At 59.7% G+C, this 133,790-nt stretch overlaps 9 protein-coding genes, 1 long non-coding RNA gene and 1 pseudogene across 16 annotated transcripts in view; 8 read left to right on the top strand and 3 right to left on the bottom strand.

The window, feature by feature from the left end:
• Cimap1d (CIMAP1 family member D) overlaps positions 1 to 8,325 on the bottom strand; it is a 9,792-nt gene extending 1,467 nt beyond the window's left edge. The window contains exons 1-3 of the mRNA XM_046443709.2: positions 8,079 to 8,325; positions 2,782 to 2,889; positions 765 to 878 (exon numbers count right to left, since the gene is read on the bottom strand). Coding sequence (XP_046299665.1) covers positions 765 to 878; positions 2,782 to 2,889; positions 8,079 to 8,232 — 376 coding nt within the window. The 5' untranslated portion in view covers positions 8,233 to 8,325. The remainder of the gene's footprint in view (positions 1 to 764; positions 879 to 2,781; positions 2,890 to 8,078) is intronic.
• The window catches only part of LOC131424172 (uncharacterized), a 14,173-nt gene extending 2,930 nt beyond the window's left edge, over positions 1 to 11,243 (top strand). Inside the window, exon 3 of the long non-coding RNA XR_009226797.1 lies at positions 10,414 to 11,243. This is a non-coding gene — a long non-coding RNA (uncharacterized LOC131424172). The remainder of the gene's footprint in view (positions 1 to 10,413) is intronic.
• An 18,454-nt stretch (positions 11,244 to 29,697) lies between these two features.
• Madcam1 (mucosal vascular addressin cell adhesion molecule 1) lies at positions 29,698 to 33,650 on the top strand. 2 transcript variants are annotated; one of them, XM_046444438.2, is made up of 5 exons: positions 29,698 to 29,829; positions 29,980 to 30,249; positions 30,467 to 30,793; positions 32,348 to 32,742; positions 33,335 to 33,650. In XM_046444438.2, exons 1-5 carry the CDS (start codon positions 29,769 to 29,771, stop codon positions 33,383 to 33,385), a joined length of 1,104 nt encoding a protein of 367 aa, XP_046300394.1. In that variant the 5' UTR covers positions 29,698 to 29,768; the 3' UTR covers positions 33,386 to 33,650. The 2 variants fall into 2 exon arrangements, with proteins under 2 accessions (XP_046300394.1, XP_046300393.1); XM_046444437.2 differs by having other exon boundaries at positions 32,348 to 32,758; positions 33,335 to 33,649.
• A 950-nt stretch (positions 33,651 to 34,600) lies between these two features.
• On the top strand, positions 34,601 to 39,781 carry Tpgs1 (tubulin polyglutamylase complex subunit 1). Its single transcript, XM_058579283.1, has 2 exons — positions 34,601 to 34,966; positions 39,069 to 39,781. The coding sequence occupies exons 1-2, from the start codon at positions 34,629 to 34,631 to the stop codon at positions 39,604 to 39,606; spliced, it is 876 nt and encodes a 291-aa protein (XP_058435266.1). The 5' UTR covers positions 34,601 to 34,628; the 3' UTR covers positions 39,607 to 39,781.
• A 3,963-nt stretch (positions 39,782 to 43,744) lies between these two features.
• Cdc34 (cell division cycle 34, ubiqiutin conjugating enzyme) lies at positions 43,745 to 51,737 on the top strand. The gene is made up of 5 exons (XM_046444439.2): positions 43,745 to 43,962; positions 46,028 to 46,114; positions 46,224 to 46,321; positions 46,727 to 46,861; positions 49,837 to 51,737. Exons 1-5 carry the CDS (start codon positions 43,786 to 43,788, stop codon positions 50,045 to 50,047), a joined length of 708 nt encoding a protein of 235 aa, XP_046300395.1. The 5' UTR covers positions 43,745 to 43,785; the 3' UTR covers positions 50,048 to 51,737.
• A 6,382-nt stretch (positions 51,738 to 58,119) lies between these two features.
• Positions 58,120 to 60,766, top strand: LOC124092614 (ATP synthase subunit alpha, mitochondrial-like; annotated as a pseudogene).
• A 5,951-nt stretch (positions 60,767 to 66,717) lies between these two features.
• Positions 66,718 to 74,849, top strand: Bsg (basigin (Ok blood group)). Of its 3 annotated transcripts, XM_046444435.1 has the most exons (9): positions 66,796 to 66,874; positions 70,925 to 71,272; positions 72,008 to 72,164; positions 72,650 to 72,732; positions 72,885 to 73,021; positions 73,107 to 73,383; positions 73,897 to 73,921; positions 74,099 to 74,166; positions 74,245 to 74,849. In XM_046444435.1, the coding sequence occupies exons 1-8, from the start codon at positions 66,811 to 66,813 to the stop codon at positions 74,160 to 74,162; spliced, it is 1,155 nt and encodes a 384-aa protein (XP_046300391.1). In that variant the 5' UTR covers positions 66,796 to 66,810; the 3' UTR covers positions 74,163 to 74,166; positions 74,245 to 74,849. The 3 variants fall into 3 exon arrangements, with proteins under 3 accessions (XP_046300390.1, XP_046300389.1, XP_046300391.1); XM_046444434.2 differs by lacking the exon at positions 70,925 to 71,272 and having other exon boundaries at positions 66,718 to 66,874; positions 74,304 to 74,849; XM_046444433.2 differs by lacking the exon at positions 70,925 to 71,272 and having other exon boundaries at positions 66,718 to 66,874.
• Positions 74,850 to 79,518: 4,669 nt separating this feature from the next.
• Hcn2 (hyperpolarization activated cyclic nucleotide gated potassium and sodium channel 2) lies at positions 79,519 to 95,144 on the top strand. Its single transcript, XM_046444432.1, has 8 exons — positions 79,519 to 80,150; positions 88,100 to 88,523; positions 89,212 to 89,373; positions 90,053 to 90,271; positions 91,387 to 91,533; positions 92,434 to 92,674; positions 92,766 to 92,930; positions 93,792 to 95,144. Exons 1-8 carry the CDS (start codon positions 79,519 to 79,521, stop codon positions 94,490 to 94,492), a joined length of 2,691 nt encoding a protein of 896 aa, XP_046300388.1. The 3' UTR covers positions 94,493 to 95,144.
• Positions 95,145 to 95,187: 43 nt separating this feature from the next.
• Polrmt (RNA polymerase mitochondrial) lies at positions 95,188 to 107,919 on the bottom strand. 2 transcript variants are annotated; one of them, XM_046444430.1, is made up of 21 exons: positions 107,790 to 107,919; positions 106,896 to 106,994; positions 104,506 to 105,086; positions 101,980 to 102,110; positions 101,660 to 101,846; positions 100,406 to 100,555; positions 100,009 to 100,173; positions 99,726 to 99,896; positions 99,356 to 99,580; positions 98,224 to 99,012; positions 97,982 to 98,104; positions 97,471 to 97,593; positions 97,104 to 97,283; positions 96,887 to 96,973; positions 96,691 to 96,804; positions 96,562 to 96,614; positions 96,365 to 96,463; positions 95,774 to 95,846; positions 95,542 to 95,633; positions 95,398 to 95,474; positions 95,188 to 95,303 (listed from the first exon to the last, which is right to left on the bottom strand). In XM_046444430.1, the coding sequence occupies exons 1-21, from the start codon at positions 107,878 to 107,880 to the stop codon at positions 95,254 to 95,256; spliced, it is 3,660 nt and encodes a 1,219-aa protein (XP_046300386.1). In that variant the 5' UTR covers positions 107,881 to 107,919; the 3' UTR covers positions 95,188 to 95,253. The 2 variants fall into 2 exon arrangements, with proteins under 2 accessions (XP_046300386.1, XP_046300387.1); XM_046444431.1 differs by having other exon boundaries at positions 97,471 to 97,569.
• Positions 107,920 to 113,443: 5,524 nt separating this feature from the next.
• Positions 113,444 to 116,816, top strand: Fgf22 (fibroblast growth factor 22). The gene is made up of 3 exons (XM_046444429.2): positions 113,444 to 113,668; positions 115,386 to 115,489; positions 115,561 to 116,816. The coding sequence occupies exons 1-3, from the start codon at positions 113,455 to 113,457 to the stop codon at positions 115,753 to 115,755; spliced, it is 513 nt and encodes a 170-aa protein (XP_046300385.1). The 5' UTR covers positions 113,444 to 113,454; the 3' UTR covers positions 115,756 to 116,816.
• A 619-nt stretch (positions 116,817 to 117,435) lies between these two features.
• Positions 117,436 to 125,837, bottom strand: Rnf126 (ring finger protein 126). 3 transcript variants are annotated; one of them, XM_046444427.2, is made up of 9 exons: positions 125,710 to 125,837; positions 120,836 to 120,894; positions 120,353 to 120,416; positions 119,618 to 119,862; positions 119,051 to 119,119; positions 118,904 to 118,973; positions 118,394 to 118,483; positions 118,177 to 118,292; positions 117,436 to 118,099 (listed from the first exon to the last, which is right to left on the bottom strand). In XM_046444427.2, the coding sequence occupies exons 1-9, from the start codon at positions 125,782 to 125,784 to the stop codon at positions 118,030 to 118,032; spliced, it is 858 nt and encodes a 285-aa protein (XP_046300383.1). In that variant the 5' UTR covers positions 125,785 to 125,837; the 3' UTR covers positions 117,436 to 118,029. The 3 variants fall into 3 exon arrangements, with proteins under 3 accessions (XP_046300383.1, XP_046300381.1, XP_046300382.1); XM_046444425.2 differs by having other exon boundaries at positions 118,390 to 118,483; positions 125,710 to 125,836; XM_046444426.2 differs by having other exon boundaries at positions 118,390 to 118,483; positions 119,699 to 119,862; positions 125,710 to 125,836.
• Positions 125,838 to 133,790: the final 7,953 nt, after the last annotated feature.

Genomic DNA, 133,790 nt, shown 5'->3' with positions numbered 1-133,790 from the left:
GGTATGTGGGTGCATGGATGGTGGATAGTGGGTAGGTGGATGGGTAGGTGGGATGAGGTGGGTGAATGGACAGTGAGTGGATGGTTAGGTAGGTGGGTGGATGGTGGATGATAGGTGGGGAGATGGGTAGGTGAATGGATGGATAGGTTGGATGGGTCAGTGGGATGAGTGGGTGGGTGAATGGGTGGGTGGATGGATGGAAGATGGACAGATGGTGGGTGGATGGGTAGGTGGGTGGGTGGTGGGTGGATGGGTAGGTGGGTAGGTAGGTAGGTGGGTGGATGGTGGGTGGATGGGTAGGTGGATGGGTAGGTGGATGGTGGGTGGATGGGTGGGTGGTGGGTGGATGGGTAGGAGGATGGATGGTGGGGGGATGGGTAGGAGGGGGGATGGTGGGGGATGGGTAGGTGGGTGGGTGATGGGTGGATGGGTAGGTGGGTGGATATACTTGTGGTGTGAGAGGGAAGGCAGCTGTGTGGACAATGAGGCCGTAGTCCCGGGGTGTATGGGTGTGAGCCGGCTGATGGCCAGGAAGGGACCTGAGCAGAGTACCAGAGCACTGCAGCTGCTGGCCTTCTGGTGCCCTCACATGCCATGTGCATAGGCCATGGCGACCCTGGTCCACTCACATCCAGGTCCTCTCAGGCCTGGTGGGCACTGGAGGTGTGACCCCCTGTGCAAGTCTCTTGGTCTGTTCTAAGGACTCTGAGGATGAGGGCTGAGGCCCTAAGGACAGCCCCACGGGCAGTGCTGGGCACACTCACCCCGAGACTTTCCACGACCCTGCATGGAGTAAGCTGGGGTGCAGCTGCGGCCAAAGCGAGTTACTTTCGGGTCCAGGAAGTAGACAGGCCCTGGGCTGGCATCCTGCGGAGGAGCTGAGGAAAGGCTCCCAGAGTCCTGAGGGAGCCTCACACCCACAGCACCCTGACTGCCCAACACATGGCCCTGCTGTGGGGAGCCCTGGCCCTGAGCTGGTGGCAGGCCTCTGCTCTGACCACCAGACCACAGCCAAGCCCCCCTGCCGCCCCCAGGCCTGGAGCCAGAGCAAGGAGGCCTGGCTGGCGCTGGTGCTGCTCCTGGCTTGTGGGCACACCTGCCGTGCCCAGAGCCCAGGGCCTTGTCCAGTCCCAGCAGGGCCACTCAGGGGATAGGGTCCTTGGGAAAAGCCTTGGGCAGCGGGTTCATCCATGTCGATAGGGTCCACGCACATGGCCCAGGACCCCGTCTCAGTGCATGGAGCAGTTCTGCCGTCACCGAGCCCACTCTGCGCGCATGACGAGTCAGCCTCCAGGCCGCTCATGCTGGATCCACTCAGGAGAAGAGAAGCGACTGGCACCCTGGTCTCGTGCTGGGCTGGGTGCAGCCCCACGGGCAGCATGCACCCACACGAGTGGCGCGGCCCTGCAGGAAGGGCCAGCACTCACTGGTTCCTCACCCACCCTGAGGGCTGTGGAGGGACGCCGAGGCCCTGGGCCTCTGGAGTGGCCAGACTGGGTGTCACCCCGCTCCTCCCCACACCAGGGTGCACAGGTGGTGCCCAGCCCGCTGGTGTCCAGATCCTAGTCAGTCTCATGCTCCTCCCCAGGCCTGGCCACAGGCCCGTCTCCCTCCCACTCTCACCCTACCCCCAGAGGCATGGCTGTCACCTGCATTTGTCAGAACACGTGCTCTCTGGCTGCCCTGCGTAGAGTCGGAGGCTCTCCTCTCCTCCTCAGGCTCTGGACCCCCATCCTTGGGGACTCTGTGCCACAGGCTCCACCTAGTTTCTTCCCCTCCTGGGGGCGCCACTGAGCGCCTAGTCCTCCTACAAAGCCCTGCTGTCTCCACGACTCAGCTTTCGCCCTGAGCCTCAGCAAAAGCTCTGCCATCCCCTCTGCCCCACACTGGGCAGTGTCCATCCCTCCATCCCAGGATATGTTCTCAGCCGGGGATCAGAACCTGGGAACCCAGGTCTGCCAGGTTCTGACCCAGCCTGGCCTCATCCTCTGCCAACACAGATGCCAACAGATGCCTGGGTTGCTCCAGGGCCAGGCAGCTCTGGGGCCTCTGGTTGAGGACGGGCACGGGTCCCCAGGCTGAAAGAGGCTTCTGCAGCCATTCCTCTGGTCAGCCCAGAAGTCTCCACCAAGCAGTGGACCAGCCACCCTGCCCCAACCTCCTGCCAGCCAGGGGCCTCAGCAACCCTGGGCATTGTGTGGTGGGCGGAGTGAAGCTGGTGTGAGGCTCAGGCTTGTTGCATTTGGTGCTGGGGCCAAGCTAGAGGCCAGGTGCCTCTGTGCCCCACAGGCTTCACTACCCTGGGAACAATGTGCTCAGCACCCACAGGCAAAGGCCTGCTTCTACAGAGCACCTCCCGGACGCTAGTACCCTTGTGTCTTCTGGGTGCATCTGCAGTGCTGGGGATGGAGCCCAGGCCTGCTGGACCAGCCACACCCCAGCTGCATTGCTAACATTTAACAGAGGGTCCGCTAAGCAAGTCGCCTGAAGTCAAGGAGCAAGGAATTGCAAAAGGGAGAAGGTGAGCACAGCTCTTAACAGCATATAGGCTTCTCCTCCTCCCCTCTCTTAATCTGGAAGAAAACAGGACCAGAGAGGGCAGTAGCTTGCCTGAGGGTACACAGCCAATGGGAGATGGAGCAGGCTGTGGTCAGCCCTGCTGCTTCCCACTTCATCAGTTGGGGGACTGAATGTATGGGGCAAAAAGGCCCAAAATGCTACTGGGGAATTCTGGAGGCTTGGCCAACCCCAGCACACCATGCCCTCGCCAGCTGGCCTTACCTCTGCTGGGCCTCCGGGTCAGTGAGTAGGCAGGACTGGCCACCTTGGTGCAGTCATGGTTGACGTAGCCAACTGTAGATGGCAGGTTGTACAAGCCTGGCCCAGAGCCTGCAACCCAACCCACAGGTCTCAGCCTGGTGGGAACCCCCAAGGCTGGGGAAGGAGCCCTGGCCCTCCTCCTGAGTCCCACCCAGGTGGGAGAGGGAAGCAAGAGGCAGCCCACTTAGGACAGGATGATGCCCACACTGTGAGTCAAACATGAATCCCAAGAGTGGGAAAGGCGGGAGCCCAAGCTGCCTCTGCCTGTGCCCACAGGGAGGTGCCAGGCCCAGGACTGCCATAGGGTGAGCTGGGTCAGGCCCAGGACGCTGGTGCAGGGGGCACAAGGGCCAGGACGCTGGCAAAGGGGGAGCCAGGGTCAGGACACTGGCACAGGGGTCAGGACAATGGCACAGGTGAGATGGGGAGTCAGGATGCAGGCACAGGGGAGCTGGGGTCAGGACACTGTCACAGGGGAACTGGGGAGTCAGGACACTGGCACAGGGGGAGCTGGGGAGTCAGGATGCAGGCACAGGGGGAGCTGGGGAGTCAGGACACTGGCACAGGGGAGCTGGGGAGTCAGGACACTGGCACGGGGAGCTGGGGAGTCAGGACACTGTCACAGGGGAGCTGGGGAGTCAGGACACTGGCACAGGGGGAGCTGGGGAGTCAGGACACTGTCACAGGGGAGCTGGGGAGTCAGGACACTGGCACAGGGGGAGCTGGGGAGTCAGGACACTGTCACAGGGGAGCTGGGGAGTCAGGACACTGGCAGAGGGGAGCTGGGGTCAGGACACTGGCACAGGGGGAGCTGGGGAGTCAGGACACTGGCACAGGGGGAGCTGGGGAGTCAGGACACTGGCACAGGGGGAGCTGGGGAGTCAGGACACTGTCACAGGGGAGCTGGGGAGTCAGGACACTGGCACAGGGGGAGCTGGGGAGTCAGGACGCAGGCACAGGGGGAGCTGGGGAGTCAGGACACTGGCACAGGGGAGCTGGGGAGTCAGGACACTGGCACAGGGGAGTTGGGGAGTCAGGACACTGGCACAGGGGGAGCTGGGGAGTCAGGACACTGGCACAGGGGGAGCTGGGGAGTCAGGACACTGGCACAGGGGGAGCTGGGGAGTCAGGACACTGGCACAGGGGGAGCTGGGGAGTCAGGATGCAGGCACAGGGGAGCTGGGGAGTCAGGACACTGTCACAGGGGGAGCTGGGGAGTCAGGACACTGTCACAGGGGAGTTGGGGAGTCAGGACACTGTCACAGGGGGAGCTGGGGAGTCAGGACACTGTCACAGGGGAGCTGGGGAGTCAGGACACTGGCACAGGGGGAGCTGGGGAGTCAGGACGCAGGCACAGGGGGAGCTGGGGAGTCAGGACACTGGCACAGGGGAGCTGGGGAGTCAGGACACTGGCACAGGGGAGTTGGGGAGTCAGGACACTGTCACAGGGGGAGCTGGGGAGTCAGGACACTGTCACAGGGGAGCTGGGGAGTCAGGACACTGTCACAGGGGGAGCTGGGGTCAGGACACTGGCACAGGGGAGCTGGGGAGTCAGGACACTGTCACAGGGGAGCTGGGGAGTCAGGACACTGGCACAGGGGGAGCTGGGGAGTCAGGACACTGTCACAGGGGGAGCTGGGGAGTCAGGACACTGTCACAGGGGAGTTGGGGTCAGGACACTGTCACAGGGGGAGCTGGGGAGTCAGGACACTGTCACAGGGGGAGCTGGGGAGTCAGGACACTGTCACAGGGGGAGCTGGGGAGTCAGGACGCTGTCACAGGGGGAGCTGGGGAGTCAGGACACTGGCACAGGGGAGCTGGGGAGTCAGGACGCTGTCACAGGGGAGTTGGGGTCAGGACACTGTCACAGGGGAGCTGGGGAGTCAGGACACTGTCACAGGGGGAGCTGGGGAGTCAGGATGCAGGCACAGGGGGAGCTGGGGTCAGGACACTGGCACAGGGGAGCTGGGGAGTCAGGACACTGGCACAGGGGGAGCTGGGGAGTCAGGACACTGTCACAGGGGGAGTTGGGGAGTCAGGATGCAGGCACAGGGGGAGCTGGGGTCAGGACACTGGCACAGGGGGAGCTGGGGAGTCAGGACACTGTCACAGGGGGAGTTGGGGAGTCAGGACACTGTCACAGGGGGAGTTGGGGAGTCAGGATGCAGGCACAGGGGGAGCTGGGGTCAGGACACTGTCACAGGGGAGCTGGGGAGTCAGGACACTGTCACAGGGGGAGTTGGGGAGTCAGGATGCAGGCACAGGGGGAGCTGGGGTCAGGACACTGTCACAGGGGAGCTGGGGAGTCAGGACACTGTCACAGGGGAGTTGGGGTCAGGACACTGGCACAGGGGAGTTGGGGTCAGGACACTGTCACAGGGGGAGCTGGGGAGTCAGGACACTGGCACAGGGGAGCTGGGGAGTCAGGACACTGTCACAGGGGAGTTGGGGTCAGGACACTGGCACAGGGGGAGCTGGGGAGTCAGGACACTGTCACAGGGGGAGCTGGGGAGTCAGGACACTGTCACAGGGGGAGCTGGGGAGTCAGGACACTGTCACAGGGGAGTTGGGGTCAGGACACTGTCACAGGGGGAGCTGGGGAGTCAGGACGCTGTCACAGGGGAGCTGGGGAGTCAGGACACTGTCACAGGGGAGTTAGGGTCAGGACACTGGCACAGGGGGAGCTGGGGAGTCAGGACACTGTCACAGGGGGAGCTGGGGTCAGGACACTGTCACAGGGGAGTTGGGGTCAGGACACTGACACAGGGGAGTTGGGGTCAGGACACTGGCACAGGGGGAGCTGGGGAGTCAGGACGCTGTCACAGGGGAGCTGGGGAGTCAGGACACTGTCACAGGGGAGTTGGGGAGTCAGGACACTGTCACAGGGGAGTTGGGGTCAGGACACTGACACAGGGGAGTTGGGGTCAGGATGCTGTCACAGGGGGAGCTGGGGAGTCAGGACGCTGTCACAGGGGAGCTGGGGAGTCAGGACACTGTCACAGGGGAGTTGGGGTCAGGACACTGGCACAGGGGGAGCTGGGGAGTCAGGACACTGTCACAGGGGGAGCTGGGGAGTCAGGACACTGTCACAGGGGGAGCTGGGGAGTCAGGACACTGTCACAGGGGGAGCTGGGGAGTCAGGACACTGTCACAGGGGAGCTGGGGAGTCAGGACACTGTCACAGGGGAGCTGGGGAGTCAGGACACTGTCACAGGGGAGTTGGGGTCAGGACACTGGCACAGGGGGAGCTGGGGAGTCAGGACACTGTCACAGGGGGAGCTGGGGAGTCAGGACACTGTCACAGGGGAGCTGGGGTCAGGACACTGGCCATGGAACCTGGCGTAGACCCCAACTCTGGCTCTTTGGTTACAATAGGGAAACTGAGGAGCAGGAGCAGCCTGCACTCAGAGCTGACCCAGGACTCTGCTAACCCCCTTGTTGCAACTGGGTGCCCTGTCCCCCTCACTGCTGTCCCTGTCCCCCTCACTGTCCCTGTCCCCCTCACTGCTGTCCCTGTCCCCCTCACTGTCCCTGTCCCCCTCATGCTGTGCCCTGTCCCCCTCACTGTCCCTGTCCCCCTCACTGTCCCTGACCCCCTCACTGTCCCTGTCCCCCTCACTGCTGTCCCTGTCCTCCTCACTGTCCCTGTCCGCCTCACTGTCCCTGTCCCCCTCACTGTCCCTGTCCCCCTCATGCTGTGCCCTGTCCCCCTCACTGTCCCTGTCCCCCTCACTGTCCCTGACCCCCTCACTGTCCCTGTCCCCCTCACTGTCCCTGTCCCCCTCACTGCTGTGCCCTGTCCCCCTCACTGTCCCTGTCCCCCTCACTGTCCCTGTCTCCCTCACTGTCCCTGTCCCCCTCACTGCTGTCCCTGTCCCCCTCACTGTCCCTGTCCCCCTCACTGTCCCTGTCCCCCTCACTGTCCCTGTCCCCCTCACTGTCCCTGTCCTCCTCACTGTCCCTGTTGCCCTCACTGTCCCTGTCCCCCTCACTGTCCCTGTCCCCCTCACTGTCCCTGACCCCCTCACTGTCCCTGTCCCCCTCACTGTCCCTGTCCTCCTCACTGTCCCTGTCCCCCTCACTGTCCCTGTCCCCCTCACTGTCCCTGTCCCCCTCATGCTGTGCCCTGTCCCCCTCACTGCTGTGCCCTGTCCCCCTCACTGTCCCTGTCCCCCCACTGTCCCTGTCCTCCTCACTGTCCCTGTCCCCCTCACTGTCCCTGTCCCCCTCACTGCTGAGCCCTGTCCCCCTCACTGTCCCTGTCCCCCTCACGCTGTGCCCTGTCCCCCTCACTGTCCCTGTCCCCCTCACTGTCCCTGACCCCCTCACTGTCCCTGTCCCCCTCATGCTGTGCCCTGTCCCCCTCACTGCTGTGCTCTGTCCCCCTCACTGCTGTGCCCTGTCCCCCTCACTGTCCCTGTCCCCCTCACGCTGTGCCCTGTCCCCCTCACTGTCCCTGTCCCCCTCACTGTCCCTGTCCCCCTCATGCTGTGCCCTGTCCCCCTCACTGCTGTGCCCTGTCCCCCTCACTGTCCCTGTCCCCCTCACTGTCCCTGACCCCCTCACTGTCCCTGTCCCCCTCACTGTCCCTGTCCCCCTCACTGCTGTCCCTGTCCCCCTCACTGTCCCTGTGCCCCTCACTGCTATCCCTGTCCTCCTCACTGTCCCTGTCCCTGTCACTGTCCCTGTCCCCCTCACTGTCCCTGTCCCCCTCACTGTCCCTGTCCCCCTCACTGTCCCTGTCCCCCTCACTGCTGTCCCTGTCCCCCTCACTGTCCCTGTCCCCCTCACTGCTGTCCCTGTCCCCCTCACTGTCCCTGACCCCCTCACTGCTGTCCCTGTCCCCCTCACTGTCCCTGTCCCCCTCACTGTCCCTGTCCCCCTCACTGTCCCTGTCCCCCTCATGCTGTGCCCTGTCCCCCTCACTGTCCCTGTCCCCCTCACTCTCCCTGTCCCCCTCACTGCTGTGCCCTGTCCCCCTCACTGCTGTCCCTGTCCCCCTCACTGTCCCTGTCCCCCTCACTGCTGTGCCCTGTCCCCCTCACTGCTGCCTCCTGGGCCTCTGGCCACTGCCCACATGGCTTCCCCGGCTTGGCCCCCATGGTGGCTGGTGGGAAGCAGAAGGTTGGGCTCTGCGCATCATGCCAAAGGAAGACACCACCCTGCTGCTGGCTACAGAACATTCCAGCAGCCCCAGTGGGGGTGTGGGGCAGGAAGGCGCCCCACCCACTGCCACCCTCCCCGCCGCCAGCACGCACTTGTCTCCAGGGCGGTCAACCTGCAGGTCTTCCTCAGGCCCATCTCCAGGGTCCGGACCCCAGTTGCCTGCCGGGTCAGGGCTGCCGAGGCCCCTGGTGCCGCCGGGTCGCAGCTGAAGGTCCCCATGGCACACCGGCCAGGGACCTGGAGCATCTCTCCAGGCCTCTGCTCTGGTGCCTCAGGCCAGCACTATCCCCAATCCCCACAGACAGCTCATGCTGGCCAGGCCCTGTTCTTGCCACACCCCTGGCACACAGGGGCCCCTTGTCCCTCAGCTGGCCTGGAAGTAGGGCTGGGATCCGGTGTCACCGGGTGGCGGGAGGATCAGGAAGGAACTCAGTGTCAGCAGAGCAAGTCCCCAGGGAGGGCAAGGCTGCATGGCCCCATTCGACCACAGTCCTGGTGAGATGTGGGTGTTGACACCATGGTCATTCCTTAACCCACAAGCACTCACAAGCGCCTGTTGTGTGCCACGCTGTTGGGGTGGAAGGGACAGTGCCAAAAGAAAAAAAAAAAACAGCAAAGGAGCTACATTCTAGGGAGGGGACAGAAAATGCAGATGCACCTGAAGGACACTGCAGTGGTGTCTGCTAGAAGAGCGTGGCCACTGCAGTGTGGGACCAGCAAGGCACAAAAGTGAGGAGGGCAGACCACAGACGTGAGGGGAAGGTCCGAGATCAGCAGCAAGGGGGAGGGAGCACAGCACTGTGGGGGGGGACGGGACAGGGACAGTGACGGGGACAGGGACAGTGAGGGGGACAGGGACAGTGAGGGGGTCAGGGCTCAGCAGTGAGGGTTCTGTCCACTGCATGAAGGGTTGGAGCCCAGCACAGGTGGACGGCTGTTGTGCTCTGGCGGACTGGAGCTGGGCCAGTAGGTGTCCTCCAGGACTGTGCCTTGGGAGCCGGGTCTCTTCCTCCACTAGGGTGGACACCGGGTCGGTCCCTCAGAGGCTCGCGGACCCTGGGCAGTTCACGTTTGTTTTTCCCCCGTCCCAATGGCTTCTGTACTGCTGCGCCCTCTTGAAATGGAATTTCAACCTTTCCTTGAGCTGGAATCCCCTACAATTGGATCTCCCCATTGTGTCGTGGCCTTGGGAGGCTCCAGGGTCAGGGTGGACCCCCAGGGCGCGTAGCAGACAGGACGTGATACACTTGGGAGACACTTCCTCAGCGTTTTTATATTTTATTTCAGTCAGTGTCATTAAATCGCTGAGCCTGGCCTGGGACTTGTGATCCTCCTGCCTCAGCCTCCCACGGGTCTGGAACTTCAGGTGTGCACCACTCTACCCACCCACAACGTGATCTTTTTTAAATATTTTATTTTTTAGTTGTGCTTGGACGCAACACCTCTGTTTTATTTATTTATTTTTATGCACTGCTGAGGATGTGATAGACCCAGACTGATTTTCTCTTGATATTGGGAGCCATCTCGCCACAAAGCCATTGAGAGGTGATTTCGGCTTTCCTATAAATTACTGCAAATTCTGAACCTGCCTGGAATGCCTGCCCGGGCCTTGAACTCACGCCTGCCTGGCTCTCTGACCAGACAGCAGCCCTCTCTGAAACTGTAGTGAGGCCCCATCAGTCTTGGCCTTCCCTGGCCAGATCATGACCCTCTCTGAGGCTCTAATGACCTTCATGAATTCTTACGTCGGGGCCAGCAAAAACGTAAACTAGCCTCTGTGTTATGCTCCTCAGAGTTTTGTCATCTGTGACACACACACACACACACACACACACACACACCCCGTGTGTGACTTTCTGGGCTATAAAGCTGGGCTGCAGGAAAGCTGTGGGGCTCTTGTCCCCGAGGTTCTTGTTGGGAGAGGCAGCCCGGCCGGTTGGAATCATAAGCTGGCTTTACTCTGACTTTAATTGGAGTCAGTGGTCTTTTCCTGCGTCCTGGTCTAACAAATGGAACCCAGGGCCTCACACATGCTAGGCGAGCGCCCTGCCACCGAGCCCCAACCCCAGCCCACCGACAATGCATCTTGATGCCAGACAGAGGACTGGGATCAGAGCAGGCACATGCACCTCAGGTGCTGGGGTGCCCTCTAACGCCTGTGGGGGAGACCAGACCATGCAGAGAGAGACCTGGGGTGGGGCAGCCGCTGCAGAAATCCAGAGGCAGAGAGTGGGAGGCTGGGAGGGAGGCGGGGAGGCTGACAGGCACAACCCAGGAAGGATGAGGATCCCCGGCAGTGGTGCCTGCTCTGTGCTGCAGCTTCACCAACAGCACTAGCCAGCAGGTTTGATAGGGAGGGGTAACCAGGGGAGTCGGGTTGTCTCCAGGATCATTGCCGCAACAACCTGTTGTTTGTCAAACTCACAGACAGACGACACAAGATGAACCCTTCTACAAGTATGGCCTCCTCGTGGATCAGGAAGTGACAGCAGAGCTCAGGAACCGTGAAGATGGACCCTCTGGAAAGTCATGTCACAGTGGGGATCAAAGACAGGGGTTAAAAGATCATGAGTTCAAAGCCAGCCTCAGGAACTTGGCCAGGCCCTGTCTGTAAATAAAACATAAACAATGGCTGGGGATGTGGCTCAGTGCCTGAGTGCCCTGGGTTGAATCCCGAGTACCAAAACAAAAACAAAACAAACAAACAAACAAAAAAACTCCACTGAGATTCCATGTCATTGTGGTAGAATGGCACTCTTCAAGAACACAAATAATAACAAACGCTGGCAAGGATCTGGGGGAAATTTACAGTCGTTCATTGTTAGTGGGACTGCAAATCAGTGCAGCCACTCTGGAAAGCCGAATGAAGAGTCCTCAAAGAACTCGGAAGGGAACTACCATGTGACCCAGCTATGCCACTCCTGGGTATTCATCAAAAGAACCAAAATCAGCACCCTATCGTGACGCAGCCACCTCAATGTTTATAGCAGCACAGCTCACAATAGCCAAGCTGTGGAACCAGCCCAGGTGGCCATCAACAGCTGAATGGATAAAGACAATGTGGCACAGATGGTTCTCTACTCAGCCAAAAGAATTAAGTCATGGCATTTGGCAGTAACTGGGAGGAGCCGGAGAACATGATGCTAAGTGAGATCAGCGAGGCTGGGACAGGCCAGGGCCAAGTGTTCTCTCACGGTGCAAGTGGAGCAAGACGAAGGGGACAGGCAGGGGACTGGACATCACAGGGAAGCTCGGCGCAGAGGGAAGAGGGCGGCTGGGTGGTGCGCAGGGGAGTGGAGAGTGTGGAAAGCGTTCAACAGATGGCGCTGTGCGTGTATAAATGGACCTCCTGCATGGGCATCCACACAGCACCAACACAACCAAGCCAGTAAATGAGTGGACGGGGGCAGCACAGTTGCGGAAGAGGGCGGTTGGGGTCACTGAAACACTAAACGGAACTCCAGGCATGTGTGGTCATGTTGAAAAGAACCCACCCCTGGGCACCCCCACAACGCACCAACAAGGAAAATGGGCCTCTGGCGGAGCGTGGACGAGGAGCTCAGTGCAGGTGCCAGAGACCTTGATGCTCAGCTCTGAAAAGAGGAATCTGCACAAGTGCCAGCGCCGCAGGTCCCCGAGCAGGAACCTGCCTGCCCAGAACGGGGTCCTGCAGCCAGGCTCGATGAAAACAGGGATCACTGTGAACCCTCGGTGTGTGCAGTGTCTTCAGAAAAAAGAGAGAGAGAGAGATCTGGGACACTGAGACACTCAGAAGGCCACAAGACATGGGAGGCAGAGGTCACAAGCCGGGGATGCCAGAGCCACGGGATAGTGAAGGAGCTCCACTGGGGCCCGGGGGAGCACACCCCACAGACAGGGTCCCGTCTCCTCTGTTCAGGGACAACACACTTCGCTGTGGCTTAGTGAGAAGGATCAATAGGAGTTTTCTGGGCAGAGAAAGGAGGATAAGGTTTCAGGAGAGGCAACGGCCCACAGGGTGTGGAGTCTGACGGACAGGTGGGGCAGTCGGAGAGGGACGTGAGACATGTCCCAGACTGGACTGCCACGTTCAAGGTGGACAGAGTGGTGCGAGGCCCAGGGTCTCCTGACAGAGGGCTCCCTAGCACCGCCCCTCCCCCAGTGCCCTGGGTCCAGGGTCACCCTGGGCAGGCGGCTGTGAAAACCCTTAGCACCCTGCCTGCCCAAGATGGTCCACCGTGGTGATCCCCTGGCCATCACCCTGCCCACCTGGCCATCACCCCATCCCCTGGCCATCACCCTGCCCACCTGGCCATCACCCTGCCCACCTGGCCATCACCCCATCCCCTGGCTATCACCCTGCCCACCTGGCCATCACCCTGCCCACCTGGTCATCACCCCATCCCCTGGCCATCCCCCTGCCCACCTGGTCATCTCTCATCTCCTGGCCATCTCCCTCACCCCTGGCCATCACCCTCCCCCTGGCCATCACCCTCCCCCTGGCCATCACCCTCCATAGCAGTGTCTGCAACTCCTATCCCTCCTCCTGGAGGCCAGTTGCCACAACACCAGTCCAGCTCTACCTGGGCACTGCACAGAAACACTGACCCCACCCCACTGTGTCCAGCACAGAGCTGTCCCTAGGCTCACCTCGACCACTCTCCTGGCTGCCGCAGTCCGGCTGGCTGCAGCAAAATAACCGGGGGGTGACGAATAACTTGTGTACCTTGATACAGCAGGAGTGGGAGCCGTTTATTGTAGGACAGGAGCAGTATTTATACATTCCACACAGCTTATCTAATTAGCATAAACTAGATACATCAGTCAACCAATCAGGAATCTCCACACTTAATGGCTCGCTTTTGTTACTTCTCAAACCACTCCCTCTGGCATTTTGCCAGGCACCATCCAGACTTGTTTACGAATTCTAACATTCCCCTGGCAAAATGCCAGGTGTTATTTTGACTTCTTTACAGACTCTAACATTTCCCCCTTTTGTTTAATTTAAATAACGACCATAGTGGTTTTTACAGAAACACCATAAATAACCTGCTACAAACAGAAAGGGAGGATACAAAATGCCACAATACCAAGCCAATTGATGGCTCCATGCAAGAAGCCCTTGGAAAAATTATACCAGCAATGACACCATTTGCAAAGATACCGAGTTACAATTTGTTATAGATTACAGTTTGTTGTCTCAGTCCAGGTAAAGCAGTGTCTCAATAGATTAACTCACAGTCCCGGTAAGTTCTGCAGGCAGCTAGCTTAAATCACAGTCCAGGTAAGTTCTGCAGGCAGCTAGCTTAAATCACAGTCCAGGTAAGTTCTGCAGGCAGCTAGCTTAATCCGAAGTCTCATCCGTTTTTCAGCCAAAGTTTCGTCCGGTTTTCAGCAACACTGGAAATTCTTCCACCCTCGTTTTTCACCGGCACTGGGACGAAGGCAGGAACTCCGGATGGCTAAAGAAAATCCTGTAGTATTCTACTAAGAAAACAACCTTCTGAACAATTTAGTACATTATCTCAAGGTTTTTTTTTACATTTGAAATAAGCCTTAATAGTGCTCATTACTCATCAGCTTCCAGGTGTGGGAGAACCATTGTAGCTTAGTTATTGGCATTGAAAATGACCAAACATCAGGGACACCAGTAGCGTCTTCTGCTGGCTGTAGTGCCTGGGCAGCCCCAGATGGCCCTGGGGAGTGTCCCGGACTCAAACTGCTGCTGGGCACAGGGAGCAAGAGCCTGTGAGACTGTGCCTCCAGGTCAGGTCTAGATTTGGGCTCGCAGCAGTGGAAGAGCCAGCTCCCCGGCCAGGAGGCGGGGAAGGGCCAGTCACCACCGCCTCTTGGAAAATCCTTGCTGCGCTGTGACTGGCTTGCACACTCGGCAGCCGCCTCTCTGCTTCATGCACCCTCCAGTAACGAAAAGTATTTAGTAATAGCCTTTTGCTGCAACTTTTTTCCTGATAATCCTTCCTCCTCTGATAATCTTTCTTCTTCTGAACTTTCTTTTTCTTTCTGACTAGAGTTCCTGGGCTTCTATCAACACATGCCCTAACTATTCTTGGTTCCACTGGGGTGCCTTCTTCCCTTAGTAATTTACTTCTCACCCCTTCCATATTTTCCTCACAAAGACAATACAATACACTGAGACAAAACAAGACACAAACATACTGCATCAATCTTCTCCATTTTCTCAAAATGGCCATTTTTCCTCTCGCCCTATCTGCCTAGGGACGAGCAGATTTGCTCCCATCCTATCTATGGACAGGCAGCTTTTTTTTCGTCACTTACCCCCGAGTGTCCCGCGGCTCCCCGTAACGGGCCATTTGGCGGCTTGTACGGGGAACTTCTGAAGCTTGGAGGTAAGTGAAATTGCTCGCCCCTGAGGAAGAGCGAAAGAATGGGTGACCAACTCAAAAAACAATGTGTTATTGTTTTGATTTATCTTGTTTTTGTTTCAAGCTGCCTATCCCTAGAAATTTCTCAGGCAAACTGGAAAAAATGGTTGACTAAAGGTTTGAAGTTTGTCGGCCCTGAGGAAGAGAAAATTGATACAACGATTTTTTATTCCGTTTTTGTTTCATTCAGTTTCGGCTTTGTTTTGTGCTATCTTATTGGGTTGCGTTATCTTTATAGTAGATTAGAAATTAGTAAAAAACAAACCGAAAAGATGTTAAGTAAATTGTTAGAGGTTCAGACCATGGAGAAAGACATTTTAGATCAAGCAAAAAAGAAGGTCTCTCGAGCTAGTCAGACAGAGGAAGAAAATTTAAAGGAAAAGGGGTTGTTAGGAAAAAGGCCACAACAGGAGGGTGTTACTAACTCCGTTTTATCACAAGAGGGCATAATTCAACCAACAGCCCCACCGATGGAGACAGCTGAGTGGCCCTCAAACCCCGTAGTTGATAAATGGGATCCTGAGACAGGACCTCAAAGATTAGCATGCCCTGTACTTGAACAGGCAGGAGGGCAGCGAATTCACCATGCTTTAGATTTTAAAACAGTGAAGCAGTTAAAGGAGGCTGTAACAACCTATGGCCCCCAAGCTCCCTTCACGGTAAGCATGGTCGAGTCCATTACTAACTTGGACATGACGCCAGCAGATTGGGCTAGCATGTGTAAATCTGTACTAAATGGAGGACAATATTTGTTATGGAAGGTTGCCAATGAGGAATTTTGTGCGGAGACAGCTAGGCGAAATGCAGCAGCCAGTTACCCTCAAAGAAATCTAGATATGTTGTTAGGAAAAGGACCTTATGAGGGTCAACGGCAACAAATTGAATATGATCCTGCTATATATGCACAAATTGCTGCAGACGCAGTTAGGGCATGGAAGACTTTACAAGGACATGGAGATTTACAAGGTCAGCTATCTAAGGTAATACAGAGAGCTAATGAACCTTACGCTGACTTTGTAGATAGGCTAAATCAAACGGCTGCCAAAATTTTTGGGGATACAGAACAAGCAATGCCATTAATAAAGCAACTGGCTTATGACCAAGCAAATCGTTGCTGCAGAGAGGTTATTAGACCATGGAGACATGAAGATTTAAACACATATATTAAATTATGTAGAGATATTAATGAACAAGGGCAAGTCTTGGCAGCTGCAGTACAACAGGCTTTAGATGCCAGGCCAAAAACATGCTATGATTGTGAACAAACAGGACATTTTAAAAGGAATTGCCCCATAGGAGGAGGGTTTAACAAAAGTAGGTATCAAAGGAATAGAATACCGGGTATTTGCCCACGATGCCGTAGAGGGAGACATTGGGCTAATGAATGCCGTTCTCAAACCACCATTGAGGGTACTCCTTTATCAAAAAACGGACAAAGACCAGGTATTTATCCACGATATCGTGGAGAAAGGCATCAGGCTCCATTGCCAAAAAACGGACAGGGGGGCCCAATGCTCCGGGGCCCACAACCACAAATATACGGGGCAGTGGAGGATCTCAGCAGCACCATCAGGGTAGTGCCCAGGACACACTGTCCATTAAATCCCTCATCAGACAAACCCGAGGGAGCGCAGGGTTGGACATCTGTGCCTCTGCCAGAGCAGTATTAACTCCAGAGATGGGAGTTCAAATCATTCCCACAGGAGTAAAAGGACCTCTTCCCCAAGGAACAGTAGGCTTATTACTGGGACGTAGTTCATCTACATTAAAAGGACTTATGATAAGTCCTGGGGTAATTGATCCCGATTATGTAGGTGAAATAAAAATTATAGCTAGTTCTCCAAGAGGTATATCAGTAATTTCACCTGGAGATAGAATAGCACAGTTGTTAATAATACCCAGCCTACATAATAAATTTCCTAGTCATAGTGTAGAAAGAGGTTCCAGGGGATTAGGCTCCACAGGTGTAGATTGGGCTATGTTGTCTTTAAATTTAGATTCTCGCCCAATGCTAAAACTAAATATTCAAGGTCATGAGTTTAATGGACTACTGGACACAGGAGCTGACCTTAGCATCATATCTCGTCAAGAATGGCCAAAACATTGGCCATTACAACAAGCCACTCAAACGCTTTGAGGCCTAGGAGTGGCGACTAATCCCCATAGAAGTTCTATGATATTAGATTGGAAGGATCCTGAAGGATGTGAAGGAACTATACAGCCATATGTATTGGATCATCTTCCTATAAATTTATGGGGACGAGATGTCCTAGATCAATTAGGTTTGACGTTAACAAATAACATCAATCCTAATGCGCCCACTACTAGGGCTAGACAAGGCTTTAGGAAAGAAAAAAGATTAGGAAAACAAGGGCAAGGTATAGCAGCACCAGTACAAATAGATCAAGGAACAGACAGACATGGGTTGGATTTTCAGAAAGGGCCACTGAGACAATCAAAATTACTTGGAAATCAGAAAGACCAGTGTGGGTTCCTCAGTGGCCCCTGACTAAAGAAAAGATACAAGTAGCCCATGATCTGGTCAAACAACAATTAACGGAAGGACATATACAACCTTCCATATCTCCCCATAATACTCCCATTTTTGTCATCAAAAAGAAATCTGGTAAATGGAGATTATTGCAAGATTTAAGAGCCATTAATAATGAGATGGTTGTTATGGGACCTGCTCAATCAGGGATTCCTCAATTGTCTGCTTTGCCAAAAACCTGGCATGTTTTAGCTATAGATATTAAAGATTGTTTTTTTTCAATTCCAATTCATCCCGAGGATAGTCCACGTTTTGCATTTACTATCCCTGCATTAAATCATGAAGGTCCTGATCAGAGATATGAATGGAAAGTACTCCCTCAAGGGATGGCTAACAGTCCAACTATGTGTCAAATATATGTTAACAAAGCAATCCAGCCACTTAGAAATCAAAATCCTGAACTACAAATATTTCACTATATGGATGATGTATTATTGGCACATAAAGATAAAAACATATTGCTGGAATGTTATGCCACACTTACAAACTTATTAAAAAATTATAATTTAGAGATAGCAATAGATAAAGTACAATTAAATTTTCCAATTAATTATTTAGGAGTTCTATTATCCTCAACCATGGTCTGTCCACCAAAAATTCAAATACGAGTAGATCAACTCAAATCACTTAACGACTTTCAAAAGTTATTGGGAGACATAAATTGGATAAGGCCTTATCTAGGTATACCAACAGGAGAGTTGGGACCTTTATTTGATATTCTAAAAGGTCCATCAGATCCAAATTCACCCCGCATGTTAACTCCTAAAGCAAGAAAGACATTAAAAATTATTGAAACATATATGGAAAATATGCATTTGGATAGAATTGATATAAGTTTGCCTTTATTATTTATTGTACTACCAACAAAAAATATTCCTACAGGAGTATTTTGGCAAGAAGGTCCATTATTGTGGATACATTTATCTTATTCTCCTAACACTATTCTTACTAGGTATCCTGAGGCTGTAGGACAATTAATACTCAAAGGAATAAAAGCAGAGAAGGGAGTGTTTGGAATTTCTCCCAATAAAATTATTACTCCATATACTATGGATCAAATTGATGAGTTAGCTAATGAGTTAAATACTTGGGCAATAATCATGTGTAAATCTAATGTTACATTTGATAATCATTTACCATCTAATCCTTTGTTGTCTTTTTGGTCTAAGCATCCTGTAGTTTTTCCTAAAATGACAAGAAAAACACCTATCATGAATGCTCCAAATATATTCACTGATGGGTCAAATAATGGTATAGCAGCAGTAGTTACCCCAGATCGAACTTTTACATTTTTAGTACCCAAACAATCAGCTCAAAAGGTAGAGCTTAATGCAGTTTTACAAGCTTTTTTGATGTTTAAAGATTCTGTATTTAATTTATTTTCTGATAGTCAGTATGTAGTTAATGCTATAGTATCTCTTGAAGATGCTGGTAGGATTTCCCCTTCTTCTACTGTTTTCTCTTTGTTTTCCACTATACAAAGTCTAATCTGGGACAGAAAAGATCCATTCTTTATAGGACATATTAGGGCACATACAGGATTGCCTGGAGCCCTTAGTTTAGGCAATGATTTAGCAGATAAAACTACACATGACATACATATTTTCTCTACATTTGAAGAAGCTACAAATTTTCATAAAAGGTTTCATGTTAATGCTAATACTTTACAAAAGCGTTTTAAAATAACTAAGGAACAAGCCAGACATATAATAAAACAATGTCAAAATTGTGTGACATTTTTACCACAAGTTAATCTTGGAGTCAATCCTAGAGGACTGATACCTAACCATATTTGGCAGATGGACGTCACACACTTGCCAGAATTTGGAAAATTAAAATATTTGCATGTTACAGTCGATACTTCTTCTGGATTTTTGATGGGCTCCCTTCATGCCGGAGAAAAAACTAAAGATGTTATAGCTCATTGCTTACAAAATTTTGCCACTGTGGGCGTTCCTAAACAGTTAAAAACCGATAATGGTCCTGGCTATACCTCTACCTCTTTTAAACAATTTTGCTCATCATTTGGTATTACTCATATAACAGGAATCCCATACAATCCACAGGGACAAGGCATAGTTGAAAGAGCTCATCAAACTATTAAAACATACTTATTAAAGCAAAAAGAGGGAATTGGAAGGGGGTATATATCCCCCAAAGATAAACTTAAAATAACGTTTTTTACTCTAAACTTTTTAAATTTGGATTCATCAGGACTTAGTGCTGCGGAAAGGCATATGTATCCAAAAAATGTACATAAGCCTAAAGTACTTTGGAAAGATATTCTAACAGGACAATGGAAAGGTCCTGACCCAGTGATTGTCTGGAGTCGGGGGTCTGTTTGTGTTTTTCCACAGGGAGAACAGCAGCCCATTTGGATTCCAGAGAGATTAACTAAAACAGTTTCTACAGATCGAAAAGAAGATGATTTGACTCAAATCCATAACAGCTGATATCCAGAACTCCAGCTTGGCCATTCTTACATATGTGACAGTGATTAACCAGGATGCTTTTTTCAATAGCTATTTTATTATTGCATTTTTCCACATCATAAGGTTCTATTTTTATTTTTTGAGCTCATACAAACCTAGGTTAATGTTTTTCTGATCAGTTTTATTTTTTGACTGTGGAGTTTTTAAACATTGCAATGGAGATTTCACCCAGGTAAAGCTACAAGGCCTTTACTATTTTCTTATGTGTTGTACGTTTGTGTACACTCTTGTGTTTTGTGTTGTATGTCTGTATGTGCGTATGTCCATATTTCTTATATGAGGAGCGCTCATGAAAAAATGGATCCGAATTATTATTTTTTTTATTCACGTGATTTAAATGGTTTAATTTAAATTAGGTAAACAGCTGTTAAGGATTGTTTTTAAAGGTGGTTAACAGATCTGTTTGTTTACTAATTTAAATTAGGTAAAAAGCTGTTAAGGATTGTTTCTAAAGTAGGTTAACAGATCTGTTTGTTTACTTTCACCTTTCCTTTTCATTATATTTAATAATTCTTTTCAGGATAATGTCTCTTTAGCATCATTGCCAGAATTCCTATCTCCATCCCAGTGCCGGTGAAGAACTCAACAAGTAATGCTCAATCAAAGAGTCAACTTACTTTGGGAGGAAACGGATTTGGGGAGGAAATGGACATATTGATAGATTCCTCTGCTTTGAACTGCTTGCAGAACTTGCCTAGACTATGTAACTATCGTTTGGTGCAGCGAATTGTGGTAATGCTGGCATATCTTTGCTGATGGTGTCACTAGTGATGCAATTTTTCCCAAGGAGCCGTCAATTGGCTTGGTGTCGTGGCATTTCTGTATCCTCCTCCCTTCTGCTAGTGATGGTCTAAAATTTGGGGGCCAATGGCTTATGCTGGACCGGTAGTCAGTGATGGGTATGATCCAATTGCAGTGGTATCAACCTAAGACAGGAGGCTGACGCCTAAAGGTCAGTTTTCCGATGACGGGTAAGAACCATATGTTGAATTGGACAACCTACCAGGCACGGTCCATAAGCCACATTAACCTCACTCCCCCACTGGCACCAAGGCCAAATTTGGGGGCCAACAGAGGTGAGGCAAAGAACCTCACCCCCCCACTGGTGCATAGACCTATCCACAAGTATGGCTGTTTGTGGACCGGTAGTCAGTGACGGGTATGATTCAATTGCAGTGGTATCAACCTAAGACAGGAGGCTGACGCCTAAAGGTCAGTTTTCCGATGACGGGTAAGAACCATATGTTGAATTGGACAACCTACCAGGCACGGTCCTTAAGCCACATTGCTTGTTGTTTAATTAATCAGAAGGGGGGAGATGCTGGGAGCCATTAGCCAAGTAGGTATGACAATTTCCTTGCCAGCGTACCCCATGTTGCAGTGACATTGAATGTACGTGACCTTGCTCAAGGACCAAGGAAGATTAGGGTGTTCCCGGTTTTAAGATAATCGTGTTTAGGGCGTTCCCAGTTTAGGTTCCAGGTTTAAGGTTTAAGATTATTCCTGCTGGGAACAGGGCGTATCCTGCTGCCTGAGTTCCCCTTGAGTTCTCACGGGATTCAGACAATATATTTGGGAGATAGAAGCCCAGTGGAAGTGGATTTGGGCAGAGAACGTGGATTTCCCCAGAACGTGATTGTAGACGGCTGGTGTGAGTTCGGGAATAAAGAGTTGCTGTTTGAATCTACAAGCTGTGTGGTGGCTCGTGATTGTGTGCCCAGCCAGACTGCGGCATTTGTGCCCAGCCAGACTGCGGCACCTGGCCATACCACCCATTCAGGTTGGCAGTCAATTCAGACCAGTGGTCCTAACCCAGAGCCACTCTGCCCAGGGCCCTGGTGACCTCTACGCTGCTGCACTCCTGCCACTGTGGGGGAGGCCAGGTCGAGGGAGGCTCAAGGGCCGCTCACCGGCCACACACTGCCCCACCGCCCAACCCAGCCACAGGACACGTCCAGCCGGCAGACCCTGGGTTCCCTGGGACCCCTTGCTGCCCCTATAACACCACCTGCTGCTGGGGCAGGCCTGGGGTGGGGAAGAAGCCTGGCCTGTGGCTGTGGGCAGGGTCTGCAGTGCCAGGAGGGCGCAGATGGGATGGTCACCAGGTGGCTGTGGGGCTGCGGCCCCAGCTCTGCGCCCCACAGACTGTGGTCCCCTCCCTGCCCGCTGCTGGCCCAGGCTGCGGTGCCCAGGGGTGGAGGTGCCCTTCCTCCCCAGAGCCCTGCACTCCCTGCAGCCGGGGCCTCCTCAGTTCACACGGGAACCCGTGGTCCACAGACACTGCCCGGCCCTGCGGGGGCAGTGAGGGGGGTGTGGAGGCGGCCATGGTCCGCACAGCCCCACTGGACAGGCTGCCCCAGCGGCCCAGCCAGGAGACAGAGCTGCCCAGGCAGCAGGCCACACAAGCGCCTGGACCAGGTCTCCCATTTCCTGCTGTGGGACACAGTTGCTGAACCTGCGGAGGAGCCGCAGGAGGTGGAGAGGTGGAGTCCCCAAGCCCTGGGCCTGGAGGGCGTGGCCACAGGGGCAGCTACGGTCCCAAAGGGCACAAACTGAGTGGCTTTAAGAGACACCAATTTATTTGCTTGAGGGCCTGAGGATGAGGAGCCTGGCGGGCCTCCCTGGGCTGGATCCAGGTGTGGCTGCGGAGGCCCCAGGGAGAATCCACACCCTCCCACCTGGCAGCCATCAGAGGGCTGCAGCCCCTCCCCCACCTCTGGAGCCAGAGGTGGGATTTTAGGTCTAGCAGCCAGGAGAAGGAAGTGGAGGAGCCCTCAGGCTATCTAACTGCAGAAAAGAAGAGGGAGCCCCAGGCAGAGGGCACAGCCCATGCAAAGGCCCTGAGGCAGTGCCTGGGGTGAGGGGCAGGGTATCAGAGCCCTGCAGACAAGGGGCTTTCGGGGGTTTGCTTAAGCAAAGTGGGGCAGGGGCAGAAGGGATGATCTGAATGGGGTCTCCCGTGGACTCTGAGTTCTGTCCTTCCCCTGAGGACAGAGAGAACCTGCTGGGCTCCTCCCCACCACCCAGGCATGTCAGCAAGGTCAAGAGCAACTGGCTGTCACAGCCTGCTGGGCACCAGGCCCTAACCGATGGTCCCCACTTCACAAAACCAGGACGCTGGGGTCCAGGGAAGGAAGGCCTCATGTGCCAAGACCCAGGGATGAGCGGGGCTGTGCCCAAGACCTCCGCAACCCAGGCCTTCCTCCCGTCCTGGGGCCCTCCTGCCGTTCTGCTCTTCTGGGGTCAGCTCCAGCCCCTCACTACGCCCTCACAGTGCACGCCCTTTCCTAGGCAATGACCCGTCCACCACGAGTCTGCCCCACGCCATGTCACCAGCCCTGCCCTGACCTTCCCTTCGCCCGGCAGTCCTTGGCTAATCTGGGTTTCCACGCCAGCTGCAGGGGTGGAGCTGGGCAGGCTGGCTGTGCCCTCCACAGGGCTCAGTGGCCAGGCTGATGGGCACTGGCAACTTGCCACTGCACCCCGCGGTTCTGTGCTTGGGCCACAGAGGACCAGCTGAGCCTTCTCAGCTCACCACTGCCTGCTCATGACACTGGGGCTCTGCTGGGGCTTGGAACATGGCTGTCCCCAAAGGCCCGGGTATTACAGGGTTAGCGCCCAGCTTGGCACTACTGGGAGGTGACAGAACCTCTAAGATTTGGGCCTAGCGGAGGTCTTTTGGCCAATGGGGGATGGGACTTCAGCGTCCTCCTCACTCTCTCTTGTTCCTGCCATGAACTGGGCAGCCTGCTCCACCATTCACTCTCCACCAGCAGGTGCTGCCCGACCACAGGCCCAAAGCCCAAGAGTCCACTAGCATGGATGGGACCCCCAAAACAGCCGGGCGTGGGGGCACACGCCTGTAATTCCAGCGGTTCGTGAGGCTGAGGCAGGAGGATGGTGAGTTCAAAACCAGCTGCAGCAATTTAGTGAGGCCCTAAGCAACTTAACAAGACCCTATCTCAAAATTAAAAGGTCTGGAGATGTGATTCAGCAGTTAAGCACCCCTGGGTTCAATCCCTGGTACACACACACAAAAAAAAATCTGATTGTCTCATGCCTCTGTTACAGTAATGGAAAGCCAACACAAGGTCTAAGGTCCTCCCTCAAGGATGGGTCTGCCCAGCACATGCTCTGCTGTAACCTGGAACCTACAACAATGGTTGGCATATAGCAGGCACTCAATAAATGTGGATTAATGAATGACCCCTGTCCCTAGCAACTGCCCTTAGCCTCTAAGACATTAGAACCAAAAGTCAAACAGGACCCTGACCTTCCAGCACCACTGTGCCAGTTACCAGAAATACCCTCCAAACCCTAAAGAAAGCATTCAAGTTCTTTGACAGCTGCACCCCCCGGGCACTCACCCAACCCTAGCAGCAAAGATCAACTCCAGCCCTTAGTTAACAGCACCCCACCATCATAATCCCAGTCCCTAGCAACAGAACCCTCACCTTGGCACTCCAGGACCTAGCGCTCTAGCAACAGGACCCAGATTTACCCACATCATCCCAGTCCCCAGCAACAGGGCCCCCGCCTTGGCAAAGCAAATCCAGGCCCTAATAAGAGGACCCCAGCCTTGGTAATTGACCCCAGGCCCTAGCAACGGGATTCTAGCCCTGGCAACATAGTCCCAGTCCCTAGCAACAGACCCAACCCGTAGCAACAGGACCCCAGCCCTGGCAACATAATCTCAGCCCCTAGCAAAAGGGCCCCAGCCTTGGCAACCTGGTCCCAGTTCCTCGCGCCACAAGGCAGCTCCCGAGGCCTGATGTAAACCCCTGGTGCGGGGAGACCACCAGCACGCGGTCCACGATTCTGGTCTCGGGCGACGCCACTGGTGCAGGCATACAGCAAGCGTCCATGGCCTGCAGTCCGGGGCAAGGCCGTTCAGCACTGAGGCGGGGTCTCGGTCTCCAGCCTCTGCCCCAGCGCGCAAAGACAGCCAAAGTACTTCAAGACGAGATCCAGGGGTGACAGGGTGTGAACCCTGTGCTGGAGCCAGCGGGAAATCGCGCGTGGACCTTCGGGGGACCCGTCCTTTCCGCAGGCGAGTGCGGCGGACGGAGCGCTAGAGCGGCCCCCGAGGCGCGCGGTGTCTTCTGGGATACCGAACTCCAGGACCCTGGGCCCGCGGCATGGCGGGAGCTGGAGTCCTGCCACCGCGGCGGCCGCGCAGGGTTTGCTGGGAGCTGGGGGCGGGCCGTGGGTGGGGCGGAGGGGCGGGGCCCCGGGGCGGAGGGGCGGGGCCCCGGGGCGGAGGGGCGGGGCCCCGGGGCGGAGGGGCGGGGCCCCGGGGCGGAGGGGCGGGGCCCCGGGGCGGAGGGGCGGGCTTGAGGTTGAGGGTTACCTGTTCCTGGGCCGGGGCCTGCGTGGCTGGCGGTTCCGCCCTCTGCTCTCCAGCAGTATTGGAAAGTGTTTCCACCATCTTCCTGCAGTAAAAACAGCTGAGATTTGAGGAAGCAGCTCTTAATCTGCGGGGGAAGAACCCAGCGGACAGCCGAGGAAGCCAGGGAGGCCTAATGCTGCCTTTGGGGCTCCTGGGCACGTGAGGAGAGGAGTGAGGGGTGCCCTGTGGCGTCAGCGGGGAGCTCTGTCTTCCAGACGCTTTGACCCAGAGGCACCAGCCAGGAGGTCAGGGGTGGGCAGCTAAGGAGACAGGCCAGGCCAGGCCCTGAAGCGACACGGGAGATCGGACGCCGTGAAGATTGGACGCATTTAGAGGGAGCCCGGCGGAAGTGTGTACCCAGGAAAAGGAGCACGAGCACGGGGCCTCCCTGGATGGTGGGAGGCCGAGAATCTGACGTCAGGGGGCATCTCCTGCTCCGGCCAGTGGCAGAGGGAAAAAATGGCTTCAAGCTGAGGCCACAGGGAGGGAGAGATGGTGACCCCGGCTCCTGCCTTTTCCCTGGGGAGGGGCTCAGCTGAAGGGGCAGGGCTGAGTGGGACTGGGACAAGGGACTCCCCAGCTCCCCAGCTGAGTGTGTCCAGGTAGCTCGCTGTCCTTCGACCTCTGTCGTCCTGTTAGGGGCTGGCCAGGTGGCCAGATGGGTGCTTCACAGGTTTACCGAGCACCTGCCTGCCAGGCCTCACCCCAGGCAGTGTGGAACCAGGGCGGGCAGAAGTCCCAGCGGCCTGGGCTTCCCACTCATGCGCAGAGAGGATGGGCCGGGTGTGCTGAGGAAACCCCCACGCTGGCCAGGGTCACTCAGGCTTGGTGGCAGTAGTGCACAGAGTAGGGGTGTCACCCCGCCCTGCAGTGATGGAGGGCTGGAACAGAACTGGGGGCCCACATGTGGGGGCCCGTCCCTCTGGGACACCGCACAGGCTCCCCGCCCCCGAGTGAACACCGTGTGTTGCATTCACAGAACGCTCTGTGGCGTTCTGGTCCACGTTGCACTGACCCACTGAGGAAGAATGGACGTCACCCAGAGTGGACCTTCAGCCTCAGGACCTGAGTCAGCCCCCTTGCTCAGTGTGACTTCTCTGGCAGCAACCCCCTCTAGCCCAGCGCCTGCGCATCCTGCCCCAGGGCGTCCATAGGCATTTTGTCGGCTTGATGCTACCGCAAGTAGTGTCTTTTCTGAAGTCCAAACTGTCGAAGCTTCTGGGGCATTCCGTATCTCAGAGTTTTGAGTTAGGAATGCTCAACCAGTAAAGTCTATTAATTAAATACTGCAAACTTAGAAACTGGAATCAGAAGCACTCTGGACCCAGGCACTGTGGGTGGGTTCTGCTGCCTCTGCTCTCTGTGGATGTCCAGCAGGAGGTGTGTCTGCCTCATTGTGTCCACCCTGAGAATCATGCCACCTTGGGATGCGTAGCTCAGGTCTGTCCCGTATGAGGACACTGGTCACTGCACCAGGCTAGTCACTAACTCACCACACCTGCAGAGCACCATGTCCAAGCAAGGCCATGTTAGCTGGCTCTATGTGGACATGAGTTTGGAGGACACTGTTGGCCCCAGAAAAGCTTCAGCCTTTAGGTCTAGGAGTTCTGCACCTTCCCGGCTCCAGCAGGTAGTCCTGGGTCCTCTGTCCTAAGACTGACTTGCAGGTTAAATGAAAAGCACCCCACCACTGGCCTGGGGCCACTGACCAGCTGCTGACTGCGCAGTAGTCGGTGGTGCCTGCTCTCTGCTCCCTGCAGTCCTGGGGACCATCCTCACCCTAGCACAACCAGCCAGCCACAGTTGCTCCCCAAGGCCCTGAGGTCCCCCAGCCAGCTGCTACAGCAAGGGGCTCCCGCTGGAGGACAGAACGAGCTGGTCATCAGGTCCTAAGGTCAGGGACAATAAGTTTGGTGGACGGGGCGGGGCCTTTGGGAGGTCAGGCTGCAGGTCCTACTCAGGTGCTTCAAGCCCACCTGTGACCCCACATGCTCTGAGGTCCACCCTTCTCCAGCACCCCCTGTAGAACCTCACCCAAACCTAGCTCCAAGCCACATCTGCCTGCCCCTCCCCAGAGCTGGGTGGGGGGTGACTCCTGCGCAGGGACCCGAGGTGCCCCAGCCTCTCCTGTTCAGCTCAGACCACAAGACCCGCCCATGCCCAGTGACTGAGGCAGGGACAACCCTAGACCAGAACATCCAGCAGCCTTGGGGTTGCCTGGTCAGTGCTGTCTGCCCAGCCAGCCCCAGGCAGTGGACAAGCCAGCCAGATTGGGAGGAGTGAGGTGGTCACAGCCTCCAGGGAGGCTGGCCTGCTGCCCACCCAGCAGGGGTGGTCACCTCATCCAATGACTCCTCCTGGGTGGCCTGCCTAGGACTAAGGACTCCTCCAGGGGCCAGAGCCAGCCATTCAGACCCTTTCTCCCCGAATCCAGTGCCAGCCTCCGCAGAGGCCTCGGCTGCAGCATGGCTTGTGAGGTCTTCAGGCCTCTTCCTCTCGCTGCCCCCATCCCAAGGTGGAGGGCCCTGGCTCTGAGGCTCCAGGCCCATCCCATTTTGCCAAACCAAGTCAGCTTCCCAGAACAGGAAGAGCGTGGCGTCAGCCCACATAGTCATCCCCTCAGCCCGTGTCACCCTCTGGCCAGGCCCCCTTGGGGTCGCTCAGCTCAGCCAGGCCCCTTTGGGGTGGAGTCAGAACCCCAGCTCTTCCTGCAGTCTGCGCAGGTGGAGGCCTGGGGGTGTCCCGGGGCCGCAGCCCACTGAGGTATTTACTAAATGACGTCCTCTCACGCCACCCTGCCATAGGTCCCCACCCTCCTTGAGTCGCACAGAGTGGGGGCCCATGTCCCAGGCCCGGGGCCCCACCAGAGCTGCCAGAGGTGAAAGTGAGTAGAGGGTCGGTGGGGGCCTGAGCGTGTGTGGCTCCTGGCCCTGGACTCAGCTGCCTCTGCTTTCCCTGCTGAGCAAGGCTATCTTCTGGAACATTCCTCCCAGACCCTGGGCAGGGAAGCAGGACGCTGGGTCTCTGGGGAGGCTGGACCCTCCATGGAAGGAGGCTTCCTGCCCAGTTATGAGCACTTCCTCCCACAGGACAATGTCAGGAAGGGGGTCAGTGCCTGGGACTTGCAGGAAGCAGCCCCAGGGCCCAGGTGCCCAGGTGTGGCAGGAAACACAGCTCAGCCTGTGCCCAGCTCACCAAGCAACAAGGATTGGAGCCAGGGCTCTCTGGCTGCTCACACCTCCCTGAGCCTCCCAGAACTCTGCCCCAAATCCCTGCCTCTCACCATCTCCTCCTCTCTCTGTCTCTGCCTCTGTCTCTCTGTGCGTCTCTGTCCTGTCTCTGTATCTCTCTTATCTCTGCCTGTGTGTCGATCACTGTCTCTCTCTGTGTCCATCTCCAGCTCTGTCTCTGTGTCTTTATCTCTGCCTATCTCTCTCTGTCTCTGCCTCTCTTCGTATCTCTGTCTCTCCGTGTCTTCCTCTGTCTCACTCTCCCCCTTCCCAACTGTGGCCCTCTGCCCAGAGCCTCCCCTGGGCCTAGCCCACCTGTCCTTCTGGCCACTGTAGACAGGAAAGGCTCAGGTCCACAGGTAAAGTCTGATCTGAGCACCATGGTCGTCCAGCAAGGGCTGGGCTGGGAGGAGAGCTGGGGACACGCCCCTGGGGCCTCAGCCTGCCTGGCGCCCTGACCCCTCCCCACCACTCTGGGCTGGAGGGCAGCAGGAAGCCAGGTCAGGGCTGGGAAGCGGCCCACTCACCATGCCTGTGGCCCCTCGACGGGGTTAAGAGCCCAGCTTCCCGGGAAGGGCCAGCTCCTTGGAGTCCACCTTCCTGAAGGGCTTTTCCGGGCACTGCGCGGGGGGGTGGGGGGGGTTGTGATGCAGAGGCCAGGTCCACACGTGGCTGCCAGGGTCCCTCACTGCTCCCAGTTTCTGCCTCTGACATGGGTGCTGAGAAGACAGAATTCTCTTGAAGGCCACACCCCAAGATCAGTGGAGGCCAGGCCAGGACGCTGTGTTGTCCTCCTGCAGGGCACAGATGGGGTGATGGTGGGGCATGGCAGACAAGGTCCCAGAGGGCCTCTCAGAAAGCACCTGGGGAAGGGGGACCGGCAGGCAAGAGGACCCAGGGTCTTTGGGCAGAACTTGAAGGAGAACATGCAGAGGCTGGGAGGGAAGGCAGGGCAGGGCAGCCTGGAGACTGGGCATGCCAGAGGGGCTTCTAAGTCCCTGTGGGGAAGACCAGGCCTGGAAGGACTAGCAGAGGAACAGGGACAGTGCCCAGGCTCAGCAGAAAGGGGGATGAGTCCAGGATGAGTGAAAGGCAACTCAGGCTGCTGAGGCCAGGGTCCATCCTGGCACCCAGGCTTCCCTGTGCCTGCGGGGGGTGGGGGGGGTGACCCTGGCCACTGGGAAAGATGGAGCTGGGGAACTCAGAAATCAGCAGGTCTAATAGTTCTGTGACAGCCTCAGGCCTCGAGCCCTAGCAGATCCCACACTGGAGCAGCATCACCCCCAGGAGGCCCCAGCCCAGGACTCCCCTGAGACCCTGCCCAGGCAGAAGTGGCCACACTGCCCTCCACAGCCCTGCAAGCTGTGCGCAGAGGTGAAGGCGCAGATCTGACCAGTGGTCAGGAGGGTGTCGCGTGCTCCAGCACCGATTCCCATGCACTTGACCTCCACCGTGACCCTCTGCAGGCCTCCATCCTCCGCCTTCCCGTCCATAAAGCCAGTCTGGACCAGGACCCAACCTTGATGCCCCATCTGTTCCGCCCTGGTTCCCGGGGTCCTCCCCCCACCTTTGGCCCCCAGCCCCGGCCTCTCAGGCCAGGAAAGCCCCTCGGGAAACCCCCCCCCCCCGGGGAGCCGCGGAGGAGGGGGCGGAGAAGCAGGTTTGCAGAGGCGGGAAGCCGCCGGGGACGCTGCTATTTAAACCGTTTCCTCGAGGGGAGCAGAAGCGGGGACGAGCATGGAGCAGGGCCTCGCCCTCCTGCTGGCCCTCTCCCTGGGGCTCCTCCAGCCAGGGCACGGTGAGCAGGGAGGGGATGGGGAAGGGAGGGACTGAGGTGGGGGAGGGGAGGGGTGGGCACTGGGGCCGCCCTCCGACCCCACAGTCCTGGACCTAGGTGGAGGTCGGGCAGCAGGGAGACCTGCGCAGGGCTAAGAGCTGCGTCCCGCAGGTCAGCCCCTGCATGTGGAGCCCCCGGAGCCCGTGGTGGCCATGGCCGTGGGCGCGTCGCTGCAGTTCACCTGCAGCCTGGCCTGCGCGGGCGGGGCGGCCAGAGTGCGGTGGCGCGGCCTGGACATCGGCCTGGGCGCGGTGCTGTCGGAGGCAGGCAGCAGCGTGCTCTCCGTGCACAACGCCTCGCTGTCGGCAGCCGGCACGCGCGTGTGCGAGGGCTCTTGCGGGAACCTTCGCTTCCAGCGCACCGTGCGACTCCTGGTGTACGGTGAGGCTTCGCCCTCTCCCCCTGGCCCATCTTTAAACCGTTGCTCTGACGCCCCCGCTCCGCCCAGACCCTCATCTGACTCCTCTGAGCCCTTCCCATCCTACTCAGCAGGAGTGTGGTCAGGGCCCAGTTGTGCCCTCCCCACAGTCCCTCACATCTGGCCCAGCCTTGACCTGTGGGCTCCTCATCCCTGAGCAGGCGCCCCCTCTGCCCACAGCCTTCCCGGACCAGCTGGCTGTATCCCCAGCGACTCTGGTGCCTGGAAGGAACCAGGAGGTGGCCTGCACTGCCCACAGAGTCTCCCCAGCTGGCCCTGACACACTGTCCTTCTCCCTGCTCCTGGGAAACAGAGAGTTGGAGGGTGTCCAGGCCCTAGGTAGAGAGGAGGAGGAGGAGGACCCCCAGGAGACAGAGGACCTGCTGTTCCGGGTGACAGAGCGCTGGCTGCTGCCTCCCCTGGGGACTCCCGCCCCAGCCACCCTCCACTGCCAGGCCACCATGCGGCTCCCTGGCTTGGAGCTGAGCCACCGCCGGGCCCTTCCAGGTGAGCCTCCTGGGTCCTGGCATCCCCAAGGCCCACCCCTCTCCAGCCTGGACAGCAACATTCATCCACCTGTGTGTCTCGGCCTCTGGGAGCTGTTCACACAGTCTGTCCTGGGGTCCATCTTTAGTCTGTTACCCTGTGGCCACCAGAGAGAATCATTAATTCAACAGATACGGCTCCTGCCCTGTGCCAGCCTCAGGATCCATCCCTGCTCTGCCCACGTCCCTCCATGTTCGTCAGGGTCAAAGCTCAGGTCCACCCTCCCCAGGCAGAACTGGCCACACTGCCCTCCACACCCCTTGCTCCTCTGCTCCAGCCATGGTCCTCCTCATGTTCCTCCAACACAACAGTGAAGCTCATTGCAGCCTCAGGGCCTTTGCACAGGCTGTCCCCTGTGCCCACAATACCTTTCCAGACCAGTCCCAGCTCCTCCTCACCTTTCCCAGATCTTTGTCCAAGGTGACCATAGTGAGGCTCCCCAGCTACCCACCCCCACAGGCACCCAGGCGCTCCTTCTCCTGTGCCTTGTATTTCTCCACCACATTTTTAACACCTGACATCCTATGCTTTTTTTCCCCATTATCTGTCCCCACCATGGGCATTGCCAAGGGACATCTGTCTCATCCACAGTGATATCCTCAGCAGCCACAACAGGAGCACAGGCAATGCCCTGTCTCTAGGGTGAATCCTACACACATCTCCAAGCCCGGGAAACATCCCTAGGGGAGCTCGGTGCACTCTCCACCTGTACCCCTGACTCCCTAGTGCCCCTGGGTCCTGGTTTCTAACCCAGAGCTCTGAAATGGAGTAGAAGCCAGAGGCCATATGAAGGGGGCACACAGAGATGGTTTTTATTTTTTGGGGGGGGATACTGGGGATTGAACTCGGGGCCACTTGGCCACTGAGCCACACCCCAGCCCTATTTTGTATTTTATTTAGAGACAGGGTCTCACTGAGCTGCTTAGTGCCTCACTTTTTCCTGAGGCTGGATTTGAACTCGTGATCCTCCTGGCTCAGCCTCCCAAGCTGCCAGGATCACAGACATGTGCCACTGTGCCTGGCGGTTTTTGGATTTTGATTCCAAGAATAGAAACCCAGAAGCACTTAACCATTGAGCCACATCCCCAGCCCTTTTTATTTTATTTTTTAATTTTGAGACAGGGTCTCTCAAAGTTGCTGAGGCTGGATTTGAACCTGCCTCAGCTCCCGCACTGCTGGGATTACTGGGGTGAGACATGGTGCCTGGCTACAGGAGTTCTCTAGATCCTACAAGGTCCCAGCCTCAGTCCACACCCTGTCCCCATTCCTATTCCATGTTAAAAGGTGTCCTGAGCACCTGTGCCCTCGCTACTCTCTGCTGCAGCCCAAGGGGGTGGGGTGACCCTCGCCCCTTTTACACTTGAGAAAACCAAGGCACAGGGAGCGGCAGCAGCTCAGGGCGGGGCTGCCAGGAGTGGGACCCGCTCGCAAGGTCCAGCCCAGAGGGAGCAGTGGGTGGTCCAGAGGGGGAGATGAGGCTCGGGAAGTAGGAAGAAATGGTCACTCTGTTTCCAGTCCTGCACAGCCAGACCTCGTTGGAGCGCCCAGACCCAACCTCATCAGAGCCCCCCACCACCACCTCCCCACAGGCCACCCCCCAGCAGGGCTCCACCGGCACCCCCAGGATTAACAGCTCCACTAGGACTTGCCGCCCAGAGATCCACTGGTCTCTGGAGCCTGCACTGGATGGAGAGGTCAGCTGGGAGCTGCTGTGTGAGGCGGCCTGTGGCCCTGGCATGACCGTGCACTGGACCCTGGCTCCTGGGGGCCTGGCAGCCTACAAGAGGAGGGAGGCAGGGGCTCAGGCATGGCTGAGCCTGCCTCCAGACGGCTCCAGAACCGAGGGCTTCTTCCAGTGTCGCCTGGACCCGGGTGGCCAAGTGGTCAGCCTCTATGTGCCCATCCAGAAGGTGATCCCCAAAACCTGTGAGTTCTGATGCCCGGGAAGGAGCCGGGAGGGGCAGAGTCTCTGGATCAGAACTTTGGGTGAGAAACTGCAGTGCCAGGCTCTGTCCAGGGGCTTCCCCTGGCTGCACTTCCAGGCTGAGGCCAGGGGTGGCCACTGTGCTCCAGGCCCTGGGTCCCACCCCTGTGGAGAATCAAAAAGCAAAAACGAGTGTGATGAGTATATTTCAAGGGGCCCAAGATGTTCCCGACCTTATCATCTCAATGCATAAATATAAGAGTCTGAATCTGATATTTTACGCACGTTTTTTTAGCTGTAGTTGGACACAGACCTTGATTCATGGGTCTCTGTGCGGTGCTGAGGGTGGAACCCAGGGTCTCACACGTGCTGGGCGGGCGCCCTGCCGCTGAGCCACACCCAGCCCCTGCTTTTCTTTCTAACGCTCTGCATTTCCACACTAGTCCCGAGGCGGGGTACAGGTCAGCGCGCTGGCCAGCCGCACGGCACGTGCACACGGCGCTCGCGTGCAGGCCGCTGGGAACCCACGGGGACCCCTGCGCTGGCTGCCCTCCTGACAGCCCCTCCCGCTCTTCCAGCTCCGCCTGCCGCCCTGTGGACTGGCAGCCTGGTGCTGGGGCTGCTTCTGATGCCGCCCCTCGCCTACCGCCTGTGGAGACGCTGTCGACCCCTGCCCGCCACCACCGCCCGCCAGCCCGTCTCTCTGCGGCTCCTGCCGGTGCGCCACTAAGCGGGCGGCGCCGCCTCTCCCGGCACCGGCCGCCCTGGGCAGGAGAGGGCCGACCCTGCCCCCCACAGTGGTGGTCAGTTCACAGGAAGCCCCCTCCCCAGCTGGCTGAGCTACCCGCCCTGGGCCCACCGCCCACCCCCCACCCCCGGCCCGGAGCTGAAGAATAAAGGCCATTTGGTCTAACCGCTGGTGGTTCCTGTGGTGCGGCGAGCCTGGCGCCACCCCTGTTGTCCCGCACACGGGGCTGACCCCAAAGAGAAGCGCGCCTCTGGGCAGAGCGCTGGAAGCCCCTGCGGCCTGGGCTGGGGGAGGCCCAATGCAGCTTCACCAGAGAACCTGGAAAGTACTTGATGGGGGTCGCCTGGGCAGATCAGGACAAGGGGCTGATCGAGGGAAACTGCACGGCTTGAGAGGCTGGAGCTGGGGGCGGGGAAGCGACTGGAAATGAGGTCAGCTTGCCGAGAGCCTGAGATGCCAGGCGGGGGAGGAGGGACCCTGGCCAGAGTGCCCAGGGGGCCACCGAAGTGCTTAAAGCCACAACGGACGCGGCGGTAGAAGGCCCCTCTGGTGGTCAGGAAGAGTAACGGCCTAGGTCCGCGACTTGTGAACAGGCTGCTAGGTCGGGTAGGAGCGCGTGGACCTCCAACACAACTGGAGGATGTCCGAGGTGGGGTCCCCCATATGGCGTGCTCTACTAAGACCGAGACAGGCCAAAGGCCGGGAGGAGCTCAGCCCGAGCCCCAAGCTTTCGACAAACTCAGAAAAGGATCTGGGGTGGACGCTCAGTCCTGGAGTCAGGGAGCGTCCATACTGGCGCACCATAGGTTGGACTTTGCTGGTATCCGAGGAGAAGGGTTGCTAGGAGACCACGCTAATGAAGGACTCACCCACTACCAAGATGGCAAGCTATACGGCTTCACGCCAGAAACCAAGGCCTTGCTAAGCAACCATTTTAGAATCTGGCAAAATTCAGTTTCCGGGCCGAAACCAGACCAACTCGATACAAGCAGAGAGAAGCAAAGGGAGAATACCAACTAGGACCCCAGGAAAAGGGTTACCTGCCCCTAACCAAGATGGCCGCCCAGGAAACTCGGGGCACGTGGGACATGGCGGCGCTTCCGGTCCCAGTGCCCTCAGTGAAGATGGCGGCTGTGGAGAAGCGGCGGCCGGCGGTAGCACCGGCGGCCAGTTTCACGGACAACGGCCGGCCGTCGGTGTCCCGGGCGCAAGCGGCCGCCGAGAATGAGGAGGACTTCCTGCGGCAGGTCGGCGTGACCGAGATGCTGCGCGCGGCCCTGCTAAAGGTTCTGGAGGCGCGGCCCGAGGAGCCCATCGCCTTTCTGGCGCACTACTTCGAGAACATGGGCCTGCGCTCTCCGGCAAGCGGCGGCGCCGGAGAACCCCCGGGACAGCTCCTGCTGCAGCAGCAGCGCCTGGGTCGCGCGCTGTGGCACCTTCGCCTGGCTCACCATTCACAGAGGTGCGGGCGGGGCGGCGGCCAGACTACAGTTCCCGGCATATTGCGGGGCGCGGGGCACTCTGGGAGTTGTAGTTCGCGGCCTCCTGCCCGGAGCCGGTGGGCTGGTATTGCGCTATATTTCCGGGCGCGGAGCTTGCTGGGAGTTGTAGTCCTCGCCTCCTGGGCGGGGTGGAGCTGCTACTTCGCCCTCAGTGCCGGCTGCGGGCTGGTGCACGTTTCTGCTGCAGCTGGGGGCTTTCTAGGTCGGAGGGTACCGTATCCCTTAAGCCAGAAACGAATAACTGGACCTGGAGATTGACTAAAGCCGAGCGTGGCCCGCGGGAGGAAAGCCTGGAGTGGGGCGAGCCGGGGCTACTGGTCTGTCCCGGATGGGACGGTTCTGAACTCCCAAGGTGGCCGAGTTCCTGAGTGAGGGTTGCAGCAGACTGGGAAGCTGTCTAACACGCAGCATCAGCCCTGGGCGACTGTCTGGGGCTGGTGGGCGGTGTTTGGGGGGACCCAGAAGCAGAGGCTGAGGCGGGCATTGCGTGATGGCTTAGGAGTGGTGTGCCAGCACGCAGTGCGCCTCAGTCCGTCCCCACGGTGACTCCGGCGCCCCTCAGGGCAGCCCTGCCCGAGCCGGAGAAGCTGGGAGTCTGAGCGCAGCTGGACGGGGTGGGGGCTGGGAGGAGGAGCAGGTGGGCAGGAGGCGGAGTGATGGGAGTGGAGGGGAGTAGGACTGGCTCCTTGGCACGAGGAGCCCACAGCGGGAAGGTGGACTGGATTGCCTGAGACAGGGCTGGGATGGGGCCGTTGTAGACTGGGGGATTTGAGAAGGCCTCAGGAGAGAAGAGCAGAGCCCGCAGAAAGGGTGGGTGGGAAGGCAAAGCCAGAGATGAAGAGCCACGAGAAGTGGCCTCAAGGCGGAAATTGATCAGTGGCAGGGCTCCACATGTGGTGGCTCAGGTCAAGCACAGCTGTCACAGACGAAGATGTTTATGTTCGTCTCGTAGGGCTGGTGGGCATGTTGGCCCACATCTGTAATCTCATCAGCTCTGGAGGCTGAGGCAGGAGAGTCATAGGTTCAAAGCCAGCCTGAGCAAGTCAATGAGGCTCCAAACAATTTAGCAAGTCCCAGACTCAAAATTTTAAAAAGGGCTGGGGATGTGGCTCACGGTTATGTGACCCTCAGTTCAATCCCTGGTACAAAAAAATAACCTAGGGCTGCTGTTAAAAATTACCATAGATTTAGTAACTTAAAACAGAAATTAATTTTCTCAATTGTTGCGGTGGCCCGAAGTCTGAAACCACGGTGTCATCAGGCCCATGTTCTCTCCAGAGGGTCTAGAGGAGGTCTTTCCTGCCTCTTCCAGCTTGGTGGTTGCTCTAGTCTGTAGTGCACCTTGGTGGTGACTAATAACTCCATCCCTCTGTCCTCCCCCTTGGCCTTCCGTCTGCTTTGTAAATACACTAGGTGTTGGATTACAGCCAATCCTTCTCCAGCATGACCTCATCTTAGGAATTACACCTGCAAAGGACCTGTTCTCAACTAAGGCCCCTACCTGAGGTTCTGGATGATATGACATCCCTGGTCCCCCAGAATGGAAGTGCCACAGCTGTTGGCTGGAGTTCAATCAGAGTGGCAGAGGCACAGGAAGCAGACAGTGGGTGCTTGTGGCAGATATGAAGGCCCTGGAGTCACCTGGCTTCCCAGGGACCAGCCAGGAGTGAATGAATAAGACAGGCTCCCATGGCGTGCGATCGTGCTCATGGGTCCAGGCCTGCTCTTGTCCTCCCTAAGACACCATGGCCGCTGCCTCCCTTCCTCAGACAGCAGGCAGCAGCTCTTGGCTGGTGGAAAGGAGCAGAAGCCAAGGGCCAGGTAGCTGTATGCTGTCCCCCTGTACTGAGGCTGAGCTGAAGATGCCAGGTCTGGGAGAAGTCACCTCAGCCCTCTCTGCTGGCCAGCAAGGCCACCTGGAGCACAAGAATGTAGTGGTGTCTGAAGGCCACATGGCTGGCCACCACAGGGCAGAGCCAGGAGTCGGACGGCTCAGCCGATGGGGCCTCCTTGGCTACCTCATTGCTGATGAGAGGGACTCTTGCACAGTGTCCCTGAACATGTTGTCACCAGAAAAGTACTCGTGGAGGACTGGCTAGTCTTGGCCAGGGCCCAGCCTCAGCCCACTGTGGTGGGCACCCTGGACACTGCAGGGTGCAGAGCAGAGCCCCTGGCCTCTACCCACCCATACCACACACTCCCCCGTTGTGACCACACATGTCTGACATGGCTCAGGGTCTCCACTGAGAGCCACTGGTCAAAGGTGAAAATAGTGTTGCTGCTGCTCCTCGAAACAATGTGTTCTCTTCCCTAGCAAGTGCGGGCAAGCTTTGCAAGCTGCCCTGGCTGGCTGCCCGACCTGAACTGCAGAGCAGAGGGGAATGGTGCCGTGCTCTGTGCACCTGTCATCTCTGGGTGGTGCAGCAGGACACTCCTAGGGGGAGTGAGGCAGCCTGGAAGGAGGTGCCTCTCCTCCCTTTCTTGCCCCTTCCTGGGTGTCACCCTGATTCACTGGTTGCAGTCACACCTCGGTGCCTCCTGGTCATGGGGCTGGAGCCTTTGCTGTGGTTACTGCTGTGTGCTTCCTGGACTTGGGGCCAGGATCCTGTTCAAACATCACCTGAGCCACAGACGGGTGGGACTCCACACACTGGGCACGGCCCCAGGTCTGTGGCACAGTCTGCTCCATCCTCACAAGGATCTGAAATGCAAGGACCAGGCTGGTACCCTCCTAAGTGAGGAGGGTGAGGTCCTGACAGGCAGGGACTTGCCCAGGGCACCCTGGAAGGCAGGTGTGGCAGCCGCAGAGCACTGCATGCCCATAGTGCCTAGTGGTGCTCCAGGAGCCACAGGGGCCCAGCTCCTGCCCCCCAGCCACCGCCTCCAGGAAAAGGAGTCAGTGCAAGAGAGTGGGTGGGCAGGCAGAGGGCAGGAGACCTGTGCCTGAGGCCTGCAGAGGGAAACCAGCTGCAGGCTGGATGTGGGGCCAGGAAGCCCCTTCACATGCAGGACCAGAAACCCCACACCGGGTGGCTGCAGCTCAGCCGGAGGCTCTGGCTGCCCCGGGGAGTTTGTGCCTCCCAGCAGGGATGGTATAGCTCTGGGTGTTTAGCCCGGAGTGGGCTCTGAGAAGGGTGGGATGGGGCTGGCAGTGGCCTCCCTCAGATTGTGCCACTGCCCAGCAGGAAGATAGGTCCTTCGGGGCTGCCCTGTTGCCACTCCCCTCACCCCGCTTGCTAAGCCCTGTCATGAGGTCACTGTGCCGTCCCTGCGAGAAGAGAGAGGGCTGGGTGCCTCCAGGGCTGTTGAGAGGCTGTGCAGGTGCAGTCAGCATTTGCAGCCTGCACACCACTGGCCTCCAGCGCTTCACAGTGCCAACACAGGGCCGCAGATGGCAGCCAGCCAGGAGGTGGAGAACCCAGCCCTAGGAGGCTTGGTCTGGCCCCCACTCTGCCTTGGGGCTATCCCTGCAAGCACTCTGCAGGGCATGCCCATTCCTAACCCTGACCTGGGCACCAGCACTTGCCAAGCCCCTGCTACACTGATGCTGGGGAGGTGGAATGATGTGCCCCAAGGCATGAGGCCTGTGTCCAGCCGCTTCCTGTTGGGGGTTCTCTTCCTGCTCAGAACCACAGTGTCCCCATACCTCTGGGACCCACAGGATGGCCGCTGTGGGGGCTCTGCTTGTGCAGGCTCACAGGCCTCAGGCTGCTGGTGAGCAATGGAGCACCTGGGGGGCCTGTTCCTGTGAATAGGCACAGGCAGTCACACACGTTTGCCTGTGGGGTTGTAGGGACAAGGCCTCTGACCCACCAGAGCCTGCCCATGATGCCCATGGCTTGCCTGCCAGTCATCCAGCAGAAGGCTGTGCTCTGAACACCAGGGCTTGAGCAGTGGCAGGCACCTGCCCTGGTGGGAAACAGGGGACCAAGGAGGATCTCACAGGGTGAGTTAGGCGGCCACCCCTGGGGAGAGGGGACCTGGGAGAGGCGAGGGATCTGGGCAGGCCAGCATCTGCCCAGGAGGCAGTGGCCACAGCTCCCAACCTTGTCCCACCCACAGGACAGCCTTCAACAACAATGTCAGCGTGGCCTACGAGTGCCTGAGTGCCGGCGGCCACAGGAAGAGGCCGGGGCTGGATGGCCGCACCTACAGTGAGCTGCTGAAGCGCATCTGCAGGGATGGCGAGGCCCCGGAGGAGGTGGTGGCCCCACTGCTGCGCAAGATCCAGTGCCGCGACCATGAGGCGGTGCCGCGGGGCGTCTTCCGTGCAGGCATGCTTACCTGCTTTGTGCTGCTGGACTTCGTGGCCCGGGCAGGAGCCCTCTTCCGGCTTCTTGAGGCCCCAGGCCTGGCAGTGGCTGACCGCCGTGTGGGCCAGGCCGTTCTGGACACCCTTGAGGGGGCCCTGGGGGCTGGTGACCACACTGCTGGGCCTGCATGCTACCTGGAGGCCGGCTCGCGCCTGGGACCCGACAGCCTGGCGCTGGCCCTGGACCGTGCAGCGACCGGCCGGAGGCCCAGCTCCCCCATGTCCCGAGAGGAGTTCCTGGAGAAGGCAGCCGCCCTCTTCATCGCCAAGGTCAAGCCAGTGGGCTGAGCCTGCTGCGTGGCTGCCCTGCTCCTGGAACAGGCGTGGGACTGGCCCAGGACAGAGCATTCCCACCCCTGCACTAGGACATGGCCACCAGGACACTGCACCCCCACAGCTGGGCACCCACACTCACAAGCCCTGCTCAGCTGAAATAAAGTCTGTGGAGGCCTGTGTGCATGCACATGTGCGTGCGTGCGTGCGCCAAGTGGGCCCACCACCCGGCCGCCCAGCCAGCCCATTCCTCTGGAGCCTGAGTCTCCTTCCACAGCCCTGCCCACTCCAGTGGCTCCTCTTGGGCCTCAGTTTCCCTAGCCATCCAGCAAAGAGGGCAGCTGGCAGCGACACCGAGGGATGGCAGTGGGATCTCCACCCCTCCTTATCCCTCACTGCCTGGAGGAAGGCGGCTGCGAGAGGAGACCAAGGGCCAACAGGCTGGGGCCCTCCAGAGTCACACGGTGCCACCTCCACCAGCGGTCCCCCCAGCTCCCTGTAAGCACTTCATGACTTCAGGCATCTGTACCCCACACACCCAGAGCCTGGCCTCCACCTCCCTCCTACCTAGGACTGACAACCCCACTCTGCCTGAGAGAGGCCTACGCAGTGGGTCTGTTGAATCTGTCTTCTCAGACTGGCGGGTGGCCCCAGCCGCTCCCCAGTCCAAGTTAAGTGTAGGTTGGATGGCGGGTGAGTAGTGTGTCGGGAGTGGTGGCAGCTCTGCTGCCAAGCAGAGCAGCATCAGGGTCCTGTTCCCACTCGGGCTCTGAAGCCTATACTCCCAGCAAACTCCATAGCAGGAGGCTTTGGGGCAATCTGTGCCCCCATGTTAGGGACGGAGCCGCCTGGGCTCAAGCACTTGCAGCCACTTGAACCCCCAGCCAAGCAGAGAGGGCAGCCAAGCGTGAGCTCTCAGAGGACTGGGACGCCCAGAGGCAAGCATGGCTTGCCAGCCCAGGAGACTACACTGAGGCCAGCCTCCCTGCCATCCAGCCATCTCCAAGGCATTGTGGTGTCCTGCAAGAGGGGCCTCTCTTGTCCTCGGGAGTGCCCCACGTGGATATGACTTCTAACAGCCCCAGAGTCAAGCACCTCCTCGGTGTCTGCATAGGGACGCCCTGGGACTGCCCCAGGATCCTGGGCATGAGAGGTGGCCCCATGCTTCCTGTCCCACCAGCCCACCCCTCCCCTGCCACCTGGGCACCACTGGCCAAGTGGAGCATTCCAGTGTCCCCTGGCTTCCATGATTGGCTTGGGGCAGGTGTGTGACACAGCATGACACAGTCATCTGGGAACACAGTGCTAGGGCACTGATCTGGGAGCAGCTGGTGGGACTCTTCAGCCACTGTGTCACCAGAAGTTGCTGGGAGAGCCCAGCTGCTATTTGCCTCAGTCCCCTCCCGCCCTCTGCCCTAGCCTGTCCCCTCCCGCCCTCTGCCCTAGCCTGTCCCCTCCCGCCCTCTGCCCTAGCCTGTCCTCTCCACCTTGCTGTGCAACACAGGACTTCAGACCCACAGGGCTCTTACCCACCCCGTGCTGGTCCACCCCAGGGTCACCTGCCAGGAGGCGCCTACCTGAGCCCTGGGCACACCTCCCGCTGCTGCCCCTGCTCTCCAGCCCTGGCTTGCTCTTCCTCCCTCGCCCGCTTCTTTCCTGCTATTTCTTGCCTTTGCTGCCCCTGCCCTTGTGGATGTGTGGTGTTGAACCCTGCGTCTCAGGGAAAAGTGCCTACTGTGTCACTGCCCACAGGGACAGAGCCACCTGGGCCAGGGTTTGTGACAGGTGGGTGCTCTGCCATTGAGCCACATCCCCAGCCTTTTTTGAGACAAGGTCTCCCTAAGTTGCCAAGTTGACCTGGAACTTGCAACCCTCCTGCCTCAGCCTCCAGGGTCAAAGGTGACAGGTGTGGCCACTGTGTCAGCTCTGCTTTTTTACACACAGGAAATACTATTACCCCAAGCGGTTTGTTCACGAGCTTGCTCACCCTCTGTCCAGAGCCCCCCGAGGCAGGGATCCTCAGCACCTAAGTTTTGTGCACAAGAGGAAAAGAAGGGAAGGAGGAAGGGAGTTAAATTACCACAAATTCACACAAGTGGTACAGCACCTCTGACTCTGGCCCTCCTGCCTCCTCTCATGAGGACCCTGTGGTGACCCTGGGTCCCAATGACCAGGGTGACCCAGCTCAGGGTCCTTCGCTGATGCCACCTCAGAGCCCCTGCTGCCCCTGCATGGCAAATCCAGGAACACCAAGGGGGTTCTTCGCATCATCTGCCCATGGGCTCAGCTTTCCTGCGGCTCACCTTGTTCACAGGCCACATGGTGAAGAAGCCCTCCAACTTGGCTCTCTGTTCCCAAGGCAGGTCCCCAAGCTGCATCTCATCAGATGCCCAAGCCAGTCCCTGCAACTGGGAGGTGGGACACTGATTGGACAACCTGGCCCTGCAGCCCGGGCTTGGTGTCAGTCTAAACCTCGAGTGCCCACCCCAAGGGAAGAGTGCTGTGGCAAAAAATGCCCCCCCTCATCACTCCAGGATGTTCCAGGGCCAGGAGCAGTCTTTCCAGGGGTCCCCTGCCTGCCCTGGGGCGAGGGGTGTGGGGAGATCTGGACAACTCAAAGGAAGAGCCAGGGTCAACTCCAACTATTGTCTACTGATGAGCTGCCTCACACCAACTCTGTGACAACAAGGACAGCCTACCTCAGAGAATGGGATCCGTGAACACTCCACGCCCAAGAGGGCACACCAGGCAGGCAGCACTGACTGGGCACCCCCCACCTCCCAGGTTGTGGGGCAGAAGGGCCTGGGAGGAGGGCCAAGGGCAGCTCTGAGCAGCACGTGGAGCTGTCACTGACCAGGGCTTCCTTAGATTCCTCTGCCTACCTCACCTCTGATGTTTCCTTTCCCATTTCCAGCTGAGATGGCAGCTTCAGAGGGCAGGGACAGGACACGAGGGAGCCGCCCCCACCCGGCCTGAGGCTTGCCACAGCCGCCCAATGCGCAGCACTTGTGCCAGCCACGTCATGAGAGGCCCCAGGCAGCAGGTCCTCCCTGCCAGAGGCTTGCTAAGCTGCCATGGCCAGACCAAAGTCCAGGTAGCCAGGAGGTATCTGAAGAGGACCCAGCAGGCCAGAGCTCAGGGTCAGTGGAGCCCAGGGTCAGGGGTCTGCTGGCCTCTTGAGCCCGGTTCGCCCCACCTCAGGGTCTTTGCAAGGCTGTTTCCCCTCATGCGCACTTCCTCCAGGTACCTCCTTGCTGCCTCTGGTCGTCGTCTCACGCAAGACTCGGGTGGGCTCAGAGAGGAGAGCACCACCAATCATGGTCCAGGCTCCACCAGGTTGGGTGGAAGCCAAGGTGGGGTGTCAGGGTGGAGCCTAGGCTCCACGGGGGTTTTAGGGGAGACCCTCAGGGTGGGGGCTCAGACTCCATCGAGGGGTCAGGGGGTCAGGCTCCATCAGGTTGGGGCTCAGACTCCATTGACGGGGTAAGGAAAGGCCAGGCTCCGTCACGGTCGGGAGCCGGGGTCCACCAGGTGGGCCCTGGCGTGAATCGAGTGCAGAACCAAAGCTGCCAAGAGGATGCCCAATGGGAAGGTGGTCCAGAACCCTCGGCCCGGCTTCGCAGGAAGCCCGCGGATCGCCTGCCCTCTCCGCGCACCCCGCCTCCTCCAGCCCCGAAAAGCAGGAGGGTCGCCCCCGCCCCCCGGCCACACCCCCGCCAGGACGTCACAAAAAAGGCCCCGAGAGCCTCGGCGACCGCGCCAGACGGAGCAGCCCGCCTCCCGCGCACAGGCGTCCGCGGAGCTCGGCGGCGGGGCGGCTCTGCTCCGGGCGGCAGCGCGAGCGCCTGCGCGGCGGGCGGCGGACTACGCTTCCCGGCGTGCCTCGCGGGCGGGCGGCGGACTGCGCTTCCCGGCGTGCCCCGCGGGCGGGCGCGCAGGCGCAGTCGGGGCCGGGCGTCGGCGCGCAGGCGCGGCGGGTGGGGCGCACGGGTCAGGCTGAGGCGGGCGGCGGCGCCGGCGGCGGCGCGGGTGGAGCGCTCGGGGGCCACGGGCGGCGGCGGCGGCGGCGGCGTAGCGGAGGAAGGCGGTGGCTCCCCCGCGGCCAGCGCGCAGCCCGGTCCGTCCCGCGAGCTCGCGGCGGCCCCGCGTCCGGGCGCGCCCCCGGCCCCGGGACCCTCCGCCGCCGCCGCCGCCATGGCCCGGCCACTGGTGCCCAGCTCGCAGAAGGCGCTGCTGCTGGAGCTCAAGGGGCTGCAGGAGGAGCCGGTGGAGGGCTTCCGGGTGACGCTGGTGGACGAGGGCGACCTGTACAACTGGGAGGTGGCCATCTTCGGGCCTCCCAACACCTACTACGAGGGCGGCTACTTCAAGGTGAGCGGCGGCCGGCTCGGCGCCCCGCCCTGCCTTATGTAACCGGGTCTCGGCGACGCCGGGGGCGGGGGCGGCGCGCCCCCAGTGCTGCGCCCGCAGGCCCGGCCGGGCCCAGGCGAGCTGCGAAGCCGGGGCTGCTGGACGCCGCCAGCCTCGCAGGTCCCGCCGAGCGGGCGGCTTCTGCGGTCTCGGGCTGCTCTCCGGCATTTTTTTGCCCTCTGGTGGTTTAAGGATGAGCGGGAGCAGGGAGCCGAGGGCTGTCCCCCAGACTGTCAGATTCTGCCTTATGTGACAAGAACGTGGGCCACAGGCAGGGCGGTTTTCTCCACCGAACCGATCTGAGCCCAGTCATAGCTTTGGATTCCTCTAAGGGTCACAGGACCTTGTTCAGGAGCCAGCGGAGCAAGACTGGGGTCTCCCTACCTAAGGTGGGGGCAGAAACCGGGAGTGGTGGTGCACGGTTGTCTTCCCAGCTCCTCAGGCAGGAGAAGGGCAAGTGGAAGATCAGCCCGGGCAGCTTAGCAAGAGCGGGGACGTAGGTCAGTGGTAAAATGCTTGCTCTGGTATTCTCAGGGCCCCAGGATCAGTCCCCACTGTCACATACAAACAGAGAGAAACCAAAGCCCAGGTCCCAGTTGCCGGGTGAGGCCAAGACAGGTCTGTTTCCAGTGAGTGAGGGCACCTGCCTTGTCTACTTGGGGGCAATTGCTGAGTTGGGGTCCCAGGTCTTAGGGCAGGGGTGGGTAGGGGAACAGGTTTGAGTGCTCCTGCATCCCCACCCATGGAGCAGTCCAGTTTGAAAAGTCTCCAAGAGCACTTCATAGTTATGGCAGCACCCAGAATGGGGTAACTCCCCCGCCCTGAGGCCAGGCCAGGCTTCTAGGCCAGGCTGCAGTCAGGAAGCAAAGGTTTTGGGTCTCTGGCCCTACCCACCAAATGGCTGCAGGGCCTGGTGGGCAGAGCCTCCGGGGTTGGCTTTAGGGGGATCGTCCCATTTCTCCAGAAAGAGGTGTCAGGCTCGGATCATGTTTGCCACGGGTCTGTCCTCAGAAGCCAGTGTGGGACTAAGGTTGGCGCCCCTGTCTTGGGCATGGTTGGCTGCGGTGTGGGCAAAGACTTGTCAAGGGGATGTGGAAGTCGTAGGGGACTTGTAAGGTGCCTAAGGCCGCCATTGCTTCCCAGTCGCTTCCTGTGGGGCGTTCCTCTCAGCGTGCTGCAGGCAAAGCTCTAGCACCAGGAGGGGGAGGCTCCCCCCTTAGGCAGGGTCTCTCCTTCTGTGACCCTGATGTGTGAAATGGTAAAAGGGATCTCTAGAGACGCTGAGAGTAACAGGGGCAGGGGATGAGTTGGGTGAGGCTCAAAATCCAGGCTTAGAAACCTGGCAGGAGTCTAGGGGTGCCTTGAAGTCTTGAGCAACTGTTGGGCAGGTGTCAGACCCAGGTTCCAAGGTCACTCTGGCCTCAGCATGTTTTCCCTGGACATGGAGGCGTCCCTCTCCATAAGATTTCTAGGGGCCTAGTCTCCACCTCTTGGAGCTCACAGCACCCCCAAGATGCTGCCCCCCCCCCAAACAAACATCAGCGATTCCTTTCTTACCTGCTGAGAACCAGAGGCAGGAGCAGCATCAGGGCTCTGGCCACAGGTGAGCAGCTCTGGCACTGGTGCCGGTGGCTCAAGACCCTTGGCCTGAGGAGCCCTCAGAGAGGCAGTGACGAGGAGTAAGTCTCCCAGAGGACAGACGAGCCATGCCGGGCTGGGGCACGAGTCTCCGGGTACCTGGCGCCCTGCCAGCCTCTGGCGTTCCCACGTTCTCACCTGCACGTTGTGGGGCTGGATCCGCCCAGGCAACCTCAGAAAGGCTTGAGGCAGCCGATCGTGGACATGGCCTTTGGCTTGACCCTAGGCCCACAAGAAACTGGACAGTGAGCCCTGTTCCTCCTTGGCCTAGACAGTCACTTGTCCATCATGGGACACACTCCCCAGACACCCAGAGAGTGTCCTCTGAAATGGAACTCTGCCAGGGCCTAGCCCCCACTGAGCCACCCCTGCTGTTCCCACCCCACAGGCTCGCCTCAAGTTCCCCATCGACTACCCTTACTCTCCACCAGCCTTTCGGTTCCTGACCAAGATGTGGCACCCAAACATCTATGAGGTGAGCGCACACAAGCCTCGCACAGGCCTCTGCCTCCCCGTGGTCACGCCTCCGGTGGAGCAGGCAGTGGGAGCCTGGCCAGGGCTAACCCGCTATCTCCCTCACTCAGACAGGGGACGTATGCATCTCCATTCTCCACCCACCTGTTGATGACCCACAGAGTGGGGAGCTGCCCTCGGAGCGGTGGAACCCCACACAGAACGTCAGGTGAGGCTAGGCCCACCATGCAAGTCTGGTGGCACCTGTGCCCTGGACTGGCCCTGGGGACACGTGGGAAGAGGCGTCTGTGTCTCTAGTGCCTGTGGCACTGTGCTGTCCACCCAGAAACCAGACCCTGGGGAGATCCCAAGGCATCTGCTGCTCACCCTGGGAGCCCCAGCTTGAGGGTGGGCTCCTGATGCTGTGTGTCTCTGAGGGCAGCCCTCAGTCTGGAAGCAGCCCCTATCCACTCCAGCTCCTGCTGCCTGGTGGTGCCCTGAAGTGTGAGCAGATCAGACAGTGCCCACGGGGGCCTCTAGGGGCTCCTGGGTTGAGGCCTCAGTAGTTGGGGCCTGAGAGAGATGGAAGTCTGGGTTCTGCGGCCACCGCACTCCAGTCCACTCGTCCCCCTAGGACCATCCTCCTGAGTGTGATCTCCCTGCTCAACGAGCCCAACACCTTCTCACCGGCCAATGTGGATGCCTCAGTGATGTACAGAAAGTGGAAAGAGAGTAAGGGGAAGGACCGGGAGTACACGGACATCATCCGGTGAGCACGGGGCTCTGAACCCCAGAGTAGGGCCACCTGCTTCTGCTAACAAGGCTGACAAGTGCTTCCTGCCTTCTAGCCTGTTGGAGGCCACCTCTGCCCAGGGGCAGCAGTTGCAGATGGGGACACCAACCCCAGTCAGAAGTGCCCAGCCAGTTCAGCCCAATTTCTGGCCTCTTCTTTGTTTTTGAAAACATGGTGGTATTTTTTCCTTCTTTGTGTCCCAGAAAAGTGTGTCGTGTGAACACACATGTACACGTGGTCCACATAGCGTGTGTGTCTCTGTGTGCGCTGTGGCATACAGTGGGAAGGCCCCATCCCCAGCATTCAAGAGTTCCTAGTGTCTCATTGCTTTGTGACTCAGCCCTGATGTGCCTGGTCCTTCCTGCACCCTCCCAGGGCAGCACTCTCCCTGGGACAGTGGCCTCTGCTGCTGTGGTCCTTGTGGGTGGGTCCGCCAGGCAAGCCTGGTGCTGCGTACTCGCTGAAGGCCAAGCAGGCCTACGGTCTGCTGCTCGCTGGCACTTACAGCCCCGGACAGCTTGCCATGTGGGGCTGTGTCCCAGTGGCTCTCTGCCTGCTCCGATTTCCTCTGAGTCAAGAGGTGACTCTGCAAAAGAAGTAGTTTCTTGGGGAGTTGTGGGGACCCGTCAGGTGAATGGGGCTCGGGGACCTCCTCTCTGTCTGTTTTCTTGCTGTCTGTTGTCACTCTTCAGCAGGGTTTCTCAGTCCTTGCTTTGGTGTTCGTGGAACATGGGTCCTCACATCCTGGCCAGGTGCTCTGCCACCAAGCTGCCCCAGCCCTACTGGCTCATTTCTTGATTGACTTAATCCTTTTCTGTGTCTTTTCCAAATACTTTTTTCTTTTCTCAGAAATATGGAGTGCGGGGCTGGGGCTACAGCTCAGTTGGTAGAGTGCTTTCCTTGTATGCACAAGGCTTTGAGTTCAGTCTCCAGCACTACAAAAAAAAAAAAAAAAATGGAATATGGAATGCCTCCCTTGTGTGTCATCCTGGCACAAGAAGTGTGCCAATTTCCTCTGTCGTTCCATTTTTATTGTACATTGCTGCCAAAGAAAGCACTTGAAACACTTTTCAACTTATTCTTTTTAGTAATTATTTTATGTATCTTTATGCTGTGCTAAGGATTGAACCCGGTGTCTAATATATGCCAGGCAGGAACTCTGCCAGTGAGCCACAGCTCCAGCCCTCAACTCGTTATTTATCTTTGTGTTTTATGGAGCTGGAGATTGAACCAGGGTCCTCACCTTTGCTGGGCAAACACGTAATTTGCTTTTTAATTTAAAATAGTAGCTTGGGGCTGGGGTACAGCCCAGTTGGTAAAGTGCTTGCCTTTCATGCACAAGGCCCTGGGTTCAAGCCCCAGCACCACCAAAAAAAAATGGCTTGGCACAGTGCCTACGCCTGTAATCCCAGAGGCACATGAGGCCAAGACTCGAGGATTGCAAATTCCAGGTCATCCTGGGCAGCTTAGTGAGGCCCTAAGCAACTCGGGAGATCCTGTCTAAAAAGGCTGGGCGTGCAGCTCAGTAGTGGAGCACCCCTGGCTTCTATTCCCAGTGCTGCCAGAACAGAAACAAGCTGGCGTTGTGCAGGGAGGCACCTTGGTTGGTGTGGTTGAGAGGTGCCACTGTCATGTGGTGAGACTCTTTGGAGCCAGGTGTATGTACACCTGTCCCCACTGACCAGGAGTGGTCTGGCTCAGTGAGGCACCATCTCAAACACACTGACCCTTGGTGGACTGGCACTTGGACCTGCTCCTCTGCAGAGGCCTGCTGCCCCACAGTCCACACAGAGCTGCCTGCCCACCTGACCCCAGCACTGCTGCTGCCCTTAGCCAGGCAAGAGGCCACACTCTGCGCTTGTAGCTGGCCCCGGGTGGTCACACACACACAAGGAGACAACAAGGGCTCCTCCTTTCTGTCCCGTTCTTCCCAGTGCTCGGTCTGTCCTCTCTGCTGCCCTGGCACTTCCTGTGAGCAGAATGCCTTGAACTTGAAATGCTGCACCCACGGTGTTTCGCATGGGTGCCACGTGCTGCCACGTGCTCCTTATGAACTGGACAGTTGTTGCTGTGGTAGCCACCAACCTCTACTGGCAGTCTGAGAGGCACCCCTGCAACACCTGCCCTCAGAGGTGCCCGTACTCTTGGCACCTCTTCCCTGCCACCTCCCACCCAGTCCCAGAGCAGAGATGAGAGCTAGTCTGTTTTCATCCCTCAGAACCCTGTGGGTCACTCATGCCCACCTGGGACTGTAGTCGCTGCTCTGTGCCTACTGCTGGCTCTAACTACGTCTTTAGGCCTCAGAAGAGCTTGTGTCCTGCTGGGTTCTGCAGGACAGGCAGGAGAGCCCTGGCTGGTGCCGGGAAGGCCCAGAGCAGCTGGCACAGCGCCCTCCCACCCTCCTGCAATGCCCACGGGAGAGGCCTGAGCCAGGTGCGATGTCTGTCCTAACATGCAGACACAGGTGGCCAAGACCGGGCTCAGCTCCTCCCCCATGGTCCCTGTTCCTGTGCGTCTGCGTCTTCTCTGCGAGCTGTAGGCCAGAGGCTGGGGTCAGCATCTGCTGTGCCACACCGTTCCCTGTGTGAACCTGCACCCCGAGCAGCCCTGGCACTTCCTGATGGCCAGGGTGTCCAGTCCCACTATTGGCACTGCAGCCATGCTCCTGCCTGGCACCACGTCCTGGGGTCGGGTGGGTTGGGTGGTGTGTAGTGCAGGGCGTGCAGAACCTGGGGCGTGGCCTGGCATGAGCACAGCACAGAGCTGAGGCTGGCCACCGAGTCTCCCTGTGGCTGTGGCCCTGAAGCCAGCTTCTGTGGGCAGAGGCTGCGTGCTGTGCCCGGTGTCCCTGGCATTGCTCCCGCTGGCTTCCTATTCTGCAGTGTAGCCCTGATGTGCCATGGGGGGTGGGCCAGGATCAGAGCAGCCCCTCATCCATCCTGTCCCCCCAGGAAGCAGGTCCTGGGGACCAAGGTGGACGCAGAGCGCGATGGCGTGAAGGTGCCCACCACGCTGGCCGAGTACTGCGTGAAGACCAAGGCGCCGGCGCCCGAGGAGGGCGCGGACCTGTTCTACGAGGACTACTACGAGGACGGGGAGGTGGAGGAGGCAGACAGCTGCTTCGGGGACGACGAGGACGACTCGGGCACCGAGGAGTCCTGACACCTCGTCCACCGAATAAACTCTCAGATTTTACCTCATGGGACGGACGCTGGCTCTCTCGACAGGCTACCTCACGGCACTGCCTTGCCCTGCTCTGGGCGTCGCCTTTGGGTGTCCTTCCTTCCCCGTGCGGTTCTGGGTTTTCCTTGCTTCACAGAAGAGCAGCGGGCTTCGGCTTGCCGGCCCCCTCCTGGGATGGCAGAGCCGCAGCAGCCAGGGTCGTGGGCGGGCCCCATCCAGCGGCTTCGAGGCTGGGGTCCTAGCTCCTGAGTGGACGGACTGCTTTGAGGTCACCTCCTTTCTGCTGTGGTTTGTTTGAAATCTAAATAAAACTGCCTGTGAGAAGGCAGACCACTCCTCCTTCAGGGAGGCACCAGGGCCAAGGGCATCACACTGCTGGCGCCTTGTGCCTCCACAGTGGGCCAAGGTGGGGTTGGGCAGAGCCATGCCCCTGGGCTTGGTGGTCACCTCTGCAGCCTAGGAAATGGGGTAGCCAGGGAACCCCCTAGTTGCATTTAAGGGAAAGGGCCCCATCCACAGAAGCCAGTTTCCTTTGCACTTATGAAATGGCCCTTCCTGGATGCTCAGGGCCCGGGGTGGACTCTGGTGCTTCCCAAGGGTGCCTCTCTCACTGGTGGCAAGTGGGACACTGCTGGTCTTGTGTCTGTGCAACTGAAAGATCCAGAATGGCTGGACTCAGGAGTTGGACTCGCTGACCTTGGAATTGCTTGGATGCCCAAGGTCAAGGGTATATGCCTGGACCAAACTGGGCTACACTGGCTCTTTCCCAGGAGGGCCCAAGCCAAGTGGGCACAGTGTGGTAGGCCCTGGACCACACTGCTGGTGGGTGCAGCTTTGCCGTTTGAGCCCTCAGCTCTGGTTTGCTTGGGTTTTATTTTGGACAGTACTGGGGGTGGCCCAGGGCCTCGTGCTTCATAGCATGCTCTCGGTCCTGGGTTCAGTCCCTAATACTGCACAAAATGGGGCAGGGTGTCTCACTAAGTGGCCCAAGCTGGTCTCAAACTTACAGTCCTGCTGCCTCAGCCTCTTGAGTTGCTAGGGTGATGGAGGTGGCCACTGTGCCTATGAATTTCCTGTTCAAAACTTTCTTTTCTTTTTTTTTTTTGGTACTAGGCATTGAATCGGGGCACTTTACCATAAAGCTGTGTCCCCAGCACTTTTTAATCACGTGAAGCTGGGTCTCACCCCGTTGCCCAGGCTGGTCCTGAACATAGTCCTCAAGCCTTCTGAGTGGCTGAGTGACAGGCAGGTACAGGCCCTGCCGCATCTGACCCTGTGGCGTGCTGCAGCCAGGCACAGCCCCTGCCTGCTGCCTCCCCTGCCTGCTGCCCCTACCACTGGGAGCCAGTCACAAGGGAGGGGCTGGAGGGGTTGGGGGTGGGTGTTAACAAGAGGGCAGTTTGGGTTTGGGCAGAAGCCTTGGAGGTGGGTGGTGGGCACACTGCAGAGCTTTCCCCTACAAAACGACTAAGATGGTGAACTGTGTTTGTTACCACAAGAGAAAGGAGAGGCCTGGGGTGTGGCTCAGGCAGAGTGCTCCTTGGTGCAGCTGCACCAGGCCCTGGGCTCCATCCCCAGCACCAAGGAGGAGTCGCACTGAAGCCTGACACAACATATGAGGTGGGGATTGGAGCACTGGATTAAACCATAAGGAAGTTTGGTAGTCTCACAGTTTTGTCTTTTGAGTTCCTGTCCTTTAGAAACCCCTTCTAAAATGTTCTGGGTGAGGTGAGGCTGGAGGTAGAGAGATGTCTGCTGTGTGCAAGGGCAGGGCAGGGCTGTGGGCAGGTGAGATGGGAGACAGGCCTGGTGCTGGCACTCCAAAGGGGGTAGTGGGTAGAGGGGGTGCCGAAGATTGGAAAGAGCTTGGGTTTCCAGTTGGGAAGCCCAGGCATCAAAGGTCCCAGGGCAGTAGGCAACTTGGCCAGACCCATAGCAACATGGTGAGACCCTGTCTCAGAATGGGCTGGGGCGCTCACCTCGCATGCTCGAGGCCCTGGGTTGCTCTAGAAGGGATGCCGCAGCAGGTCCTGATTGGGAACGGCCCATCTGGAGACGTCAAAGCAGGCCGTGCTGGAGAGTGCCTTCTCCAACTTCCTTGAGGGGCTCCCGAGGACCTGAGTAGGAGTCTCATGTTGGGGGGCTGCAGAGCTCTGGATGATGAAAGGCCTGGCCCCCTGGGTGGGGATTCTGCACCCAGCAGAGCCACTGTGGAGAGGCATCCTCCCTTCCTGACCTGCTGCAGGGCCGCCTGGAGCTCAGGCCTGCTCAGTGTCCACACCCCGCCCCCGAGGCGTGCTGCCCTCCAGGGCTGTGCAGAAACCTGGGTCTCTGCACCATGGGCGGCTCCTGCAGCTCCTGCTGCTGTGCTTCAGTGTTTGCTCCAGGACACCGTGGTCTTGGCACCAGCCAACACGGCTGCATGATGCTATGAACTATCAGCCCCTGCTCAGGGCTTGCTGCTGCAAGAAGTCGAGGGCCTCTCACCTCCCCTGGGATCTGTTGGGCAGGAAGGCACCGAGGCCCCATGTTCTTGCCATGCATGTGGCAGGAGTTGGTGCTTCTGCTTGGCCACTTGGTGACAGGATGCCCACTGGCTTTCTCCATGGTGAGAACCACAGCATCTTCATTGTCTGAAGGGGGCTGGGCCCCAAGAGCTGCCAACCACCTGTCCTGGGAGACTAGGCTGTCTCTGCACCCTCCCCACAGGCCTGGGAGGCAGGCTCGGAATGAAGCAACCCTGCAGGAAGGGCAGAGCTGCTTCCACACCACAGGCTGGGCCAACACCTGGTGCTGCCAGGGTTGAGCGGAGCAGGGTGGCTGGAGGAGAGTGGCTCTTAAATGAGCTGGAGACCTACTGGATGGGTGCACACAGGGATCCTTTCATCTAGCACCCACCATCCTTCTATAAGTCATCTGTCCACCCACCCATCACCCGTCCACCGTCCATCCACCCACCCTTTGCTGCGTGCTCCTTGAGTGCGTACTTCTCTAGGCCTGTTGGAAACAGGATGGACCGGGGCCTACCCTCATGTTGACTCTAGGACAAGGGGCTACTGTTAGCATTCCTGTGTGACACCGTGTCCGCACCAGTCCTGGGAAGGAAGAGAGCCAAGTAGGGGTGGAGTGTGACACCTGGTGTTGGGGAAGTCCACGAGAAGGTTCAGGAGAGCCCAGGTAAGGAGGCCAGACCTCGGGCATCCAGGGGAGCCCTCCAGCAGGGCCGAGTCCCTTGTGGGAGAAGGATCAGCAGGACCTCAGTGGGCCCGAAGAAGGGGCCACATGGGCCTGAGGGGTCAGGAGGTTGGATATTTAGAGCAGCACTGGGGATCGGATCCAGGGGTGCTCTAGAACGGAGCTACACCCCAGCCCTTTTTATCTTCTATTTTCAGATAGAGTCTTGCTCAGCTGTTGAGGCCAGCCTCGGCTTCCCGAGTCATTGGGATTACAGGCGTGCTCCACTACACCTGCCACTGATGGGGTCTGGGCAGTGGAGCCTGTGATGGGGAATGGGGGACCGGGCGACCCCTGTGTGTTCTGCTGCAGTTTCCAGGGACACTGGGAATTTCATTAGAATGGTAAATTTGGGGTCTGAGGCCTCCAAGCTTTGGGTGGGGCAGGGTACATCTAGCCTTAACCTGACCGTATCTGTTCCCCTTGCCCGTAGACAACACATTTGACACCAAAATTACTGGGAATTGAGAGGCCACCACCCCCAGTCATGCCTACACATGGCTTCACTGCAGAAAGCTGGCACCCACCTGTGTTGGGGGGTCCTTGTGTACCCCACCTCTCTGCCACCCTAGACATCCCAAAGTCCCAATATCCAGTTGCAGGGCATCCTGAGAGACAAGCAAACAAGGGTGCCCCTTCCCCTCCCTAGAGACAGCTTGGGCTGCAGGTTCCTGGGGTGTTTCAGCTGGAACAAGAAGCACAGGAAGGTCTGGGCCTTCCAACTGGATTGAATTGGGCCACCTGTCAAGTTTAGGAATGTGTTTGACACCTGTGGCCACCAGGATAGAGCTGACCTACCTGCCTAGTGGCAAAACACAAGAAACTGGTCCCTGTTGCCATTGAGAAGCCACTAAATAAACCCCTCCTGGTGCTGCCCTGCCTCTGGAGTAGCCAGTAATAAAAATCCCCAAACTGAAGTGCAAAAGAGGATCTGTTGGCTCATGTAACTGACAAGTCAATGAGGAGGTCTAACTTCAGGTGTGGCTTGATCCAGGTGCAACTTGATCCAGTTTCTCATGGGAGCCCCTGGTCTCAGTGCTGCCCTTTCCCACTGGCCACATTCTTTCATGTAGCACCAAGGATGCACCTGCAAGTCCTGCAGAAAAAGCTTGTTTCTCTAATTTAGGCAGATTTATGAGGATTGGCACACATTGACCTTGGAACAAATAACTGTAGAGGTGCAGTCCTGGGCGAGGGAGTTCCCGGGGTGGTCTGGGGCATGGAGGGTGGCACTTCTGGATGCTCAGGAGTGGGGAACGGCTTCCTGGATGCTGTGGAGACAGGTAGGACCCTCGCAGGACCTGCTGGGGACGGACAAGGCGGGCCGGTCATCCACACTCTGGCTCCTGCTGCCTCAGGATGGAGCTACTGAGGCTGTGCTGGGGCTGCATGACCTTGGCAGCCCACGCCTCACCTTCCACACCAAGGTGGCCGCCAGCACCCTGCCTGTGTGCCGGCTCCAGCTGGAGAATGCCCTCGTGCTGCTGGAGTGCTGGGGTGGCAGGCCTGACACAGCTCGTCTGCCTGTGGCCCCACTCACCTGCTCCTCTTCCCCACTGCTGGGCAGGGAGGTGCGGCCCAGCAGTGTTGTCCAGCCCCTGGCCTTGCCAGAGAGCAGCAGGCGGTGAGAGCAGGAGTGCTGTGCAGTGCGGCCAGCTGGAGGCTGACCACCAGGGTGGGCACCTGGCCCATACACACACTGCAGGAGCTGGAGCCCTGTTTGCTGTGTGCCTGGATGTGCAACAGGAGCCTCTCTGGCATGGCAGCTTCACCCCTGCCCCGCATCCTCTGCTCAGTGGCCGGCTCTCTGAACCAAGCCTACTGCCAGGTGACCATGTAGCGGGCAGGGGCAGCTCAGCCTGACAGAAGGCCCACAGGCTCCTGACTGCACCCACCTCGGCCTGTGGCCAGGGAAGCAGCTGGGCCAGCCCCTAGCATGTTCTCTGGGGATCCTGGAAGTGGGACTAGCATTGACCCCATTTCTCAGATGCAGAAACTGAGGCCCAGAGGGGTTAAACGCGCTAGCCGGGGTCACATATTAGGGAGCAGCAAAGGGGACCAGGGCATGGACCAGGGCACAGGCCAGGGCATGTGCAAGACCATAGGGCAGGAAAGAAGGGGAGAAGAATGCTTCTGGCTTGGGAGTGGCCCCTTGGTGCCTCTCAAGCCCCGCTGGACCTTGCTCCCCGACAGAGGTGCAGATGCTAACATGGGCTCTGTCACCTCCAGCAGGGTGACTGGTGGGTCTCTGGTGTGAGGTCAAGGCTGGGTGGATTGAAATCCTGTCCTTTAGCTCTAAGACCTGAACCAACTTCTTCAAGCCTCCTGTGGCTACTGCCATGGCCCCCTATGTGTCCTGGATCAGGAGGGTCATCAGCCACTGGCCATCCTGGCCTCTGATGTGGCACTCCAGTTGACCAGATCTCTCGGTGGCAGACCCTCCCCTTAGGGTTCAGGGAGGGACGTAGCAGTTGGAGACTGGGCACATCTGCAGGACCAGGACTGATTCACAGTGATTCTTCATTCCAACTGAACTGGGTATGCAAGGTGCAGGGGCCACACTGTCATCGCAGCAACTCAGAGGCTGAGGCAGGAGGATGGGAGTTCAAGGTCAGCCTGGGCCACTTAACAAGGCCGGGTCTCAAAAGATAAAAGAGGGGGTGGGGATACAACTCACATTCACAAGGCCCTGGGTTCAATTCCCAGCTCCACAAAAATAAATAAATACATAAATCAAGGGCAGGGGTGCAGCTCAGCAGTAGAGCACCTCCCTGCGCATGTGAGCCCTGGGTGCACTCCTGCACCAGGAAAGTGGGTAGGGAGACAAAGGCCCACCCCACCGCAGCTGCAACCTGGGAAGGGAGGGGTACCTCCCAAGCCTCTCCCAGGAGGGCGTGAGGGTGGGGGCACCTGAGCCAGCAGGGGGCAGTGCTGACCGGCCAGCACGCTGTGTGCACTGCGGGTAGGGAGTCTGGGCAGGTGTTCCCCGGAGTCTTGCACTTGACTCACGCCGTGATTGTGTACAAGTCACAGGCCCTGCTGCCAAGCCATGCAGCCTGCACACCCTCTCGGGGTGCAGCTGCAGCTCATCTGGTCAGAACACTCTTCACCCCAGAAGGAAGCCCGGTCCCAGGAGCGGCCCCCCATCCCTCCAGCCACGTCCATCTCTGGACTCCCCTGTCCCAGACATCTCCTGTCACTGGCTCACACACTGTGGCCTTGTGCATCTGCTTCTCACTGAGCACAGTCCTCAATCCATCCACGCTGCAGCAATGTTGGAGCCTCACTCCACTCCAGGAGAGAAACACACTTTCTCCTCCTCTTCCTGGCTCTTTGGGCTATGAATCAAATTTCCGTAAAGTGCATTAACAGGAGAAAAGCCATTCCATATGCACATGCGTAAGTCCCACCGAAACACAAGGCTCCACGAAGGCACAGACCCAGCTTTGTGCCACCCTGAGCTACAGGAAAGATTGGGGCATTTGAGGGTGGGGGACATGCAGGCCTCAGGGGTCATGTGCTCATGTGTGGGAGGCTGAGGCCGAGGGTCCCCTGGGCCAGGAGTTCAGGGCCAGCCTGGCAACAGCGAGGCTCCATCTCCAAAGCAGCATCCTCTGAGCACCTGATGCGGCTGTTCCTCGGAGGAACAGAAAGGCTGTTCCTTCTGTGTGCCTTTCACAGAAGCAGCTCTTCAGAGCTGTTCCTCAGTTTGAGGTCTCAGCAGAACCACCAGAAACATGCCAAAGTGTCGAGGGTTGAAACTACAGTGCTTCATGCTCTACGGGTTTTGTCTCCTTTTGGTGCTAGGGCTGGAACCCAGGGCCTCTCACCGGCTAGGCAGGTAGTTAACCCTGAACCACACCTAACCCCAGTTTTGATTTTTTTTTTTTTTTTTAATTTTGAGACAAGGTCTGGCTAACTTGCTGAGGCTGGCCTCCAACTTGGCTTCTCCTGTTTTGGCTTCCCAAGTTGCTGGGATGACAGGTGTGGCCCCTGCGCCTAGCCTGATGGCCTTATCTTTGGGTTGGGCACTTCACCGCAGAGGTCCAGGCATGGGCAGGACTTACTCTCTCCCAGGCTCCAGGCCTCTCTGGCTTGTGGCCACATCACGAGCCATAAAGCAGGGTCTGAAGGCCAAGCTCAGCAAGCTGATCTTGTCTGCAGCGGTTGGTGCTGGGGCTGGAACCCAGGTCCTCACCCAGGTCCTGAAGCTGGCTTCATGGAAAAAGGCTCAAAAAAGCAGAAACAAAAAGACGTGGGCCGCCCAGTGGGACAGGCAGGACTGGCCTGGGGGAGCAGGGGACTAGCTGGCGCCAGCTGATCTCAGGCCTGCTTCTGTGAAAGAAGGAGAGGGACTTTGGTGCCAGGCTGGCAGGACTTGGCTGGTCAGGAATCCAGCTGCAGTGGACGTTCAGCTGTGTCCCCGGGACCTCCCCTGGGGCCCCTCCCTAGAGTCAGCAGGTCTGTCTGTGCCTTTGGCTTCACAGATTCCTGTCTCCTGCAGTCACATCTGGAGCAGCCTGTCCTGAGCCTACCTGGCTTCTGGGACTCAGGTGCTTCCCCTGGACTGCCCGCCGGCCAGCCCTCCCTGTGCTTCTCTCCCCTGCACCTGCACCCCCCCCCCCGGCCCCCCGCCCCGGGGAGCCAGGCTCTGGTGGCCCTGGCCTGCTCAGGATATGCTCAGGCAGGGCCCTCGAGAGACTGGGAGGTGGAGGCGGGAGACCAGCAGCAGGAAAGGCTTCCTCACAGCCTCCTGTCCCCCAGTCTGGGACAGCGCCAGCTGGACTCAGATCAGTGGGGCCAGGCCTGCGCCTGCCACCACCCAAGAGGCTGCTTATCTCTGGCCTCCTCCCCTGAGCTCAAGGCCTGGAGCTTAGAGAGAGGTGAGCCACTGTGCAGCTGCTCCCCGGGCTGTTGCCCTGGGGACAGGAAGGTGCTGGCCCCACCCCACCTGGGACCCAGACCCTCCCAGTTGTTTCCCAGGGCACACAGAGGACACCCAGCCTCCACCTGGACCGGAGGACCTCACCTGGGAGGAGATGCAATGGGTGTCCCAAAGCTGCCGTCTCAAGTAGCCTCATGCTGCTGACTCCAGACCACAGACTCGGGCCCTTATTACAGGCAGCCTTGCCCAGGGGCCTGCCTGGGCCCGGCTGGCTGGAGAGGTGACCCGGCAGGCAGTGTGTCAGACACAGCTGGCCCCTGCAGAGCCTGCCGCCTCTGCTCCCCTCTGCGAGGTGCACCGAGGTGGGGTCCCGGCCTTCAGCTTCCTTTGCCAGCCCCAGTGTCGGACGGGGCCTCAGGTTCTGTGTTTCCCTGTCAGTCCTAGAGGCCCCTCGAGGAGGTGCGGCTGGGGCTGGGCTGGCGCCCCTAGAGGCTCAAGGCACGCGCTGCCCACCTCCCGGCTCCTGGCCCTCCAGGGCTCCCAATGGCTCCCCTGCTCCAGCCTCTGCTTGGGTCCTCCTGTGGCTTCTCCTTGGTATGTGTGTCTCCTCTCCTGTCATTCAAGAGAGCTGTCATTACATTTGGGGCCACCTCAATCTGGGAGGATCTCACCCTTCACTTAACTACATCTGCAAAACAGACTCATGGGCTCAGGCTCTAGGAACAGGTGTCTGGGGGCCCCATGCAGCCCACCAGGTCCTTCTCTCTTCTGCTTGATTCTCCCTGCTTTGACTCCTGCCTCTCGCAGGCCCCTGACAACTGAGCCATCTAGTCACAACATACATCAGGCAAGGATCCTGCCCTGCTCCAAGACCTGCCAGGGCTCCCCAGTGTCCTCAGAATAAAATCCATACTCCTCCCCACAATCACTGAAAATCCTCTAGAACCTCTGGAAATTGCTTGAGATTCAAAGCCCCCCACTCTATTGAAAATGCACACAGAAGAGTCAGTCCAGAGGCCACGGCTGCAGAGGAACCACCTGAGGAGAAACCAAAGACGCTGCCCATGCATGTCCTCATGGCTGTGGCCTGCACCCTCCCTTGGCGGGCCAGGCTGGTCTCCCAAAATGCTTTGGGATCCTCCTTCATTTCTGCCTCCAAGATTGGCACTGCTGAGAAGTCTCTGTCATTGAGCCCACACCTCTGTTGACCTTGAAGAAACTGGGCGCACCTGAAGTATTGGTGTCGGGGTATTGTATTGCTCGGGGTTCTCAAGTGAAGACTGCTTAAGCAGAAGACATGGTAGACCTTTCCTCAGGCTTCCAGGGTGTGTCTCTCCAGTTGGAAACAGGCACTGCTGGTGGAGATGTGCTCGGGATGACAAGCTCACTGAAGGAGACACTGTAGAGAGGGCAGGAGCCATTCTGGGTGTTCTAGCTGGTGAGGAGCCCCTGGGTCCTGTTGGAGGTGCCGTTGGGAAACCCACAGATGGAAAGGGCCCAGGTGGTTCCAGACCTGTAGGCAAGGGGCCGAAAACACCCGGAATCATCCCTCAGATCTCTGCAGGGGAACCAGGCAGACTGGCCTAGCTTGGCCCTAGCTGGCCATGGTCAACCTGAGCTGATGACTGGTGATGGGCAGACCGGGAGAGCACTGTGTGCCACTGACGGTCATCAGCCAGAAAGGTCTCAACGATGGCTCTGATAGGAAGAAGCAGCGGTATCGTACCCAGGCTGCAAACCACCATTGCCCCGCTGGTGAGGAGGCTCAGAAGCAGACACTGTGAAGGTGCATCACGGAGGTGTTCACTGCTGCTCCTGAGCTGCCCCTCTTCAGTACACGGCCCTCCCTCTGGCTGTTCTGTGAGAGCATGTCCCAGAGATGAGGCCAGGCAGGCTCTGCCCATCTCTGAGACTTACCCAACAGGCTGCGGGACTCGTCAGAAGTCTCTGTTGCTCCGTGGATGCCGGGTCTGGCCGGAGGCCAGTCCTGGTGATGATGGGTCTTTTGGTGGCGGCTTCTTGACTGCTTCACCAGTCACAGAAACAGGCTGGTGATGTGTGTGCTTATATTCCTACCCACGTCGTTTCCGTCACGGAGGGACAGATCTTCTCCGACACGGAGCTGTTCTGTGAAGGTGTCTGCCTGCTGGGACCCGGGTTGGGTCTGCTCCGCCTGTCAGGGCTGTGAAGCACATGGCAGGTACCATGCGCTGGAGTCGGCTCCATAGTGTGAGGTGGCTGCTTTTGCCCAGTTGGCTCTGATCTTGGTGCTGACACTCACTGACTCTTGAGTGTGGTGTGGGTCTGACCGAGAGGCTGAAGCAGGCACAGTGTTGTCCTGTGTCTACTGAAGAAGAAGCGGCCGCAGTCGGCGCGGGTGTAAGGGCCTACCTTGATAAACTGGAGCCCAGTGAGATGACAGTCAGAGAATGCTTTCATGTCTCATGGGATCAGTCCACGCCAAGCCCTCTTGGGCAATATCAGGGCTGATGGAAAGATCTCAGAAGGGTCAGATGCAAAGCTAAAAACTTCTTGGCCGGATTCCTCGCGTAAAGTATGGATTCACATCAAATACTGGTTTGGGGGCTGGGATTGTGGCTCATTGGTAGAGCACTTGTTTGATCCTCAGCACCACATTAAAAAAATAAATAAAAATTGGGCTGGGGATGTGGCTCCAGTGGTAGCACGCTCGCCTGGCATGCGCGCGGCCCTGGGTTCAATCCTCAGCACCACATACAAATAAAGATGTTGTGTTCGCTGAAAACTAAAAAATAAATATTAAAAAATTCTCTCTCACTCTCTCTCTAAAATAAATAAATAAACAAACAAATAAAAATAAAGATATTGTGTTCCAGCTACAACTAAAAAAAAAAAAAAACACTGGTTTGGTTTCATCCTCATTTCTTCTAGTCGCAGCGTTTCCATTTACAGAAGGGTCACTCTCATACTCTTTTTAAGGCCCTTGCTCAGCATCTGCAGGGCCATCTTCAGTGGCCACCCACCCTTCAATGCTGGCACTCTTTCCTGCCCAAGGGCGTCTCACCCTCCCTCACATTGCCTCCTTGGGACCTGCCCAGCTCCCATCCCTGAGCTGCCCCATGAAAGTCCGGAACCCCAGCCTGTTCTGCGCGCCCCCCCCCCCCCCCCCCCCCCCCCCCCCGTCGATGCAGAGATGGCCTTGATTTGTCAGCTCTGACAATACACTCTCGCGTGTCTCTGCCTGGCCTTTCATTTCCCGCTCGCCCATCCCCTGGCTCCTCGCTTTCCTTTCGCTCTGGCTGTACAGAAATCAGTTGAAAATAAAAGTTCTGGGCTGGGGCTGGGGCGGGGGCTGAGCACTGATCCTCAGCACCACATAACAATACATGAAATAAAGGCATTCTGTCCACCTACCACTACAAAAAAACCTAATGAATAAATAAACAAATGAAAAGCTCCATGTTGGTAGTCAAAAACCCAGCACAGGGGGCACGAGGGGGGACACCAAGCCCACCCAGCCCTGAGGCTGAGGGGGAGGGTCTGAGCGCCAGGGCAGCCTGGGCAACTCAGCAAGGCCCTGTCTCAAAGTCACACTGGCGTGCACTCTCCGTCCCCAGCACCACAGAACACAGAAGCCCAGGAGCCAGGGGCTGGCTGCAGATGTGCAGGGGGGTGGGGGAAGTCCAGCAGCACTTGGCCAGCTCCCTCCCTGGAGGCAGGTGACTGAATACAGAAGGACCCACCAGGAACAGGTGTCCCATGGCGTCCCAGCCCTGAGACAGGGAAGCAGAAAGGGGCCTCTCTAGGCGAGCACCCTTCCCCTCTCGAGGCCAGTCCAGGAAGTCCTGCTAGTCCTCACAGGCTGCACCCAAAGCCAGAGACGGGGAGGACACCCAGACCTGGGGTCCCGTCTCTCCAGGGAGGGTGTGGGCCCCAGAGAGCAGATCTGGCCCTTGGCTCTCCCACAGAGGGTTAAGGGCACTGGAGGAAGCAGGAGCCCGATGGCCAGGAGGCCAGGAGTGAAAGGGCAAAGTGCGAGGACTGCCCTCCACTGTACTGTCCTCAGCACAGACCAGGACCCGGCACATGAATAAATAAAGAAATAAAAGCAGCCAAGACTTGTGGTGGTGCCCCTGCACGTGTGCCCTGGACACCAGTGCCCTGGACACCAGTGGCCTGGACCCGGGCCGCAGTCCAGGGACAGCATACTGCTCAGCAGGCAGGGCCCCCCAGCCCCTGGAGGGAATGAGTAAAAAACCAAAATGCAACCTTCATTTATTATTTTTTTTTATTTGAATTTCAAGTTTAACTGGGTGTCCCCGTTTGTATCTTAAAAACCCTTGCCATGCTGTCTGTCCCTGGTAGGCAGAGGGGCCAGGACAGAGCAGAGCAGGGCTCAGGGCAGTGGCTCAGGGCAGTGGCTCCAGGGAGGGGCCAGAGCAAGCCCTGGAAGTGGCCTGGTGTGGGCTTTGTTTGGAGAACAAAGGCCACGGCTTCTTGGCAGCTCTGAAACCTCCCAGGGCTGGACTTGCCGGAGGCTGGGTAGGGCAGGAATTCCGCAGCCCAGCCTTGTTTGTGACCTGCAGGGCTCTGATGCCAGCTGGCCTCCCCGTCCTCCCTGTCCTGCACGTAGCTCCGGACCCCCTGTGATTCTCCAGCCTGAAGGCTTCCTGCCTGGGCTCTGGGCAGCGCAAGGCTCCCAGGCTCCTGAGCTGCACCTCACTGTATGCAGGGAACCTCCACAATCCCCGCCCTGAGTCGGGGCCCAGAGACCCCGCACCCTGCCTAGCCTCCTCCTGGAAGCAACTGCTCCCCAGGGGCCTCTGCCTGTGCTGCCTTCCCCTTCCCATGGACATGCCCTTCCCTGCCACTCCTGAGCAAATTCACGTGCCCCTCCAAGGAGTCGCCCACCCCTTGGCAAGAGCCAGCACCGATACCTCATTACATCTCCCGCTGTTTCTTGGTACAGGGGATGGAGCCAGGGGTGCACTACCGCCAACCTACTCCCCCAGTCCTTTTTAATTGTTTGTCTGTCTGAGACAGGGTCAAAGTTGCCCAGGCTGACTTCAAACTTGCCACCCTCCTGCCGTGGCCTCCAGGGTCAGTGCCACCGACATGGCCTCTGCCCCCGGGCTTCTCCCAGCTTTCTATCCGAGCTGTATCTCACCGATTCACCCCGCAGCCAGGCACAGAGGCCACACCTGTGGTTCCGGTGACCTGGGGGCCACGCAGGAGGGTGGCAAGTTCGAGGGCAGCTGGGCAGCTCAGCTCTACCTGGCTCCACAACATCCCATCACCCCAACAGGAAGCCTGTTCCCATGAGCTGCCCCCAACCCCCATCCCATCCCCTGGCACCCACGAACCCATGTCCCATCTCTGAACTGGTCTGTTCTGGTCATTTCCCATTAAGCGCCTGGTTCTCACCCTCAAGGTCCACCTGCAGGTGACACAGACCTGGATGGTGGGACAGGAAGTTAAAGGTGTGAGTCTACACACGAGCTCTGGAAGCCATCTGCCTGGGGCGACTCTGGCCCTGCCAAGGAGCCACATTCCTTAGCAAAGCACCTGCCTGCAGGAGCACAAAGTCCCCAAAGGGGACTCTCATGATCTTACACAGACCAGACTCCAGGACTCAGCCAGGGAATGAGACCCCAAGCCCCCAGCTGTCAAATCTGTAAGGACAAGTTTCAATCAGACCAGGTCAGCACAGGCAAGTGACCCAGGTCTGCCTGTCCTCAGAGTCCAGTTCCCTCCCTGGGGTAAGGCTCTGGGCACAAGGACCCAAAGGTCTGATGGGCCCTGCTACAGGAGGGCTGGAGGCACCTTCTGTCCCTCTCCTCCCCAGAGGGTCCACGGTCTCCCTTCCCCCAGAATCCCACTCCCCCTTTTCCTACCTCTTCTAATAAACTCAGGCCTGCTCCTCTGACATCCTGGCCCGGTCGGTCCCAGGGTGCATGGCCTTGAGCTCTGACACGGCCTGCCGGGCCAGGTGCCACACGGCCGCCCTGAGAGTGTCCCTCCACCCACCCAGGGATGCTCCAGGCCGCTGGGTGCTGCCTGCTGTGTATGTGGGTGCCGGAGTCTGGGTGTGAACTGGGCCTTCGCTGCTCTTGGGTACATGCCTAGGAGAATTGCTGAGCAGGGGCTGAGCGTGGGGTTCTGTGGCTAGCACTTGCCTAGCACTCAGGAGACCCCAGATTCCATCCCTAACATCACAAAGAAAGAAAAAGAAAAGAAAACAAACAAACATGGGTTAAACAGTGCATTTAGGCTCCTCTGGGCTGCCTCCCGGTGGCTGTGCCAGCCTGTGTCCCTGGCAGCAGTGTGAAAGTCCCAGCTTTGAATTCTCACCAGATCTACCATCTGGTTTTCAGACCCCGGCCCTCCTGGGAGTGGCCAGTGAGCCCCATCCCACCTGGCTACAGTCCTGAGGGAGTTTCCCTGTGGGCTGACCGTGTTGAGTCAGACACACACACACACACACACACACACACACACACACACACACACACGGTGCCTTCTGGCATCTGTAGGGTTCCTTGGGATCCAGATCCTTGGTGCCCTTTATCTTATGCATTCTTCACAGTGCTGCAGAGGAACCCGGGCCTGGGGCCTGCTAGGCCAGGGCTCTACCACTGAGCCACACCCAGCCCCTTGGCCCATTTTTAAATCACCATTGAATGGAGGGGGGGTGTTGCTCGTGTGTGTGTTTAATGGACACAAACCCTTTATTTTATTCGTTTTTATGTGGTGCTGAGGATCAGACCCAGTGCCCCACACATGCCAGGCAAACGCTCTGCCACTGAGCCCCGGCCCCAGCCCCTTGAATCACATTCCTTATATGCTCTAGATATGTCCCTTATCAGATGCAGGATTTGCAAATAATTCCTCTTTCTATGGACTGTCTTTCACTTTCTTGGTGTCCTGGAAGAACAGAAGTTTTTGCTTTTGAGACTGTGAGAGGCCCTGGGATTATTCCAGCACATAAAAAAAAGGGGGGGGGAAGGAGGAGGAAGAGAAAGAAAAAGAAGGGTTTTAGTTCTGATGCAGGGTCCCTTCTCTTGCAGCCATCTGTCTTCTCTGGGGACCAGCAGCTACTCCCACAAGGCCAGGTAGAGCCCACCCTAATGGCTGTTCTGTCATCTGTTGTTATTCCTGCATGTGGTGTCCCCAGGGTTGGGTTCCCAAAGAAAACACAGAACTGGAAGCCAGTTAGATCTAAATTTCCTTTGTGTGATGGCCCAAAACCTGTGCAGGAAACACGCCAAGAAACAATTTGCTCTCCCTCTGGGTCTAATCCGAGGGCCAATCGGCTACTGCTGAGGCAAGGGACCTTCCTCTCACCCAACTTAGCACCGGCTTTTCTTTCTTTTTTTTTATCTTGCGATGCAATTTACATGATATAAATTTATACCTCCAAAAAAGGCAAGAAAAACAAAAATAAGCTAAAATTTACCTTTTTAAATTATTCACAAAAGCTTTACTTCTATCTTACATCAAAAAAATGTGCCATTTTCACCAATTTCAACCTGAAACCTTTAAAAATAACGGAGCAAGCATGGTATGGAGCATCCCTGTTGAAAGTGTTACCGCTGTTGACCGGTGACGTGAGGAGTCCTTGCTTCCCCAATGTTGAAGAATAACACCAGAGAGCACGCCCAGGCAAGGTCAGAGTAGAAATTAGAAGTTTATTAAAGGACAGCAGAAAAGACTTCTCCTGGAGGAAGAAGGGGACCCAAGAGGTGGAATCCGTGGAAGTGCGGTTGTCTCCCCTTTTTATAGGTTTGATGATGGAATGCGAGGGGGAAGGGTTGGGACACAGGTGGGCCAAACAAGTAATCTGGGCAGGAAGGACTTAATTATCACTTTTGGGGATGGGTTTATCACTTCTCTGGGATGGGCTATCTCCAAATCTGTTGGGGGCTGTTTCCTGGGTTTCTCTGGGGTGGACTTTGGCCTAGGGCCTTTCCGGGACTTCATTAACATTCCATGAGTTGTCCTGTGTTTCCCGGAATCATGGTCAGCATGGCCTCCATTTTAGATTTCACTCGATATTAGACCCGATTTGCCTAACTACACTGACTACCTAATTTTAAATCTGGCTTCAGAAGAAGAACAAGGCTCCTGGTAGGAGAAAATGCCCATTTATTGAGGAACAGCTCTGCATATTTACAACCCCAGAGGTTTGGGAGGCTGGGGCAGTGAGTTCAAAGCCAATCTCAGCAAGTGAGGCTCTGTCTCAAAAAATAACAACAAAAAGGGCTGGGGGTGTTTCTCAGTGGTGAAGCACCCCTGGGCTCAACCCCCAGTACCAGAAATAAATAAGTACGGAAAACACGCAGCAGGAAGCCAGCAGCCGCGCCCCACCTCCGGGCACCCTGGGCCCCACCCCCAAGTCCCCGGCGGGCCCCCCCCCAGGGTCACGTGCTGCTGCTCTGCCGCCGGCCAGGCTTCCGTAGCGGCCAGGCTTCCGTAGCTGGTGCCCGCCGGGCTGGCTCCGGCATACGTGCGTGTGCGCGCGTGCGCAGGGCGTGGCGTCCGGCGTGCCCCGCCCTGTGACGCCACTGGCGTGCGCGCGCCCGGCAGCTTTCCCCGCTCTACTTATAGCGCCAGGGCAGGGTCGGGAGCGGGGACGACGGGCGACATGGCGGCGGTGCTGCTGGTGCTGGGCTTCGCGCTGCTGGGCGTTCAGGGCGCCTCCGCGGCGGGTGAGGAGCAGGCGGGTCCGCGGGTCCCCGGGGGGGGGGGGTGGAGGGGCTGGGACTGGAGGAGGGACGCCGCCTGGAGTCCCCACCCCGAGGACCCCGGGGGAGAGGTGACCCTGGGGTTTCTCGCGGTACTGCCGTGCCTCAGGCGATGTCCCCGAGGTTTGAGGGGGCCCTTGGGGGACGAGAGTGGAGTGGCCCCCGCCGGGGGTGACCTTGGGGGTTCTCAGGGGGTCCTTCGGGGAATGGGAGTGGAGGGGGTATTCTGGGGGGCCCCGTGGATGGGGCTGGAGAAGTGCTGCTGGAGATCCTCACGGGACAGTAGTACCGGGGCAGCAACCCAGGATTTGGGGGAGATGGAGTGAAGGAGGTCTCCAGCTGGGGGTCCGCACCCCTGGGGACAGCAGCGCTCAGGGGTGACGTCTCGAGGTTTGGGGGCCCTGGGCTAAGGGCGGCCTCGTGCCTCAGGGAGCCTCAACAAAAGGGGGACAAAATGGAGGGGTGCTGCCAAGATGAGAAGCCCCTGCTCCTGCTGGTGCTTGGAAGCAGGAAAAGACCCTGGGGGTAACAGTGCCATTAGGGCTCTCCCCAGTACCCTGCCTGGATGTGTGGGTGCAAAACCTCTCACCACGTTTTGGAGGGGAGCTCTCCTGTCTGACCCGGTAGGGGAAGGATCAGTCCTGGAAGAGTGCCTCAGGCATTGGCGGTGGCCACCTGCCTTGCCTTTGGCAAGGGAAGGGAGACCCGACTCAGGATTTTTTGTTTGCTTTATATTTATTTTTTTGTTGTAGTTGGACACAATATCTTTGTTTCACTTATTTATTTTTATGTGGTGCTGAGGATTGAACTCAGGGTCTTGCTCCTGTGTGGCAGGCGCTCTACTGCTGAGCCACCATCCCTGCCCCCCAACTCAGGGCTTTTGAGGAGCCCCTCTGGATTGGAATCAGGGCTTCAGGCTGGTCCAGTGCCTGCCCAACCCATGTCCACAGATTGGACGCTGTGGGGCACATCCATGGTGGCCCATCCTGCCTGGGTATGCATACAGCCCTGGCACCTCTGTGACCTGTGCTACTGGGACCTTGGCACTCATCTGGAAAATAGCTATTGTGCCCAGGTGGAAGCTGGGACCACGTGCAAGGAATGGCCCTGGAACTGTCGGCTCCGGGCCTGGAGGAATTATCATTCTTGGTGGGATTTGGACCCTGTCTCCATCTGGCACACATGCATGCTCCCTGAGTCTGGTTGTACTGCCTTCTCAAATGCTGTCTGACCTGAGGTAGAGTGAGACGGTGTCTAGTCCTTTTCCTCCTTGACGAGTGGGCAAATGGAGGCCTAGGAGGGGAGTCAGGTGTTCAAGGCAGCAGGGACATGGCCTCAGCCTCCCCGGTTAAAGCAGAAAGTGTGTTTTGGTAGACTTGGTGGCATTGGTGCTCAGTGCTGCACACGGGGGCCTTCTGGGAAGAGGGCCAAGGGGTGTTTTCCAGAAGAGCAAGACAGCATTCTTGCTTCATGGGGGGAATTTTCTTCCTTTTTTTGAGACCCCTATTTGGCACTAGATTAAGATCCATTGCACAGGAAATGAAGGCAAAACCCAAGGTCTGCTGCAAGGGGGTCAGGGCTGTAGCCAGGCAGCAGTGCCTGAGCAGTGGATGACAGGGCATTGGATAGGGGCCAGGAAGGGGGCTGCCAATAGCAGAAGCTTCACCAGTGCTTCTGACCCACTTTAGCGTTTCCCTGTCTGTAATCAAAAAGGCCCTTTATTGGCCTCCTCCCAGGCAAAAGCCTTAGTCCCCCAGTGAGGCTGGCTCTCTGGGTGATACAGATAGGAGCCCCCACAAGGTGAATGCAGAAGATAAACTGCGGTGGGGAGGGGCTGAAGCCCCACTGGCCCTGCCTGGATTGGGTTCAGTGCTCTGCCACGGTGGCTAAGTGGGTAGAGGACCTTCGCCTTGCCCAGAGCCTAAGCAGGTTTATGCCAGCAGAAGGCTGAACAGCTGGCAGACCCCCTGCTCTCCCTTGAGTGGCACAGGGAGCTGTTGTGCCCCGGCAGTCTCTGTGGTGTGGGAGGTGTGCAGGGACACCTGGGATGTGTCTGTGCTTGCTTATCTCACTTTCAGGCTTTGCCCTTGAAGTGACTCAGAGCCTGAGGGTCAGGGTGCAGAGCACCCCCCTGCACAGAGTGGATGCTCCTACATTTTGTGGTGCTGGGGGTTCCACCCGTTTCCTCTGAGTGACCATGCTAGCTTTTCCTGGCCAGCCTGCTCCTCAGAAGCTGGCACTGGGACCCTCCCGAGATGGGCACCTGGGGTGGGATATGCTAGCCATTTGATGCCCACAGCCAGCTCCCAGCACGTTCTTCCCAGTCCTGGCAGCTCTGCTGTGGGGGAGGAGGGAAGCTGGGCGTGGGCTGCCACTCTGTGCTCTCTGGGAGGGGCCCTCTACCATATACGGCTTACCCTGCAGTGGCCTGGCCTTATGCCCTGCCCGATTGCAAGTGGGCAGGGAGAGGGTGGCTGTTTTTAGATGAAGGTGAGTGCTGGAGTGGGTTGCAGATCACATGGCAGGATCTAGACTTGCCTTCTCCGGGCGGGTAGTGGAGGAACAGAAGCTCCCCTTGGCTTCTCTCTTGGGTGCTGGCATCACCCCCAAAGCTCTGCCCAGTGAAAGGCAGCCATAGGGTGCACTGTCCTTGTGTCTGAGGCCACTTGGAGGGAATGTGGACAGGACTGTGCATGAATCCTGGCTTCATTTCCCAAGAGACACCGAGATTTCCAAGACTGAAGCAGAGAGGCCCCTCAGGGCAGATGTTCTGGTTCCCTGCATGACTATCAGGCCCAGGTGTCCCCAGAGACCAGGCAGCCATGCCCAGTCCTGCAGACATCCACAGCACCTGGTGGAGAGGTGGGGCTAGGGTAGGGAAGAGTAAGGCCCAAGAGCCAAGGTGGTAGCTTGGGAGCCACTGCCCTGAAGCCCTTGGTGAAGGAAGGCTGAGCCCTGAAGCAGTCCCAGGCCAAGGAACACCCTGCCCGCAGGCGGGAAGGCAGAGTTTCCTGCCCTGACTCACTGCTCCCACTCTGCCCCAAGCTGCTGGTTTTGCAATCAGGGAAATCTCATCTCCCACAAAATGTAGGTTACCCGGAGGTGATCTTTTCACAAAAAAGGCAGTGCCAACAGTTGCTGACTCTGCATCTGCTGCCCTGCGGGCCTTGAAACCACTCAGGTGGACAGGCATCTTGCCCAGTCCCTGGAGCTGTGGGGCAGGTGCCTGCCTTGCTCCAGAGCAGAGGGCCTCTGGCCTGGGGGCCCGGGCCAAAACCTGCCTGTGTGTCTGCAGAAGTCTTGCCCTAGGCAGTGTCAGAGCCTGCATCCGTGTCCTGCCACTCTACAGTTCTGAGACCCTTTGTCCCATTTCAGAGAAAGAACCTGCAGGTGACCAGTGGTGGGGACTGAGGCCCCTTCCTGCCAGCGTGGCTGGTCCTGAGCCCCGCGCCCTCCACCAGGCGGGCTGTTCTCCATGCCTGCCTGGCTGTGGTTGCCCCGCCGAGATCCTGAGTGTGTCCTTGGGAAGGAGTGCCTGCCTTCCGCTGCAGGCCAAACAGAGCGCAGGGGCAGAGGACCTGTGCACGCTTGGGAGGCTCTGTAGTGCAGGTGTTCTCCATGCAGGGTACCAGGCTGAAGTGGGGTGCTGCCTGTGGGACCCCATTAGGAGGGCCATAAGAAGGGTTCTGAGAGGCCTCAGTCACAGCCTCTGGCTTCCCAGTCTCGGGTCTAGTTGAAGCTATCTGTGGCCTCACCGTTGTGCCGTCTCTGGTGAGGACCTGGCCCAGGTGGGCACGTGCCAGGCTGAGCCCAGTGGCTCTAGGGCCTCGGGTGTCCTCTTCTCCACCCAGCTGTGCCCAGCTCCTGCACAAGCTGGAGGGAAGCAGGGCTCGCTGCAGAAGGCCCTGGCCGCTGTGCATCCAGGCTTGTGGTGTGGATGTCCCAGCCAGCGCTGACCTTTGCCCTCGATTCTCCTCCCTCATAGTAATAGCGGCACTCACCCTCTCCCCATAGCTGGCTTCATCAAGTCTCCACTGTCCCAAGAGGGGTGGGCGGGGGGCCGTGTGGAACTGCACTGCCAGGCTGTGGGCAGCCCCGTCCCCGAGATCCAGTGGTGGTTTGAAGGGAACGGTCCCAATGACACCTGCTCCCAGCTCTGGGATGGCGCTCGGCTGGACCGCGTCCACATCCACGCCACCTACCGCCAGCATGCGGCCAGCAGCGTGTCCGTCGAGAAGCTTACCACGGAGGATGCAGGCACCTACGAGTGCCGGGCCAGCAACGACCCCGACCACAACCACCTGACCCGGGCACCCAGGGTCAAGTGGGTCCGTGCCCAGGCGAGCGTGGTGGTCCTCGAACGTGAGTGGCCGGGGTGCCTGCCTCAGTTGTCCTGCTCCGTAGCATCCAGATGCCCCCCACCCAGCTCTCCGTCCCACTCCCCACCAAGGCCTTTCCTACCTGGACCCAGGACTCTCCGGTTACGGTGGGCTTGCTGCTCAGTGGGCCTGCGGTGGCCTGCAGGAGTAGGCAGGCCTGCCCTTTGCCCTGCGGTCTCTGCACCCTGTTTTGTCCCAGCCATCTGCCTGCCCTGCTCTCCAGTGCCTGCCCGGCCCCCTGCACCCTGGCTGGCCTGTCTCCCTTGTGCGTCTGACCAGTGAGTGGGTCGGGACCTGCCACTGCGTGGCCACACTGAGCATCCACACGGCCGTGCTCAGCCCAGGAGCGGGACTTCCAGAACCTCTGGGGGCTTCTCAGCTTCTAGTTCTAGATGCTTTCAGGTTCGATTCCTGAAGGGTGTGTCGCAGCCAGCCAGGAGGTCTGCTCTGCTGGGGTGAGGGTCCCAGCAGTGCCCCAGAGCCGGGTCAGGTGCCCTGGACAGCCGTGCTTTCCTCATTTGCGAAGGCTAGGCCTTTGTTGGGGGTTTGGGGGTATCATCGGCTCAGCTAGTCAGATGCCTGCAGAGGTGCCTCAGGTCAGTGCTGCAGCAGCAGGAGGGGCTCCTTGGATCGGGCAGTGGCCTTGGTCTGCAGTGAGGACACTGGTGGCTTGTATGGTCCTTGCGTCGTGTGCTGACCAGCTTACTTGGCTTCCTAGCGGGCACCATCATGACAACTGTGGAGGACATTGGTTCTAAGATGCGTCTCACCTGTGCCTTGAATCACAGCACCACCCAGGTCACTGGCCACCAGTGGGTGAAGGGTGACAAGGTGCTGAAAGAGGACGCCCTGCCTGACCTGCAGACAGTGTTTGAGTGAGTAAGGGGCTGCTGCCAGCAATCCTGTGCCCAGCGGGGTGCAGAGGGTCCGGGATCCCAGAGTGTCCTCGGAGGTGTGGGGGCAGTGCAGGCCGACCACCCCAACACTGGGGATACAGATGCCACTGTGTCCTCAGGGTGCTCTTGGGGGCCCTGTGCACAAGTGGAGGCCTCAGAAGTCAAGCACTGGGGCCCCCCTCTGCCTGCCCCATGGCTGGGCATTACCCTAATTGGGCCTTTTGTGTCAGGCTTATTGGGGCGGACGGGCCATGAGTGCAGGCAGGGCTACCAGCTACAGCAGGCTCATTAAGTGGGTCCCTGACTGCCTCTGGTCTGCGTCCCCTCCTGAGGGCCTCCCTGGCGGGTCACTGCACACAGTCTTGACAGGACTGTGGTGGTTGCCACAGGCACCCTAAGGCCCCAGTTCCTGGGGGCAGGGCTGCCTGGCCATGAAGACCAAACTCACTCCTACCTAATTGCAGGGTGAACATGGAGGACAGCTCTGGCAGGTACTTCTGTGTCTTCCTCCCTGAGCCCATGGGCAGGGCTGAGATCACAGTGAGTGGTAAGTGCTCGGCACAGGGCACCCTGCATGGGGCCTGGGCCGGGGTAGTCTGCCGTGCCCTTCGGGGGGGGGGCGGGCGCGGGTTAGCAGGGTCAGGAGCCCAGGAACAGTTCTGCAGGGCCTGGGTGTCGGACTCTCCTTGTTCTCTCCAGGGCCTCCCCATATCAAGGCTGCAAAGAAGTCTGAGCATGCCAATGAGGGGGAAGCGGTCACTCTGGTCTGTAAGTCAGACTCTTACCCGCCTGTCACCGACTGGGCCTGGTACAAGATGGTCAACTCCCATTACCAGGTGAGGGCCCAAACTGGGACCCAGGGCTGCAGGACCACGGGTGGGAACCCAGAGCTCTCCCTCCAGTCTGACAAGGTCCCCCTAGGTCATCACCAACGGCTCCCAGAGCAAATTCTACGTGAGTTCTTCAGAAGCCAAGTCGGAGCTGCGCATCAAGGACCTGGACATGGGTACCGACCCCGGCACCTATGTGTGCAATGGCACCAGCCTGGAGGGCGAAGAGAAGGCCGAGATCACCCTACGGGTGCGCAGCCGCCTGGCCGCCCTCTGGCCCTTCCTGGGCATCGTGGCTGAGGTGCTGGTGCTCGTCACCATCATCTTCATCTATGAGAAGCGGCGGAAGCCCGATGAGCCCCTGGATGGTGAGCTGCAGCCCCAGGAGCCTGGGGGTCGGGGAGCTCCTGGGGAGGGCGGGGTCTGCCACGCCTCACTGCCCCTCTCTCCTCCCTCGGCCTCAAGCTGGCATCCTCCACGGTAAGTGGTGCCTCAGGTACCTCTGACCGCTGGGGGCCTTGAGGATCTTGGCTCTGGTGAGCCTTTGACTGCATGGCGTAGCCTCAGGCGCCCTGATTGCCACCTGGCAGCGGCCCTGGGAGTGGCCCCTGCACACCCTACCCCAGGTGTGGGCCTGCATGCTTGCCACAGGGGCCTCGGCTGTGCTGCTGTCCTTAGCCGGGGTGCGGGCAAGGCCAAGGCCACAGTGCTTTTGAGGTGCTTGGCCAAGGTGAGGAGTGCCAGCTTTCTTGCACGGCCACTGCCTGGGAGGGACCCTGGGTGGCTGGCCCCTCTGGTGAGCCCCGAGGGAAGCTGCAGGTGTGCTGTGCAGACCTCTCCTGATGCCCGTCTCCTCTCTCCCACGTTGGCTGTGCCTACAGATGACGACGCAGGCGCGGCACCGCTGTAAGTCCTAGCTCACTGGGGGAGTGTTGGGGGCTCCGAGGTGTGTACCCAGACCTCCCTGGGTCCTTGGTGGGTGCCTCCCAGGCAGTCAGGGTGCTGCTCTGAGAGAGGCTGGGCTGGGGAGTGCTTGGTCTCCAGCCAGGCCCCATGGGCTGAGGCCCTGCCCTGTTTCCCCAGGAAGAGCAGCAGTCACCACGTGAATGACAAGGGCAAGAATGTCCGCCAGAGGAACGCCACCTGAGCAGGTGCACACCGACCCTGGGGCCCCAGGGACCCCCGGGGTGAGGGCGGGGCTGGTATTTGAGGGACCCCTGCCTCTCCAGGCGCCCCAGGACTGGAGCCGTGTGCTGGAGCCCCGTGTCTGCGTCTCTGCCTCCAGCAGGAGTCCATCCCCGTGTTTGCAAGATCCCAGATTCTCACCTCTGAGAGAACCCACGGCCAGAGCGAGCCTGTTACAGATTGCAGCGTGCCCCTGTTTAGTTGAAATGCAGTAGGTTCTGTGCATAGAATTCTGTTAGGTGTTCACCATTTAAATGTGTCACTGGAGTCCTGGAGTGTCCGCCTCTCCCTGGCCACGCCTGGGCATGTGGGTGGGTGGGTGGACCTCCCTAGCCCCCAGTCCAGTCTCCTGCCTGCCTGAGGCCAGTGCTCTGTCTTTGCCCTGGGCTTGGTGGAGATTTCTCCATGAAGGTTGCAGGTCTGTGGCTCAGTGGCAGCTCAGACCTCTTGATGGTGGAGGGGGCCTGCCTACCTACCCACTCACCTGCACAGTGACCCCTTCGCTCTCCCAAGTGACCCCTACCCCCTCCCAATGTCTGTGTGCCAGAGGATGGGACTCCAGAACTCCCCAGCTCCAGCGGAGGATAGCAGCACCCTTTCCAGTGTTGGGCTGGGTGGGAACCCTACAATAAAGACTGACCCCACCCCGCCTCGTGCTCACCTTGGCTGTGATGACTGCAGGTGACAGGAGCCTGTGGGTGGAACCCAGGGCATCGAGCAGGGGTCACAGGTGAGGGAGGCCTATGCGCAGCTCAATTATCAGGGCAGGTAGTAGGGCTGCAAGTCTCCAGGTACTGAGAGTGTGGGCACAACAACCCAGAAGCCAGGTCAACCTTGGGAGCTGGGCAATGGTTGTGCCTGTCACAGCAACTTATTGAGGCCTCAGCTCAAAATTGAGAATCAAAAGGTCTGGAGGTGCAGCTTGGTGGTGAAGCCCCTGGGTCTAGTCCCCATAACCACAAAAATAAAACTGCAGGTTTCCTGCTGATGGCTGCTCTGGACAGCCCTCTTGCTGTCTCTAAGTGCTCTGAGCCTGGTGCCATCTGCACAGTGGTGAGGCCCGTGTGGTCTAGGAGGGGGCAGCACTCTGTTCAGGGGTGACCTGGCTGGGCCTCCCTCCCGCTCCCTGTGGGGCAGTCTGCCTGCCAGTTCCTGCACAAGCCCACGGCACCTGAATGTGCTCCCACCCAGAAAAGGAGCCTTGATGGGTGCATTCCTACCTCAGGAAACAGGCAGGAGGGTCGCAAGTTTGGGGCCAGCCTGGGCAACTTAGACCCACTCAAGACGAAAAGGCCAGGGTGTGTTCTGCCTCCTGCCTCACACATAAGCCAAGGCCCCAAAGGCTGCCAAGGACAAAGTACCCAGTGAGGGGGCCTGACCTCAAGAAGGGGTGCCTGGGCTGGAACTGGAGCCCGATGGCAGAGCACTTTCCTGGAATGTGTGGAGACGCTGGGTTTGGCCCTTCACACCACCTAACGATGAACAAGATAAAGGCATTCTGTCCATCTACAGCTAAAAAGCTTTAGAAAAGAAGGGGTGGCCTGCCACAGCAGGCCGGTGAGCAGTTCTGGGGGAGATCCGTGCCTGGCTGGGACCCCAGAGCACAGCTCCGCCCTTCAGCTGGGCCAGCAGGGGCGACACCCTTCTCAGGTTCCCAGAGAAGCAGGAGCCCGGTCAGTTTCAGAGAAACAGGAAAACCCTGGCCCCTGGCCCGTTCCTGAGGCAAATGGGCAGCCCTGGGATGGGCCCTAGAGCCCAGGGTGCTCTGGGATGCACCCGGCCCTTCCCTCCACTACCACCAGAGGGCCACACACACCAACCAGGCCTGCCAGAGCACAAGAGTGCCTCACCCAGAGGGTCAGCTGGTGGCGGGGCCCGCCTGCCTGGGCCCCTGGCCACCTGGCCTGCACACATCTAGGGCTGGACCCACCTGGATCTTTACCTGAGGCCTGGAGTCCCAGGCAGAACCTGGTACTTGTGCACAGGGGTGCCCACTAGGGGCACTGGTGCCTGTGGTACGCCTAGGCTGGATGGCCCCCACCTGGGGACAATGCCCAGCTCAGCCCTCCTCCTTGGGGCTGTTTCACTGGGGGCCAGGTACTATCCCTTCTACACCAGACTGGCTCAGTGAGCCTGTGAGCGTCCACAGATCCTGGGGGAGTGCATAGAGGTGAGGGTGGGCCCGCTCACCAGGGCCCTTGTGCCCATGTGCTCCCTGTGTGCTGCCCAGCAGACGTTCTGCCAGTCCTGGCCAGCACCAGGCCATTACTAGGTGTGGCTGCAGCACTGTGAAGCCTGCCAGTTTCCCAGGGATGAAGTGGGGAAGCCACAGCACCAAGCGAACTGCACGCTTGGAACCTTCCGGAAACGGCTGCAGGGTCCCAGGAGTCCCAGCCCCCAGTGGGCAGAGGGGCAGGGCCTGGCGGCCTTGCACAGACAAGGGCTCATTCATGGGGCTGGATTCCACCGCTGCTGGCTCCTCCGGCCCCTCCTGTGCTTACCCACCGCCTGTGAGGGTTCTGAGGACAGCTGCCCTCCCAGCCCCTGCTGGGTTCCTGCCATCTTGAAGCCTTCGGGCACTGAGGCCTGGATGGGATGATGCCTTCCAGCCTGTCAAGGAAGGGGCCTGGGGCCACCTGCTGTGGCGGGCACAGTGGAGGGGTCAGGAGCCCTGAAGCAGAACTGGCTGGAGGAGGGAGTCCCCAGACATTGGTCTCTCTTACCTTGCAGGACAGAAAACCTGAGCAAATGCCAGGTGGACAGCACCAGAGCCCCTCCTTGTGTAGACACTGGGGAAACAGACTGGGGTGCTGCAGCCAGCCACGTCCGTCACCCGCCCTCAGAGCTGTGGGTGTTGCCCTTCCCAAACCTACACTCCCCCATGGTAAACCTGGGCCCAGTCCAGCCAGGCAGAGGCTGGGACATGTGCAGATTGCAGGGTGGGTTTCCTGCATAACTCTCTGGTCATAACCCTCCCTTTCCTTAATTTTTAATGGTTTCTTAGTTGTTGGTGGACACAGTCCCTGTATTTATCTTTCTGTGGTCCTGTGGATGGATCCCCATGCTGGGCGGGTGCTCCACTGCTGAGCCACTGCTGAGCCACAGCCTAGCCCTGGGCAGAACCTTCCTTCCTACTCAAAAGGCCTCTGAGCTTCCATCCAGCCTCAGGCCTGGACCTGTGGGTGGGGTTCTGAAGTGCTGTGAAGGGGGCAGCAGAGGGAACCCAAGAGCCGCACGGCAGAGGCCCTGGAGGCTCAGCGGGGAGGAGGCCTGACCTCCAGTGGTGGGAACACCAGTCCCAGGAACCAGGAATCCAGGGGCATGGAGTTTTCTTCCAAAGGCAATGGGGAGCCAGGGGGTTCAGGCAGCAGGCAGTGTGAACTACACAGGGGTCAGTGTGGCTCCCTGCTCCTCATCCAAGCTCGGCTAGCCTCGGCCTTTGCCTGCTGGCACTGTTCCTTCTGCTTCGGGCTTTCCTGGATACCCCTGGGCGCGACCCGCGGGCTGGAGTTTCTGCCAGTGGACAACAGGAGACTTTGAAAGCTTGCATTCTTGGTGTTTATTGTGTCTCCTCTGCCTGGCCATGGGCCCCACTCTGAATCTCAGTCCCAGGGTCAAGAGCTTAATGAGTATTTCTTAAATAAATAGATAAGCGCAGAGTTCTCTGCCCTGGGCAGGAGGTCAGTGTGGGTGTGGGAAGCTGAGGCTGTCCTGGAATTTGCTGCTGATGCCCAGCCTAGGGTGGGGGCCATGGGTGGGGAGGAGTTGCCAGGACCTAGTGACCAGGACCCCAGGCTCAGAAAGGGGTTGGGGCCCCCAAGTCCCAGAATCCTTTGTGAATCATGGGCAGGAGTGGGGTCCATCAGCCTCATCCACTGCCAGGCACGGTGGCCCCCTGGCAGCCAGGCCTGCCTCCTCTGCATGCACAGCGGCAAGCCCAGGCTCTGGCAACGTGCCCAGCCTGACATCTTCCCAGGGTGAACATAAAAGAGCCCCCTTCAGCCAGAACATGCATCTGCCTGGGGCAGCCTGCAGCCTGGCACTGCTTGCCTGTTGGGGGTGACATGGGGGTCCTCAGGTCTGGGTAGCCTGGCAGGGTTGAGAGGGGGCTCAGCACACCCACTGTCAGAAGGGATAAGCAGGGGGGCAGGCCTTTCATGTACACCTGCTGTGGACCTGACAGGACACATCTGCACCCTCCTGGCCTCAATGTCCCAGAGGGAGGAGGGCAGGCAGTGTCACTGTCCAATGTGACATCAAGCCAGGAACATCGTAAAATCCAGAGGGTCCAGGAGGGTTGGAGGTAGGAGGGTTCAGGAGGTCCAAGGGCATCTAAGAGGGTCCCAGGCAGCAGAGCCCCCACCATTTCCAAACCCTCCCTTCCTTAGGGGCTGCTTTCCTCTCTCCACTCTCCTCACCCAACTCCGTCTCATTGCTGTCTCCCCCACTCTCTAGTGGAGCTGGGGCAGAGTGGGGAACTCGGGCCAGGCCCACGTGACCTCGCAGAGCCGGCTGGGGCGAAAGGGCTTCCCCTCTGGGGGGAAGCAATGGAGAACTAAACCCACCAGACTCATGGGAGCCCCCCCCCCCAGCTCCAGAGCACCATTTGGGATTAGGGCAGACAGCACCCTCAGATGGCTCTATTGACCTCTTCCTGCAGGACTCTACCTCGGTTTCTCACAAGCTGACACAGGAGAGGGGATGAGCATGGGTCTGCCAGCCCCGCAAAACTGATCACAACTCTGCAGGGAGCTCCCCACGCACGTTCAAGGGCCTTTGTCCAGTGCCCACAGGCGACAGAGCCAGGGTCTTGGTGGCCTTTACAAGCAATCTTTTATTAAGGAAATCTCCATCTGGGGAAAGGAGAGAGGCTGGCACCAGCGCGGGGGCGGCTGAGTCTCTGGGACCAGCATCACCTCCATACAGAGGTGAGCCTGAGGCGCTGGGAAGAGCGTCCCCGAGGTCGCGCGCAGAGGCCCCGGCCCACAGGCTGGGCTTGGTGACCTTGGGCACGTCCTTCCATCTCGGGAGCCTGTTTCCCCTCTGAGGTGAGGTCTGGGCGCGCCTCCAAAGCCTAGAGCCGCCTGACCCTGGGCCACTCGCCGCCCCGAGCCTCAGTTTCCCCGGCGCCGCGGGGTTGGAGCGCTCGGGCTGGGGGCTCAGGTGGAGGCGGGGCACGCGCCCCCGCCCCTCCCCCGCGGTCGAGGCTCCGCCCCCCTCGGCTCCGCCCCGCCCCGCCTCCGCCTCCCCCCTCCCTCGGGCTCGGGCCGGCGGCGGCGGCGGCGGCTCCGCTCCGCACTGCCCGGCGCCGCCTCGCCATGGACGCGCGCGGGGGCGGCGGGCGGCCCGGGGAGAGCCCGGGCACGACCCCTGCGCCGGGGCCGCCGCCGCCGCCGCCGCCCGCGCCCCCCCAGCAGCAGCCGCCGCCGCCGCCGCCGCCTGCGCCGCCCCCAGGCCCTGCGCCCGCTCCCCAGCAGCAGCCGCCGCGGGCCGAGGCGGCGCCCCCCGAGGCGGCGGACGAGGGCGGCCCGCGCGCCCGGCTCCGCAGCCGCGATAGCTCTTGCGGGCGCCCGGGTACCCCCGGCGCCGCCAAGGGCAGCCCAAACGGCGAGTGCGGGCGCGGCGATCCGCAGTGCAGCCCCGCGGGTCCCGAGGGCCCAGCGCGCGGCCCCAAGGTGTCGTTCTCGTGCCGCGGGGCGGCCTCGGGGCCCGCGGCGGCGCCGGGCGCGGCGGGGCCGGCGGACGAGGCAGGCAGCGAGGAGGCGGGCCCGGCAGGGGAACCTCGCGGCAGCCAGGCCAGCTTCCTGCAGCGCCAGTTCGGCGCGCTCCTGCAGCCCGGCGTCAACAAGTTCTCGCTGCGGATGTTCGGCAGCCAGAAGGCGGTGGAGCGCGAGCAGGAGCGCGTGAAATCGGCGGGGGCCTGGATCATCCACCCGTACAGTGACTTCAGGTACCGCCTTCGGGAGGAGCCGGCCGTCGCCGAGGGGCCCGAAGAGCGGCGCACGCGGGGGCCGTCCTTGGAGCGCCCGGGAGGGCGGGGCGGCGCGTTCGGCCGGTGACCTCGGAGGGGGGCCCTCGGTGACTTCGGGCGTGCCTGGGGCCCGCCCCAGAGTGACCGCGGAGCGAGAGGCTCCGCCCTTGGGGCGCCTGAGGGGCGTGCGTGGGCTCCCCAGTGACCCCGGCGCGCCCTCTCCCACGCGCCCTGACATCCCCCGCACAGCCTTGCGGCAGGTTTGATGGCTCAGGCAGCGGGCCACAGGCCAGGGTCTAAGCGCGGAGGGGCGGAGAGGACGAATAGAGGGGAACGTGGGCGCGGATGAGGCAGTGGAGAGGGAGGAAGGAGGGAGGGAAGGGCGCCCGGGAAGGACGCGCCCGGGCGAGACCTGCTGGGAAGGGGTTAGACGGTCACGGAGTGCTCCTACCGTCTCCACCTGAGCCGCTGGACGGGCGTGTCTGGGTAGCCTGGAAGGGGGCGCAAAACGGGTGAGGGTCCGCAGGTTGTGTATCCCGCCGACCCCCTGCACGGTGTTCCCCTGTGTCTGTGGGTACGTAGATGGTGGCTTGGGTTGAACCAGTTAATGCGTGGAGAGCCTTAGGGCAGGGCCACGGCCCCGTGTGCTTGCAGTCTTTCCTGAGCGTGCTTTGTGTGGCCGGAGAGAGTGGACAGTGCGTGTCACTGCAGGTCGCGCGAGTGTGAACATGAACAGTGACGGGGCGGGGGTCCTGGGGGCGTGTGTCTGGTGATCTAGGGGAGGCGTGTCCCCAGGGGTGTGTCTGGTGGTCACTGAGACCTGTGTTAGGGTGGATGTTGTGGTGACGATGTGCAGGGTGTGCGGGAGTGCGTTCTTGGGTGGGGCGAGAGTACGGTGGTAGAGGTGTAGACCTGAGCGACCTACCATCGCAGGCTCGCTGGCCAGAGGTTTCAGCACCGCGGACAGCGCCTGGCCCGGGAGCTGCCTGAGCTCCCATTTTAGTCTCTCCTCCGTCAGGACTGGGGTTCTCCATTTACTCCTGGAACCCCAGAGCTAGGCGGAAAGGGCTGTGGGGCTCTCCCTTTCCCTGTCCCCTCCAAACCTCCAACGTCTGCTCCTGACTTGTGTGACTCTAGCTCTGTTTCTCCAGTTGTCAGAGACTGGAAGAAAGAGATCTTGCGGAGCTGTGAGGGTCCTCAGCCTGGGCTTGGGGGCGGGGGCTGGGACCCTCCAGCCTCCACGCAGGGAATGCTGGCATGCTGCTCGCTGCCCAGGCCCGGAGAGTTTGGATCAAGGACTCCTCATTGTTCTTACCTGCAAAATGGGACAGCGACACAGGACGGCGTTGCTGCCTCCCGTAAGGGCCGCCGGTCTGCCTGGCCCCACTGTGACCAAGGACTTATGCCAGACAGAAGCATTGGGGGCACAGCAGGTGGGAGAGAGGGCTGCAGGGACCCGCTGCCCAGGTTCCTCGGCCTCGGCACCACTGGCACCCCGCGGCCTGCTGACCAGTGGTCTCCAGGCTGACCCTGGTGAGGAGAATTTGGAAATGGAGGAAGTTTGCTGGAGGAGTTGGGCTGCCCCCACGAGTCCACTGAGGGTACAGTTGCTTGCAGGACCCTGGGCAGGCCTGGCCTGCTCTGCACTCTGGACTAGGGAGAGGTTCACAGGCCAGTGAACAGTGACCGGGTGGGGGGTCCCTGAGGCGCAAGCAAGGTGGAGCCTGGCCTGCTGTTGGGACTCTAAGGGTCGCATCAGCGCAGGATTAAAGCTGGGAGCACCTATGGGCACTGCCTGATTTCCACTCTCTGGGGACCTGTGCCCCTTCCAGGCCCTTCTGATTCAACCTGGGGACTGACACTGGGCACCTCGCCCAGAGCAGCTGCCTGCGCCCTGATGGAGGACCTGCCGGTGTCCGTTTAGTGATGTCCATGTTACCGAGGTCAGACGAGGAAGTCCACAGGCCCCAGGGAGATTGCTGTGGACCTCAGGAGCACCTGGGTGGCTGGTGGGCATACCTAGGAACAGCGTGGGCAGGGGCCACGTTCACTGCCCAGGCTCCCTACCTCTCACTTCCTCCGCTTCCCAACTTGGCTTGGGGCCCTGATGGGTCTGTCCCCAGCCCCGAGACGGCAGTCAGTGTGGTGAAGAGCTGGAGCAGCCCTCTGCCTACGCTGGGAGGGGGAAGGTGCCCACCTAGGGAGGTAGGACCTGGGGCCGGGGCAGGGCATGAGCTGGCAGCCCGGCGTGAGCTGTCCCTGGGGTCCCCTCTGGCCTCCCGGCCTGCATCACTCCAAGTGTAGGAGGAGGCATGGGGCTCTGACGGCCACAGTCCAACCTCACAGCCTTGAGCCCTGCGCTCTGGGGAGCAGCAGCCCCCTGCCGAGTGGGCTCCCTCCAGGCCCCAGCCTGTCATGTCAGGGGCTGGCACTGAGTGGGCACCTAGGACATGTTAGCAAAGAACATGGACGCCAGGCAGACACCAGCAGATCTGGAGGCTCACTGCTGGACAGGTCCACCCTGTGAAAGCCCAGGGCCAGCATCCAGCAGTGTAGACCTGGTGCCCAGCACAGATGCCCCAGAGATGTCTGGGGGCTTCTGAGGAGAAGCAGTTGGAGGGGCGTCGGGAGATCTCATTTCCCTCTGTCACACCACACTGGGGCCGCGTTGGGCTCAGCCCCTCCTCCAAGGTGACAGGGAGAGCCTTTGAGGACTGCGGTTCACCCCTGCCCTTCACCTGCACCTGGTTCCCAAGTGCACAGAGTGGCAAGCAGAAGAGAGGGCACACAGACCTCTGACGGGCAGGGCAGCAGGCGGCACCGGGACTGGCCCGGGGGACATTTCCCTCCCTGCTCTTCTGTGACAGTCTCTGGGCGAGAGGCAGCCTGGAGGACAGGTGGAAGTTGGTCCCCAGGAGCTGTGGCCTGGGGGTGTCCACTTGCCCCTAGAGAACAGTGGTCCAGGTGTGACTCCCTTTCCACTTCCCTCTGACTCCCAAACTGTAAGTGCCTCGGAGGTCTAACTGCGGCCACTCCTGCTGCCCCTCAGGTCTTCAGCTCTGTGCTCCAGATGCTCCTGGAAGGACTGGCTGAGGGGAGGCCCTGGGGGGGCTTCAGGCCAAGCCAAGACCTGCTGCCTTCTTCCCCTGGGGTCCCCCAGAGCATGAGCCCATCCCCCCACCATAGCCAGTGGGTCAGCAGGTCAGGTCTGGTGCCTCTTGCTCTGCAAGTCCTGGAAGATGAACACCTGCACCCTAAACCCACATGGCCCAGTGGTGAGCAGGGTGGGGTGGGGGTCCCATGCCCAGGTGGGCAGCAGCCCCCACTGGGGCACTGGGCCCAGGCCGCCTCTGGTGAGGAAGGAGAAGCTGTGGCCAGGAGTCGGGTGGCTGCTTCAGTGCCTGGCTGGGACCCCAGGGGAACGCGGCCGAGGCCCTTCCTGCAAGCCCAGGCTCAGGCCAGAGCCTGCACCATCCCCCTTAACACACCTGCCGGTCAGCCCTGAAAGTCAGCCCACCTGCTGCCAGCAGCCCGGTCCCTCTCCTCCCACTGCTTGCCTTGCCTGGCCTTTGGCTGACAGCTCCTGCCTGGTCCTTCCCAGTCATTCAAACCTCTTGCCTCCTGTGCCAGGACCCCATGATGGCCTCAGGGCCTTTGCACCTGCTCTTCTCTGCCTGGGCACCACTTCTGACCACATGTGTAGACACTGGGGAAACAGACTAGGGTGCTTCAGCCTCGCCGGTCCACCCAGCCCTGACCTCAAGCCTCAGGGCCCTGCTCCAGCGGGGGCTGCAGATGTGCTGGCAGAGCCCTCCCACCGCTCCGCTGAGGGACCTCAGTTTCCCATTGTGACTGTGGAGGGCGGAGCGTGATCACGGGAAGCTGAGCCCAGGCCAGCGGCCAGCGGGCGCGGGTGGGCCTGGGACCCGGCAGCTGGGCAGGGCAGCGGCCGGGCCTCCTCCGCGGCTGTATTTGCTGGGGGTGACTTTTATTTATTTATTTATTTTTTGGCACTGGGCGCTTTACCGCCGAGTTGCACCCCCTGCCCTTCTCATTTTTATTTTGAGACAGGGTCTCGCTCAATTGCTGAGGCTGGCCTTGTGCTGGTGATCCTCTACCTTGTGCTGGAATTATGGGCAAGTACCATGGAGCCCCGTGGACTTTTTACATCCAGTACCACATTTTAAAAAAAATTTTAATTTTTTTTAAACTTTATTCATGGGGCTGGGGATGTGGCTCAAGTGGTAGAGCGCTCACCTAGCATGCGTGAGGCACTGGGTTCGATCCCCAGCACCACATAAAAATAAAATAAAGATATTGTGTCCACCTAAAACTAAAAAATAAACATATTAAAAGAAAAACTTTATTCATTTATTTTATGCGGTGTTGAGCATTGAACCCAGGGCCTCACGCATGCCCGGCCAGTGCTCTGCTGCTGAGCCCCAACCCCAGCCCACCATTCTTAATATCAATAGATAATCATAAAAACTTAAAGCAATTGAATTAAAACAATCTTGAACTTAAATAGGGAGAAACAATTTTAAGGAATATTTCTAAGAGTTGAAGACAAATGTTACATGTCTTCGATTTTGCTGCTTTTTCTTTTTTCTTTTTTTTGGTACTGGGGAATAGACCCAGGGGTCCCTTATCACTGAGTTACATTCCCAGCCTCTTTTATTTTTTTATTTTGAGACAGGATTTAAGTTGCTTAGGGCCTCCCTAAGTTGCTGAGACTGGTCTTGAACTTCAGAGCCTCCTGCCTCAGCCTCCTGAGCACTAGGATTACAGGTGTGAGTCTCTGGGCCCAGCTCCCTGATTTTTGAAACAGGGTTTAACTGTGGTCATTCAGGTTCTTGCTGAGAATCCCTGGAGAGCTGACTGGCCCTGGTCAGTGAATGCCCTGGTCAGGAAGGAGGGCCCTGGGAAGCCAGCACTGACTGTGTCTCCAGGCGGGTGGGTGGGGCTCAAGGCGGGGGCCACAGAAGGCAGCAGAACCCCAGAGGGGAGGGGACCCATGGGGATCCCACAACCCAGGTCCCTCCCTCTTGGGCCCTGCTTTCTGGAGCAGGAGCCCTACACAGGCTAAGAGGCAGGTGGGGTCCCCAGACCTCCCTGCCCAGGGTGAGCCAGGCCAGGGTGGGCTGTTGGGCTGTAGTGGACATCCTGCAGGCCTCGGGCACCCTCTGCCCCAGCTCAGTTTCCCCTTGGTGAGGGACACTCCTGAACTCAGGTTCCCCTTCTGACGCCTTCTCTGGGAAGCCAACCAGCTGGTGAGCACCAGGGTTGGGGTCTGGGCCCTTGGGGGGCATCCTGGCCGTCCTAGGCAGGCCCCCACAAGGGGCCATGGGGATGGCCCCCTGCCTTCCTCTTCCTTCAGCCCTCTTCTAGTCCCACATCCTCTGCTCCAAACTCCTATAACCCAGGGATGCCGCCCTGCCTGGGAAGACGGTCACACCAGGTGACCCCAGGGGCTAGGGACAGGGCACAGCCCTAGGTTGGGTGCTGTACCCCGTCACCTGGCTGAGCAGGCCCAGCTGTCAGTGAGAAAGTGGAGAGAGTTTATGAGAGGTGCCACCGCGGTGCCCAGTGTCCCAGGGCCATGGGGACTGTTCCCAGGCCCCTCTGGTGGCTCCTAGACCTTGGCCTTGTCTTGGCTCTGCTCTTGGCTCTTCCTCTTGCTGGTCTGGATCCAAAGGCAGGCAGCTCTCGGTCCAGGGCGGGCGAGCCACACAGTGGCCTCTGGGGGCCGAAGGGTGGGGAGCAGCAGGCAGGTGGGGCCCCTCAGTCCTGCTTGGTGCTGGGACCCTGGGACCCTATGGGTGAGCACTGCACCAAATTGGGGTCTGAGCCCATATGCACTGTCTAGTCCAGGAGGAGGAGGTCCTAACCTTGGAGCAGAGTCATTTGACTTTGACCTTGAAGTTGCAGGTGCCCTCTCCATCCCACTCGTGTCAGCCCCCTGCACCCTCTTGCGGACCCATCACCACCACAGCCGTGTGTGGGGCCCGTGGGCCCAGCCCCTCTCCACGTGGCTGAGGTCCTGGGGACTGGAGCCATCCATCCCAGAGTCCTTGGACAGGGCTCACTGGGCTGCTCCAGCTGCCACAGTGCTGGGTCCTGTCCAGCCTTGGCGTTCACAGACTGAGCTGTCGTGAACATCTCAGTACAAATCACTTCCTAAATTTTTTCCTCTCCCATTTGGATGATTTCCTTGAGATCAGTTCCCCGAAGTGGAGCTCAGGGCCACCGGGCAGGCGTGGCGATGACAGCTGTGCCCTCAGGTGCTGTGCAGACAAAGAGCTGACCACAGGGCCCGGAGCTGCAGGCTCATGGGTCTGCACCAGCAGCAGCAGCCCGGCAGGGGCTGGCCCCCTGGGTGCCCGGGACAGCCCCACAAGCCCCTGCCTGGAGAGAGTGGAGAGAGGCCGGCACAGTCTGGGGGAAGGGTCCCCAAACATTTTTTTTTTTTTTTTGGTGGTGCTGCAGATGGAACCCAGGGCCTCACGCTAGGTGTGTCCAGCCCCTCAGCTGAAAATCTGAGTCCCTCCTTTGCCTGATCTACGTGGGGTGCCTTATGGGCTCAGACCCCAGTCTCAGGCTCCACTCACCCCCCACACCCCCAGGCTTCTGGGGTTGCTCTCCCCCCACCCTCTCACAATGTTGGTACTGATGGTTGAACTTGGGGTTCAGATCCAGCCTCAGCAATTTAGCAAGGTCCTAAGCGACTCAGTGAGACCCTGTCTCTCAATAATCCTTTTTTAAAAAAGGGCTGGGGATACAGCTCAGTTGGAACACTGCTTGCCTTGCATGCACAAGGGCCTGGGTTCCATCCCCAGGCAACAACAAACAAACAACACTGTGCCCCTCTTGCCTCAGCCTCCGTCAGTCCGGAGTTGCTGGGGTGACAGCATGGTGACAGCATGGCTGCACATGTGGTGTGCTGTTTTAGAGCTACCTGCTCTGTCAGGGTCAGATCGTCTCACTCAGCCGTGAGCAGGAGGGAAGCTCCCATGAGTCCGCATCCCCTCTCTAGACTGCTGTTGGATGTCTCCTGTCACTGGGTCACAGACTGTGGCCTTGTTCCTGTGTGAATGGCCTGCTGTGTTTTCCTGTCACCCCTGGATGCACAGCACACTTGGACTGTCCTGCTCCACTGTCCTTGGCTGTGGAGTCAGGCCACTGTAGAACCCTCGCTTCCTCCTTCAGGGTATGCCAAGTGGACTCTGCGTTGTGTGGTGACCCTGTGCTTGGCTTTTTTGAGGAGCCACCAAATAGTTCTCCCTTAAACAGGTTTTGATTTGCATCTTCTCAACAGCTGAGGGCCTGTGTCCCTGTTAGGGGACACTTCACTTTCAGCTCCATGCCTGGCCATCAGTGGGTGTCCCTGAGTGCAGAGGCCTATTTCTGCCAGTGCTTCTCGGGAGCTACCTTGGAACTGACCTTGGGATGTGCATCTGGCCTGGGGGGCTGGAGGGCGGGAGTGACCTGTGGCTGCCTTTGCATGTGCATTTATTATATTAAAGGAAGGTCCAGGGGCTGCCTGGCCCGCCTTCCTCTAGCCCCGCCCCCCGCCCCGCCCCCAGGGTGCGGCCTGGAGGCCCAGGTGGGCGGGTGTCAGCTGCACTCCAGGCCCAGGCCTGGCTCCCCTCTGCCCTCCCACATGCCCAGGGCCCCCTCCCCGCTTTGGTGGCCACCTGTGCGTCTTCCTCTGTCCCTGATGGTTCTTGAAGGCCAGTCTTGGGCCAGGCATTGTCCCCTTTTGATCTCGTGAAACATCTAGTCTACTCTGACGGCTCTTGGGCTTCGCGTCTGCACCCTCAAGGGGAGGGCAGAGCAGGCCACCGAGGGGGACTCCGGGCAGGGAGGCTTCCCCGAGCCGCGGGGAGCTGGACGATGGGCGTTGGTCTGAGCGACCATCTCGCCCCCAGGTTCTACTGGGACTTCACCATGCTGCTGTTCATGGTGGGAAACCTGATCATCATCCCCGTGGGCATCACCTTCTTCAAGGACGAGACCACTGCCCCGTGGATCGTCTTCAACGTGGTCTCAGACACCTTCTTCCTCATGGACCTGGTGCTCAACTTCCGCACGGGCATCGTGATTGAGGACAACACGGAGATCATCCTGGACCCCGAGAAGATCAAGAAGAAGTACCTGCGCACGTGGTTCGTGGTGGACTTCGTGTCGTCCATCCCGGTGGACTACATCTTCCTCATCGTGGAGAAAGGCATTGACTCCGAGGTCTACAAGACGGCACGCGCCCTGCGCATCGTGCGCTTCACCAAGATCCTCAGCCTCCTGCGGCTGCTGCGCCTGTCGCGGCTCATCCGTTACATCCACCAGTGGGAGGAGGTGAGGACCCCCCGGACCCCCCCCCCCCCCGGGCTCCAGGGGGCGGGCCCCTGAGGTCTGGGGGCGGGGCCAGGGGCATGGAGGCGGGGCCGAGGCCAAGAGGAACCCAGGGGCCCGAAGCCAGGATCCGGAGGCCAGGCATTTGGTGGCGGGCCGCTAAAGCTGCGGGGCTACGGGGTGCGGGGCCACGATGGGAGGCTCCGGGCTGGGCTGTGGGGGTTCAGGGAGGAGAGGAGGGAGGCCTGGGGCAGGGAGCATCAGGAGACAGTCCTCCAGGGACTGAGAGGGGGCGGCCTCTTCCCCCTTGGTCCTTATGGCTGCAGGATTCAGGTCCAGGTGGGAGGAGGCTCCTGGGTCCACCACAGAGCACTCCCTGCTGCCCCTGCCGCCATAAGGACAGAAGGGAAGAGGCCACCAGCGGGCCACCTGTCTGTTCCCACGCCCTGCCTTTCCACCCTCTCCCGGGAGGTATCCACATCCTCTGCCAGAGGCCCAGAGACAAAGCCAGCTCCCTGCTCCCACGCCTGGACCCCCGGCCCCAGCCCTGCCTCTGCGCTCCTGCCATCTTGCTCACTGCAGGAGCTCGGGGGCCAGGAAGGCGGGTGGGTCTGAGAGTTGGTTTCGGGGGGGGGGGGCTCCAGTGTCCCTGGGGAGGGTCTGCAGATGCTCAGGGCTGCACTCTCGACAGATCTTCCACATGACCTATGACCTGGCCAGTGCGGTGATGCGCATCTGCAACCTCATCAGCATGATGCTGCTCCTGTGCCACTGGGACGGCTGCCTGCAGTTCCTGGTGCCCATGCTGCAGGACTTCCCCAGCAACTGCTGGGTGTCCATCAACAACATGGTGGTGAGCCCGCACGTGGGGGGCGGAACTGCCAAGGTGCCTGTTGCCTGCTGCCCTGGTAACTGACTGTTACCAGGGCACCTGGTAGGTGCAAAACCAGGGTGACGCCCGGCCAGCCTGGCTCCTGCCCTGGCCAGGGGCACCTAGACCTACAGGCCTGGCATGCTTTAGGCCGGACGCAGAGCAGTGGGACATTGACAGTTGGCGTGATGGGGTCAAGGGACACAGAGGGAGAGCCCACAGGCACCCCTCCCCGGCGCCTGGCACAGCAGCCTGGGCTGAGGAGCCCATTGTCTAATTGCTGCCTGCACAGGCGGTTCCATTTCCTGGACAGGCCCACAGCCCCCCTTCCCCAGCCTGGTCAACTAAGGACACCCAGGAGTGGGCCCTCTGACCTTCTGGCCCCAGTGTCCCCAGCGCTCCTGTCCCCTAGAACTTGCATGTTCTCCTGGCCTCTCAGACGTGCTCGTCAGTCTAGCTGCCCTGGGACTTAGTTTCTCTGGGAGTGAATCAGGAGGGGCAGCAGGCCCTTGACACATGGACACACCTGTCCCCTGCCTGGGTCTCCTTCTCTTGATTACGTCCGAACACGGGGAGCTCACCACCTGAGTGCCCACAGGAGGGAGGAGGCTTAGGGCTCCCCAGGGTGCTGCTGCCCCAACCGCCCACCCTGGTCTTGCAGAACCACTCCTGGAGCGAGCTGTATTCCTTCGCGCTCTTCAAGGCCATGAGCCACATGCTCTGCATCGGGTATGGGCGGCAGGCACCCGAGAGCATGACGGACATCTGGCTGACCATGCTGAGCATGATTGTGGGTGCCACCTGCTATGCCATGTTCATCGGCCACGCCACTGCCCTCATCCAGTCGCTGGACTCTTCAAGGCGCCAGTACCAGGAGAAGGTCTGAGGGGGGAGGACAGCCCTACCCAGGGAGCCTGAAGAGGCAGATGGGGGGGTGCCCTCCTCTCGCTCTGTGCAGAGGGCCCCAGGGGGAGGCCAGGGGGCATTGTGGACCCATTACACCCACTGTGACTGGGGAGGTAGGAGCCCAGGGGCTCGGAGCTGGGAAGGGCTAGTCCCTGGCATCAGGACTGGGGCTGGGTGGGGCACCCAGAGGCTTGGTGACTGGGGACACTGCACACCAGGCCTCAGGGCTGGCGAGGCTGCTGGCCACTCCCCTCTGGCCAGCAGGGGAGGGAGGGTTGAGGAACAGTGGGCTGGGGCCCCAGTGCAGCCCACCTGGCCTGGGGCTGTGCCTTCCACTGTGGCTGCTGCACTCCACGAGGTGTCTGCTGTCCTGTGCTGATGACTGGCTCTGGCTGAGAGCCGCGGGCCCCCAGCAGTGCCAGCCGGGACAGCCAGATCGGCTGGGCCCTGTGCCAGGCACCACGGCTGTCCGGAAGCTATGGGCCTTGCACCCAAACATGAGCTGGTGCCGCCACCCGCCTGCCGTCACGGGTTCCGCTGAGCTCAGAGCAGCTGTGGCCGGGCAGGGTTGGGGTGGAAGTGCACCTAGAGGCACCGTCTTGGGGACAGCAGGGCCTGGCACCTGCACCCTGTGCCCTGTTTGGGGGAGGCTGACATTGTGGGTCCTGGAAAGAGCAAGACAGGGAAGCCAGGGCTGGCAGGGAAGGCCCAAGGCATGGGCACCTGGGATCAGGAGTTCGCTGGGGGCCCTGTCTCAGGGGCTGGGCTGCCAGACAGGCCCGGCCTGCTCAGTGAGTTCAGACCCAGGCAGCAGCAGGCGAGTGTCCAGCTGAGTGTGTGCCCAGCGTGCCTGGGCGCACTGAGGCTGTACAGCCTTGCTGAGCGTCTGACCTCCCCTCTCGCCTCCCGTACTCCATTGCCTGGCAGCCCTGAGGGTCCTCCTGGGGTCCCACTTGACACTGATGCTTCAGGACACCAGAAACGCAAGCTGAATGTAGAAACATACATCAGTGTTGCTCCGGGTCCGCAGCCCCCAGGCTGAGGGGGCCTGTGCTGGCCGGCAGCCGCTGACTGCCCTTTGCACTGCAGTACAAGCAGGTGGAGCAGTACATGTCCTTCCACAAGCTGCCCGCCGACTTCCGCCAGAAGATCCACGACTACTACGAGCACCGCTACCAAGGCAAGATGTTCGATGAGGACAGCATCCTGGGGGAACTCAACAGCCCCCTACGGGAGGTGAGGCCAGCCGGGCTGGACAGCACACAGGGCAGAGGCCCTGAGGGGTGAGGAGCTGGAAGGGGCCGGGGTGCAGGACCTCCCGGGAGGCATACCGTCGTGTCCGCTGGTCGTCATCATCACCCTCATTCCCTGCAGGACAGAACCTGCAGACCACAGAGGTTCTCACAGGGGGCTACACAGCCACCACGAGTCTAACTCAGAGCACTCCCCAGCCCACGGGACCCTGGGTGGTGGCCGTCGCTGGCCACCCCCGCCCTGGGCAGCCTGGTCAGGTGTCCACACAGCTCTGGAGCCACTCAAGACCATGCCAGCTGCCTGAGTGCTGCTGGCCCCTCTGGCCCAGCCTTCTACTTCCTCTTCAGCACACGGGCATGGACCCGGGGCTGGCTCCCCTCACACACCTTCGTCCCGCTGTGCCACAGTGGCCTCTGCCTCCCTGTGGGGACCTGGGCGGCAGCTGGCTGCTGGGTCTCAACAGCTCTGGCACTGTGGCAAGGTGCCCCTCAGAGCGCCTGCCACCCGGGTTTGCTGGCCTGGACCACGCATGCCCCAGGGGCTTCTGTGTGTTCTGTCTCCTGTCCCCCCCACCTTCTGAGGAGGCCTCTGTGCATGGAGGGCACGGGCCCTGTGACAGCCCTCCTCACGTCTGTGCGTCTCTCACCTTGGCTTGCGGTGCCTTTTTGCTGTGCAGAACAGCCTCCCTGAGTTACCTCCTGCTCTTTCCTCCGCTCTCTGGGGTGACCTGTAGAGACGGTCCTTGTGTATTGTTACTGATTGCTTCTGCACATCCAGTGGCCTGTCCCCGGGTTCGCTTGGCCAGTGTGGGAGGGGCTGTTCATTGGCCAAGGTAAGACTCTGGTCCCAGGCCACAGCTCAGCCCCGCCCCCCGCCCTACAGGAGATCGTCAACTTCAACTGCCGCAAGCTGGTGGCCTCCATGCCGCTCTTCGCCAATGCTGACCCTAACTTTGTGACAGCCATGCTGACCAAGCTCAAGTTCGAGGTCTTCCAGCCGGGAGACTACATCATCCGTGAGGGGACTGTGGGCAAGAAGATGTACTTCATCCAGCATGGTGTGGTCAGTGTGCTCACCAAGGGCAACAAGGAGATGAAGCTGTCTGATGGCTCCTACTTCGGGGGTGAGCTTGGGGCCCGACAGGGCAGGCAGGGTGGCCCCAGCAAGGGCAGTGGGCAGGCTGTCCAGCGGCTGAGGGCCTGTTGCCTGCACAGAGATCTGCCTGCTTACACGGGGCCGGCGCACGGCCAGCGTGCGGGCCGACACCTACTGCCGCCTCTATTCACTGAGTGTGGACAACTTCAATGAGGTGCTGGAGGAGTACCCCATGATGCGGCGTGCCTTTGAGACAGTGGCCATCGACCGCCTGGACCGCATCGGTGAGCTGGCCGGGTGGGGCGGGGAGGGGCATGGCCTGGTGGCTCAGATCCTTGGGACCCCACCATGCTGACCCACCCTGCCTGGCAAGGAAGAGAAGGGGGTGCTTCCTGTAGTGTGCAGTTCACCTGCTCGGTGTTCAAGTGCCTATAGTGTGTGCCAGGGCATAGGAGTGGACCCGGAGGCCGCCTGAGGCCAATTACACAAGCCCCGCAGTGTGACACTGAGGAGGGGATGAGGGGGCTTCCCTGAGGAGCCATGCTGTGTCCAGGGTGGAGGCATGGCCAGGCCAGAAGGGGAAAGGTATGTTCCTGGAGCGGATGTGGCAGGTACAGAGACCCCGAGTGGGAAGGAGGCCTGACATTTTCTGTATCCAAAAAGTGTGTCTGGTGCTTAATACACAGCCTGTACACAGCAGGTGCTCAAAATCTGCTTCCTGTAGGCCAGAAGTGCTCCATGTATACTGTATGCAGTGGACCTTCAATATCTATTTGCTTTACACAGTAGTTGCTCAGACTGTACAAGGCACTGGTGCTCAATAGCCAACCACTTGTATACACCAGGCATTCCATATCTACTTGTGTAGAGTAGGCACCCTATGTGTGTTTGCTGCACACAGTAGGTGCCCCAAGTGTACTTACTGCACACCTCTGGTACTCCGAGGATGCTCAATATGCACAGCAGGCACCCTGTGTGTAACCACTGTGTACAGCAGGCACCCATGTTTGCTGAATTCAGGAGGCACCTGGCTCGTGCCAGACATACATAGCAAGAACACAACACAGTAGGTGCTTTACACCGCGGGCTGTCCAGAGCGCTGGGTCCTCCTGGACCCTGCAGCGCTGATGCCTGGCTCCCCACAGGAAAGAAGAACTCGATCCTGCTACACAAGGTACAGCACGACCTCAGCTCGGGCGTGTTCAACAACCAGGAGAACGCCATCATCCAGGAGATTGTCAAGTATGACCGCGAGATGGTGCAGCAGGCAGAGCTGGGCCAGCGCGTCGGCCTCTTCCCGCCGCCTCCGCCGCCGCAGGTCACCTCTGCCATCGCCACACTGCAGCAGGCAGTGGCCATGAGCTTCTGCCCACAAGTGGCACGCCCACTTGTGGGGCCCTTGGCCCTCGGCTCACCGCGCCTCTTGCGCCGCGCTCCCCCGGCACCGGTGCCTACCGCAGCTGTCCCTGGAGCCTCACCGGGGCCCGCCCCTGCCGCCAGTCCCCCAGGCGCACCCGCCAGCCCCCGGGCGCTGCGGACCTCACCCTACAGCGGAGCTCCCAGCTCCCCTGCTGGCCCCCGCGCTGGGCCTGTGCTGCCTGCACGCCGCCTGAGCCGCGCGTCACGCCCACTGTCGGCCTCACAGCCCTCCTTGCCCCACGGAGCACCTGGACCCGGACCCGCGACCTCAGTGCGCCCAGCCAGCAGCTCCACGCCAAGGCTAGGGCCAGCACCCACCCCCCGGGCCGCGGGGCCCAGCCCAGACCGCAGGGACTCAGCCTCGCCCAGCGCGGCCAGCGGCCTCCCGCTGGACTCTGCGCGCTCACGCCTCTCATCCAATTTGTGACCCTAGCGCACTGCCCTGCGGGCCAGACGGGCCGGGCAGGGCCGTCATTCAGACCAAAGCCATGCCATTCCCGTTGCCCGACCGCCCACCCGCGCAGAAGCCATAGAGGGACGTAGGTAGGCTAGTCCGACGGGTGGCGGGCAGCACGCGGCCCCTCCAGCCCCGCTGCCCCCTCATCACCCTGCGCCCACCCCCATCGCCCCTACCCTTGGTGGTGGCCGCGAGGGGCTCCCTTCACCTCGGTGCCTCAGTTCCCCCAACTGTAAAACGGGGACGGGGCCGGCCGCTGGCCGCAAAGATGATGTGGAGCCCCACCGGCCCTGCCCTCCCAGGTGGCCGCGTCTGAGGAGCGTTTTTAAGTGCAATACTTGGCCTTCAGCTTCCCGCTGCCCCCATCGCGCTCATGCAATAACTGGCCTGCTCCTGTCCATGTGCATCTGAGGTGACCTCCGGGAGTGGGCACAGCAGTTCCCACCCCCAGCACCTGGCACCAGGGGCAGGCGTCCTGGCTGCACTGGGCGTGGGGCCAAGGCTGGGGTCCCCGCCGTGCGATGAATGTACCGACGAGCCGAGGAGCAGCGCCCACTACGGCCCCCGCGCCCCATTAACCCCACTCCCCATTCCGCGCAATAAACAACAGCATTGGCGCCCAGCACTGTGTCTGGTAGCTTGGCGGTGCACTGGTCCCCAGATGGTCCCTTGGGTGGTGACAAGCTTTATTTACACTGTGGACAGATGCCGGAAGGCGGGGTGGGCCTGCGTCAGCTGAAGAAGTAGGTGGAGTGCTTCACCTGCTCCAGGTCGAAGGCCCCTGCAGAGGGAGGGGAATGAGGCCCTGGCGGTGCAGAGGCCCTGGCGGTGCAGAGGCCCCGCCCCCGAGCCCGCCCCCACGGCGCCCCACGTACCTGTCTTCGGCACAGACAGCAGCGTCTCCAGCAGCTTGGTGGTCAGGACGCGCTGGGAGAGACTCTGAGGCCTGGTGCTGAGGACAGGGTGGGGTGAGGCTGGACAGCCCTGGGGGTGAGGGGGCTCAAGGGGCGGGGGCTCACCTGGGGCTAGAGCAGAAGCGCTTCACCAGGAACTGGGACAGGTCCTGAAGGATGGGCTGGCTGTGCAGCCTGACGAACTGCTCCCTGCACACCTGTGGGGCCAGGCGTCAGCGGCTCCCGTGGCGGCCCCCAGTCAGAGGGTCCCGCAACAACATGGAGGGTGAGGTTCAAGGGCCTGGGCCCCATCCTCTCTGGGGGTGGGGACACACATGGGGACTAGAACGGGGCACACCTGATTCATGACAGGGACATCAGCTGCATGGGTCCAGAAGCAGTCGTGGACGGAGACGAAGGTCAGTCCCTTCCTGCACAGTGCAGAGGGCTCCTGGGGAGGGTGCCCAGCAGGGCCGGGCCAGGCCAGAGCCCAGAGCCCAGTCCTGCCACACACCATAGCCACTGCTCTCCTCCAGGGAAGCCTCTCCTCCTGACCCCACCATGGCCCTCCCCTGCAAGCCAGCCCAGCTACCCCTGCCATCCTCCAGGTGTGGAGATGCTTCTCAGAAAGATGCGTTTCCCCACATGGCCCATCCTCAGTCCCTCGGGGTGGCTGACACCACCAGAGGCCTGTCCCCTGGGACTGGGCATGCCCCATGGTGCACACAGTAACCTGAATAGAGACACAGTCTACGTAGCCCCTTATGTCAGAGGCCCTGTAGCACGACTGTCCACACCTGCTCCTGGGCCTCTGCCTGCCTCCCGCGTGGCCCACGGTCCCCCAGAGGCAGCTTCTCCTGTCCCCACAAGGCCTGAGGGACGCCTCGCCACATCCCAGACGTGCACCCCACTGCCCCACAGGCTGTCCCAGTATGGCCACTGTGCCCACCTGTAGCAGTGCAGCGCGGTCAGCATCATGTGCGTGGAGTCCAGAGAGTGGATGAAGTTGGGTGGGAAGCCATTCTTCTGCTTAAGTGTGTTGGGCTTCCTGGAGGACAGGGGAGTGGATGGGGTCAGGGGCCAGACCCTGGCCAGAGCCCACCCGGGCACCGCCATCCCCACCTGCACCCTCCTGCTCCCTCTCACTGGCTGGTGTCCCGACTGCTGCTGCAGGTGATGCTCTGGAGCCCACCTTTGACCTGCAGGGGAGGGGCTGTGAGTACTGTCCAAGTCCAGGCCGGGCTGGGGTGGGCAGGGAGGCGGCAGTCCACCTACCAGGAACTTGGAGTCATGGTGATAGGGCTGGATGACAGGGATGCCCAAGGGTGTGACCCACTCCACTGCCCAGCCCGCCTGGGAGATGAGGCGGGCACTCTCGGTCAGCCAGCGCTGCGGGACACAGGCACTCAGATAGGGCCAGTGCACCTCCTCAGGGATGTGCGCTGGCCAGGGGGGGGGCGCGGGGACACACCTGGATGGCCCGAGTGCTTGAGAACATCTCCTGCAGGCTACTGAACACTTGCCGCACCAGGTAGTGGGAGGCGTCCCACACGAACTCCTGGGGGCAAAGCGGGCTGTGGTCACCTTGCCTCACCCCTCAGATGGGGAGACCCGGGGGGCAGAGGAAAGCAAGGCCTCTGGCTCCTGGGTCCGGGTGGGGAGGGCCCGTCCACAGGCAGCCTGCATACCTGGGGGAAGTTGTCCAGCTCCCGGAGGCGCTTCTCAATCTGCAGGCGCCCACCATAGCGGGTGACCCCGTATACCACCGTCATCACCGTCTGCTTCACTACTTTGCGGCTGATAAAGCCCTCGAGAACCTGGGCCACCCGCACACCCCGGGCAGCATCCTGCCTGCGGAACACCTCCACCTGGGCCAGCAGGGACAGATAAGCACCACTCAGGCAGCCCACGAACTGTGGGGCCCCAACACCCCCGAGAGCCCCAGAGTCCAGCCTCAACCCCCGCAGTGGCCTGCCCGGCCCGGGTGCTCACAGGTCAGTGACCTGCCACACCCAAGATCCTGAGTGGGGCAGTGCCAGGGGCCTAGGCACCTACCTGTGCAGCCACCCCACTGTACACATCCTGTGGCAGGTCTGAGGGCAACAGGTTGACAGAGGCGGCACCCACGCTGTCGCGGCCCAAGGCGGCGTAATGCTGCAGACCATTACAGGAGCCATCCTGCAGGGGGCGTCCGTGAGCGGAGACCCCAGCAACACATGCAGGTCCCCCAGAGAGCACAGCTCATGGTGTGACCTCAGTGTCCCAGCACCGAGACAGTCATCACCCCCTGCACACTAGGGAGGAGACTGAGGCACAGAGGTGGCGTTAAGCTGGCCATTCCCTAGAGCCACTTCTACAGCCGGGGAGCAAAAGGATGGGTGACCCCTCCTGGGGAGGGAGGGACAGTCCTGAAGCTACACACCAAGGCCAGCTTGGCCCCAGGGCACCTTGCTCAAAAACCTCACTCTGCAAGGCCAGGGAGGAGCACCCTGAACTAGGCCCTGGCCGCGTGCACCCCAGTGCAGGGTCTGCGGGGGGCGGGGGGGGGGGGCACAGCATCACTCACCTGGTGCACGGGCAGGTGGGAGATGTAGGCAGCAGGGTCTGGGGCCCGCACAGCCTGTGCCACTTCCATGCAGCAGGCCAGGGTCTGCCAGGGCTCCTCAGACTCCATCCACCACTTCCTACCCTGCAGGGGACAGAGGAGGAGGAGGTCAGGCCAGACGCAGGTCAGACCCAGGATGGGCAGGTCTGGGCTAGGGAAGGAGGACAGCGAGGAGGCTGTGGTGCTGCTGGGCAACCCCTCACCGTCATGGGCTGGTCGGCAGAGTCCAGTATGTGATCCATCATCTTGTCAGCGAAGGCCAGGCGGGCCTGTAGTGAGTCCCGCTTCCGGAGCCCCGTGAGGTTGACCAGGTGCATCTTCAGCCAGGTGAGGCCATGAGGGCCCAGCGGGCGGCCCTCAGCAAACTCCAGCAGGGCCCGCGCCAGGTCACTGCCCAGGTGGTTGAAATGGGGCGGGCAGGGGTAGGTGCGGCCCCGGAAGTCCATGTTGTGGGGCAGCCAAAAGATGCGGTGCCGCAGGTGCTGAGCCAGCGAGAGGCGGTAGAGCGCGTCCACACGCAGGCTATGCATCTCGCGGGCCACCTTCAGGCAGCCGGCCAGCTCCCGTCGCAGCTCTGCCTTGTGGGCAGGGGATGCACCAGGGGGTAGGTGGCCTTCCCGAGGCCGGGGTGCTTCTGAGGGTGGTGGCGGCACACCCAGGCGGGAGCAGCCCTTGTCCCTAAAGAGCTCTAGCACCAGGTCCAGCACACGCCCGTTGACGCGCCAGGCACAATTGCCCAGCTGGGTGAGGGTGTCCAGTGCACCGTGCAGATTGGTGGGTGGGCAGCGCTCAAGCAGGCGCTGGTGCTGTGTAGTGCCCTCCACTGCTCGCATCAGCTTGGTAGGACTCAAAAGGAAGGCGCCAGTGTGCGGCGAGGTCCAGGGCAGTGGGGGGCACAGCATGGGCACATCCACTGTCTCGAACGTCAGCGTGGGCTCCGCTGCGGCCACCAGAAGCTGTGTGAAGGCTGGGTGTGGCTTCAGGATGCCAATCTGGGCAAAGAAGCAGGTAGTCAGGGCTGGTCCTCAGTGTCACAAATGTCACTTTCCTGCTGTTGACCCAGACCCAACTGAGGGGCCTCTCCTGGTCAGCTGCTGCTGGCTCAGCCTGATACCAAGGCTGATCTGATATCTGTGAGCAGGTCCTGCAAGCCAGATGCCCTGTTGCCTTGGAGGCTTCTGCACGGCACACAGTGCTACTGACCGTAACCAGGTCCCCAACCCTGCAGCTGTCTCCCCAGGACCCCGGCCCTGCACCGCCCAGGCTGCTCCCTCTGGCTCCACCTCCTCAGGCAGAGGCAGGTGCAGGTCTTCGGGGCCCAGGGGCACCACCCACCTGGCGGTAGCTGCGAAAGGAGTAGACGTGGTACAGCACAGGGATGGGCCTACAGGAGCCCTGGGGCATGGCGAGGCCGAGGGGCATGTGGACGGCCTGCACCAGCACCTCGGCCAGCTGCTTGCCCAGCTGCATAAGCACAGGCAACGGCCAAGGTTGCTGTGGTGGGGCATCGGGCGGCCCCAGCGACTCCCAGTACTGCCGAGGTAGGCAGGGCGTGGCCACCTGTGGGGTTAGGGAGAGCTGGGCTGTAGGGTCGGGCCTCACTGGGCCCTGGCCTGTCCAGCTGGTGGGAGGGGCTCATCCCCATTTCATGGATGGAAAAATGGATCTGGGGCAGCATGCTCAGGGCTGGCCCGCAGGGACTCACCTGGGTGTCGCAGGCCAGCAGGTGCAGGTACTGTGAGTACCGCCGCTCCAGCGCCTGCACCTGGTTGTTGAGGCGCTTCTGCTGCACCATGTGCCTGTTGAAGGCCCGCAGGCCCAGGTCCTTGGCCACCACCACAAGGGACTCGCCCTGGGCAGGCAGGGCGTAGAGGGCCTGGGGGAGGCAGCTGTGAGCCCACGCCCTCCCCAGCGACCCCCGCCCCAGAGCAGTGCCCACCTGTAGGGGAGGTGGCTGTGAGCCCATGCTGCGCCCCCAGCGACCCCACCTGCAGCAGCATCCGCACCAGCTCCCGCTCGCTGAGCAGACACAGGAAAGGGAAGAGCGAGGGGCGGCCCTCATGCGCCTGGTGGGCCAGACTGGCCTTGGTCTCCTGCAGCACCCTGCGCAGAGCAGCCTCCCACTGTGCACGCAGGGCCTTCAAGGTCTTCCGCTGCAGGGGGACGGCACAATCATCACCACCGCAGGGGCCAGCAGGACCCTGAGCTCGGCTGGCTCGGGACAGCCTCTCTCACCCTGGCTGCGCAGGCAGGGGGGGTTTCAATAGAGGAGGCCAAGAGGGGAGCCTCCCTGGACTCTGCCCAGCAGCCGAGGCCCAGGCCCAACCCACACCCCTCACCACAGGGTAGGCAGGGGTCAGAGCACACAGGCCCAAGCACCCTTACTGCCTGCAGCATCTCCTTGGTCAGTGATGGGGCCTTCTCCACAGACTGGACGTAGACACTGGTGGTCAGCTCCACATGGAGCTGCTGCTGGAAGAGGTCCTTCAGGGTCTGCAGGGGTAGGTGGAGCTTCGGGTAGGACACAGGGCCATCCTGCAGAGCACAGACAGCATGAGGGCCAGGCCCCTGCCGGGCCAGCAACCAACGCCCTGCCTTGCCTTTCCAGGAGTCCCTCGCCTGGCACAGTCCCAGCTAGAAGGTCCTGCAAACCGCCTGTCACCAAGAGCAGGGCCGAAGCCAGGGAAGCAGCTCACTGCAGCCCCAGCTGAACCGAGTCTACAAGCCTGGAGCTGTGTGGACGCGTGACCACCCCAAAATAGCTGCATTTAGAGCAGTGACTAAGACCCAGAGTCCCAGGAAGCCAAAGCACATCCACAGATGTGTGCAGTCACGAGGAAGGGTCCACAGCAGCCAAGACGTGGATGAACTGACACAGTCCCTCCCCGAGTGTCTTTGGCCAGGGCAGGAGAGAGGTGACACAGCTGCAGTGGATGGAGCTAGGACCTGGTGCTCGGTGAGAACCAGACAAACAAGGCCACAGTGTGTGACCTAGTGACATGAGAGTCCAGGACAGCAGAGTCCAGAGACAGGATGGACTTGTGGGGACAGGTTTCCTTTAGGGGTGACAGATGTTCTGAACATTCTGTCTCTTCTAGACAGAGGTGGTGGCTGCATGAGCGAACGCAGAACACCAGCTGAATCCCCCTAAGGGTGCACGCGTGGCAGACACGGCAGACCTCAACGAAGGCACACCCGGCACACTTACATGGAGACTCCACACAGCCCTCCTCCTCTCTGGGCATGAGTGAGGCCTGACTAGGTTTTTAAATGCCCATTGAAATGGCTGGCCTTTCCTGACCTATAGGGGTAGGTGCAGCTTCCGATACCCAGTGACCTCCCTGCCCCCTGCTTCTAATGGTGTGTCCTCCCCCACACCTTCTACCTGCCACCCTCAAGGTCAAGGTCCCCTAAGCCCTGCCAGGCCAGGTCCCTCCAAGCTCCGGTTCTTTCAACCTCCGTGGAGCAGAGGGATGGAGCTAGAGTGACAGCCAGGCAGGCCCCAGAGGCAGGTGGTGGTGGGTGCCAAAACAGGGCTGATATCAAGAGGACTGAGGCTACCCCAGTACCCTGGGTCCGCGTCCACTCACATGTGGCCTGCTGCTAGCTGTCAGGCCCAAGCCCAAGCCCTGGGCTCACCTTGGTGTAAACACCCTTGAGCAGCGTAGAGGTGTTGACCTGGGGTGGGGGCTGTGGCGGGGGGCTAACTGTGGGCTCAGCCTTGGCCACAGCCTTCAGGACCACGTCCCGCTCCTCCTTGGACAGAGCCACCTCTGTAAAGAGCTGCTGCAGCTGCAGCCCATCCCGGGCCATCTGTTCCAGACACCTGGGGGTGAGACACAGCGGGTAGCTAACCCACACGGGGCAGCCAATCCCCACATCCCCGGAGCCCAGAGGGCCCCTTGCAGCCACTGCCCAGTCTCCCAGGAGGCCTCTGCGCCCCACCAACACCTACCTACCTTTTGATTGTGTTGGTATCTTGGTCCAGCCGCCCCATGCACTGGAGGGCAGCCGCATAGGACAGGAGGTCTGGGGTGAGGCCAGCATCTTTCACCATGAAGAACACATAAACCAGCTCCTTGAATGAGCCCTGGGCACACCAAGCGGGGGTGAGGGCCCGGGATGCCTACCCTCCCCGACCCTCGGCTTCCTGGAGACCCCTCCTCTGTGGCCAATGACTAAGGAGAGGGCTGCACCACCAGACCCAGTGACCAGCTGGATGGACAGATGGGTCCAGCCCACACTGCTGTGCCTGGGCTCGAGGTGCAGGATGGCCAGAAGTCGCAGCCAGCTGGGAGGACCACAGGGGAGTCGGTGTCCCCGGGGAGCTGAGGGTTCACCGAGTTTTCCAATGTTTGAAGTTGAAGGGTGTAAACGAACTGATTTCAGGGCTGCTGAACACTGGCCCCTTCTCAGGCCAGCCTTGGTCTTTCCAAAGGACTGACGTCTGGCTCTGCTGATGCCCTCTCTCCTCCACGCCACCTACTTCTGTCCCCACCTTTGTCACCGCCTTGGTCCTCCTGCTTTGGGTCTGGCGGCAGCTGCTGCTTCTCACTTGCTAAGGTGGAAGGCCGTGCTACCCACTGACCTGTGGCCCTGCGGCTTCCCTGGGGCACTGCCTCAGCAGCCCACAGACACACAGGCACTTCTGTCCATCCCGGGAGTGTTCCAGTTTCTCTTAACGCTCCCTGCTGCTCTGCCTACCTAGGAATGCCACTCAGACCCTTCCAGAGGGGAACAAGTCCCCAGCGGCTTCCCATTTTACCAGGTGCTGCTGCTCTGACCTGCAGGTGGTCATCAGAAGGACCAAGCTGGGCTGCCCAAGGTGGCAGTCCCCAGCCACACGCCGTCATCTGGTCATCTGATTTAAATGTCAACGCCCAGCTCTTCAGTAATACAGGCCATGTTCTGAGGACTCAGCGACCTAGTGTGTCCTGGTGACAGACCAGGGACACCCCAACACTGCGGAAGGCCTCAGTGGTGCTGGTCCAGATGGGTCTATTCTGCCCTTTTTTCTTTGTTTCTGTTGAGAGGGTCTCACTGTGCTGCCCCAGCCTGTCTTAACTCCTGGCCCAGGCCACCCGCCTTGCCCTCCCAGGCAGCAGGACCACGGCCCAGGTCCCGGCACCTGGCTTGTACCACTTTCAATGTGGAATCACACCTCATGGAATTTCAAGTGTCTTCTCACCCCCGCCCTCAACACACACTCGGGAGTGTGCAGCCCAGAGCAGACCCCACCTCAAGAGTCTGGGGAGGCTGGTAACTGCGGTACCGTCCCTGGTGGCCACCCAGCAGCAGCAATTACCAGGGAGCAAGGGAAACACAAAGTACTCGGCACACATCACTGCTGCCCCAGACACCCACGTTCAGCCAGAACCTGGCAAGGAGGGCCAACTGGAACTACGACATCGGCAAGTAAACCACTTAAGACGAGGAGGCTGTCCTGCACACAGGGACCTAACTTAGGAAAGGGCACACAGGATGTGACGCCACGGATGCCAGCCACTGACAGAGGGGCAGACCCCTGGAGGCAGCACAGCCTTGTGCACCCCTGATCTCACTTCTGGGCTCCAGGACTGGGAGAGATGGATCCCTTTTGTTCTAAGCCACCAAGTTTGTGAGACTTCGTTACAGGAGTCCCATGGCGCTCGCCCAAGGGCTGATGATAAGAACGCCTGCTTAAAGGGGCTCCTCGAGGTACCAAAGAACTCGTGACTCCGAAGGGGAACAGCAGCCACATGCTCAGCATACTGCGCGGCCAAGCGCCCACACCTAGGCACGCCGGCCTGGGGACCACGTCGCTCACCAGGGCTTCCAGAGGCTACTCTCGAACTGTCATGATAAGGCACACACCAGATTCCCTGGCAGGTCTGCCTTGACAGGCGCACAGCTCTTCTTGAAGACAACCCATTTCCTCCCTCCCCTCAGAGTCAAGACCGGCTCTACCACCATCTCCCTTGGACAACAGCTTCCGCAGCGGGACAAGGCAGGGACCGACCCCTGAAAAGGTCGGTGGCCACACTCCCCAGCAACAGCCAAAGCCACCACGGGGCTGAGAACTACTGTGAGAAGGACAAGAAGGTGGGGAGCAGCAGAGCCTCTCCCAGAAGGCCACCAGCCACAGCACCTACGCTGACGAGGCCTCACCGTGCCACCCAGCCTCACACCCAGCAAGAGCGGGCACCAGGCACCACCCAGAGACTGGCTCTGTGGCCCACCCCCAGGCCCAGGCAGACCCGCCAGAGCACAGTGGGCACAGAAGCCTCCCTCTCTGTGCTCAGTCACTTTCAGGGCCTCTGCGCAGACCCTGTGCTCTGTGTTTGAAAGGCCCAAGTCAGTGTACCAGGCAAGCACTCGAACTTGGGAGCTAAAAGCCAAAGATGGGAATCCAAAGGAGGTCATTCCCCACTTTGGACCTAAGTTTCCATCCTGATTAGTGGGGTCCCCTGGGAAGCCCTTGTCCCCCTGTGCAGGGACCCCCTCACCTTGCGTGCCCAGCCAAGCATGACGGTGTTGTACATGGGGAGTGTGAGCAGCTTCTGCATCCGGGGCCTGCTGTGGTGAGTGACCAACACGTGGTGGGCGAGGGGCAGGTGGCCACTGACCAGACAGCACTCCAAGAATGCCAGGAGCTTCTGTTGCTGGCCGGAGAGCTGTGCCCCTCCCTCCTTGTCCAACGGGGCCTGCTTCTTGTGCAGGAGCTTCTGAGGGGCCTCCTGCAGCACCTGGGCCAGCTGCTCCTCCCAGGGGCTCTCCTGTGCCTTGTGCTGCAGGAAGCTGGACAGCTGCCCGCTCGTGAGCCGGGGCTCCACACGCAGTGGACGGGGTCGCAGCCTGTCGACCAGCTGCTGGGCCTGCGCCTGCAGTTTCACCTGCAGCCGCTGCTGGCGCTTCTGCATGGCCTTCTGCTCCTTATTCAGCTTCTCGGCCCAGCGGCCGCAGGGCTGCACCTGCACCTTCCTGGGTGGCTGGCGTTCACCTTTTGAGAGTGGAGCCACCTCCACTCTCTTCACCGAGACCTCCGACACGCTCTCAGCCTGCAGCTGCCTCACCCGAGCCTCCAACACTATGGGCAGAGAGGACCCCCATTTAGTGCCCAGCTCGCCATATCCTCACAGGGCTGCAACGGGCAGGGCACCCGAGGCCTCCATCCTGGGGGTATGCTCGACTGTCCAGCTTCCCTGGCTGCCACCCACATCACCTCTCCCCAGAACCTCCCAGACTCTGCCCGGAACACAGTGGCCTTGACCCTGAACTGCCCAGCCCACCATGCCCACTGCCTGGCGACCACAGCCTTCTGTGCTTCCTGCCTCGTGCACTCAATTCCCCACGTCTGTGCCGGCCCTAACCAGACAGTCGCTCTGAACATGGATAGCCAACACTGAGCCACTGCTCCCAGGGAGGACACAGGCCCAGTTCCTCTGGCCACACTTCTATTACCTGACCACCCATAACTCTGCTCTACAGATTTGTTTAGAGAGACCTCACTTCTCTAACTCATGGACTGCCCATCGCAGCTCTGTGCCCAGGACCACTCTAAACAGCAAGACCACCACCAAAAAGAGCACACACAACAGGGCACCAAACATACCACAAAAAGGCCTCGTTTTCAGTGTGGGCTGAAATAAGGCAGGCCATTACGTCCTCCACCTCAGCTAGGGGTGGGCACACTACATAACCTGCCTCTTGTGACCCTGGACTGGTTTGGGGTTACCAATGAGTTTATAAGTGGGTGGATCCATTTGTAAAGACAGAATCCTGAAACATCAAGGACCAACCAGGTCCGTCCCTGGAGATGGCGGGATGTGGGTGCACACGCCTCTTAAAGCAGCAGCTGGGCTGAGAATGGGAGGTAAGAGGCACTGGAATTGGAAAACAGCAGATGAAAAAGCCCTGGGGCACGAGTATGGCCTCAGCAGGAGGTGGGTCCATGGGCCATAGTGTGGGGTTGACCCCCAGTGAAGGGTATATGATGTGCTTTAAATGTCTAGAACCTTCTTCTGGTTAGATGATGGGTCTGACCCCCAGTTTAAAATAACTAGGCAGGTAGCTGGACATGGTAATGCACACCTGCAATCCGAGTGGCTTGGGAGGCTGAGACAGAAGGATCACAAGTTCAAAGCCAGCCTCAGCAACTGAGATCATGTCTCAAAATGAAAAATAAAATGGGCTAGGGATGTGGCTCAGTGGTTAAGCACCCCTGGGTTCAACCCCCAGATCCAAAAAATGAAAATAAAATAAAGTAACTAGACAGCTAAGAGAGGAAGGGTTGCTGTTCCACATGGAGGGTCACAGCACCTGTCCTTACGTTTGCAAGCTAGACTATTCTGCAATGACGAAGTTCTTTTCACAGGCTCCCTTCCCCTCCTGCTACCTGCAGGACGTGGATGGAAGGTGGACCAGAAGAGAACAGAAGGGCAGTGGCCTGGGCACCCTGCCAGATGCATCCCATCACCCAACCCCAAAAAGCCAACATGGCAGCCCAGGGTTCCTGTCCCAGCTTGCACTAAGCCATGTGTGGCGCTAGGCACCTCCCCAGGTGATTTGTGGCTTAAACTGTCCCCCTGGAAGTGGGAGCCCCTGGTGAGATTCCGGGGTGCTCCCAGAGCTGGCTCAGCACAGACTGAGGCCTGGCAGGCCATGTGGGGGGCTCTGCTGAACCAGCACCACCCATAATGTGGGCACTGACTCCGGCTGGCCCTGGGGACCAGTTACCCCAGCATACAGCATGAGCCTTGGGGGCTGCTCTGCATACTGTGGAGCCTGTTCCCTCTTTGGGGGGGTCACTGTGAGCCAGGGGACACCCCAGGAGAGTGGCCAACAGGGGGTTCTGTGAGGAAGGGATTTCAGCCCCCATGCCAGGGTCCCAGCTCACCCTCCAACAGTTCTACATGGCCCCAGTCTTTCCTGCGATCCTGCTCACAGGGGCTGGCTGATGAGCTCCTTCTGGGGCCCCAGAAGCCATCGAGGGTCCCTGGGGAGAGAGGAGGGAGGTTGAAGGGTCCCAGGAATCTCAATGGACAGAAACCACAGAATCAAAGGGTAAAAGGGTGCCAAGCGCAGTTGTAAACCCAGCAGCTTGGAAGGTTGAGGCAGGAGGATCGTGAGCTCAAAGCCAGCCTCAGCAACTTAGCAAGGCCCTAAGCAATTTAACAAGACCCCGTCTTTAAATATTTAAAAAAGGACTGGGGAAACTGGGCGCGGTGCACGCCTGTAATCCCAGCAGCTGGGGAGGCTGAGGCAGGAGGATCGCGGGGTTCAAAGCCAGCCTCAGCAATGGCGAGGTGCTAAGCAACTCAGTGACCCTGTCTCTAAGTAAAATACAAAATAGGGCTGGGGTGTGGCTGGGTGGTGGAGTGCCCGAGTAGTTAGGCGCTGCTGGGTTCAATCCTCGGCACGGACCGACCGACCGTTTGTAAACTCGGTGCAGACAGTCCACAAGCCTCGGCCTGGAAGGACCCCAGGCCAAAGGTGGGAGGGAACCACACACAAAGCTGGGGCGCGGATCCAGAATACGGAATTCTGAACTAAAGGTACGGAGAGTTCCAGGATCAAAAGCCCCGAGCCCTAACCGGGGTCAGAGGTCAAAGTGCCGGTGGCCTCCGCTCGGTAGGCGAGGCCGAGGGAAATGGTCGAGTCCGGGGCTTCCACGGGCCTCCGCGGGGGAAAGGTGAAGGTGGTGGGTCAGCGGCCCGCGGCCAGTCAAAGGTCACCGCCGCGCAGCAGAAGAGGGCCATCGCAGAGGGCTTCCAGGCCTCCCCGGCGTTACCTTCCTCGGCCGATGCTCGGGGGCGGCTCGACGACCGCCGCAGCGCCCTGCCAACCCCAACCGCGCCGCGGCCCCAACTCAGCGCCGACATGCCGCCCTCCGCCACCACGCCGCCCGCCGCCCGCCGGAAGTTGTAGTCCCGTGACGACGGCGGCTGAGAAGGGTCTCCAATCGGAAATGCGCATCCGGAACCACAAGTCCCAGGGTGCAGCGGAGTCGGAAAGAAGAGGGCATGCGCCAGAGTAGCCCCCTGATTGGATATCCTTGCTCCAGAGAAGCCCTCTGATTGGATCTCCTGCTGCGCTCCGGGAGGGGCCAGCAGTTCTGGCAGTGGCCCCGCGTGTCTTAGGCTGTCTTTGAGGGAAAGGATCCCGGAGTGTTTTTATATTAGTTTTTTTTTTTTATTTTGGGGGGTACCGGGGGTTGAACTCAGAGGCATTCCACCACTAAGTCACGTCCCCAGCCCTGTTTTGTATTTTATTTAGAGCCAGGGTCTCACTGAGTTGCTTAGCACCTTGCCAATTGCTGAGGCTGGCTTTGAACTGGTGATCTTCCTGCCTCAGCCTCCCATCCGCTGGGATTAAGGGCGTGCACCACCGCGCACGGATATTTATTTATTTTTCAGTACTGCATATTGAACCCAGTAGTTCTCCATCACTGAGCTACATCCCCATCCCCACCCCTTTCCATTTCTTATTTTAAGACAGGTCTCTCTCTCTCTCTCTCTCTCTCTCTCTCTCTCTCTCTCTCTCTCTCTCTCTCTCTCGTTTATTTAGTTGTAGATGAGCACACAGTATCTTTTTATTTATTTTTATGTGGTGCTGAGGATTGAACCTAGTGCCTCACACATAGGAGGCAAGCACGTTACCACTGAGCTACAGCCTCAGCCCCAAGACAGGTCTCTTAAATTGCCCAGACTGCCCACGGATTTGTGATCCTCCAGAGTCCGTGGAACCACAAGCTTGCGTACCGCACCCTGGCTTTTTTTTTTCTTTTCATTTTTGCATGTTTAGTAAATAATGAGGACAGTATTCTACAATTTATAGATGCCTGTCCATCTGCATTTATCCAGTGAGGACTTTGGGGCGCCATTATTAGTATCCCCAGTTTATTTTTGTGGAAGCTGAGGTTCTCAGAGGTTGATCAGGTGGCTCTAGGACGCATAGCATGAACTTTAGGGAGATCGAAAGGAAAGTCCAGATCTATCAGACTCCCAGTTGAAAAGCTGAGGGGCAGCTTGGGCATCGTGTTTCCTGGATATTTCCTTTATTTAATTTTTAGTTGTAGTTGAACACAGTACTTTTATTTATTTATTTTCATGTACTGAGGATTGAACCCAGAGCCTCGTGCGTGCTAGGCAGGCGCTCTACCCCTGAGCCACAACCCCAGCCCTCCTGGATATTTTCAAACTCATCCATTCCCTTCAGCCTCAGTTGACCCACTAGTCCCCAAGCCCCCAAAGACGGGAGCAGACTGGGCGTGGTGGCACATAGTTAGGAGGCTGAGGCAGGAGGATGGCGCTGGAAATACCAAGCCCAGAAGCAGGTGGCCAAGGCAAACTTCACTTTTGCCAGAAGGGGGTGCTACCCAGTGCACCTGGGTGGGTAGGCTGCCTGCTGTGTCCCTAACTGAGCAGTCCCCCTGGTCCTGATAGGAGGAACTGGGGTTTACAATCTACACAATTGCCTAATTTGAAAATTGGGGAGTACAAATGGAAGGGCTGTAGTTAAAATAACTACAAGTGGATCTTACATCCCAATTAAGGCTAAATACCATATTATGAAAATGCACCACAAAACTTCCTCACTATTTCTCACGATTGCAAGTTCAAGGCCAGTCTGAGCAACTCAGGGAGGCTCTAAACAGCTTAGACCCTTTCTCAAAATAAAAATAACACAGACTGGGAATGTACTCAGTGGTGAGGCACCCCTGGGCTGCACGCCAGGTCCAGGAAAGAGTGGAGCAGGAAGGATGGATTAAAGGAGATGCTTTGTGGAGCCTGGGTTCAGCCCCAGCCTCTCCAGGTGGTCCTCTCAGGCTAGGAAGGGCCAAAGCTTTTGTCCAGTTGGGGAAACTGAAGCCCAGGGATCGGAGCCCGCAACAGGGTCCCACTGGCTGTGAAGACTAGGGAAACCAGGTTCCAGGCTGCTGTCCACAGGGCCCTGAGGCAGGAGCCTGCTGAGGTGGGAGGAGCAGAGCAGAGAGACATTAAAGGCAGCCCTGGAGGAGGCTCAGTCTGTGTGGCCAGTAAGACACCAAAAAAGAACAAAGGAAAAGGTGGGACTCCAGGGCTGAAGGAGGTGACAACGCTGAGACACTAGCAAGGCCAGCCTCCAGAGGCCCCTCCTGCTGCCTGGAGCTTGGCTTCCCCACAGCTGGGGCAAGGCTGTCCCTGGCTGGAAGGGCCCGCCCCGCGAGGCTGGCAGCCTCTGGAGGCCACATTCCAGCCACCTTGCCCACGCAGGCCTGGCCACAATGACACCACGGGTGGGGAATGTTTTCTACAGACAGCAGCATCCTCCCTGACCCATCCCGGCTCACCCAGGGTGCCCAGGGCTGTGACCTCAGACCCTGCCTACTCCTGGGGTCACCTTCCTGACGCCCCAGGATGGCCGAGTCAGCAGGACCTGCTCCCCTAGACCAGGGACACTTTGCATCCCACAGTCTGGCAGAGCCAGGGACCTGGGTGGAAGACAAGATTTCCAAGTTCTTTTTTAATTTAATTTTATTTTTATTTTTCAATGTAATCGGACACAACACCTTTATTTTATTTATTTTATCTTTATATGGCGCTGAGGATCGAACCCAGGGCCTTGCATGTGCTAGGCGAGTGCTCTACCGCTGAACCCCCACCCAGCCCCAAGGTTTCCAAGTTCTTTCTCCCTTCCCGATGCCTCAGATTCCTCTTTGATTGGATGGGACACCAGACTCTCAAGGCAGCAGTCCCTGCACAGAGCTCCTGGTAACATGCTCAGGAAACTCCCTCAGGGTCCACCTGTGTGTGACACGGCTCCCACTGAGCTCCTCTGGCCTGCAAGGCCCACGTTGTTCCTCTCATGGTGTTTCTTTATGATCGATTGTGAGGGTGTCTGTAGAGGGCAATGGATTTCCACTTCTTGATGGTATCAAGCTTCCTTGTAAAAACTTAAGCAAGAAAAATGCTAATGACACAAAGACTAGTGGAGACAGGTGCAGTGACACAGGGAACACAGCATAGGGCCAAGTGTGGGGTGTTCTGTGACACATCAGAGGTGTCCACATGGGGAAGACAAAGACCCGGCATCGCCCGCCAAGTCACGTGTGTTTGTGAGACATGCACACCTGAGGATCAGTGTACACGTCCAGCCCACAGGTCAATCTGTTTTCTCAAACGGAAAACCAGGTGTTCCGGAGGACAGTAACAGGACAGGATACTGTTAAGATCAGCCCCAAAGCCCTCTTGTGCAGTATCCTGTCATTCCTAATCTAAGGGGCAGTATCCTGTACTCATTCCTCAAACCACCAGCTCTTCTGCCTGTCCTGGAAGGCCACATTGGTGGGCTCCTGCACATCTGGCTGCTTTAACTCAGCATTGTTTGAGATTGACATCTGCTGTGTACTTTTTGTGTGTGTGTGGCTGTGTAGTGTTCCACAGTGTGAATTTATGAGGATGTCTTTCACATTCTCCTGCTGATAGAGAGCAAAAGGAATATATAGAACAGAGGAATTCAGAAGTACAGTTTGCACATATTAATTGTACTAATCTCACAACTTTTCTGTAAGCTTAAGGTCTTTCAAAAACTCACAATGGAGTTGGGCACACTTATAATCCCAGCGGCCCAGGAGGCTGAGGCAGGAGTATCTTGGGTTCAAAGCCAGCCTCAGCAATGGCAAGGCACTGAGCAATTCAGTGAGATCCTGTCTCTAAATAAAATACAAAACAGGGCTGTGGATGTGGCTCAGTGGTTGAGTGTCCCTGAGTTCAATACCCAGTATTCCTCTTGGAGAGAAAGAAAGAGAGAGAGAGAAAAGGAAGGAAGGAAGGAAGGAAGGAAGGAAGGAACGAACGAACTAACTAACTAACTAACTTACAGGGAGCAGTGGCATGCAGTGGCTTGGGAGGCTGAGGCAAGACCCTGTCTCTGATTAAAGTATAAAAAAGAACTGGCGATGTGGGTCAGTGGTTAAGTGCCTCTGGGTTCAATCCCTGGTACCAAAACAAAACAAAGCCACGCAGTATGTAACTCCATTAACAGAAAATGTCCAGGACAGGAGGGGGACTCCAGGTGGACAGGCATTGGATTCCTCTGTGGGGTGGTGGAATGTTCTTGAATTAGTGGGTATGGTTGCACAACTGCGAGTGCACGACTAAGGCTGAATCGCGCACTTCACGTGGGCGATTTGTATGGCATGCAGAATACATTCAGTCAAGCTGCTATTAAACCACGTAAGTCAGACTCCTGGGTGAAGTGGCCTCCCAGGTGGTCCTCTGGAGGGGCCTGAGGACGTCCTGGTGGGGGCAGGGCCCTGGGGAGGGAAGGGAAGCTTCTTTATTCAGCATGGAGTGCTGCATCCTCTGCCACCACTGGAATCACCTGCTGGTTCCTTCAGACGTCCCTTGCTGGCCACTTTTCACGGGAGCCGTGTGGGGTGAGGTGACAACCCCAGGTCATGCAGGTCTGGTGTCAGGATTTGAATGTGGGGAGCAGGCCAGGCTGCATCCAGCATGGAGGCACCTGGCCCTACCCACCCTGGGGCTGGAGACCCGGCTGGCCCCACCCACTGCGGACCCGCCCAGGGCAGGAAGAGTCGGGGGAACCCCTGAGCCGCCAGACCGGTCTCCCGTCCAGAGGGCTCCCCAGAGGGCGGCTGCTCACAGGTCTCCACCTTAGAGCTCTTTTAAGGTGCCGCCTGGGGTCAGGGAGGAAAGCCAGGGGTGTTGGGAGCAGTGGGCAGACCTGGGATCTGGGGATGTGCTCCTGTGGGCTTTGGGGAGGTCGCTGCGCTGAGGGCCTGTCAAGGGCACCTCTTGGCTCTGAGCCTGTGGAGCCACTGTGCGCACCTCGGAGCCCCGGGGTGCGGGCGGGCTGATGAGGGTGGGTGCTGGCTGGCGAGCTGGGGTGGCCTGCGTGGGGCTCGGGTGTGGCCATAAGCAGGAGCCCGCGTGGGTGAGCAGCCGCCCATTCCTGCCACCTCAGACGCGCCGCCACAACGTCTGGGGCGTCATCCGGCCCTCTCGGCTGACCACGGACTGGCCCACTTGTCCCAACTCCTGGGGCTGCTGCCCACCTGCAGCCCTCCCTCCCTATCCCACAGAGAAGCCCCTGCTGCCCACGCACCTCCCTGTCTCTGCCTCTCCCTGTCGCTGTTTCTTCGTCTCTCCTTGTCTGTCTCTCTCAGTAACTGTCTCTCAGCCTCCGTCTCTCCCTGAGCTCTTTCTCCTGTCTCTGTACCTGCCTCACACCCTGGAGATAAACGCATGCACCGGAGGCCGCGAATCGTGGGCGGGGCCTGCCCTCCCCCAGGCGCCCATTGGCTGACTGCCGGGCTGTGCCCGCCCAGAGGCAGACATTGGCCCCGCCTCTCGACTGCCATTGGCCAACGCGAGTCCCGCCCCCGTCCCCCTGCGAAGCCAGGTCGAGCCGCGGACTCCGAAGACTAGAGCCGGCGGTGAGCGGAGTGGGCCATGCGCCGCCGCCTCTGGCTTGGCCTGGCCTGGCTGCTGCTGGCGCGTGCGCCCAGTGCTGCGGGGACTCCGAGCGCCCCAAGGAGGCCGCGCAGCTACCCGCACCTGGAAGGCGACGTGCGCTGGAGGCGCCTATTCTCCTCCACCCAATTCTTCTTGCGCGTGGACCCCGGCGGCCGGGTGCTGGGCACCCGCTGGCGCCACGGCCAGGACAGTAAGTGCGCTGGGGCAGCAGGCCGGAGAGGGCGGCGGGGGCACAGTATTGACAAAGGGTGGGCTGACCAAGTCATTCCCTAGCTCGGGCCTGTTTCCTCTGCCCTAAGGTGGGTGCAACCCACTGGGTAAGAGGGAGGGTGGGGCACTCAAGGCTCCTGGCTTCCTGCAGACAAGGGTCTGAACTGTATAGTTCTGAGAGTGTGGGTCGCCAGAGTACAGGAGGGAAATGGGCAGCAGGAAGGGTTGCAGTGGTCCAGCTGGGTCAGGGGGTGGACACTCAACTCTGGGCTCCTGACACTGAAGTCAGTACCTATGTTGATGTGACTCCTGTGTCTTCCCAGACACCCCGTGTGACAGGTGAAAGAACCGAGGCACAGAGAGGGAAGCGAGCTACAGAGGGTCCCACCAAACAGGGGAGGTGGAGCTGAGGCTCACAGTGACAGGAAGCCCCACGGTCTCTGCTTTTGGGCTGTGGCCTCTGGGCCCTGCTCAGCAAGTGTGAAATATGTATGGCAGGAGGAGAGGCCAGGCACAGAGGAGACTGGGCACTGGGAGACCAGGGGTCACAGCTGCCCGGTCTGGGCAGGGGGCAAGCTGGTCACTGGCACCTGAATCACCACCATCAGGAGACGTAATCACCCCTGCCCTTCACAGAGGCTTTCATCTGGGGCTCCAAGGCCCTGAGGCAGCACGCGGGGAGGGCAATGACAGGGGACTGGCCAGGCAGGTCCATCCATGGTAGCATGGCCAGGCGGGGTGGCCTCAGGCTGGCGGAGAGAGCTGGCTCTGCCAGGCGATCTGGAGTGGGCACTGCTTCCCTTGAGCTTCTGCCCCATCTGGACAGGGATGGGGTGATGGAGGACAGGTGGCTCTGTGAACGGGCTCTTCTTCCTGAATTGGAGGTTACTGATGGCACCGCAGTGCACTGTGGCATGTGGGTCCCCGTCCTCTCAGCCAGAGAGTGATGTAGCCCTCACAGCGGGCCATGCGGGTCAGGAGGGGGGTTTGGCGGCCTCTCTGGGAAGGTGGTGAGCCTTGGATGGTGACCAGGAGCTGACCGTGCACATGGGCTGTGCACCTGGCCCTGGAGGGCGAGTGGCGTGGCAGTGGAGGTGGTACTGCCACCTCACAGGCTTTGGCCTCCATGTCCAGAACAACAGCTGGAGGGCAGCGCCTGGAGTCGACCCTTGGCGCCATGCCCAGGCACAGTGGGAGGGTCCTCGCTGTGCCTCTACTGGACGGGGCTGCACTCATGGTGCAGGCCCTGTCCAGTGACCCACTGACAGGCTGCTGTGGTGGCCCCTCTGGGGAGTCAGTGCGGGCAGCACCTCCATCCAGGGCTGCCAGGGCAGCAGCGGGCTCCCTGGAACAGGGCAGGAAGTGCGCCTGCGGAGTGGGAGCCAGGCCTCTGTGGCTCTACGGGGCCTAGCTGCCCTTCTGGCCCTCAGCAGTTGGCCAAGGGCTGCCCGGACTCCATCGCGAGCTGCTGCGAGCACATACAGACCCAAGGAGTCCTGGGCGGCTCAAGCCGAGCCTGGTTCCCAGCCTTGTGCCTGAGCTGAAGGACATGGACAGGGATGCCGGGCTCCTGAGCAGCCCGCCTGGGCAGGCGCACAGTAGGGGTGCAGATGAGTGGAGGTGAGGCAGGGCATACGTGGAGAGATGGTTAGTGGGAGTGGAAGCTGGTGGTGGCCCTCACCAGCCCCTCTGCGCAGGTGTTGTGGAGATCCGCTCTGTCCACGTGGGCACCGTGGCCATCAAGGCTGTGCATTCAGGCTTCTACGTGGCTATGAGCCGTCAGGGCCACCTCTATGGGTCGGTGAGTACCGGGTGGTGGTGGGCAGGGGTGGACAGAGGGCAGCGTCAGCTGGCCTCACGCACCGCCCTCAGCGGGTCTGCCGTGTAGACTGCAGGTTCCTGGAGCGCATCGAGGAGAACGGCTACAACACCTACGCCTCACTCCGCTGGCGCCACAGGGGCCGGCCCATGTTCCTGGCACTGGACGGACGGGGGGCTCCCCGGCAAGGCATGCGCACACGGCGGCATCACCTGTCCACCCACTTCCTGCCCGTCCTGGTCTCCTGAAGCCCTTTGAGGTCTCAAGAGCCTGCTGACAGACCTGGAGGCTGGGGCAGGGAGGAGGGCCCCAAGGACACCTGAGACAGGTGGCAGGGGCCAGGCTGCAGGGCATTGGGCTCACTCATCCTGAGCTCTAACTGGGTGCCTACTGGGGGGCCTCACTGGGTCCCCCAGGCTGGGGGAGGCAGATGGCAAGCTGTGTCCACGGCCCAGCACGAGGAGGAGCACGTCCAGGATGAAGGCACACCCAGGCCGGGCTGAGGAGGAGTGCCCTGGATGGGAGCTGGCAAGGGCAAAGGCTGAGGGGTGCACGGGGCGGCTTGTGGGCAGCAAGGAGGGGCAGGCCTGCAGGGCCCAGCACAGTGTGCGTGGGACATTTGCACCGCCACCAGGCAGCCATGCGTGCGGCCAGAACAGCAGCCCAGACGTCCAGGCCTCACCCCCAGGGCCTGTGGACATGGCACTTCCCAGGGCAAGGGGCTCTGGTGGGGATCAGGGGAAGAGACCCCTGAGTGGGGCCACCCAGGGGTCCTCCTGAGAAGAGGCAGGAGGGCCAAAGTCAGAGGCCCTGGAAGATGCTGCGCGGCTGGCTCTGGGCTGGAGGAGGGGGATGGGGACTGTCCCTGGGCCTCAGGAGGATCTAGTTCTGCCACGCCTGGGTTTAGCCGGGGCAGCCCACATTGGCTGCCACCCAGAACTGTTTGATAATAAACGTCTCAGCCTATCAGATGCTGTCGTGTGTCACAGCAGCAGGACACACACACACACACACAGATGCCATCATCCCAGCCTCCTGCCTCTTGGGATGGGTAGGGGCTGCCAAGGGGCTTTGGATCTTCGTCCTCCGCAGATGGACCCTTGGGACAGCACACCCAGCAGCCAGTCCTCACTGTATTCCTCCTGGCTGGGCATGGGACCGGAACTGCCCACACAGGTGGCAGCTTCGGCCACCCAAGGCGACAGCATTCAGAAGCTAAGCCTTGGGTCCCCACAGGCTGCGCAACTCAAAGCTCCCATTTCTGTCAGGAGCGAGCCCAGCTGTGGAGCTGCCCCCCACCAGGGCAGAGGGCAGATGGTTGCCTGGGTCAGCACCTGCTGCCAGCACAGGGTGCTCCGGGACCAGAGCTCTGTCTCACCCGCGAGGCCCCAGTGCCTCCCAGGTAGGGGTCGACTGTGGGCTGCTTCTGCCAGCCTCCCTTCTCTGCTCTGCCACAGCATCCACCAGGTCAGGCCACCGTGGTGTCCTTTCAGACACAGAAGCCCAGAAAGCACCCAGCAGGCATGGGGCAGGCGATGCCCTCGACTGTCCACGCTCCCTGGTACTGGGGCCTCGGGGTCATGGGACTCCAGGGCACTCCACCACCTGGGCAGCAGAGGCTGCTATACAGGCCATACTGGCGGCCCAGTGCCACGGATGGTCCTGAGGCCGCACACCTGAGGGCTGAGAACAGAGGCCCTGCCTGACTTCCTGGAGCACTGGTTCCAGTTACACAGTTCTGCCACCAAGTGCCACTTGGCCTTCCTGGAACACTCCACTCGATGTCCACGGCCTGCTCTGTGGTCAGGAGGTGTGCAGCCCCTGGGCTCCCGGGGGAGGCACGGCCCCACAGGACGGCACCCTCGCCCTGCCAGCCGCTCAGGCCCTCTGGACACACTGGCGCGGAAGGAAAACGCCGAGCCACCGGCTCCTCTTTCAAGTAAGTGTATTTTAAATAGCTTTCAAGATACACATATTTTTTCCCTTTAAAAAACGTCTGTTAGAGCAGTTTTGTTCCTGGTTCTGCTGGTCACCCTTGTGGTCCCGAGGCCGGCGCTCGCTGTGCGGTCCGAGGCCCCGTGGCCCGTCCAGGTGGCGCACGCGGCTCTGGCGGAGCAGCTGCACAGATCATGCGTGGCCGCGCGAGAGCTAAAACGTCCATTTATTTCAAAGCAGTAATAATTTAAAATCATAAAAACCTTTCCACCGTTGAACGTTTGGAGGGTGAGGTTAGAGATGGGACAGAAGGCTGGTGCCCTGCAGGGGACATGTGGCCCACACCCCTCCGTGCAGGGAGCAGCTGGGCACGGATGTCCCTCCAGGGCTGCGTGGCTGGGGCTGGCTGAGCTCTGGTCCCCTGGAGAGCCGGGTCCCCGAGCCTGGCGCGCAGCCTGGGGCCTGCCGGAGCTGCGCAGCGGCCTGGGAGCTGGAGCTGGCGCCGGCTCAGGAGTTGCTCGTGGCGTTCTCGTTGCTGGGCGAGGAGGAGGAGGAGGACGAGGAGGAGGAGGAGAAGCTCACCCCAGTCAGGCCTGGGGGGTTGGTGGCCGTGTTCTGTCCGGTGAGGCTCTTGCGGCAGACAGGGCAGCTGTCGTGCTTTGTGGGGACAGAGGTGAGGCGGGGAGTTAGAGGCTGGCGCCCCCGGAGCGGGCACGGGCAGCGGGTGGGCTCACCTGCTCCAGCCAGGGCACGATGCAGCCGTTGTGGAACAGGTGGTTGCAGGGCAGCTGCCGCACACTCTCGCCCAGCGCGTAGTCGTCCTTGCACACGGGGCACTCAAGCCCAGAGCCTGTGGGACAGGCAGGGCCAGGTGGGTCCAGGCCCCCGTGGGCCCCACCCCAGCAGGAGCACCTAGGCCCTGGGCACCAAGGCCAAGAAGAGCATACCTACGTGCTCCTCGGTGACGGGGACGGTGGGCAGGGCCTGGATCTTCTCCTTGTCTGCGGGAGGGGGGCCCGTGTTTTCAAACTGGTTGAGGAGCTGAAAGACCAGAGGTGAGTGCCAGGAGCTCCAAGGCAAGGCACCCCAGGGAGCAGGCACCCCGCCCATGGGGCACGGCTGGAGGACCTACAAGAGCATCAGGGCGTGGTCCTGGGCTGGCTGGGCCCCAGGTTCTGCCAGGGAGGTGGCTCTGCCCACCGCTGCCTCGACTACCTACTGGCTGCTCAGGGTCCCAGTCCACTCATAGTATGGGCGGTGCCCAGGCAAGAAAGAAAGAGAGCGGGGGCCACCAGGGCAGATCTAGCACCTTGGTCCATGGGATGTCAGAGGTAAAGGCCCCAAGGTCATAACAGGCAAGAGGCGAGATACAGGGACCTCCAGGGTGGTCTCTGCAAGAGGAGACCATGCCCTGCCTTCTCTGGACGAACCCCCCAAATGCTGGGTGCAGTCACCCTGTACCTGCGTGATGATGGCATCCAGGCCGTTGGCCCCCCAGGCGTAGTCCATTGGGTTGGAGTGCAGGACGCCCCTGGGGGGGAGAGGCCAGGTCAGGAGGCCAGGGGTGCCAGGGGTGGGCGGGTGTGCCCCCCACCCCCTGCTACTCACCAGGGGCCCAGGCCCAAGTTGGGGATGGTGGCCGGAGTGATGATGCCGTTGACCAACTGCTGGATGATCCTGGAAGAGAGGGGGCAGGTCACCCACCCATGGGAGTCGGGCCTGTGCCAGCACCCAGAGATGACCCATCAGGGCTCAGGTGGAGGAAAAAACAAGGAAAAGAACCCAGCACAGCCTCCTGCTGAGGTCCAGGGGAGCGAGCCGTTTCCATCCGCATTTCACAGTGGCTTGGGCAGCCCAGACGTGCTGTGACACAACTCCTCAAGCCGGGGCCAGCTACAGCCCCAACCTGGCACGGTCCTGCCTCCAAAGTGCAGCGTGGGGCTTCAACTCCCCTGGGATGAGGGGAGCCAGGCTTCTGGGAGGAGGGGCTGTCAGAAGGGCCAGGCCAGCCCTGCTCCTGAAACCGTGGACCCCCCGGACTGCAAGGCCAGGCCTTCTTTCACAGGAGCCTGGCAAGAAGCCCAGGCTTCAGCAGAACACGTGCCTACGTCCAAGGGCCTGAACAACCCGTCTCGCTGAGCGGGGCCCTCTCTGGCCACCCCCAGGCCCCCTCACCCTTCCAGCGTGGGGACGCCTTCGTGCCGGCCGGTGGCCCGCCTGGCGGTGAGGCGGGCTCGGGGCTGCCGGGCGCCATACCGGTGCCGGGACTGGTGTTCTCTCTCCCTCCGGCTCTCAGGGTCCCTGCTGTCATCGGCCTGTGCCCCAGGAGGGAACGTGGGGATCTCAAAGCTGTCGTCAAAGATGCCGAAAGCAAATTGTCCGTAGCCCTGGGGCAGCGTGAACAGGTGCTGGTCCACGTTCTGGAGAGGGGAGCAGGACCTGAGCCTGCGTGGTCTGCTCAGGGCCCCATACACAGAGGCAAGGAGCCCTGGGACAGACAGGCAGATGAAAGGCAGGTACGACAGTGGGGCTGTCAAATCCACCTGGGCGGCCCAAGGACCCTGCCCACAGCCTCCAGGCCATCACCTTTCCATGTCCTCGAGGAGGAGGACAGGCCCATGCCCCTGCACCACGCTCACTGCCCATACCCAGCCCTTCTGGGGCCTGTCTCTGGGGGGCACACACCTCCTGCAGGTGGGCCCATCCCAGGCATAGGGGCTCCATGAGCCAGGGAGGGTCCAGCCTGCTTAGAACTCACCCCAGCAGGCAGGGCATAGGCAGACAGTGACATGTGGACACCAGACTAAGCAGTTGAGGGATGCAAGAGGCAGGGGACCAGGAGCCAAGCTGGGTGGGCCAATGGCAGAATGACAATAGCTGAAGCCCCAGGGACCTGGAATTCCTACTCACCTCAAACGGCTGCCGGCTCTGGTCAGCGGCGGCCGTGGAGGGAGCGGAACCGTTTTCTGTATTCCTGGGGAGAGAAGGTGCTTGTCGGCAGAAGCCAGCAGCCCTTGCCATCCCTTAGGGCACACAGCCATCCTCCACGTCAGGAAAGAGGAACACAGCACCAGAAGCACCTGGCACCTTCCGTCTCAGGACTCCACACGTGCTCAAGTGACAACAGTGCCCCAACCACCGTCAGCAGCTCACATCAGCTCCAGCGTCAATCCGCCTTCTGTCCCCACCACAGCGCATGTGGGTGTCTGTGTGGGTGCCATCCCCATGAGGTGAGGGAGGCGGTGAGGTGGGCACACATACACTGACCAAGTGCCACGAGGCTATCGTCCCTCTGCCTTGAGGCGTGTGTCCTGAAAGTCAGGACCCCAGGCCTGGCAGGTGTGCGACCCTCACCACTCTCCCAGCGCACCACCACGAGCTGTGCTATGCTACCTGGTCTCTTCTGGAAGCTCCTCGATAAAACCAGACTCACACCTGGGGCAGATGTAATCCTGCAGGAGAGAGGAGCAAGAGTCACCATGAACGCCCTCCATCAGCAAAACCCCCCTTTGCTAGAGCAAGCGCAGGCTGCAGCCCTCAAGAGCCACTCCTGGCCTGTGGGTCATGAAGGATCGGGGGATAAGGGAGGCCCGGGGACGTGTGTTCCCACTGGCCACATAGCTGCTGCAGCAAGAGACTCCCCCTATGGCCTCAATGACCCAAGCCACCTGTTGGATGCTCCTGGAGGCCAAGCCCAGGTTTTTCTGGTGGTCTCCTGTCCCAGAGTGACCCAGACTCGGCAGGCGTCCCAATGACAGAGGTCCTGGGGCCTCTTGGGAGGGGCACACTCAGACACAGGAGCTACAGACTCATAGTGGCACCCCAGCACTGGCAGCCAGGTAGGCAGCCTGCTACGCTGGGGGCATAGATGATGCTGTCATGTCCTGGAAGGGAAGCCAAGGACCGACTCTGGGGATGGCAGGCTCCTGAGTCCCAAGAGCAGGTGACAAACCCCAGCCACACTCAGATCAGGCAGGCCCACGTCAGCTAAGGTGTCCTGCAGTTCAAACAGGGAGACAAGTCTGTTGGCCTGGTGGCTCCCACACCTCCCAGACTTGGCCTGCCCCAGAGCTCTCTCAGGTCACTGCAGCCCACACCGTAGCCCTGGAAATCAGGCAACCCCCTCTTCTCGGCCAAGGATCACTTGTCACTGGGGCCATGCAGCCTGTGGGCATATGTCCCATAGGGTCCCCAGGCCACGGTGGCTGTACACAGTGCCTGCCACACTTTCCTCTCAGACCCAAAGCCACCTCTGCAGGCTTGACCCAAGCTCCTCCCCATGACCTGTATCATTAGCTCTAGCCAAGACTGGCCAGCTGCCCCTTGTCCAGAGCAGCCAAGGTCCCAGCCAGAGGCAGCTTGTGCCCAGTTCTGACACCCTCCTAGCCCTGCACTGTCCATTCTGTCACAACTGCCTCCCCCTAAGTGTCCATCTGGACACCATTCTGCAGAGGCCACCCTCACCAGCCCTGCTGCTTGGCCACTTCTGTTCCTCACAAGCCTCTGTCAGGATGACGGACCCTGGCTGTGTGCCCACTTACTCCTCCCCTGGAGGTGGGGAGAGGGATAGGCACCAATCCTGCCCAGTGAAGATATGTACAACCATGTATCCCATGCCACATCTCTTCATTCAGGTAATGCTTGTACAACACACACACAGAGAGCCCTCAGCCAGGCACCACAGGGAAGCTGGGGAAACTGAGCCAAGAGATGAGAGGGCCACAGTGCTGAATGCCTTTATGGGTCTCTGAGGAAGCCCACCACTCTGTTTCTCTTTTTATGTATTATTATTATTATTATTTAAGCTGTTGATGGGCCTGTTTTATTTATATGTAGTGCTGAGAATCGAATCCAGTGCCTCACGCATGCCAGACAAGCGCTCTACCACTGAGTTATAACCCCGGTCCACACCACTACTCTTCATGCAGGATAATAATGCAGACTTCTCAGCTGAGCATGGTGTGCAGAAGCATGGGGAGATGTGGACGCCCAACTCTCTCCATAGCCCCAGGGGTGCATGTGACACTCCTCATGTCCTTTTCTTCTTAGACCTAGCAGCTGCCACCAAGACTCGCATCTGCATCGTGTCCGTCTCACAGCATGTGTGAACCCTGCACCAAGGACACGAGGCTCCTGGTATGGGCTGGAAGAACACCAGGGGAGCAAAGCTGCTGCTCAGCACAGATCTGCTGTGAGGGCTTTTGCACACCTGCAACTGCACTCAGGGCACCTGGTGGGATGGTGTCCACTGCACACAGGCCCCACAGGCACTGAAGCCCAGTGGCACCTAAGTGCACCTTCCAGGATTCTCTGGCTGATCTACCACCGACAGGCACCTTGCATGTGCCACTAGACAGAAGGCTCAGGGTGTGGAGGCCCTGGGACTGCAGGGGTGGCTCTGCCCAGGACCCCAGGTCAAGTTGCCCTCCTGGGCACAAACAGAAGAGTGCTGATGTGGGCAGAAACCTGAAAGGAAAAATTCAGCCCACAGCTGTCCTACCCACCCCAGCCATGACTCCCTGGGCATCCCCAACGCTCCACCCACCACCAGGTGCTGGGCTTACAGAATACTGCTGGGAGGCAGTTTCCACCTACCCTCCCTGGGGCCTTAACTTCCGCAGAACCACCACAGGACACTGGACAGACAGTGTGAAGAGGAACAGGAATCTCTACCACAGCTTACAGCACACAGCAGGGCACACTAAATAGGGCAATGGATGTTGGGCAGAAACAGATGCACACCTGGGGTGGGGAGAGAAGGGGAGAGAGGCTCCCAGAGACTTCCAGAGTCCAAGAAGGGCCGTCAGTGACAATAACAGTGCCCCCACTGCCCCTGGCTCACCCCTGGCCTTCCTTGTCCACCCATCCATCTCAGAGGTTGCATCACCCACTAGTTTACCCCTCTAGGAGGCAGCAGGCTTGTCCATGGGGTTGGGGAATGCCAGGTGGTCAGGCCTACAGCCACTTCCCCTCCCCAGGTGGCACAAAGAGATCCAAAGACTCCCGCTAAACAAAGTCCCTCCAACTATACCTGTCTGCCCTGGCTTGGGCCACAGGGTGCTGTGAGGGAGGGAGGCCAGAGAGGCCAGCACTGGGCAGGTGCCTGCCCACAGGGTGCTCCACATCCATGCCCTGTGTGTCATCCTGCCTGTACCAAATCTGAGAGGAGTCTGGGCTGCGTACCTGCCCTGGAGGCCTCCGGCTAGCCCGGCTGGTTCCTGCTCCCACCTGCCTCTCCACCTAAGCTGAGCAGTCCTGACGCCCAGATGCTCCCTGCTCTGCTTCTCAGTCTCAGCCGACAAGAGCACCCGCCCACCTGTCTGCACAGTCCCCTCCTGAGGACGCCCTCACAGGCAAACCACCAGGGAGACAGGCCAGGTACTGGCCACCTGCATACATGCTCCTTGCCCCCTAACTCCAATTCACTGAACAGGCCAGGATGTTGAGAAGTGGTGTAGCTGTTGGGGCCTCAGCCTGACTCAGAGAAGCCCCCTAGAGCAGGCTCAAGGGCCACAGCAGCCAATCCCTGTCATCAGGAAGTAGACATTTCCTAACAACCCGCCAAGAGTCTGAGCCACAGCAGACACCTCATAACTGACTACAACATGGACAAGCTCCTCTTTGGGGTGTCAGGGACAGGCTGGGACTTTCCCAGGTTGACAGACCCCTCCCAGGGCACCAGGTATGCCAGTCCCAGTATACAGCAGTTCTGCCACAGCCAGCTGGCCACTGGTTGAGTCCCACCACAGCCCACAGGCAGGCATCCTCAAGACCGGTCACCACACCCTACCCCACACCCCTCCCCACTGTTACTGGTTCTTACGAAATTTTGCCAAGGTCTGATTTAGTGTTTGTCAGGCCCTGGGCCAGTCTATAAACCCTGTAAGGTGAAAGACCACATTGGATTGCTGTGACTAGAGGAATGTCCTTACCAGGTCTGGTGACAGTCAGAGGAGGTCAGGGTCCTCCTTGCCCAAAGCCACAGTCAGGAAGCAGCCACACCATGTGGGCCCCAGGAAGCCCAGGAAGGCAGACCAAGAATACAGCTGGGTCAGGTCAGCTCCACACACTGCACCCACCCTGCCCCGGGCTCCATCCCCCAAGACGGGATCTGTCCTGGGTCTCACAGCAGCTACAGGGCAGCACTGTCACTAAGCCAGGCCTGCACACTACCAAGCCACCAGTCCTGCCTGCCACAAATAGAAAGGCAGGGACAATGAAAGCCAGAGCTGGAACAAGACTCCAGGAAGATGGGATGGAAGAGAGGCAACTCTCAGCTCGGGTCTGTGCCGTGCCCAGACTTTACCTCCCTCTCCTTCTAGGGAGAGGATAAGCCCCTGGCTCCAGAAGCCGCTGCCTCTCTCCCCTCCAGGCCCCTCCTGCAGGGAACTCCGAAGGCCCATTGGTCAGGGAGTACCACCCCCAGGAGGTAGGTGACAAGCAGGGTGTAGCTCTGGCAGCTCCACAGCCCTCGGCACCCAAGGCCCCTTCCCCTCAGAGACCCGTCAACCCCGGCACCTCCCTCTACCCGGCTCCCTCTGAGTCGCTGGAGAGTGGGTAGGGCGCAAAGAAGAGGGCCACAGGCCACTTCTCTGGGAGCCACCGCAGGCTTGTTTTCCCAGCCGAAACGCAAAATGGCCACTTTCCCCACCAGCCTGGGCAGGGAGAGTGCGGACCGAAGCAGGAACGGCCTGCCCACCTACTGACTCCAAGCCCGGGGGACGCACTGGTCTGAAGGGGCAGGAAGCGCCCCGGGCGCACCCAGGCCGGGCCCCTGGGGCGAGGGGGCGGCGCTCTCGGGGACCCTTGGCGCCCCGGCCCGAGGCTGACCTCGCCTCAAACACCTGCCATCGGCAGCTGCGGGACCCGGACGGCGCCTGGTCCCAGTGGCCGGACCCACGCGGCCAGCGCAGCGAGGCGCGCCCCCGCAGCCCGGCCACGCGCTCGGCGAACACCCCACGGCGGCCGCCCAGGGCCCGCATCCTCCGGAGCCGGGGCCAGGCGCCCCCGCCTGCGGCTCCCCGCGGCGCTCGGCCTCCGGGGCTCAGGCTGCGCCGCAGTGCCGCGCTTGCGGACCGGCGCCCGGGCTCAGCAGCGGCTGGGTCGGTCGCCCGCCGAGCCGCCGCGTCCCCGCCCCCGGAGCGGGGCTCAGGCCGCACCGCACGGGCCTCCGCGGAGAGGACCCGCGCCGGCGCCGCCGGGCCCGGCCCCCGCCCGCCGCGGCCTGCCCAGGCCCGCGCGTACAGGCCCGCCCGCCCGGGCCTCACCGGCAGGCGCGGCACGATCTCGACCGAGCAGCAGTGGCAGAAGTACCGTCCGGGCTGCGGCGACGCCTCGGCCATGGCCGCCGCCGCCTCCGCGCCGCCCGCCCCCCGCGCGGCGCCCGCCGCCGGCCGTTTGCTGCTCCCTCGCCGGCCGACGCGCCCGCGCACGCTCACGCACGGCACGCACACTCACGCACGGCGTGGAGCGGACCAGCGGCGCGGGAAGCGCGCGCGGCGGGTGGAGGCGCGCGCGACGGTGGCCGCTGAGGGGCAAACTAGGAACGGCTGTCAAATTTGACTCCGGACGGCGGGGAGGAGCCAGACTGGAGTGCCGAGGCGGTCAGGGGGCGGGGACTGAGTGGGGTGGGGCCGAGTCACCTTGGCAACCTGGGTCTCCCCTGGGGCAGGTCACTGCGGTACCCCTCTTCCTCCTTTCCTCCTCCTCCTGCCTTTTCTTCTCCACTCGCTCCTTTTCCTCCTCCTCCTCTTGCTCTTTTTCTCCCTTTCCTCCTACTCTTCTCCTACCTCCTGATCCTCCCCTATTCTCCCCTTCCCCCTGTTCTTACTCTTCCTCCCCTCTAACTCTTCCCCTTTGTTTTCCCTCTTCCTCCGCCTGCGCCTCCCCTTTCTCCCCCCAGCCGCCTCCTCCACTCTCTCCCTCCTCCGCTCTTGCTATCCCTCCTCCTAACCTGGGAAGGCACTGGACTCCCTCTGTTCTTCTCTCCCATTTGCCCTTCTCCTCCAGGTGCACCATTCCTCAGGCTATGGCCGGACTTCTGCCTCTTCTCTCTCCAGTTTTCTGCTAAATGTCACAGAGTTTTCTGATGCTCAGAACAAGAGTAGCTCTTGTTCCCACCTGAGAACTGTGAGGTCCTGCTCCAGCAGAAGGACTTCTGTGTCTCCTTCCCAGCTGCACCCAGGCTGTGCTTGGCACCCAGTTGTGAATCCATTAACACTGGTGGAATGAATGCAGCCAGGGACACTCCTGGGTGGAAGGAGGACCCTTCCAAGCCTACCCATTGCCCATCCCTCAGTGTGACCCCTGGGACAGGAGACGCTGAGGTCCTGTTCCCACGATGCTCTTGGGGCCCAGGCCTCAGTGCCTCTGGGTACAGAGGAGCAGGAAACTTAATTTGGGAGGGGTCTCAAATTAATCAGCAGAGCTCTGCCATCATCCACTGCAGGCCAGCCTAATGGTAGGTTTATTTTTCTATTCATGCACCAAAACAATCATTGAGCACCTACTGCATACCAGACCTTATGTGTGCTGGATGCATGCAAACATTCCCAGCCCCACAAGGCTGGAACCCTAGGGTGACCCTTCCTCTGCATGGGGAGAAAAGGAGTGCTTCCTGGGGGACAGAGAAACTGGGTAGTTGTCTGGAACCAATGCACTGTCCCCCAGGAAGCACTCCTTTTCTCAGGTTTGAGGAATGAACAGGAGTTGGTTGAAGAGGGCATTGGATTTCCTGGTAACCCTCTTAACCACGCCTATAAAGGCAATTACAAGCTATTCCTGCGCTGACCACCAGAGGGCGCACCGTTCCCGGGACTCCAGCTACCTCTCCAGGACCAAGGCTGGGATGTCTTAAGCTCCAAACCAGGCCTGGCATGCCGGGCTCCAGGGTCATTTCACACCAGCCCACATTAATCAGAAGTTTCTGAGGCCCTGCCCATGTGGCACCCTACAGTGGTGAGGCCTTCAGGCTGTGGGTCCCAATTCAGCTTCCACCAACCATCCACTGGCTGCAATTGGGCAAGTGGCTTGAGGTCCCGGAGCAGATGGCAGAGCCTGCCTGGAAGGGCACATGGACACCTTCGTCCTCCTTGGTCCTCAGGGGCCCTGTGGAGTGGTCAGAACGGGCCTTGGTGCAGCCTGCCCTTCCCAGGTCCCTTTCGTAGCTTCTCAGGGGCTCCCAGGGAGCTCCACCGCATGGCATCTGCGGCGCAGAGCCCTCTTCCCTCCTGGGTAGGAAGGACATCTCCCAACATTTAGGGCCCATCCCATCACACAGGAGGGGCCCCACAGATTCTGAATCACTGAGAGCCTCCCATGCGGGGCCCAGGTGGCTTCCTGGGGCCTCACTGGGAACACAAGTGCTGTAAAACCGAGGGTCCATCGTGCGTCCTGCCTGGCATCGAATCCTCTCCAAGGCCCCAACATGTGGAGACCCTAAGATCCCCCTGCACAAATGAGGGGGTAGCACTAGCTCAGGTCACCAGATGTATGGAACTGCCCCCGCCCCTAATTCCTGGCAAGTCAACCCTGGCCTGCCGCCTGGGACCCAGAAGTGGAGGCTCCTCCCAGCAGGTGCCCTCTGGTAACCAGCCAGCCTCCTAGTTAGGCCTCCCGGCTGCAGATGAGACAGGCTCGGAGGGAGCACCGGGGATTCCCAGGGCAGAGGTCTCCTGTCCTTCCGCAGCGTCCCCGCAGGGCCGGAACACCCGACCCGACCATAGTTGAGAGTTTGCGTTGTGACCTTTAACTACACAAGTTGAATGAAGTCTCTGTTTCCATTTTCACTTGTATTTGCAGCACTTATTGGCAAGTTTTTGATTTCTCATTTCATTTGTCTTTTTGTTTTTTACTTTGTTGAGACTTCAGTTGTGTGGCTTTTGCTTATTTTTAACTTGTTCAAGTGCTTTTTTGGCTTGTGGTTTTGGTCTGACTGTGGGTGCATCTTCCCTGGGTGGGGTTTCTGTTTGCTTTGTTTTTCTTGCATGGAGATAAGCACACCCAGCAAGGGGCTTCAGACTTTGAGCTCAGCTCAGGGGGACCCTTAAGCCACCTGCACCAGACCCAGGCTGGAAGCTGAAGCCTGCACATCCCCACCCCAGAGGTGGTCTGAGATCCCGTCCTCCTGCTTGCTGAAGCCCAGGGAGTAAGATGTCAGAGGGGGGCTGGGAGGCCCGCGGGGGTCGGGGCACCTGGAGTCTTTCAGCTCCATGACACTAGAGCGTTGCTGACTTTATTGAAATAATTTCCAACTTGCAGAAAAGTTGCAAGAAAGTACAAAGGGCCCACGCCCGGTGCCTGTGGCCAGCTGCCCACCATCTGCCATGTTGCTCTGGGACTGTGTCTGAGTGGAAGCACTTCGGATGGCTCTGCTGCTCCTCATCTGAGATGCATGGGTGTGCCTCTGGGACCCGGGGAGCCCTTGGCTGAATTGGGGTGTGCCTACTGTATGGGCACACCCCCACCTCAGAACACCCGTCATCTGTGTCTGCAGGCTGGGCACAGCCTCTCCATGCTCTTGTCATCAGGGACACTCCTGGGCCATGAACTGCAGGGCTGGGGCTCAGGACAGGACCTGAACTCCTAGTGAGTCGCCTTCCCATTCGAGCCTCGTCCCACAAACACTCAAGACCCAAAGATGAGAGAAGGAAGCTTCAAAACAGGCCACAGGAACGGGGAGGGGCCTGACAGCGGCCTGACAGTGGGGCCTCACTGCATCCACCACTGTGTCCACCCCAGTAGGCCCCACTGCATACACCACAGTAGGCCCCACAGCACACAACCCAGTAGGCCTCACTGCATACACCCCAGTAGGCCCCACTGCGTCCACCCCAGTAGGCCCCACTGCATACACCCCATTAGGCCCCACTGCATACACCCCAGTAGGCCTCACTGCGTCCACCCCAGTAGGCCCCACTGCGTCCACCCCAGTAGGCCCCACTGCATACACCACAGGAGGCCCCACTGCGTCCACCACAGGAGGCCCCACTGCGTCCACCACAGGAGGCCCCACTGCGTCCACCCCAGTAGGCCCCACTGCGTCCACCCCAGTAGGCCCCAATGTGTCCACCCCAGTAGGCCCCACTGCATACACCCCAGTAGGCCCCACTGCATACACCCCAGTAGGCCTCACTGCATCCACCCCGGTAGCCCCCACTGCATCCACCCCAGTAGGCCCCACTGCATACACCACTGTAGGCCCCACTGCATACACCCCAGTAGGCCTCACTGCACACACCACAGGAGGCCCCACTGCATACACCACTGCATATACCACAGTAGGCCTCACTGCATACACCACAGGAGGCCTCACTGCATACACCACAGTAGGCCCCACTGCATACACCACAGTAGGCCTCACTGCACACACCACTGCATACACCACAGTAGGCCCCACTGCATACACCACAGTAGGCCCCACTGCATACACCACAGTAGGCCCCACTGCATACACCCCAGTAGGCCCCACAGCATACACCACAGTAGGCCCCACTGCATACACCACTGCATACACCACAGTAGGCCCCACTGCACACACCACTGCATACACCACAGTAGGCCCCACTGCATACACCACAGTAGGCCTCACTGCATACACCACAGTAGGCCCCACTATATACACCACAGTAGGCCTCACTGCACACACCACAGGAGGCCCCACTGCATACACCACAGGAGGCCTCACTGCATACACCACAGTAGGCCCCACTGCATACACCACTGCATACACCACAGTAGGCCCCACTGCATACACCACAGGAGGCCCCACTGCATACACCACAGTAGGCCCCACCGCATACACCACTGCATACACCACAGTAGGCCCCACTGCACACACCACTGCATACACCACAGTAGGCCCCACTGCACACACCACAGTAGGCCCCACTGCACACACCACTGCATACACCACAGTAGGCCCCACTGCATACACCACAGTAGGCCCCACTGCATACACCACAGGAGGCCCCACTGCATACACCACAGTAGGCCCCACCGCATACACCACTGCATACACCACAGTAGGCCCCACTGCACACACCACTGCATACCCCACAGTAGGCCCCACTGCATACACCACAGTAGGCCTCACTGCACACACCACTGCATACACCACAGTAGGCCCCACTGCATACACCACAGTAGGCCCCACTGCATACACCACAGGAGGCCCCACTGCATACACCACAGTAGGCCCCACTGCATACACCACAGGAGGCCCCACTGCATACACCACAGTAGGCCCCACTGCATACACCACAGGAGGCCCCACTGCATACACCACAGGAGGCCCCACTGCATACACCACAGGAGGCCCCACTGCATACACCACAGTAGGCCTCACTGCATACACCACTGCATACACCACAGTAGGCCCCACTGCATACACCACAGTAGGCCCCACTGCACACACCACTGCATACACCACAGTAGGCCTCACTGCACACACCACTGCATACGCCACGTGCCACCTGCACCTTCTGTGTTCCTGGTTGTCCTGGGCTGAAAGACAACTGTTTCCCATTTCTTGGGAAACTAAGGCCCACCCAAGAAGGCAGCTTATGGGCCCGACTTCAGCTGTCTCCTGGGATAGAAGGTGGGGGCTCTGCACCCCTTGTCCTGGCAGGGACACCCCAAACCGTACTCTACTCAGCACTGATGGAGGAAAGAAGGTCCCTAATGCACTTAATTTTAGCCCAGGGAGACCTGGGTGGAATTCTGAGCTCCTAAACTGGAGGCCAGTGGATCTGTGCTGTTTTCAGTTGCTGGGCTTGCAGCATGTTACAGCAGCAAACAGCAAACTGACACTGGCCCCCTCAGGGTCACAGAAGACATGGTCTGCACACTGCCACCAGCCAAAGCTGGGTCATATGGCCTCCACACCAAGACTAGGGACAGGAATGACTGATGGCACTGTGGCCTGCTGTGGACATCAGCACTAAGGGTGGGCCCTGTCCTCTGGGACCAGCAGGATTACCTGATTCTTGTTCAAACTGGGTCCTCCATCACAGAGAGGAAGCAGCAGGGGTGTGGTGAGGACAGTTGGGGGCTGGGTGGAAGAGTTACTGGGGAAAGGGCTAGACTGTGCAGGCCCAGCAGCAGGGTCTTGAACTGGCGCTGAACAACCTCGGCTCCACCTTGTGGCCCTGGGAGCCACAGGTACTGTTACAGCTTGGGACATCTGTGACAAGACAAGGCCTGGCCCCCTCCAGGATGTCCCTGCACTGCCCCCATGGCCATCAGCATCATGGGCCCCATCACCAGCGGCTTTGGGCTCCCATTTAGGGGCTGCTGATCATGAACTCCTGTGGAGTCCACCACAGGTGTCCTCTGGCTTGAGGAACGTGGTACCATGACCCACGCCCTGGAGGCAGCGGTGGGGACGTAAGAGTGTGGCTCCTACAACCCCTGCTGCTCTGGGTCCCAAGAGTCCTGCTTGAATAAAATGTAAGTTGATTTATGGGAAAGGTGGTTTCCTCAGCTGCTAGTGACCAAAACTCAGTTTAAAGTGGTTTCATATTATTGTGGAGGAGTTCAGGCATAGCTGGATCCAGGTCCTCGAATATCACAGGGACTTGCTGGGGCTCCTAGAAGCTCTGAGTCTGGCTGGGCTGCCCTCTTCCTCACCACTGGCAGGAGCCAGCTGCAACCCAGCAGGAAGTGGATATCCCTTTCCCAGCAAAAGTTCTAGGGGGCTCCTCACGAATTGGTAGAGCCTGAGTGGATGCCGACCCTTGGCGCACTTGGCTGGACTGCGGAAGGTGATGCTCCAAAGGAGAAATGTGGTCTGGGAACAAGAGGGCTGGACACCGCCATCCAGTCTAGAGCAGGGAAGGCCTGTCCCCAGTTCAGCACACAGGTCCTAGGACCTCACTTACCTAGAACTGACACCAGTCCCAGCTCAGTGGGGCTGGGAGACTCCAGGAAAGAGACTCCCTCCCAGTGTTGCAGTGGACAGGAGCCTGGGTTCAGGCCATGCCCCCTGTGTACCAGCCACTGCTGGGTCTGGCAGAAACCTCGGGTCCTGGGGTCTGTCCCCACTTTGCAGATGGATCCTGCAGCCAGAGGCCCAGAGCCTCCTGCTGTCCCCAAGCAGCCACGGTGGGCTGCTCACAGCGGTGGAGGCAGAAGTCCCACAGTGGTCAGGCTGGCTGAGAACCAGCTGCTAGTGACCATTGGCAGAGCCGTGTCCCTTCAGCCGTAGCTCCCCGGGGGCTGCTCCACAGCTCTTCCAGTCTCAGAGGCCACCCACACTCGGGTCTGAGGTCCCTTCTTCCACTATCACTTCCAGCGATGGCTGCCAAGACCTCTCTGCCCCACGTCTCTCACCCCGGCAGAAGGGATGTCTACTTTGAGGACCCTCAGTGACATGAGGCCCACCTGGGCAATCTGGGAAACCCTCTTCTCCTGAAGGTCCTGAACCCAATCCCAGCAGAGCGCCTCAGGGCCTCGGGGTCAGGGTCTGGCCTGATGTCCTCCTGCAGCTGTGCTGCCCACTGCCCTCGGGTGGCGCTTCTCTGAGTTGCAGCTGCTCCTCCATCCCTTCTGTGTCCAGCCCAACTTTCAGGTCTCAGTGTCCCTGCTGATCTCCCTCAGCAGTCGGGGCACCTCCAGCTTCAGGTGCCCTCCCAGCATCTGCCAGGCCCTGTACTGTCCAGTTGCTGGTCAGGCCGGGGGGAGAGAAGCCTGGAAGGTGCGCAGAGGCACAGGGAGTCGTGCCTGGCGTCTGAGCCGAGGAGGGTCTACAGAGCAGGGTAGGAAGTGGGAGGCAGGGGGAGGCTGGCGAGGACGCGGAGGCTTAAAGAGAAGGGCAGAACGGGGGAGAGCAAAGGTGTCTGGCACGAGGGTCTCAGGAGGAGGGGTCCCCCACTTGCTCGAGGTCCCAGTACACCAGGCCAGAGAGCAGGCTGGAGGGGCTCTGAACCCACGCCAACCAGACAATGACCCTTTGATTTGCCCAGCCCAGATGGCAGAGCCCTAGCAGGGTCAGGTCTCGGCCATGGTCACACTGTCCAGCCCCCACACTCCCTCAGTGAGAACACAGGGTCCCATCCCTGCCCACTCCCCAGCCTCAGAGAATCTCTGGGGGACTGCCAGAGGCCAGGGCCAGGTCAGAACAGGAGGGTATGTCTGCACTAGGGCAGAAACTTGGCCCTTGGCCACCGGCTAGGGGACAGCAATCAGGATGGGCAGCTAAGGCCTGTGCCAGGGTCTGGGCGTGGCTCCTGGTGGTGGCAGAGCTCTGAAGGCAGGACAGACTTGTCCTATGGCTCCAGGGAGCCTCAGTTTCCCCACGGAGGAGGGGGAGAAAGCAGGAATGGAGGCCCAGGGTGGGGTGCCCAGGAGA

The sequence above is a fragment of the Marmota monax genome, unplaced genomic scaffold, assembly GCF_021218885.2.
Source record: "Marmota monax isolate L192 unplaced genomic scaffold, Marmota_monax_Labrador192_F-V1.1 WCK01_AAM20220418_F8-fsc00102, whole genome shotgun sequence".
In the NCBI taxonomy this organism is placed as follows: Eukaryota; Metazoa; Chordata; class Mammalia; order Rodentia; family Sciuridae; genus Marmota; species Marmota monax.
This window is presented reverse-complemented; position numbering and strand designations above follow the sequence as displayed.

What these genes read in the sequence shown, in the direction of transcription:
- Madcam1 (XM_046444437.2), top strand. Translation starts at nt 29,769, where the DNA reads ATGGAGCAGGGCCTCGCCCTCCTGCTGGCCCTCTCCCTGGGGCTCCTC. An exon ending in CGTGCGACTCCTGGTGTACG is followed by an intron (nt 30,250 to 30,466) that starts GTGAGGCTTCGC and finishes CTCTGCCCACAG; the next exon opens with CCTTCCCGGACCAGCTGGCT. An exon ending in CCACCGCCGGGCCCTTCCAG is followed by an intron (nt 30,794 to 32,347) that starts GTGAGCCTCCTG and finishes CTCTGTTTCCAG; the next exon opens with TCCTGCACAGCCAGACCTCG.
- Rnf126 (XM_046444425.2), bottom strand. Translation starts at nt 125,784, where the DNA reads ATGGCCGAGGCGTCGCCGCAGCCCGGACGGTACTTCTGCCACTGCTGC. An exon ending in AGAGCCGGCAGCCGTTTGAG is followed by an intron (nt 119,863 to 120,352) that starts GTGAGTAGGAAT and finishes TCCCCTCTCCAG; the next exon opens with AACGTGGACCAGCACCTGTT. An exon ending in CGTCACCGAGGAGCACGTAG is followed by an intron (nt 118,293 to 118,389) that starts GTATGCTCTTCT and finishes CCTGTCCCACAG; the next exon opens with GCTCTGGGCTTGAGTGCCCC.
- Fgf22 (XM_046444429.2), top strand. Translation starts at nt 113,455, where the DNA reads ATGCGCCGCCGCCTCTGGCTTGGCCTGGCCTGGCTGCTGCTGGCGCGT. An exon ending in CTGGCGCCACGGCCAGGACA is followed by an intron (nt 113,669 to 115,385) that starts GTAAGTGCGCTG and finishes CCCTCTGCGCAG; the next exon opens with GTGTTGTGGAGATCCGCTCT. An exon ending in AGGGCCACCTCTATGGGTCG is followed by an intron (nt 115,490 to 115,560) that starts GTGAGTACCGGG and finishes CACCGCCCTCAG; the next exon opens with CGGGTCTGCCGTGTAGACTG.
- Cdc34 (XM_046444439.2), top strand. Translation starts at nt 43,786, where the DNA reads ATGGCCCGGCCACTGGTGCCCAGCTCGCAGAAGGCGCTGCTGCTGGAG. An exon ending in GGCACCCAAACATCTATGAG is followed by an intron (nt 46,115 to 46,223) that starts GTGAGCGCACAC and finishes TCCCTCACTCAG; the next exon opens with ACAGGGGACGTATGCATCTC. An exon ending in GAGTACACGGACATCATCCG is followed by an intron (nt 46,862 to 49,836) that starts GTGAGCACGGGG and finishes CTGTCCCCCCAG; the next exon opens with GAAGCAGGTCCTGGGGACCA.
- Polrmt (XM_046444430.1), bottom strand. Translation starts at nt 107,880, where the DNA reads ATGTCGGCGCTGAGTTGGGGCCGCGGCGCGGTTGGGGTTGGCAGGGCG. An exon ending in AGCTGGACAACTTCCCCCAG is followed by an intron (nt 96,974 to 97,103) that starts GTATGCAGGCTG and finishes CTTTGCCCCCAG; the next exon opens with GAGTTCGTGTGGGACGCCTC. An exon ending in ACCGCGCTGCACTGCTACAG is followed by an intron (nt 95,847 to 96,364) that starts GTGGGCACAGTG and finishes TGCACTGTGCAG; the next exon opens with GAAGGGACTGACCTTCGTCT.
- Bsg (XM_046444435.1), top strand. Translation starts at nt 66,811, where the DNA reads ATGGCGGCGGTGCTGCTGGTGCTGGGCTTCGCGCTGCTGGGCGTTCAG. An exon ending in GGCTGAGATCACAGTGAGTG is followed by an intron (nt 72,733 to 72,884) that starts GTAAGTGCTCGG and finishes TGTTCTCTCCAG; the next exon opens with GGCCTCCCCATATCAAGGCT. An exon ending in GACGCAGGCGCGGCACCGCT is followed by an intron (nt 73,922 to 74,098) that starts GTAAGTCCTAGC and finishes CTGTTTCCCCAG; the next exon opens with GAAGAGCAGCAGTCACCACG.
- Tpgs1 (XM_058579283.1), top strand. Translation starts at nt 34,629, where the DNA reads ATGGCGGCTGTGGAGAAGCGGCGGCCGGCGGTAGCACCGGCGGCCAGT. An exon ending in CTGGCTCACCATTCACAGAG is followed by an intron (nt 34,967 to 39,068) that starts GTGCGGGCGGGG and finishes TCCCACCCACAG; the next exon opens with GACAGCCTTCAACAACAATG.
- Hcn2 (XM_046444432.1), top strand. Translation starts at nt 79,519, where the DNA reads ATGGACGCGCGCGGGGGCGGCGGGCGGCCCGGGGAGAGCCCGGGCACG. An exon ending in TCAACAGCCCCCTACGGGAG is followed by an intron (nt 91,534 to 92,433) that starts GTGAGGCCAGCC and finishes CCCGCCCTACAG; the next exon opens with GAGATCGTCAACTTCAACTG. An exon ending in TGATGGCTCCTACTTCGGGG is followed by an intron (nt 92,675 to 92,765) that starts GTGAGCTTGGGG and finishes TTGCCTGCACAG; the next exon opens with AGATCTGCCTGCTTACACGG.